This window comes from Ranitomeya variabilis, chromosome 2 (genome assembly GCF_051348905.1).
Source record: "Ranitomeya variabilis isolate aRanVar5 chromosome 2, aRanVar5.hap1, whole genome shotgun sequence".
NCBI lineage: Eukaryota > Metazoa > Chordata > Amphibia > Anura > Dendrobatidae > Ranitomeya > Ranitomeya variabilis.
Window position 1 is genome coordinate 837,105,510 of NC_135233.1, and position 144,179 is coordinate 837,249,688.

At 42.9% G+C, this 144,179-nt stretch overlaps 1 protein-coding gene across 2 annotated transcripts; it reads left to right on the plus strand.

Moving 5' to 3' along the window:
* The first annotated feature begins 15,308 nt into the window (after positions 1-15,308).
* Positions 15,309-68,630, plus strand: EPHB3 (EPH receptor B3). 2 transcript variants are annotated; one of them, XM_077290089.1, is made up of 16 exons: positions 15,309-15,731; positions 54,970-55,034; positions 55,231-55,903; positions 56,046-56,201; positions 57,191-57,520; positions 57,680-57,804; positions 57,889-58,051; positions 58,908-59,013; positions 59,554-59,609; positions 63,055-63,177; positions 63,365-63,612; positions 65,684-65,899; positions 66,059-66,208; positions 66,288-66,481; positions 66,638-66,793; positions 67,483-68,630. In XM_077290089.1, the coding sequence occupies exons 1-16, from the start codon at positions 15,671-15,673 to the stop codon at positions 67,589-67,591; spliced, it is 2,931 nt and encodes a 976-aa protein (XP_077146204.1). In that variant the 5' UTR covers positions 15,309-15,670; the 3' UTR covers positions 67,592-68,630. The 2 variants fall into 2 exon arrangements, with proteins under 2 accessions (XP_077146204.1, XP_077146205.1); XM_077290090.1 differs by having other exon boundaries at positions 15,538-15,731; positions 59,557-59,609.
* Positions 68,631-144,179: the final 75,549 nt, after the last annotated feature.

Genomic DNA, 144,179 nt, shown 5'->3' on the forward strand with positions numbered 1-144,179 from the left:
ACCAGCGATGGCACAGCGGGATCCAGATCGCTGCTGCATGTCAAACACAACGAGATCGCTATCCAGGACGCTGCAACGTCACGGATCGTTGTTGTTCTCGTTGTAAAGTTGTTTAGTGTGAAGGTACCTTAAGGAAAGTCATCAAAGCAGACACTGCTTGCATTTTTCCTGAAGAGTCTTCCGGTTTTAAACACTCAGCAGGTACGCCATTGTCTAAAGGTGCCTAGCACACATACCCTATAGGGCTTGTCAACATCAGGGCCATGACAAGATAACTTGGTGTCCTAGTCAAATGAAGCCAATAGTGCACACCCCTACCACCCCCACCATTATGAACCCTCAGGCCCCAATTAAAAGAATGGGTCAGAGACTGAGGTAAAAAGACCCATAACAAAACTCGTCTCCGCCTCCAATAGGTCAGGTAACAAGCTCTGATGACCACTTCTACTACAATTGTTACCTTTTTCTCCAAAGCATACCAGAAAAAGTAAAAAAGTGGTGTACTTTAACGGTGAGGCTCAATGGGGTCTATGTTTTCAAAGTTAGAATAATTGTTTGCAGACTATTTACACAATACCAGGGGAAAATAGGGATACTCATACCTAACGTCCTATATTTTATATGTCAGACACAAGGACAGTTATGAAAACTAATACAACTTAACTATAATTGGGGCCAATTGGTTTCAATTAAGGTGTCCAGAATTTGGCACATAACCTAATGGAAACTAAACAAACTGCATTATAGATAAAGTGATACATATGTTTGTTTTTACGTCCATCATACAATAAATACAGTTTGCAACATCACTGGTGGTAGTTCTGATTACATATTCCTGTAATGATGTTTGTTCTGGTAATGTATTCCTATACTGATGGTGGTTCTGGTAATGTATTCATACAGCTGATATGTGTTCTGGTGCTATATTCATGTACTACTTATGGTGGTGGTGATGTATTCTTGTAGTGATGATGGTCCTGATGCTATGTTCATCGCTAGAGCCATTAGTACATGAATATGAAAACAAAATCATCATCAGTTCATAAATAGAACATCAAAAAGAAAGAGATGTAGGGGCACCAATTATATAGCCTTGTTTAAGTGTCCATCTGTTCAGTTTTTTTCCTACCAAACCGTCAACCCGGATTGCTTCAGGGTGGTGCAATAGCAAATATATTTATTCAAGTGCTGACAAGTAAAAGGAAATGACAGCACTCAGCCGATCATTTAAAAGGTAGATTAATCCATTATTGTTTTTCTTCCATCATGGGCAGACATAAGGTGCAGTAGTGCAGGTGCAAGGATTTCTTAAGATGAAGACAACTGACATAACGGACATCGACCGATCATTTGCACTTCTAGAGGTCCATGCTCAGGATCGGGTGAGTGCTGTAATTTCCTTTTACTTGCAAGCAGTTATTTAAATAGAACACCCGAGCCATCAATAGTACATAAATACATGACCAGAACCATAATCAGTACAATACTGATTCACCAGAGCCTCAATTAGTACATGAATACATCATGGGAACCACTGTCAGTAAATAAATTCAGCAAAAAGGGCAGCAGTACTTACCTCCCTAAGTCTCAGAACTAATGTGGTGGCAACACAGGTGCAAAATACTGATGAGACATCCAGTCATAACCTACCAATTCTTGGAGAGAGTGATTGCTTAGTATTAAATTGCACAAAAGCTTTTAATTTTAGAGTTAGGACTCGCAAGTGTGAGGACTGTTGATGTGGGTTGCGAGCTTGCATATTTTGGCCAAAATATTGACCAATACCTCATATATTATGTATTTTTTGTGCTCAGCATTTTTCAGGGTGCAGCCAAGCCCAGCATTATTTGGCCTTGTAAACATTGGGGTCTGTTCTCATAAGGTGCACTTAAAGGGATCCTGTCACCCCCAAAATCGAAGGTGAGCTAAGCCCACTGGCATCAGGGGCTTATCTACAACATTCTGTAATGCTGTAGATAACCCCCGATGTATCCTGAAAGTTGAGAAAAGAGGTTAGATTATACTCACCTGGGCAGGCGGTTCGATCCAATGGGCGTGACGGTCCGGTCCGGGGCCTCCCATCTTCATAGGATGACGTCCTCTTCTTATCTTCACGCTGCGACTCTGATGCAGGCGTACTTTGTCTTCCTTGTTTAGGGCAAAGTACTGCAGTGCGCAGGCGCTGGGCCTCTCTGACCTTTCCCGGCACTTGCGCACTGCAGTACTTTGCTCTGCCCTCAACAGGACAGACACAGTACACCTGCGCAGGAGCCGCAGCGTGAATACAAGAAGAGGACGTCATCATAAGAAGATGGGAGGCCCCGGACCGGACCACAGCGGGAACGCCCCTGGGTGAGTATAATCTAACATCTTTTTCTCATCTTTCAGGATACATCTGGGGCTTATCTACAGCATTACAGAATGCTGTAGATAAGCCCCTGATGCCGGTGGGCTTAGCTCACCTTCGATTTTGGGGGTGACAGGTTAGGTTCCCTTTAACCCCTTTCTGTCATTAGACGTACTATTCCGTCCATGTGGGGTGGGCCCTACTTCCCAAGGACGGAATAGTACGTCATACGCGATCGGCCGCGCTCACGGGGGGAGCGCGGCCGATCGCGGCCGGGTGTCAGCTGACTATCGCAGCTGACATCCGGCACTATGTGCCAGGAGCGGTCACGGACCGCCCCCGGCACATTAACCCCCAGCACACCGCGATCAAACATGATCGCGGTGTGCCGGCGGTATAGGGAAGCATCGCGCAGGGAGGGGGCTCCCTGCGTGCTTCCCTGAGACCCCCGGAGCAACGCGATATGATCGCGTTGCTCCGAGGGTCTCCTACCTCCCTCCTCGCCGCAGGTCCCGGATCCAAGATGGCCGCGGCATCCGGGTCCTGCAGGGAGGGAGGTGGCTTACCGAGTGCCTGCTCAGAGCAGGCACTGGTAAGCCTGCACCTATGTAAGTGAGATCGGTGATCTGAGAGTGCTGTGCACACTATCAGATCATCAATCTGTAATGTCCCCCCCTGGGACAAAGTAAAAAAGTAAAAAAAAAACGTCCACATGTGTAAAAAAAAAATAAATAAAAAATTCCTAAATAAATAAATTAAAAAAAAAAATTATTCCCATAAATACATTTCTTTATCTAAATAAAAAAAAAATGAAACAATAAAAGTACACATATTTAGTATCACCATGTCCGTAACGACCCCACCTATAAAACTATATCACTAGTTAACCCCTTCAGTGAACACCGTAAAAAAAAAAAAAAAAACCGAGGCAAAAAACAACGCTTTATTCTCATACCGCCAAACAAAAAGTGGAATAACACGCGATCAAAAAGACGGATATAAATAACCATGGTACCGCTGAAAACGTCATCTTGTCCCGCAAAAAACAAGCCGCCATACACCATCATGAGCGAAAAAATAAAAAAGTTATAGTCCTCAGAATAAAGCGATGCCAAAATAATTATTTTTTCTATAAAATAGCTTTTATCGTATAAAAGCGCCAAAACAAAAAAAAATTATATAAATGAGATATCGCTGTAATCGTACTGACCCGAAGAATAAAACTGCTTTATCAATTTTACCAAACGCGGAATGGTATAAACGCCTCCCCCAAAAGAAATTCATGAATAGCTGGTTTTTGGTCATTCTGCCTCACAAAAATCGGAATAAAAAGCGATCAAAAAAATATCCCGTGCCCGAATATGTTACCAATAAAAACGTCAACTCGTCCCACAAAAAACAAGACCTCACATGACTCTGTGGTCTCAAATATGGAAAAATTATAGCTCTCAAAATGTGGTAACGCAAAAAATATTTTTTGCAATAAAAAGCATCTTTCAGTGTGTGACGGCTGCCAATCATACAAATCCGCTAAATAACCCGCTATAAAAGTAAATCAAACCCCCCTTCATCACCCGCTTAGTTAGGGAAAAATTAAAAAAATGTAAAAAATGTATTTATTTCCATTTTCCCAATAGGGTAAGGGCTAGGGTTAGGGTTAGGGCTAGAGTTGGGGCTAAAGTTAGGGTTAGGGTTTGGATTACATTTACGGTTGGGAATAGGGTTGGGATTAGGGTTAGGGGTGTGTCTGGGTTAGAGGTGTGGTTAGGGTTACCGTTGGGATTAGGGTTAGGGGTGTGTTTGGATTAGGGTTTCAGTTATAATTGGGGGGTTTCCACTGTTTAGGCAAATCAGGGGCTCTCCAAACGTGACATGGCGTCCGATTTCAATTCCAGCCAATTCTGCGTTGAAAAAGTAAAACAGTGCTTCTTCCCTTCCAAGCTCTCCCGTGCGCCCAAACAGGGGTTTACCCCAACATATGGGGTATCAGCGTACTCGGAACACATTGGAGAACAACTTTTGGGGTCCAATTTCTCCTGTTACCCTTGGGAAAATACAAAACTAGGGGCTAAAAAATAATTTTTGTGGAAAAAAAATTTTTTTTTATTTGCATGGATCTGCGTTATAAACTGTAGTGAAACACTTTGGGGTTCAAAGCTCTCACAACACATCTAGATGAGTTCCTTAGGGGTTCTACTTTCCAAAATGGTGTCACTTGTGGGGGGTTTCTACTGTTTAGGTACATTAGGGGCTCTGCAAACGCAATGTGACGCCTGCAGACCATTCCATCTAAGTCTGCATTCCAAATGGCGCTCCTTCCTTTCCGAGCCCTCCCATGCGCCCAAACGGTGGTTCCCCCCCACATATGGGGAATCAGCGTACTCAAGACAAATTGGACAACAACTTTTGGGGTCCAATTTCTCCTGTTACCATTGGGAAAATACAAAACTGGGGGCTAAAAAATTATTTTTTGGGGAAATTTTTTATTTTTTTTATCTTCACCGCTCCGCGTTATAAACTGTAGTGAAACACTTGGGGGTTCAAAGTTCTCACAACACAACTAGATAAGTTCCTTGGGGGGTCTAGTTTCCAATATTGGGTCACTTGTGGGGGGTTTATACTGTTTAGGTACATTAGGGGCTCTGCAAACGCAATGTGACGCCTGTAGACCAATCCATCTAAGTCTGCATTGCAAATGATGATCCTTCCCTTTTGAGCTCTGCCATGCGCTCAAACGGTGGTTCCCCCCCAGATATCAGGTATCAGCGTACTCAGGACAAATTGGACAACAATATATAGGGTCCAATTTCTCCTGTTACCCTTGGAAAAATACAAAACTGGGGGCTAAAAAATAATTTTTGTGGAAAAAAAATATTTTTTATTTGCACGGCTCTGCGTTATAAACTGTAGTGAAACACTTGGGGATTCAAAGCTCTCACAACACATCTAGATGAGTTCCTTAGGGGGTCTACTTTCCAAAATGGTGTCACTTGTGGGGGGGTTTTACTGTTTAGGTACATTAGGGGCTCTGCAAACGCAATGTGATGCCTGCAGACCATTCCATCTAAGTCTGCATTCCAAATGGCGCTCCATCCCTTCCGAGCCCTCCCATGTGCCCAAACGGTGGTTCCCCCCCACATATGGGGTATCAGCGTACTCAGGACAAATTGGACAACAACTATTGGGGTCCAATTTCTCCTGTTACCCTCGGGAAAATACAAAACTGGGGGCTAAAAAATAATTTTTGTGGGAAAAAAATGTTGTTTTATTTTTACGGCTCTGCATTATAAACTTCTGTGAAGCACTTGGTGGGTCAAAATGCTCACCACACATCTAGATAAGTTCCTTAGGGGGTCTACTTTCCAAAATGGTGTCACTTGTGGGGGGGCTTCAATGTTTAGGCACATCAGTGGCTCTCCAAACGCAACATGGCATCCCATCTCAATTCCTGTCAATTTTGCAGTGAAAAGTCAAACGGCGCTCCTTCCCTTCCGAGCTCTCCCATGCGCCCAAACAGTGGTTTACCCCCACATATGGGGTATCAGCGTACTCAGGACAAATTGTACAACAACTTTTGGGGTCCAAATTTCTTCTCTTACCCTTTAGAAAATAAAAAATTGGGGGCGAAAAGATCATTTTTGTGAAAAAATATGATTTTTTATTTTTACGGTTCTGCATTATAAACTTCTGTGAAGCACTTGGTGGGTCAAAGTGCTCACCACACATCTAGATAAGTTCCTTAGGGGGTCTACTTTCCAAAATGGTGTCACTTGTGGGGGGTTTCAATGTTTAGGCACATCAGTGGCTCTCCAAACGCAACATGGCGTTCCATCTCAATTCCTGTCAATTTTGCAGTGAAAAGTCAAACGGCGCTCCTTCCCTTCCGAGCTCTCCCATGCGCCCAAACAGTGGTTTACCCCCACATATGGGGTATCAGCGTACTCAGGACAAATTGTACAACAACTTTTGGGGTCCAATTTCTTCTCTTACCCTTGGGAAAATAAAAAATTGGGGGCGAAAAGATCATTTTTGTGAAAAAATATGATTTTTTTATTTTTACGGTTCTGCATTATAAACTTCTGTGAAGCACTTGGTGGGTCAAAGTGCTCACCACACATCTAGATAAGTTCCTTAGGGGGTCTACTTTCCAAAATGGTGTCACTTGTGGGGGGTTTCAATGTTTAGGCACATCAGTGGCTCTCCAAACGCAACATGGCGTCCCATCTCAATTCCTGTCAATTTTGCAGTGAAAAGTCAAACGGCGCTCCTTCGCTTCCGAGCTCTGTCATGCGCCCAAACAGTGGTTTACCCCTACATATGGAGTATCGGCGTACTCAGGACAAATTTTATAACATCTTTTGGGGTCCATTTTTTCCTGTTACCCTTGGTAAAATAAAACAAATTGGAGCTGAAGTAAATTTTGTGTGAAAAAAAGTTAAATGTTCATTTTTATTTAAACATTCCAAAAATTCCTGTGAAACACCTGAAGGGTTAATAAACTTTTTGAATGTGGTTTTGAGCACCTTGAGGGGTGTAGTTTTTAGAATGGTGTCACACTTGGGTATTTTCTATCATATAGACCCCTCAAAATGACTTCAAATGAGATGTGGTCCCTAAAAAAAAATGGTGTTGTAAAAATGAGAAATTGCTGGTCAACTTTTAACCCTTATAACTCCCTAACAAAAAAAAATTTTGGTTCCAAAATGGTGCTGATGTAAAGTAGACATGTGGGAAATGTTACTTATTAAGTATTTTGTGTGACATATCACTGTGATTTATTTGCATGAAAATTCAAATTTGGAAAATTGCGAAATTTTCAAAATTTTCGCCAAATTTCCATTTTTTTCACAAATAAACGCAGGTAATATCAAAGAAATTTTACCACTATCATGAAGTACAATATGTCACGAGAAAACAGTGTCAGAATCACCAGGATCCGTTGAAGCGTTCCAGAGTTATAACCTCATAAAGGGACAGTGGTCAGAATTGTAAAAATTGGCCCGGTCCATAACGTGCAAACCACCCTTGGGGGTGAAGGGGTTAAATAGTGCTGGGCGACTCGCCTAATCTAATAGTTTGGGCATCCATTCATGGAGGGAAAATTGGTAACAAAATTCTCATTGGGGTCTGTTACAAACCCCCAAATATAACAGAAATCATGGAAAGTCTACTTCTAAAGCAGATAGATGAAGCTGCAACCCATAATGAGGTCCTGGTTATGGGGGACTTTAACTACCCGGATATTAACTGGGAAACAGAAACCTGTGAAACCCATAAAGGCAACAGGTTTCTGCTAATAACCAAGAAAAATTATCTTTCACAATTGGTGCAGAATCCAACCAGAGGAGCAGCACTTTTAGACCTAATACTATCTAATAGACCTGACAGAATAACAAATCTGCAGGTGGTCGGGCATCTAGGAAATAGCGACCACAATATTGTACAGTTTCACCTGTCTTTCACTAGGGGGACTTGTCAGGGAGTCACAAAAACACTGAACTTTAGGAAGGCAAAGTTTGACCAGCTTAGAGATGCCCTTAATCTGGTTGACTGGGACAATATCCTCAGAAATAAGAATACAGATAATAAATGGAAAATGTTTAAGAACATCCTAAATAGGCACTGTAAGCGGTTTATACCTTGTGGGAATAAAAGGACTAGAAATAGGAAAAACCCAATGTGGCTAAACAAAGAAGTAAGACAGGCAATTAACAGTAAAAAGAAAGCATTTGCACTACTAAAGCAGGATGGCACCATTGAAGCTCTAAAAAACTATAGGGAGAAAAATACTTTATCTAAAAAATTAATTAAAGATGCCAAGAAGCAAACAGAGAAGCACATTGCTAAGGAGAGTAAAACTAATCCCAAACTGTTCTTCAACTATATCAATAGTAAAAGAATAAAAACTGAAAATGTAGGCCCCTTAAAAAATAGTGAGGAAAGAATGGTTGTAGATGACGAGGAAAAGGCTAACATATTAAACACCTTCTTCTCCACGGTATTCACGGTGGAAAATGAAATGCTAGGTGAAATCCCAAGAAACAATGAAAACCCTATATTAAGGGTCACCAATCTAACCCAAGAAGAGGTGCGAAACCGGCTAAATAAGATTAAAATAGATAAATCTCCGGGTCCAGATGGCATACACCCACGAGTACTAAGAGAACTAAGTAATGTAATAGATAAACCATTATTTCTTATTTTTAGGGACTCTATAGCGACGGGGTCTGTTCCGCAGGACTGGCGCATAGCAAATGTGGTGCCAATATTCAAAAAGGGCTCTAAAAGTGAACCTGGAAATTATAGGCCAGTAAGTCTAACCTCTACTGTTGGTAAAATATTTGAAGGGTTTCTGAAGGATGTTATTCTGGATTATCTCAATGAGAATAACTGTTTAACTCCATATCAGCATGGGTTTATGAGAAATCGCTCCTGTCAAACCAATCTAATCAGTTTTTATGAAGAGGTAAGCTATAGGCTAGACCACGGTGAGTCATTGGACGTGGTATATCTCGATTTTTCCAAAGCGTTTGATACCGTGCCGCACAAGAGGTTGGTACACAAAATGAGAATGCTTGGTCTGGGGGAAAATGTGTGTAAATGGGTTAGTAACTGGCTTAGTGATAGAAAGCAGAGGGTGGTTATAAATGGTATAGTCTCTAACTGGGTCGCTGTGACCAGTGGGGTACCGCAGGGGTCGGTATTGGGACCTGTTCTCTTCAACATATTTATTAATGATCTGGTAGAAGGTTTACACAGTAAAATATTGATATTTGCAGATGATACAAAACTATGTAAAGCAGTTAATACAAGAGAAGATAGTATTCTGCTACAGATGGATCTGGATAAGTTGGAAACTTGGGCTGAAAGGTGGCAGATGAGGTTTAACAATGATAAATGTAAGGTTATACACATGGGAAGAAGGAATCAATATCACCATTACACACTGAACGGGAAACCACTGGGTAAATCTGACATGGAGAAGGACTTGGGGATCCTAGTTAATGATAAACTTACCTGGAGCAGCCAGTGCCAGGCAGCAGCTGCCAAGGCAAACAGGATCATGGGGTGCATTAAAAGAGGTCTGGATACACATGATGAGAGCATTATACTGCCTCTGTACAAATCCCTAGTTAGACCGCACATGGAGTACTGTGTCCAGTTTTGGGCACCGGTGCTCAGGAAGGATATAATGGAACTAGAGAGAGTACAAAGGAGGGCAACAAAGTTAATAAAGGGGATGGGAGAACTACAATACCCAGATAGATTAGCGAAATTAGGATTATTTAGTCTAGAAAAAAGACGACTGAGGGGCGATCTAATAACCATGTATAAGTATATAAGGGGACAATACAAATATCTCGCTGAGGATCTGTTTATACCAAGGAAGGTGACGGGCACAAGGGGGCATTCTTTGCGTCTGGAGGAGAGAAGGTTTTTCCACCAACATAGAAGAGGATTCTTTACTGTTAGGGCAGTGAGAATCTGGAATTGCTTGCCTGAGGAGGTGGTGATGGCGAACTCAGTCGAGGGGTTCAAGAGAGGCCTGGATGTCTTCCTGGAGCAGAACAATATTGTATCATACAATTATTAGGTTCAGTAGAAGGATGTAGATCTGGGGATTTATTATGATGGAATATAGGAATATAGGCTGAACTGGATGGACAAATGTCTTTTTTCGGCCTTACTAACTATGTTACTATGTTACCCCCTCCATGAATTGGTAGGCTGTGAGTGGTTGTCTCATCAGTATTTTGCACCTGTGTTGCTGCCAACTTTGCTATTTGGGTTTTCTGATTCCTGATCGTGCATTAGTTCTGAGACCTGGGCAGGTAAATACTGCTCCCCTTTTTTGCTGTGTTAATTCTTGAATTTTTGGAGAATTTTTTATTCCTTGCTTTGTGGCTTTGATTTTAATTTGAGTAAATAAATGTACCAGTACCATCATCAATACATGTATATGTCACCAGAACCACCATTAGTGCATGGATACATCACCAAGCTTAGCACAGCAGTCAATTGTAATGGCAAGTCTGGCCCATATACATTTGTATCCCATTAACTGACACCTCCCAGTATGTTCTAAACAATAGTATGGAGATGCTGGGAGTTGTTGTTAAAAGTCTTCATCGCACTGAAAACCATACAGGAACCACAGTAATGATGAAACGTTGTCAGTATCAACAAATAAACATGTATATCCGAATACCTTATAGGTGACATCTCTGATTGAGTCTTTTCTTTCTTTTCATCTCCATCTTGTCCAGATGCCATGATGACTTTTTACATCCATAGCTCATGCTGCAGAAGATCGGAGAAGAGGGATGTCTGCAGAGATATCACTACACGGTGCTGTTAAAAATAAGAGTGGTATTAAAATGCCCTTTACAGAAAAAATATCTGTCCATATTATACCCTAAATAAGCCTCCTATGGTATTTGGCCTCCACATTGTCCGCCTTAATGATCAATATCAACCCCACTGTATGCCATCATCAGCTATAGCCACAACACCGTCAGTCATTAGAAACCCCTCTCAACTGTTTGTCCTTACACTCTCTATATCTCCACACTGTCCCCCCGCTATGCTAACCTCCCTCTATATGGCACCCCATTTCACGCTGCCACCTCTCCATAGCCTTTCTGTGCCCACTTTTCACACTATGCCCTCATACTGCCCACCATGTTGTCCTCTCCAAACTGTAACTCTATCCTAACACTGTCCCACTACATGGTATGATAGTCACCACAGATGCCCATACAGTATGATATCCACATCAGCCCACCAATATACACCATGATATCCACAGAACTCCCTCAATATACAGTAGGATGTCCACCACAGCCCCTATACAGTATGATCACCACAGCCCCTAATACAGAGTGATGCCTCTCTACATATCCTATAGAGTATGATGTTCCCACAGACCAGGTATAATGTCCCCAGAGCTCCCAGTTTAATGTCTCCCACAGTCTCCCATATAATATTAAATCCCTACTGTCATAATCCCACAGCTAGCTCCTCTTTTCATGGCCCTACAGCCAGCCCCACGTACATCCTCATAGCCAGCCACACATATATCCCCACTGCCAGCCCCACATATGTCCCCAAAGCCATCCCCACATATATCTCCACAGCCAGCCCCACATGTTCCCACAGCCAGCCTTACATACAGATGCTTCTCACAAAATTAGAATATCATCAAAAAGTTAATTTATTTCAGTTCTTCAATACAATAATTGAAACTCATACATTATATAGAGTCATTACAAACAGAGTGATATATTTCAAGTGTTTATTTCTGTTAATGTTGATGATTATGGCTTACAGCCAATGAAAACCCCAAAGTCATTATCTCAGTAAGTTAGAATAATTAAAAAAAACACCTGCAAAGGCGTCCTAAGCATTTAAAAAGGTCCCTTAGTCTGTTTATGTAGGTTGCACAATCATGGGGAAGACTGTTGACTTGACCGCTGTCCAGAAGACAGTCACTGACACACTCCACAAGGAAAGTAAATTTTGCATTTCATTTGGAAATCAAGGTCCCAGAGTCTGGAGGAAGACTGGAGAGGCACACAATCCTTGCTGCTTGTGGTCTAGTGTGAAGTTTCCACAATCAGTGATGGTTTGGGGAGCCATGTCATCTGCTGGTGTAGGTCCACTGTGTTTTATCAAGACCAAAGTCAGCGCAGCAGCCTACCAGGAAATTTTAGAGCACTTCATGCTTTCCTCTGCCGACAAGCTTTTTGGAGATGGAAATTTCATTCTCCAACAGGACTTGGCACCTGCCCACACTGCCAAAAGTACCAATACCTGGTTTACAAACAACAGTATCACTGTGCTTGATTGGCCAGCAAACTCGCCCCACCTTAACCCTATAGAGAATCTATGGGGTATCGTCAAGAGGAAGATCGAGAGTCACCAGACCCAACAATGCAGATGAGCTGAAGGCTGCTATCAAAGCAACCTGGGCTTCCATAACACCTCAGCAGTGCCACAGGCTCATCACCTCCATGCCACTCCACATTGATGCAGTAATTGATGTAAAAGGAGACCCGACCAAATATTGAGTGTATTAACGGAACATACATTTCAGTAGGCCAACATTTCAGATTTTAAAATCATTTTTCAAGCTGGTGTTATAAAGTATTCTAATTTACTGAGATAATGACTTTTGGGTTTTCATTGGCTGTAAGCCATAATCATCAACATTAACAGAAATAAACACTTGAAATAGATCACTCTGTTTGTAATGACTATATGTAATATACAAATTTCATTTTTTGTATTGAAGAACTGAAATAAATTAACTTTTTGATAATATTCTAATTCTGTGAGAAGCACCTGTATGTCCACACAGCCAGACCCATTTAGGACTCCACAGCCAGATCTACGTAGGTCCCCATAGCAAGCTCTATGTATTTCCCCACAGCCAGCCCCATGTAGGTTCCCACAGCCAGCTCCTTGTAGGTCCCTACAGACAGCTCCATGGAGGTCCCCACAGCCAGACCCAGAGAGGTCCCTAAGTCTCACAGATAGCCTCACATATTTCCTCACAGAAAGCCCCACATAGGTCCCCACAGCAAGCCCCACGTATATATCCCCACAGCAAGCCCCACATATTTCCCCACAGCCAGCCTCACGTAGGTCCCCACAGCTAGCCCCTTGTAGTTCCCTGACAGCCTCTTACTATGTTCCCCATTCATTGGCAAGCTAATAAGAAAAATAAAAAAAGCTTATACTTACCTAATCCAGGCTCCCATCCAGCACAGCCTCCATCTCCTCATCTGTCTCATGCAGCAGTGGACGCTGAACAGTGCGATGATGTCACTGCATTGCGCCGTCTCCTTAAGTGCGCAGGCTGGAAGTGACCTGTGGTCTGCTGCAGTTCCTGGGGGAACAGGGGACTGATCACAGCTCCTCTTGATAGTATGAGCATCTGACAGATGCAAATAAAATCGAGTGAAGGGGGAGCGACGCTGGAGCACTGGCAGAGGGGTGAGCGGTGTCAGTGACTGACACTGCTCCCTCGTGTGCCTGTGCCACGGTCTTCACTGTGCTGAATGCCTGTGGGTGGGGGAAGGTGCTGGGGGGGGGGGGGCGCAGGCATTCAGCAATGTCACTTTTTCCCCCACCAAAGTGCGTCCCTTTCGGGGAGGTAGCGCCCTAGACAGGTGCCTAACCTGCCTATCCCTCATCCTGGCACTAGGTAGCGGTCACAAGCTCTCAATGCAAGTCTATGGGACCCTTGTTCTAGATCTCATAGACTTACATTGAGTCGTGACTTCTAGCTCGCCCAGTAAACACTGGAGCGATCTAGTAGGTCACAACCAGCTGACAACAATTTGAGTGGCACCAATAACAGATGAAGAACGCATCTCGTAAGTATAAGACTAGGGCTAGTGACACCACTCCAGCGGTGAAAAAAAAAACCCCGCAGGCGTTTAAATATTACTGACAGGGGAGTCAAAATGTATCTCACTGTTGACCTGTAATGGAGACAAAGTGCACCCTGGTATCATAATTTACAAGCACCCTTTGCTATAGTTCTGGAAAAAAAATTAAGAAGACAATATGGTCTATAGATAATAAATGTAATGCATTGTGGCATTATTTCTATTTATCAAGCGCGATAATGTCCATGATTATTGCACCCCAATGACATTGCCCATCACCTAATCATCACAAAATGGATTTGGATTGAGAACTTCCTTTTTTGTCGCATATTATCGTCCAGTTTTATTCTATCCAACTGAAACCTCACTGAGGCGTCAGTTTTTCTTCTGTCCGTGTCTTTCACGGCTAGAACTCGCACCTATTATAGTCTATGGGGCTGTTCACACGTCCGTGTATTTTTGTGGACTGAGTGGTCTCCAATACTGCTCGGAATCATGGATCAATCCCGCCAATACAAGTGCACGGCTCTCGGATGCCAGCCATGTTCTTGGTGCGTCTCACTGACTGTTTCATAGTGGAGGCTGGCGAAACCTCTATCATTTTTGTTGTTGTTTTTTGCATCTGAGAAAAACTGGTGAAACTCCGACCAAACATTGATCAATATCAATCCTTTTTTTTGCGTATGAGAAAAATCACTGTTCCCTTAATGAGGCCTAAGTGTTGGCTGCCATTACTGTGCTGTAGCCTCCCCTCCAGGCTCGGACTGGCCCATGGGGTAACAGGGCAATCCCCAGGTGGGCCCCCAACCCCACTGTATGGGCAGTACTTGGCATAATGCACGAGGTACCGAAAAGAGCAGCATCTCATCATTCATTTACCAAATTGCCCAGTCTATTATTATATAGAGATACAGGGACATTTCGGAGCGAAGGTAATGTAATATTTGCATGCAGGTGAAAAGTGGGCCCCCCAAAGGCAATGGTACTGGTGGGCCCTTGGCACCCGTCCGTTACTTCTCAGCACCCATAGCTGCCATATGCTAGCAGCGTGTATACAGCACATGAAGATATATATATATTTGGATATGGCTGAGCATGTTTTTCTTCGCATTCGTGCAGTTTCTTTCTTTTCAGGAGTGTGACCAGCCCTAATGGTAAGACACTGGGATTACATCATGACACAAAGGGCTAAGGCTGGAGGCACAAGGAAGCCTGCTCCAGAGGTTGTGCCCGATGAGAGTGATGAGAGATCGCCTTTAATGACACCACACTTTTCATTATCCCTTTTCCCATTTCCTGCTCTCGTTCTTTATTTCTTCCATGAAATGACGCTCGTGGCCACAAGAGGTCGCTGCCTGCAATTGGTACTCTTCACTGATTGACATTCCCCAATATATTACTATGGCAACAGAAAGAACGACCAATAAAAATGAGGGGCGGGGAGTTAAAGCATCACACCCCGCCCAATTCAATTCATCTTTTTTACTAAAGCACGCCCACCGTGCGCGGTCCCCCACGTGTGCCGCGTGGAGCTGGGTGAAGCCTGCGCTGGTAGCAGACTAGCAATAGGAGGGGTGACTGCTGACAGGGCATGTGGGCGGAGCCAGCGCCGTGATTGACGCGCCCCCTCCCCCAGACTGAGCTGTGGCTGCAGTGCGGGATTCGCCAGTGTGAGGTCGGGAGTTACCCGAGTATACCCGCGGGGGGGCCCACGAGACTGTAAACACCCGCGGGGGGCCAGAGTGGCACGAGTGTACCCCAGGGAAGCGGCACTTTTCAGCGTACACCCGCGGAGAGGAGGAACAAAGAGATCCGCGTACACCCGCGGCCACCACCGGGCGGGGACTGAGGAGCTAGCTGCACACGCCTGGGTCTGCGCACCGGAGGAGAGCTGGGCTCGCGGTCCCCAGTGAGCGGGTCAGCAGACATGCCGCTGCTGCTGCTGTGCTCGGTGCTGCTGCTGGCGGCGGGCGTCACAGGACTGGAAGGTGAGATGCGGGATTATTGTGCGTGTCCGGGCTCCGCTACGTGCTCTGCCTCCCTAATGCGGGACAGTGGGCACAGTGGTCCTGGTACGTGGTGGCCCCTGACCGCGCCATCACCTGTGGCTGTGTGTGTGTACTACAGATCCCAGCGTGGCCAGGGATTCCTGCCGGGGATTTGGCTGCCACAGGTTGTCCCTGCCCAGCCTGCAGGTCTGAGGGATTCTGTGCTGAGTGATGGGGCGCAGCAGTCCAGAAGTTCCTCACCTCTCCTGATGTCCGCAGCTGTCTCCACATCTCCGAGGCCGAGCTCTCTTTGTTCATGTGGAACCAGATCTTTCTTCCATATGTGGAGACTTCCCAGATACCAGCCCTGGGCCAGCGCCTTGGCTGGAGGAGCCCAGCATGCTGTATACCTGCCAACTGGCCATATTGTCCGTCATGGGGTGGGCACATCCAAGGGATGGAGGACTTTGTTGGGTTCTGATCATCTGGTGGTCTCCTGGGGTATGCAGTGTTACCCATTAGGGTGGGCACATCCCAGGGGGATGGAGAACTTTGGGTTCTGATCATCTGGTGGTCTCCTGGGGTATGCAGTGTTATCCCATTAGGGTGGGCACATCCCAGGGGATGGAGAACTTTGTTGGGTTCTGATCATCTGGTGGTCTCCTGGGATTTCAATGTTATCCCATTAGGGTGGGCACATCCCAGGGGGATGGAGAACTTTGTTGGGTTCTGATCATCTGGTGGTCTCCTGGGATTTCAATGTTATCCCATTAGGGTGGGCACATCCCAGGGGGATGGAGAACTTTGTTGGGTTCTGATCATATCCTGGGATAGTGGTCTCCTGGGATTTCAGTGTTATCCCATTAGGGTGGGCACATCCCAGGGGATGGAGAACTTTGTTGGGTTCAGATCATCCGGTGGTCTCCTGGGGTATGCAGTGTTATCCCATTAGGGTGGGCACATCCCAGGGGATGGAGAACTTTGTTGGGTCAGATCATCCGGTGGTCTCCTGGGGTATTCAGTGTTACCTCATTAGGGTGGGCAGACCCCAGGGGATGGAGAACTTTGTTGGGTTCTGATCATCCAGTGGTCTCCTGGGGTATGCAGTGTTCTCTCATTAGGGTGGGCACATCCCCGGTATACTGCTTCTTCTCCTCCGGTTGGGGTCTCGCATGGCCTGGAAGGTGTTGAAGGCCTTCGACTGACATGATTGATCGGTGTTTTCCTTGAAGGCCTCCTCCGTTGCTGGTTAAAGTTTGATTTCTTCTGGCCATTCTGTCTTTTGTGTTGCCTTTTTGGCAGAAGCCTCTGGCTCTTCAATCTTTCTCGCCTTATCCTTTTGGATACGTGATAAGAACAGGGTGTGGTTGAAGTTAAGAAAACAGTTGTTGACCATTTCCACTTGAGACACCTAGGAGATGGACCTTGTGATACTAGACAATTGTCCATTTAGATGACTGATTTGTGTAAGTTGATTACTTTGGTTGTAAATGAGGGAATAATGGGGTGTCGTTTCCTCCTTATTAACTCTTTTGTATGGGTTACTGCACAATGGGACCCTTGTGTGTTCTGGATTAGGCTCTCATTCTTGCTGGTCTTTCTACTAATTAGTCTCCCACCGTCCCTGGGATTGGCGCACTCGTTTCCCCCAGGTGAAGAGCCCTGTCTTGTGACCTCACATTCCTGTCTTAGGCTGGTTAGGAGACGTTGTCCTGTCATTCTCGTCACTCCTTGTGAAGCCATGAATAGATGAGAAAATGCTCTGCCGGGACATGACAAAGCAAGTCAACGATGAAATGACGACTGCATGTTGGATTTCACTAAATAAACCTGCGCTGCATTGTACAAATATTGTCACGCTTTGATTGATGCCGGACTTATTTTTAGTTTTGTGGACTTTCAGGTTTATTCCCACATTCGCCACATCTGCTCTCACTGCCGTGTAACGTAAGGAACCCTCTGTATCCACAAGTCCTGTCCGTCCAAATATCCCAAAATGTATACCCTAATGTGCACTCGCATAAACCCTGGTGTCTGCATGTGCCACAGAGGAGGCAGTTATTGTTTTACCTGGTTTAGCAGGAACTGGTGGTGAATCCGGTCGGCCCACCAATATGGCCGCCGTGTTATGGCAACAGGTAGTGAACAATACAATTCATGAATGTTCTATAAATGCAGAAGTGAAAACAAAGGAAGAACAGATTCGTGTGTGTCCACATAATTTCAGGAATCCTCCCCGCGGTGTAACCGTGTAGATTAATCTTGTGTACCGCACCTTTGTCCGCTGCTGGCTCCATGTGACTAATCATTCACATGGATTTGTGATTGATACGGTTATTGGTCATTTTTTTTTTTTTTTTTTAGATTTTTTTTTTTTTTTTTAATGCAAGTGAAACGCGTTAATTTCACCTTTTTTAAAAAAAACAAACCAAACACCTCTTACAGCATCTCAAAATTTCAGCCGTTCTCAACCGTAACACGGGTGTCCCCTCTGGGTAAAGGGTACATAAAGGACAGATCATAACTATTTAATTATTACAGTCATTGTTTGTTTATTTATCTTCCATTCCATTGACTTAAAGCGCAGATGTATAGCAAACTTATCTACATTTATCTTAGACAGAAAAAAACACACAGTATTGGCATTGCTGACTTTCACACCAAAGACCCCAAAAGGCTGCGTTCTCCTTATGAGCTTTTGGTTAGTTTTTGATGTAGCAGAATTTCTGCACCTATTATTTAAATTAGGTGGCTTGTGTTTTTTCATTGCGTCTGTATGAGCTTCTTTAACATGTGGTTTTATCGCATTTTTGACGCTGCTGTTTTTTGTCTCTGGTTGGTGTGTCATGCTTTAAATAAAGCGGTTTTATTTTTGGTACTTCGTGTTTTTTTTTTTTTTTTTGCTATACTTGCGTGTAAATTACATGCATTTTTTTTGTTTCCCCTGTGGAAACACTAAACGCATGTGTTTTGTTTTTTTTTGTTTTTGCTGCGGATTTTTTGCATTTAATGTAAAGTCTATGGGGAAAATCCACACAGAAAACTCGACGTACCCGCAAGAGAAATTGACATGCTGTTGATTTGAAACCCGCACGGCAGGTCAGTTTACGAAAAAAAAAAAAGTAGCACAGTGGGCAAGAGATTTCCATAAATCACATCCACTTTGCTAGAACATCAAGATGCAAAAACGCGCCAAAAGCTGATTGTGGGAGGGAATGTAGCTGAAAGGATCCACAAGGTTTCTATCATGGTGGCCGTGAATACTTGGCTCATTTGTTCAACAGGTTTCCCAGAATCTGTGACTGGAGGCTTCAAAACAGATAAATGCCATTTTTCGGACCGTGTCTTCTGCTTTTGTCCAGCTACATGTAACATAAGTGTAAAGGCAGCTGTATGTAAGTGCATGTGTTATGGCCACAATTCACGGGCTCCACACGACTAGCGTCACCATAGCGTAGAAGTTTGGCACTTTGCTCTTGTTCTGGGTCTTGCATCTATAATGCAAACACTAAAAAGTGACCAAGTTACGGTTGTTTGAGGTCAGAAGTTCACTGCTGTACAATCCACACAAAAAAGCCTCCACACAAAATTATATGGATGCTCCATAGAAGTGTGAGGTGCCAGATGACACCATACAACTCTTTACGTTGGTGTGGAGCTGTAATGTGACCATGTCGATAAAAGATCATTAGCTGTTATGACAAGAAGTTGTAAGGGTATGTGCACGTAACGTTTCTGGTGGAAGCCCGCCTGAGAAAGTGTTTAATACAAAAATGCCAAAAAGAATGAACCTACACACAGTAATGTCAAAATGCCTAGTTGTGAATGTTACATCTTTTAAAACCTCCTTTAAACACTTCAGAAGTGACCGGTCCATTCTTCTGGTGGCTTCTGGTTGAAAGCCATCACTATGTTTTATATATGGAGTTGAAGAGAAATAAAAAATTGCAAGAGGCATGCTAGAAGATATTTAAGGAGACACTTGAGGGAACACATAGCCAGCGTTTTCCTACAGCTTTTTCCGCTTCAGAGACGATGACGATACGCTGGCTTCTAAAAGATGTCAGATGCACATACCCTTAGTGGCATCATAACAGGTTCCAAATTAGCATTTTTTTTTTATGGTGAACCATGGGTGAAACAAGAACCACTTGGTTAATCTCCATCAACGTGTTTCTGCCCTAAGCAAATTAGTAAGATGCCCAAAAAGTGGTGTACATGGCATGTGCCAAATACATTGTTTCTGACACTTTATTAACCCTCCCTTTTTCAATTTAAAATAAAAAAAATACACAAAAAGATGGATTGTGAAGTCCCTCCTTGTCTTCGTGTTGGCTTGGGCTAGGGCTGCACAGATTTTGCACTATGTCTTGTTGCCAATGTCCCACCGATAATCACCATTGGGGTACATTCACACAGCCATATTTCTGGTCGGAGCACTATCCATGAAAGACACTGACAGCACACGGACCAAAGTCATTGAGTTGGGCTGTTCAGATTGTTCCATATGGACTGAATATCCGTGTGAAAAAAATCGCAGACTACGCAGACTTCTCCCAAATTTCAGGCGAGATTCGCTGTTTTGTATGTGTGTGTGTGTGGTTATATGGATTTGGCCTTATTGATGTTGAATTTGCTTGTCCTGAAAAACTGTAAAATCCAAGTCTGTGATCATAATGCAATCTTGATTGCTGTCATGAATTACAATTTACCAGCGCAACATTGCTATCGGAATGTCAAGAAGCTAAAGTCGTAGTATAGTCCTAGGCTAACATGCACGGTATGGTGCCATAGGTTACATGCAACAATTCAATATATTTGTTGAAATTTTCATCATTCCACCAATGCCCGATGACAGGAAATGTCTAATGTCTAGCAAATTTCACCAAAATTGTCACCACTCTGAGAAATTTGTTGCAATGTTTGCTATTATGTGGAACCCTAATTTCTGACATCTCAACTGTTAGTGTTCACACTGATTTTCTTTCAGAGATTTAGAGAAGAAACTGACAGTCCAATCAAAACTAACGAACTAATGGATTTCAGAGAGTGTCTGATCAAAAAAAAGTCTGAAAAAAATCAGTGTATGAGTGTGAACATATCCTTAATGAAAATCCTTTTACTCACCTCTGATTATGCAGTTTCAGTTCGTGAAGAAGCCAAATGCCATTAGGATATGTTCAGAAAGGTTTGTCTGTCCTAAAACAGGTTTGTTTTTTTTGTTTGTTTTTTTTTTTTACTTATTGCATCTTTTTCACTCGATACATTACATTTTTCAGCATATTCCATGTGGAAATGTGGAATCCATCTAAAATAAGTAATATGCAATTTTAACATGTAACATACAGTAACTGGTGAAAAAGATGCAAAAAAGAAAAAGGAGAAAAAAACAAACAAACAAATCAACCTGTTGACATCTGCTTGAAAACCAATGAAAAAAAATGAATGCTTCAGAAATAATGTGGACAATATGTCTTTTTTTTTTTTTTTAAAGGCCATTTTCTGTATTTGGGGAGGTTTTTTTTTTTTTTACCTCCAGTATTTGTAAGCCAAAACCAGGTGTGGAACAATCAGAGGAAAAGTATAATAGAAGCATGTCACCACTTCTGCATTTATCACCCACTCCTGGTTTTGGCTTACAAATACTGAGGTAAAAAACTCACCAAATACTGAATATGTGAATGTGGCCATAGGCAGGTTGCCTCAGGCATTCACTTGAGAAAGCACTTAAAAATGGTGAAAAGAACCAAATACGTACTGCGTTGTCAAAGCGACTTGCTGTGCAATAAAGCGACCTGACCATTCTTCTGGCCGCTTTCTTATTTAAGACTCTCACCATTTCATATATACAGTTAAAAAAAAATAAAAAAAATCAGGAAAACCTGACTCTTTGAGACAGACCGCCAGCATTTTCCTGAAGCGTCTTTCTCTGGCAAAACTCAATGGGTACACTGGCATCTGTATAACTGTGTGCACCTACCCAGATAGAGGGAGTGTTTCCTGGAGTGGCTTCTGGTTAGAAACAAAACGTTTTTCAAACGCTTTATAAAAAAAAAACCTGTTCCATCTGAACATGGCCTTAAAGTGTTGTGTGAACCCAATATAAACCTGGCCTTGTATTGTAGAAATAAATTGACCCACAAGGGTGAGAAGTGATAATCTTGACAACTCAATGTGCCCACATCTTCTGGAAGTCTGTGCCCCCTGATCTAGATGAAGCTCGCCAGGATTTGTTATGTCTGCACTTCTGGGAAGGGTAGAGACACAGGTGGGTCGTAAGTTTTTACACCCCCCGATTCCTGTGTTCACATCTCCACGGACAGTTTATTATTATTAGTGAAGTGTGAGACTTTTGGTTCCTTCTCCCACAGATGGTGGGGATGCGGAGCGTCGCTCTTGTTGGGACGTTGCCTCATTCTGGTAATGTTTCTGCACTACATATGCCTTGGGATGTTTTCGCATTCCTGCGGTGTTGGTTTGCAGTTTCTGTTGGAGGAGGGTATAAGGGCTTTGCCCATTCTTTGATGATTGGGGAGATGCTGCGCTTTTTTCCCCTGTGTTTTATGTGAAGTATTTGGTCCTTTATTGCAATGTTCTCTGTTTAGCCGTTTTTAATAAAGTAATTCCATTGCTATGTACGTTCCTGAGGTTTTCGGGTTGTTTGATGTATGGGTATTGTTTTATTGCATGAGCTGACATACATATTCATGTATTCAGACCTCCTCGGCTTCTTGGCTTTTAACCATTTACGTACAGATTGTTTATTGGAAAACATGTTTGTGGCATTCTGCTATGTTCTCCTCATTATGTCTTGGTGTATCATAAAGGGTTTTTTATTCTCACTGATCCTAAGTGATCTCCTATCCATATCGCAGACATTATGAAAGATTCGGGCGCACTTCTGGTATTTATCATCTGACAAATATAGCCGATCAATCTTAGATAACATTTTGGAATCAGCTGGCCAGAAATGTGTGGTTATGCCTTTGACTTAAAAATGTGGATTCCTGATTTTTCCCCCCCCCCCCCCTCCCCGTGGATTTTTCACGAGTCTTCATTAACCCTTCCATTTCCTGTGTACACAGGATCAATGTCAATGATACCTCTTGAAATCAGAAACCCATTGTGCGTGTCTAGACTTACAGATGGTCCTGTGTGTTTGCTTTCGGGGCAGCTTGTACAGGCTGACTTTCCTATGTTTTTACTGCATGGGGACCATGAAGTTTTGTGTGCTGATCACACCCTCTGTCTCTCTTCTGGTTTGGGCAGTTTGAGGTTTACCTCATTGGAATTTGTGAATAATCTGTTTTCTCAAATATAGAGTTAAACCACTTTAGTTCTAGGAGGAATGCTGGGTCAAATAAGTGTTTTGTTTACTTACTGGTTTGTTTTTCCTGCTCTTTTTTTGCTTTTTTTATGTGACTTGTTTTTCCTTTAATGTGACATCATTATTCACCACTACTCTTCGAACTTAAGGTACCGTCACACTAAACGATATCGCTAGCGATCCGTGACGTTGCAGCGTCCTGGCTAGCGATATCGTTGTGTTTGACACGCAGCATTGATCAGGATCCCGCTGTGATGTCGCTGGTCGTTGATTAAAGTTCAGAACTTTATTTGGTCGTCAGATCGCCGTGTATCGTTCTGTTTGACAGCAAAAGCAACGATACCAGCGATGTTTTACAATGTTAACCAGGGTAAATATCAGGTTACTAAGTGCAGGGCCGCACTTAGTAACCCGATGTTTACCCTGGTTACAAGTGTAAAATGTAAAAAAACAAACAGTACATACTCACCCTCTGATGTCTGTCAAACGTCCCTCGCCGTCCGCTTCCTGCACTGACTGTGAGCTCCGGCCGGCCGCAAAGTGAAAGTACAGCACAGCGGTAGGGCCGGCGCTCAGTCAGTGCAGGAAGCGGACGGCGAGGGACGTGAAGGTGAGTATGTAGTGTTTGTTTTTTTACATTTTACACTGGTAACCAGGGTAAACATCGGGTTACTAAGCGTGGCCCTGCGCTTAGCAACCCAATGTTTACCCTGGTTACCTGGGGACCTCGGCATCGTTGGTCACTGGAGAGCTGTCTGTGTGACAGCTCTCCAGCGACCAAACAGCGACGCTGCAGTGATCGGCATCGTTGTCTGTATCGCTGCAGCGTCGCTTAGTGTGACGGTACCTTTAGTCATATGTATGTGCGTAAATGCGTAAATATATGTACACACAATGGTTCTGTGGTCCTGGGTTCCTTCAGCATTTGTTTTTACTTATCTTGCTATTTCCTTGAGCATTTGTATGGGGGGAGTGTAATTTACATATAAAATACTCCTACTCTGGGCCAGGTGTTACATGTTATCAATTAGAACTTGTGCCTTTATATTCACCACGTGGTTGCCCATTGTCTACAGGCTTTATCTCCCTAGCACTTCAGCTGAGCATGAGTGTATTTATTATAGGCTGTTTTTATTGTATCTGTCCAAATCGCTTTGTGCTTTTTAAAAAGGGAAAAAAAAACACGTTTGAAGTATAAGAGAACATGGCGTGTTAGGCCCCTTTCACACATCAGTTTTTTGCCGTCAGTCACAATCTGTTGGCTCGACGGAACCATCGCAGATTGTGAAAAACTGATGCGACGGATCCCTTTTTTGGACGGATCCGACTAGCGGATCTGGCTAATTGGATCGGAGCATGCTCAGTTAAAAAGAAAAACGGAATCCGTCGCCGGACTCAGTCATTTGACTGATCCAGTGTCATAGGCTTCCATTCTAGCAAACGACGGACGGCGACTGATAATATGTCTATGAAAGAAAAAAACGGATTCGGCGGCATCAGTCGCTGGATCCGTTTTTTTTTTTTTTTTTCAAAATTCGATGGTTGCGACTGGTGGCAAAAAACTGATGTGCGTAAGGGGCCTTAGACATATCTATAATATGATGTCTGAGTTGTGCAGGGCTACACTCTACACCGTGTTCTTTAGGCTACTTTCACACATCAACTCATAGAGTTGTATTAGTGCCGGATTGTGCCTGATGGCCAGATGTTTCATCCGTTTTTTGCCGGATCCGTTCAAATAGTCGTTTCCGGCAGACGGAGAAAACGTCCACTGCAACAGTTTTTTTTTTTGTCCGGCGGAAAAAAACGCACAGTGACGGAAACGGCCAAAAACAGATGAAACGGAGATGTGAAACAACAATCCGGTGTCAGGATCAGGTTTTCACAGCATTTTCCATGCTGGGGTCCGTTCTGGGGTCACTCTCGCGCTCGCGCTCTCTCACTCGCGCTCTCGCTCTCTTGCGCGCTCTCTCGTCTCCGGAACCAGGAAGTCCAAAAAAAAATAGATACGCATTAAAGAAGACCAGATCCGGCTAAAAAAACGAATCGGGCGCATCAGTTTTTCGCCAAAAAAAGTTGGATCCGTTTTTTAAAACTTTAGCCGGATTTAGCCTGACACAAAAAACCTGATGTGTGAAAGTAGCCTTAGGCTACTTTCACACTAGCGTTTTTTTGCATACGTCGCAATGCATCGTTTTGGTGAAATAACGCATCCTGCAATGTCGTCTGCAGGATGCGTTTTTTCCCCATAGACTAACATTAGCAACGCATTGACACACGTCGCAACCGTCGTGCGACGGTTGCGTCGTGTTGTGGTGGACCGCCGGCAGCAAAAAACTTTACATGTAACTTTTTTTGTGCTGACGGTCCGCCATTTCCGACCGCGCATGCGCGGCCGGAACTCCACCCCCACCTCCCCGCACCTCACAATGGGGCAGCAGATGCGTGGAAAAACAGCATCCGCTGCCCCCGTTGTGCGGCGCTTGCACAGTATGTGTCGGTACGTCGTACCGACGCTAGTGTGAAAGTAGCCTTAGAGAGATTTTATGAGTAAAAATTTGTACCATGCTCTGTTGCATGCAATATTATGGACGAAGTCTTTGCGAGAAACACAGCATATGGCATACACGGTGTGTCTTTGGGCTTTTGCTGTGTGCATGAGTCATAGTGAGATTGCTTTTTTATTATTATTTTTTTTTTATTCAATAGTTGTCTTGCATCATATCAGAGGCTGTCTTCATAAATAGAATGGGTGCGGAAAGTGTTAAGATCCCTTTAAATTTTTCACTCTTTGTTTCATTGCAGCCATCTGGTAAATTAAAAAAAAGTTCCTTTCTTTCTTATTAATGTACACTCTGCATCCCATCTTGACTGAAAAGAACTGAAATGTAGAAATTTTTGCAAATTTAATAAAAAAAGAAAAAAATTAATATCACATGGTTATACGTATTCAGACCCTTTGCTCAGACACTCATATTTAAGTCACATGCTGTCCATTTCCTTGTGATCCTCGTTGAGATGGTTCTACTCCTTCATTGGAGTCCAGCTGTGTTTAATTAAACTGATAGGTGGGTGCCTTTCCAAATCAAATCCTGTCTACATAAGGGTATGTGCACACGATGCGGTTTTAAAACGCTGCGGATCTGCAGCGTTTCCGCAGCTGCGGGTCAGCAGCAGTTTCCCATGAGTTTACATTACAATGTAAACCTATGGGAAACAAAAAACGCTGTGCACATGCTGCGGAAAAAAACACGCGGAAACGCAGCAGTTTACATTCCGCAGCATGTCCCTTCTTTCTGCGGATTCTGCAGTAGTTTTAACGCTGCTCCTATAGAAAACCGCAGTTGTAAAACCGTGGTAAATCCGCTATAAATCTGCAGCAAAAACGCAGCGTTTTTGCCCTGCAGATTTATTAAATCCGCTGCGGAAACATCCGCAGTGGACCATTATACGTGTGCACATAGCCTAAAGGCCCCGTCTCACACAGCGACGCTGCAGCGATACAGACAACGATGCTGATCGCTGCAGCGTCGCTGTGTGGTCGCTGTGTGGTCGCTGGGGAGCTGTCACACAGACAGCTCTCTCCAGCGACCAACGATCAGGAGAACGACTTCGGCATAGTTGAAACTGTCTTCAACGATGCCGAAGTCCCCCTGCAGCACCCGGGTAACCAGGGTAAACATCGGGTTACTAAGCGCAGGGCCGCGCTTAGTAACCCGATGTTTACCCTGGTTACCAGCGTAAATGTAAAAAAAAACAAACACTACATACTCACCATCTGTTGCCCGTCAGGTCCCTTGGCGTCTGCTTCCTGCTCTGACTGAGCCGCCGTACAGTGAGAGCTGAGAGCAGAGCGCAGCGGGGACGTCACTGCTGTGCTCTCACTTTACGGCGGCTCAGTCAGAGCAGGAAGCAGACGCCAAGGGACCTGACGGGCAACAGATGGTGAGTATGTAGTGTTTGTTTTTTTTTACATTTACGCTGGTAACCAGGGTAAACATCGGGTTACTAAGCGCGGCCCTGCGCTTAGTAACCCGATGTTTACCCTGGTTACCAGTGAAGACATGCTGGATCGGTGTCACACACACCGATTCAGCGATGTCAGCGGGACCTCAACGACCAAAAAAAGGTCCAGGCCATTCTGACACGACCAGCGATCTCGCAGCAGGGGCCTGATCGCTGGTACGTGTCACACATAGCGAGATCGCTACTGAGGTCGCTGTTGCGTCACAAAACTTGTGACTCAGCAGCGATCTCGCTAGCGATCTCGCTTAGTGAGACGGGGGCTTTAGATCTCACAGCTCACAGTGCATGTCAGGCCAAATGAGAATCATGAGGTCAAAGGAACTGGCCAAGCAACTCCGAGACAGAATTGTGGTAAGGCACAGATCTGACCAAGGTTATAACAGAATTTCTGCAGTACTCAAGGTTCCTAAGAGCACAGTGGCCTCCATAATCCGTGAATGGAAGAAGTTTGGGACCACCAGAAGTCTTCCTAGATCTGGCTGTCTAGCCAAACTGAGTAATCGTGGGAGAAGAACCTTGGTGAGAGAGGTAAAGAAGAACCCCAAGATCACTGTGGCTGAGCTCCAGAGATGCAGTAGGAAGATAGGAGAAAGTTCCACAAAGTCAACTATCACTGCAGCCCTCCACCAGTCGGGTGTTTATGGCAGAATGGCCCAACGGAAGCCTCTCCTCAGTGCAAGACATATGAAAGCCTGCATGGAGTTTGCTAAAAAACACATGAATGACTCCCAGACTATGAGAAATAAGATTCTCTGGTCTGATGAGACGAGGATAGACCTTTTGGTGATAATTCTAAGCGGTACCGTATTTTTCGGACTATAAGACGCACCCCAAATTTGGGGTGAAAATTGCAGAAAAAAAGATTTTTTTTATAAGATGGGGTCCGTCTTTTTGTCCGAATTTACAGTATCTTACCCGAGGGCTGGCGGTGGCAGAGCAGGGTCACAGGAGGCATGGTGTCGGCAGAGGTGCGGTGGGCGATATGGCGTGCAGCTGAGCAGGGTCCCTTCCTGTTTAGGTGGGCGACACCACGGCCTCGTGTTCATGGGGGGGTTGCAGCAGTGCTGTGGCGGCGGAAAAGGTGCAGGGATGATGAGGCGTGAGCAGGGTCCCTTCCAAAGGTGAGGTGATGCGCTTCCCGCATACCGCTCACTACGCCTCATCATCCCCGCACCTCTGCCGCCGCCACACCACTGCCGGTAAGCCTGCATCCCAACTATAAGACGCACCCCCCATTTCCCCCCCTTTTTTTGGGGGGAAAAAGTGCGTCTTGTAGTCCAAAAAATACGGTATATGTGGAGAAAACCAGGCACTGCTCATCACCTGCCCAATACAACCCCAACAGTGAAACGTGGTGGCAGCATCATGCTATGGGGGTGTTTTTCAGCTGCAGGGACAGGACGACTGGTTGCCATTGAAGGAAATAATAATGCGGCCAAGTACAGAGATATCCTGGATAAAAACCTCTTCCAGAGTGCTCTGGACCTCAGAGTTGGCCAAAGGTTCACCTTCCAACAAGACAATGACCCTAAGCACACAGCTAAAATAACAAAGGAGTGGCTTCAGAACAACTCTGTGACTATTCTTGACTGGTCCAGCCAGAGCCCTGACTTAAAGCCAATTGAGCATCTCGGGGGAGAACTGAAAATGCCTGTCCACCAAGGTTTACCATCCAACCTGATGGCACTGAAGAGGATCTGTGAGGAAGAATGGCAGAGGATCCCACAATCCAGGTTTAAAAAACTTGTGGCATCATTCCCAAGAAGACTCATGGCTGTACTAGCTCAAAAGGGTGCTTCTACTAATTACTGAGCACAGGGTCTGATTACTTATGACCATGTGATATTGTTTTTCTTTAATAAATTTGCAAAAATTACTACATTTCGGGTTTTTTCAGTCAAGATGGGGGTGCAGAGTGTACATTAATGAGAACAAAATGAACTTTTTTGAATTTACCAAATGGCTGCAATGAAACAAAGAGTGAAAAAATTTAAAGTGGTCTGAATACTTTCTGTACCCACAGTATTTCAGTTCTTTTAATACAAAAAGTGAAACTCATATTATATAGTCATTACAGAGTTATCTATTAAATGCATTTATTTCTGTTAAAAGGAACCTGTCACCCCCAAAATCGAAGGTGAGCTAAGCCCACCAGCATCAGGGGCTTATCTACAGCATTCTGTAGTGCTGTAGATAAGCCCCCGATGTATCCTGAAAGATGAGAAAAAGAGGTTATATTATACTCACCCAGGGGCGGTCCCGGTCCGGTTCTTGACCGATGGGCGTCGCGGTCCGGTCTGGGGACTCCCATCTTCTTACGGTGATATCCTCTTCTTGTATTCAAGCTCCGGCGCAGGCGTACTTCGTCTGCCCTGTTGAACACTGCAGTACTTTGCTCTGCCCTCAACAGGGCAGACAAAGTACGCCTGCGCAGGAGCTGCAGCGTGAATACAAGAAGAGGACGTCATCGTAAGAAGATGGGAGGCCCCAGACCGGACCGCGACGCCCATCGGACCAGAACCAGACCGGGACCGCCCCTGTGTGAGTATAATCTAACTTTTTTCTCGTCTTTCAGGATACATCGGGGGCTTATCTACAGCATTACAGAATGCTGTAGATAAGCCCCTGATGCTTGGGGGTGACAGGTTCCCTTTAATGTTGATGATTATGGCTTACAGCCAATGAAAACCCAAAAGTCATTATCTCAGTAAATTAGAATAATTAACAAAAACACCTGCAAAGGCTTCCTAAGCATTTAAAAAGGTCCCTTAGTCTTTTTCAGTAGGCTCCACAAGGAAAGTAAATTTTGCATTTCATTTGGATATCAAGGTCCCAGAGTCTGGAGGAAGAGTGGAGAGGCACACAATCCAAGCTGCTTGAGGTTTAGCGTGAAGTTTCCACAATCTTTGATGGTTTGGGGAGCCATGTCATCTACTGATGTAGGGCTACTGTGTTTTATCAAGACCAAAGTCAGCGCAACCATCTACTGTACTAGGAAATGTTAGGGAATGTGCACACGTTGCAAATTTTTCAGCGCGGACTCTGCAGAATCCACTGGTAAAACGCCCTGCGTTTTGCCTGCGGATTTTGTACAGATTTTTTGTGGATTTCATCTGCGTTTTACACCTGCGGACTCCTATTATGGAATAGGTGTAAAACGCTGCGGAATCCGCACAAAGACTTGACAAGGTGCGGAAAATAAACCGTAATGTTTTTGTGCTGAATTTTCCGCAGCATGTGCACTGCTGATTTTGTTTTCCATAGGTTTACTGTACAACGCATGGAAAACTGCTGCGAATCCGCAGCCAAATACGCAACGTGTGCACATACCCTTAGAGCACTTCATGCTTCTCTCTGCACAAGCTTTATTCGGACTCCCATGACAGCACCACGAGAGAGGGGATCCGCCCTTCAGGAACTGGAAACCTACAGATACAAAAGGGCGGCTCCTCTCTCCCGCATCGTTTGGTTTCCTGTTCTTGATGGGATAGGATCCTACAGATGAAGAGACCAGCGGTAGCAACAACTTGTATGGCCACATCCATGATGGTCTGGCGGGACCAATTAGAGTCCCACTAAAAGAAGGGGCTGCTAGAGATACAATTCTATGTGGCCTGTCAGTGATTCAGGAAGCTGCAGCTTTCCTATTGGATGCCTCAATTGACTGTTAGAATGGCGGCCAGAGAGCCAGCATGCGCTTCCCAGTCACTGGGGTTGCTGCGCAAGCGCGGTAAATCCAAGATGGCGGTGCCCACTGGACTAGGTCGTCGGACACTTGCACGTGTGCCTCAGGCCGGTCGGTGCACCTGTAGGGGCGGAGAGCCAAGCGGAGGAGGGCGAGGCTGATCTGCTGACCGGAGGACGGGATGTAAGCAGGCTCCAGGGAAGGACCCGAGCTTCTGGTCTCGTTTTCTGTGCACAATGGAGAGTGATAATTACTGCAGCCTCAGCTGCTGGAAGATGTGCGGAAGCGTAAGGAAAAAAGTGACAGACGGAGTGAACAGTCCAGTTGTAAGAGCTCCTCCAGACAAGGGTCAGGAGCATCGACTGTGAAACCCCCCTCATATTCCGGTATCTATTTGCTGCAGGCACTGGTAAGTGACCTACTTGAATGTTCACTCAGTAATGCGGTTCCCCCTTATATTTTTTATATAGGTGAAGTGCACGGGTAAAGCTAAACACAAGGAATGCGCCCTCTGTGGAGTCCCCTTACCAGATTCGTGCCCGAAAAAAATTATGTACCCCCTGTATCCAGCAGATGGTGAGGTCTCAGGAAGAGGAAGGGGTGGAGTGGCATTACGTCTAGATAGACTATCTTGCTTTTTCTATCCTCCCCCAGGGAGCAGAAGAGTCTCCTAATATTACTGCAAACCGCAGCTATCCATGCAGGAGATCATGTTAGTGGGCTGGAACAGAGGAAGCGAAGGTCTTTCCCTAAATGAAAAGATCCAGAGCAGCAGGACTTTCCAACGCGGCCCGCAGAGCCTTGTGGCTTAAATGCTGGCCGGGAGACATCCAAACAAGATCGAAGCTCTGTACTATCCTGTGCAAAGGGGAGTATCTATTTGATCAAACCCTGGATGAGTTGTTGGGTAAGGCAGGGGATGATAAGAAAAAGTTTCCAAATTTATCGTCTACGTCCTACCAACGTCCTTCCAATAGAAAGAGGTTTGGTCAGGGAAGAAGACTCACATCATCACCCGCTAAAGACCATTTCAGATGGGAAGATAAACGAAGGAGAGGTACGGGCTTCATGTTCAGTTGCTCTTCAAGAGAGCATAAGAAGCCCGACAAATCTTTTTTTCTTTTTATTTTTGACTAACAATTCCCGTGGGGGGAAGATTGTCGGCATTCCTTCCAGCATGGTTAGAGATCACAAATAGTGACTAGGTGCGGAACATAATAGCTAATGGACTCAAGCTTGAGTTCAGTTTTATTCCACGGAATAGCTTTAAATTAACTCCCTTGCTCTCTTCCCCTCTTGAACAGACGGCTTTGGAAACAGAGGTTTTGAATTTATGCCTTTTAAAGTGTTCTGGTAGAGGTTCCAGAATCTGAGAGTGGTAGAGGATTCTACTCTCCTCTGTTCCCCATTCAGAAACCAGATAGATCATTTAGAGCCATTATTAATCTTCGTTCCCTAAATGAGTTTCTAATCAATCAAACCTTTAGGATGGAATCAATCAGTTCATCAATAAAGATGTTTGAAAATTGTTTCATGGCGGTTATGGATTTGAGAGACGTGTACTATCAAGTACCTATCCACACAGATTTCCGGCAATTCCTGAGGGTGGCGGTGTCCATGAGGGGGGTAGTCCGCCATTTTCAGTTTACGGCGCTTCCCTTCGGTTTATCGGCTGCTCCTCGGGTATTCACGAAATTAGTTGCCGAAGTCATGGCTCATCTGCGGGAGTGGAATATTCTTATTGTCCCTTACTTAGATGATTTCCTGATAGTGGGTAATTCAGTAGATCATTGCCTGTCACAAATAGAAAAACTAGTGCCAGGCTAGAGCATTTAGGCTGGATAATAAATTATGAGAAATCCCGATTGCAGCCTTTAAAGGTCCAGAAATTTCTAAGCCTACTGTTAGATTCTGAAGCCCAACAATGTCGTCTACCGCCAGACAAGTTAAATGACCCTCAGGCAGGCCATGTCCCTATTAGGGTCCCTAACGTCATGTATCCCAGCCGTCAGGTGGGCTCATTTTCTCACTAGACCCCTACAGAAGGATGTCTTAGTTAATGATAGAGCCTTAGGGGGGTCCCTGCAGAGCCAAATATCATTGAGCCCGTTTACGATCACGTCTCTTAGGTGGTGGCTGGACAAGGACAACTTATCTTCAGGAGTTCCCTGGGTAACCCACATAACCCGTATAGTAACTAAGGATGCTAGCTCCTCGGGGTGGGGGGGCCCATATGGGTGACATCGTGGTCCAAGGACAATGGGACTCCCGGGTGGGATCCTCGTCCAACCAGAGGGAGTTTTTGGCAATAGAAATTATCAGTTAAAAAGCTCCTTGTATATCTACAGGGTCACCATGTCAAGATTCTTTCGGACAACCAAGTGGCGGTAGCCTATGTCAACCACCAAGGTGGAACACGTTCCGAAGCTCTGATGCAAGTAGCAGATCGCCTATTTCAAAGAGCCGAAAGACATTTTCAATCTTTGACAGCGCTTCATATCAGAGGAAAGGACAACATAAGAGCAGACTTTCTAAGCCGCAATACCCTAAGACAGGGAGAGTGGTCTTTGAACAGGGACATCTTCAACCAGATTGTCCGCAAATGGGGTCAACCGGAGGTAGACCTGTTTGCCAACAGAAGAAACAGAAAAGTAAGGAAATTCTGTTCTCTGAATCCCAGGGAGAATCCTCTGGTAGTGGATGCATTCCTAACAAAATGGGTCTTCTCCCTGGCCTACGCATTCCTGCCATTAGCCCTGTTACCTCAAGTGGTGAGAAAAATCAGGGAAGACCGGGCAAGGGTCATACTAATCACCCCATTTTGGCCCAGGAAGACCTGGTTCGTATGGCTCAGGACTATGTAGGTATGCGATCCTTGGGTACTTCCAGACCTTCCGGATCTGCTCTGCCAGGGGCCGATCAGCCATCCACAAGTAACGGGACTTCATTTAACGGCATGGAGTTTGAAAGGTCATTGTTGACAAATGGAGGCTTCTCCCCGAATTTAGTGGACACCCTTCTGAAGAGTAGAAAACAAATCATAGCAAAGATCTACATTAGAACCTGGAGGTGATTCCTAGCCTCTTCTGAGTTTAGTGTCGAAGACAGGGTACCAGTGTGACAGATCTTAGAATTTCTTCAAAAGGGTTTGAAATTGGGCCTTTCCACGAGTGTACTAAAAGTGCAGGTCCCTGCCCCAGGGGGCCTTATTTTCCTGTAATATTGCCAATATCTACTAAATTTCTAGATTTATTAAGGCCACTGGGAGAGCTAGACCCATACACAAGAATAGAAGCATGCCGTGGGATCTCAACCTAGTCCTTTCAGCTTTGACAGAGGCCCTGTTTCAACCCTGGAGTCAGCCTCGATTAAGACACTATCCCTTAAAACAGTATTCTTGATAGCAATAACATCTGCTCGTAGAGTAGGGAATATTCAGGCACTTTCCAGACTTCCCCCTTATACAGAGTTCTTGCAGGACAGGATAGTCCTAAGGCCAGACCCAGCTTACTTACCCAAAGTAGCATCCCACTTTCACAGGTCACAAGAGATAATCCTACCCTCTATTCTCCCTAACCCTTCTAACCCTAAAGAAGAGAAGCTTCATACGTTAGACATTAGAAGATGCATACTACAATATATCTTTGCTACTAATCCTTAGAAAAAGGGTAATGCATTATTTTTGTCCTTCCAAGGTTCTAGAAAAGGGCTTAGAGTATCAAAATGCACACTAGCCAAATTGATTAGGGAGGCTATCTCTCTAGCTTATACAACAGGTGGGGGTCTGGCTCCGCAGAATCTGAGGGCGCATTCCACGCGGACCATGGCATCGTCCTGGGCAGAAAGAACTGGAGTGTCAATCAACCAGATATGTAAGGAGACCACATGGTCATCTCCTTCCACCTTTATTAAACACTATCGGTTGGACTAAGGGAGCTCCTCAGATCTCACCTTCGGGTTAAGGGTACTGCAGGCTATAGTCCCTCCCTGAGGTAGCTTACATCTCTGTAATTCTCGTGGTGCTGTCATAGGAGTCCGAATAAAGCATTGTTACTTACCGGTAACAGCATTTTTCGGAGGCCCATGACAGCACCCTTAGTTCCCTCCCTTTCATGTGGCGGCTGCACTCCTTTTTATAAGGTTTCATGTGTGTTAATTAAATTACAGTTAAAACGATATATTTTGTATATATTGGTTATATATTTGTACCATTAACCGTGTTAGTCATCTCAAGCTCTGAAATACAACTGATGCGTGGGAGAGGTGCCTCCCTTTTATATCTGTAGGTTTCCTGTTCCTGAAGGGCGGATCCCCTCTCTCGTGGTGCTGTCATGGGCCTCCGTAAAATGCCGTTACCGGTAAGTAACTTAATGCTTTTTGGAGATGGAAATGTCATTCTCCAGCAGGACTTGGCACCTGTCCACACTGCCAAAAGTACCAGTACCTGGTTTACAAACAACAGTATCACTGTGCTTGATTGGCCAGCAAACTCGTCTGACCTTAACCCCTTTGTCAAGAGGAAGATGAGACACCAGATACAACAATGCAGATGAGCTGAATGCTGCTATCAAAGCAACCTGGGCTTCCATAACACCTCAGCAGTGCCACAGGCTGATCGCCTCCATGCCACACCGCATTGATGCAGTAATTGATGCAAAAGGAGCCCCGACCAAGTATTGAGTGCATTTACTGAATATACATTGTCAGTAGACAACATTTTGCATTTTACAATCATTTTTCAAGCTGGTATTATGAAGTATTCTAATTTATTAAGATAATGACTTTTGGGTTTTCATTGGCTGTAAGCCATAATCATCAACATTAGCAGAAATAAACACTTGAAATAGATCACTCTGTTTGTAATGATTCTATATAATATGAGTTTCACTTTTTGCATTGAAGAATTGAAATTACCGTAACTTTTTAATGATATTCTAATTTTGTGAGAAGCACATGTATCATAGGTACAAGGGTTAGCTGTGAAAGACATGGATAGCACTCGCATGGACAAAACTGACATGTGAGGGAGCACTTGATCGGATGAAAACCGAGACTTTTTTGTTTTTTATGTTCTGTTATTTGTTAAAGGGAACCTGTCCTTTAATTTTTAGCGACTAAATGGTCCCCAGAACAATGTGCATCACTAACATGTTGCTTTCAATCAAAACTGCGCTGTAATCCTTTCCAAATAGCACTTTGCATGGATATATAGTGCCTTCTCTTTCACTCAGAGGTGGTGCCTCATTTCTATCAGTCACGGGCTCGTTATATTGTCAACGGCCACACACTCTGATGATCATGGGTGCGACGACGTCATGGGAATCTGTTCGAAAATTCTCCACTTGCGCAGTGTCGAACGTGGTCACAGAGCCAGTGACTTGCGCCGGCACGTACGCACGCAGTCAATGAAGCTGGGTACGTAGACTGCCCTTCAATGCGCATGCGCGGGGAGGCGCTCATCAATGCGAGGGCATTCTAAGGGATACTATACTGGAGTATCTGAAGAGGAATAACCTTATGACCCAGTATCAGCACGGGTTTACTAGGGACCGTTCATGTCAGACTAATTTGATCAGCTTCTATGAAGAGGTAAGTTCCGGACTGGACCAAGGGAACCCAGTGGACGTAGTGTATATGGACTTTTCCAAAGCTTTTGATACGGTGCCACACAAAAGGTTGTTACATAAAATGAGAGTAATGGGGATAGGGGAAAATATGTGTAAGTGGGTTGAGAGCTGGCTCAGGGATAGGAAACAAAGGGTGGTTATTAATGGAGCACACTCGGACTGGGTTGCGGTTAGCAGTGGAGTACCACAGGGGTCAGTATTGGGCCCTCTTCTTTCTAACATATTTATTAATGACCTTGTAGGGGGCATTCAGAGTAGAATTTCAATATTTGCAGATGACACTAAACTCTGCAGGGTAATCAATACAGGGGAGGACAATTTTATATTACAGGATGATTTATGTAAACTAGAAGCTTGGGCTGATAAATGGCAAATGAGCTTTTACGGGGATAAATGTAAGGTCATGCACTTGGGTAGAAGTAATAAGATGTATAACTATGTGCTTAATTCTAAAACTCTGGGCAAAACCGTCAATGAAAAAGACCTGGGTATATGGGTGGATGACAAACTCATATTCAGTGGCCAGTGTCAGGCAGCTGCTACAAAGGCAAATAAAATAATGGGATGTATTAAAAGAGGCATAGATGCTCATGAGGAGAACATAATTTTACCTCTATACAAGTCACTAGTTCGACCACACTTAGAATACTGTGCACAGTTCTGGTCTCCGGTGTATAAGAAATACATAGCTGAACTGGAGCGGGTGCAGAGAAGAGCGACCAAGGTTATTAGAGGACTGGGGGGTCTGCAATACCAAGATAGGTTATTACTAGTGTTGAGCATTCCGATACTGCAAGTATCGGGTATCGGCCGATACTTGCTGTATCGGAATTCCGATACCGAGATCCGATATTTTTGTGATATCGGGTATCGGTATCGAAACAACATTAATGTAAAAATGTGTAAAAGAGAGAATTAAAATAAAAAATATTGCTATACTCACCTCTCCGACGCAGCCTGCACCTTACCGAGGGAAGCGGCAGCGTTCTTTGTTTAAAATTCGCGCTTTTCTTTCCTTTACGTGAGTCCCGGCTTGTGATTGGTTGCGTGCCGCCCATGTGACCGGGACGCAACCAATCACAGCAAGCCGTGACGTAATTTCAGGTCCTTCAGGATTTTAAAATTACGTTCCGGCGTTGTGATTGGTTGCGTCGCAGTCACATGGGCGACGCAACCAATCACAGCAAGCCGTGACGTAATTTCAGGTCCTTAAGGATTTTAAAATTACGTCCCGGCTTTGTGATTGGTTGCGTCGCAGTCACATGGGAGACGCAACCAATCACAAGCCGTGACGTCACGGGAGGCTGGACACGCGCGCATTTTAAAATGGGCGCGTGTCCAGCCTCCCGTGACGTCCCGGCTTGTGATTGGTTGCGCCGCGATCAACCAATCACAAGCCGGGAGGCTGGACACGCGCGCATTTTAAAATTTTAAAATGCGCGCGTGTCCAGCCTCCCGGCTTGTGATTGGTTGACCGCGGCGCAACCAATCACAAGCCGGGACGTCACGGGAGGCTGGACACGCGCCCATTTTAAAAAGCGCGCGTGTCCAGCCTCCCGTGACGTCACGGCTTGTGATTGGTCCGCGTCCCGGCAACATGGCCGCCATTAACCAATCACAGCAAGCCGTGACGTAATTTCGTCACGGCTTGCTGTGATTGGTCCGCGTCCCGGCAACATGGCCGCCCTGACCAATCACAAGCCGGGACTTCACATAACCAAGTAAAAGCGCGAATTTTAAACAAACAACGCTGCCGGTTCCCTCGCTGAGGTCCAGGCTGCGTCGGAGGGTGAGTATAGCGATATTTTTTATTTTAATTCTTTCTTTTACACATTTATATGGATCCCAGGGCCTGAAGGAGAGTTTCCTCTCCTTCAGACCCTGGGAACCATCAGGAATACCGTCCGATACTTGAGTCCCATTGACTTGCATTGGTATCGGGTATCGGATTGGATCCGATACTTTGCCGGTATCGGCCGATACTTTCCGATACCGATACTTTCAAGTATCGGACGGTATCGCTCAACACTAGTTATTACACTTGGGGCTATTTAGTTTGGAAAAACGAAGACTAAGGGGTGATCTTATTTTAATGTATAAATATATGAGGGGACAGTACAAAGACCTTTCTGATGATCTCTTTAATCATAGACCTGAGACAGGGACAAGGGGGCATCCTCTACGTCTGGAGGAAAGAAGGTTTAAGCATAGTAACAGACGCGGATTCTTTACTGTAAGAGCAGTGAGACTATGGAACTCTCTGCCGTATGATGTTGTAATGAGTGATTCAGTAATTAAATTTAAGAGGGGACTGGATACCTTTCTGGAAAAGTATAATGTTACAGGGTACATACACTAGATTCCTTGATAAGGCGTTGATCCAGGGAACTAGTCTGATTGCCGTATGTGGAGTCGGGAAGGAATTTTTTTCCCCATGGTGGAGTTACTCTTTGCCACATGGTTTTTTTTTGCCTTCCTCTGGATCAACATGTTAGGTTAGGCTATGGGTTGAACTAGATGGACTTACAGTCTTCCTTCAACCTTAATAACTATGTAACTATGTGCAGGAATTTAGAGTAGATTCCTGTGATGTCGGCGGACACCGGAACATAAATCGGAGTGCGTGGGCTTCGACAATATGAAAACACATGCATTTTTTTCCATAGAAAAGTCTGCTTTAGTTTAAAAAAAAAAACAAAAAAAAAACCGCACCTAGATGCGGACTTTTTTTTATATGGGGGTGGGGGGAATTTGAGCAACAGGAAAAACACGGTAGTATGAAAAAAAAACAACTACAAAATCTGTTCTTGTAGGGTGTTTTATAATAATTTCCAATTGACTTAGAGCTAGTATCTGACTACATCATTTTTGAAACAAAAAAGCAGAAAAAAACCCACACCTGAAAAAGCTGCTGCGTCTAGTATATGACATTTTTTGTTCACATGCCCTTCTGATAATGTTGTTTCAGTAAACCTGGCATACTAGTGACCTTCCAACCAGACCCATCTGCCATTGGCAGCATTTCTAGTGTGTAACTTGTCACCGTGGTATCATATTATCACGAGATGAGCGGACACAATGCTAACCCACAAGCGAACAATGCAAGTGACCAGTGTGCCGGATGATACAGTGAAAGGACTAAAAAGGCTTCTAGAATGGGATTAGAGAGCACGGACAATGCCAGGCAAAGCCTCTGCTTCTGACTAGTGACAAGTAAAAGGCTTCTCTGGCACATTTCTTGTATTGCGCACACTATGAAATCTGCTATACGTAGATCCATATGTACGTACGTCTTCCTTGTCTTTGGACGTGCTCCATGTAAACAAACAAGGGAGCGCCTGTAGTGTCTGGAGCATCGCATCGCTTTATGGAGTATATTGTGAAGTGTCAGCACTTAGTGTTCTCGCTGCTATAAACCTTATTTGTTATTCCCAGAGAGACCCTTTGGTATAAATATGATCGCCACTTTAATATGTCTGAATCGTTTCCTTTTGCTACTTCTCTATAATGCTTTTTAAATGGAGTGCTTTAAAAAATAAATAAAAATCAGAAACCTCCACACTGACACTTAAATATTTATGACAGTGGTGTATTAATTTTTTTTCATTCCCTACTAGTTGAGTGATCGTGCTTAAATATGTTATCTGAGCATGCTCGTGTGGTAACACTGTCTTCGGCGTACTCATGCAGCTGCAAGTGTTGTGGCTGTTAGACGCGGGGATTGCCTGTTTGTTATACAGCCGTAACACATGCGGGGATTGCCTGTTTATTATACAGCCGCGACACACGCGGAGATTGCCTGTCTGTTATACAACAGCAATACATGTGGGGATTGCCTGTTTGTTAGACAGCCGCGACACATGCCGGGATTGCCTGTTTGTTAGACAGCCGCAACACATGCGGGGATTGCCTGTTTGTTAGACAGCCGCGACACATGCGGGGATTGCCTGTTTGTTAGACAGCAACAGCACATGCGGGGATTGCCTGTTTGTTAGACAGCAGCAACACATGCGGGGATTGCCTGTTAGACAGCCGCGACACATGCGGGGATTGCCTGTTTGTTAGACAGCCACGACACATGCGGGGATTGCCTGTTTGTTAGACAGCAGCAACACATGCGGGGATTGCCTGTTAGACAGCCGCGACACATGCGGGGATTGCCTGTTTGTTAGACAGCCACGACACATGCCGGGATTGCCTGTTTGTTAGACAGCCGCAACACATGCGGGGATTGCCTGTTTGTTAGACAGCCGCGACACATGCGGGGATTGCCTGTTTGTTAGACAGCCACGACACATGCGGGGATTGCCTGTTTGTTAGACAGCAGCAACACATGCGGGGATTGCCTGTTAGACAGCCGCGACACATGCGGGGATTGCCTGTTTGTTAGACAGCCACGACACATGCCGGGATTGCCTGTTTGTTAGACAGCTGCAGCACATGCGGGGATTGCCTGTTTGTTAGACAGCAGCAACACACGCGGGGATTGCCTGTTTGTTAGACAGCAGCAACACATGCGGGGATTGCCTGTTTGTTAGACAGCAGCAACACATGCGGGGATTGCCTGTTAGACAGCAGCAACACATGCGGGGATTGCCTGTTAGACAGCCACGACACATGCCGGGATTGCCTGTTTGTTAGACAGCTGCAGCACATGCGGGGATTGCCTGTTTGTTAGACAGCAGCAACACACGCGGGGATTGCCTGTTTGTTAGACAGCAGCAACACATGCGGGGATTGCCTGTTTGTGAGACAGCCGCAACACACGCGGGGATTGCCTGTTTGTGAGACAGCCGCGACACACCCGGGGATTGCCTGTTTGTGAGACATGCAGCCCTGAGACTTGAACATATTTTTCGAGCACACTGAAGACACTCGTTTAGCATCCGAGCATGCTCAGATAACACCTTATCCCAGATCACTCGCTCATCACTAATGCCTACCCATTTCATACAGTCACATGAAGATGCCGTGCATATAGATGCAGTGACTTTTTTTTTTTTTCTTCAGTTTTGCCAGTCAAAGACTAGTAGATGACATCGATCTTCTGTCTGTCATTCTATGTCCTGGCCCTTTGCCCAGAATAATGTATCAACAATATGATACAACAAGTATCAAAGTTCGTCTTGGCACAATTCCCGGATAGTTACCATGGCAACTCCGCAGAGGATTTATAATGACCAATGTAATATAACTGCAAAAAATTTTGGGGGAAAAAATTGCTATGGGCTGAATACATGTGTAAAGTTGTACAGTTTAACTCTTTCCTGTCTGAAACATAAGACTAAACTAATACTGCTTGGAATCGCAAAGTGTTTTCATTCAATTGCTATTTTTTTTGGGGGGGGAGGAGGGGTGTTGGTGGAGGTGTAGATGTTAAGTTTTTTTTTTTTTTTCCAGTGATTAGTTAGTTGATTAAGACTTCAACTAGTGGCCATAGATTTGCTATTTTTTTACATCATAGTAAAAAAATCACTGAGACAATAAAAATGTGTTGGTCAAGGCCGAAACATTAATCTGTCCCCAAGTCTTAATATTAAATATCATTAGGCTTCACCCCCTGGAGCCATTTTAGCATGGCAAAGGGCAGCCAAAAAGTCATACATTTTCTAATCTAGGCCTGGAAAAGCTTGTACATGTGTGCTTACACCTCCCCCTCAACAGGGGCCCTTTTCTAAGCTGAGCTGTCCTGTAGGGAGGGGGGCGTCCCCTGGGACTGTCTGATGGAGGGGGTTGTGTTAGGATTAGCTTTCCCTGTTTTACACAGCAATCTGCACCAAATCCAGGCCTTTCTTTTTATTCTTTTTTTTTTTTTCTTCTTTTTAATGAGAAAAATGTGTCCGACTTGAAACGTTGCCAGGGTTAGAAATTACACTGAAACCTTATGTTGTAAAAAGAAATATTTCTCAGGTCATGGCGTTGTGCGTAAGTATGTATGTTGTATATAGCTCTATCTATATGGTGCCCACCATGTGGTTCATGTCTTCCAGATATCCATCAAGAAGGGTTTTTTTTTATTTTGTGGCATACCTGTATACCAGAATTACTGGGAATATGACAAGCGGTTCTGGAAAAGTAGGAGTCATTATTTCAAATTACTTTAAAGATTAGTAAGTAACCTCCGGATAATAGTAAAGGAGCCAGAAAAAGACCTTGGCTTTCAAAGAATACCATTTGAAGAGACTACTCCTTAGATTTTATTTTTTTATGAAGATTTTGTTTTACATGAGTCGATTTTTATTATGGTTTCTTGCTTAAATTCTTATTCCGCGTTCTTGAGGGGTTTTGAAGTTTGTAGATCATGTCTTTGTGACACCTGGTAAGACTTGCGAGCAACTTGGCTTGTGTCAAACTTGTAAAAGTTGGAAAGTATGTAAAATCATAGTTGACTAAACCCACCGGATAAACCTAGTAGCTAAAGAACTTGCGGGAGAACACAAATCTATCTCGGCATACACATCTAACGAGCGTAGAAAAACAGAACAGTCTTGTCACGCACCAAAGGCTTCGACAAACAGTCGAATAATACCGGATCTTGGCCACCACCTTGAAAATGTTGTTGGCACGCCCAGTTTGAAGCCTTCATAAGAGTGAAAGTGTGCATTGTGACAGCAGGGGCATAAAGGCAGAGGCGCACTTCCGTCCCTATTGTAAAATCTTAGTGCTATGGGGAGTGCATGGCCTTTCCGAACCCATCCAAGTCATAAATATCACTTCCCACCACAGTGTACCTAGGAAAACCTAGGTTTACTGCCTGGGAAAGAGTGAGGGAAGCTGTAGAGCTAGCAGCAAGATCTGCCACAATACCAGAAATAAGATATGAGAATGTTCTACGTTCCCCTTCCCCCCACCACCTCCTGTTCCCTACCAAACCCTTTGTAAATCCTCTCATTGTAGTTTGGCAACACATGTGTAATGTAATGCTAATAACGAATCCTTGTACAGAACTGTCCTAATACATTGGTGCTTTCCGGTCCTTGCCTAAAGAGACTAGTTGCGGCTCTCCCATGCTCCTGTGGCGCACAACTCTATTAGAAACGTTTAGATGTTGGGTTTCTGCTGTCTATCAGATTATTATGAGCTCAGTGTTACTATAGTACGTTCCTCCAGTTTTAATAATCTGGGTGTTGCCCTAATAACAGCTCACCCATATGAGAGTGGTTATCTACTGTAACGTGTTGATCATCACTTCTTTTGTTGGTGACCCCAATGTTACCGATGCGTTACAGATACAAAACGTTTCTACATGGAGTAGGGAATATAATATGAGATCCATGAGGGAAAGTATGGAACTGTATTGATGTGTAAATGGAGGAGACACTTATTCAAAGTGAAGGGGTAAGTTTCTAGCAGACGTGAGTAGTATGAATAATTCAGTATCGAGGTGGCTCGGTAACCTCCTACGTTCTGCTGTGCCTCCTCATCCAGGTGGAGCTGGAAATGTACCGACTGTTTTATGACCGACTTCACTGGTGTCACAGCAGGTTATTGAGAAGTCTACCTATCTATCATCTATCTGTCATATATCTATCTATAATCTATCTATCATCTATCCCCATGTTCTGATAATCTTTTATTGATACCAAGGATGTTAAGATTTTTAGCCTCCTCCTTTTGGTTCCTTTAGGGTTTATCTAGAAGAATGCTTATTGGCTCAGTTCCATGGATTGTGGTTTTAGGAGTATATCTAGAGGAGCACAGGAGCGTATGGATGAAAAAGTTGCCTTCAGCATGGTTACTTCCATGATTTGACTACCACTTTTCAGTTTGGCTAGGTTAAGATGATCGTCTTTTTGGTCCTTGTAAACTAATTGGTTTGTAAAGACAAGCATTTTCTACAAGCAATGAGACTTGATATGAAAAACCAAAAAGCAGATCTTGGGGTAATCTCTTCCATTTTGTAAATGGAACTCTGTGCTTAAATATAATGCATGCCATATTGACCCCAGCTGTATGGCATAGCAGTTACGGTAACAACTTCATTGCAAAGATTATAATTGGATACTGCATTAAATCTTTAGCCGATGTAAAAAAATACAAAAAATCAAGCAACCTTGTTATTCAGACATAAAAGAAGGGACATGTAATTCATTTCTCCAGATACAGGTTTGAACCCAGCAATTTAAAATAGGCTATGGTAGAATTGAAGGTTTTTGGTTTTTTTTCCTTTCTTCTTTTAGGGAGATCAGTAGAAATCTCTTTGATGAATCCAAAAATGTATACCGTTTTTTTTGTTTTTTTTTATTTACCTAGAGACTTTGTCCATGGCCAACTTACACCGTTGTCGTCTGCCTTAAACAACCCTAGCCATGTACTGTATGCCATAGAGCCTGCCTCAATTAGCGATGCTGAAAGTGAGATGAGGACTTTATCTATACTGGCGGTGGCAGCTGCTCTTTGGGAGGGGGGCAGGGGTCCTTGTAGTGTGATCCCATCCCTCACAATATGTCCATTGCTGGCAGATCTGTATGGGTTATCGGTGGAGAATGTTTACATCTAGGGCTACCTATGTTGGCCTTTCGTCAAACGTGTGGCTGATTGATTTTAAGTAACTGAATAGTGAAATCTACTTGTTTGGGTCCATCTGGGAAAAAATCTAAAAAAAAAAAAATTCTGAAAATATACCAATGTGCTAAACTTTTACTTTGTCCAAATTATTAAGTGATGAGAGCCTAAAAAAAAAAAAGGTTAAAGGGAATATCCTGGTCTTTAAAAAAAAAAAAAGTGCCTAAGCGCTAATGGGTATGTGGTTGCTAACGGGCAACTTACCTGCCTGGGGTACCCGGCTACTACTGGTTTCTCTTCCGGGTGACAGGGCGGGACTACTGGCGTCATGCTGCTTAATTGCGGGAGGCCGGCTGTCGATCAGCATGACACCAGTAGTCCCGTCTTTTCAACCGGAAAATAAACCACTGCTCTGTTGACTTGACGTGAGCAGAAGTCTGTGACGGCTCTATGCTTTGGAGAATGGTGCAGTAGGCAGGTAGGTAGCAATTACCTGCCTGTTAGTGCTTAAGCACATTTTATTTAATTTTTTTAAGTCCCTGCTATCCCCTTTAATTCTCCCTTTTTAATATTTCATCCGATACAGATAAGAGACACTGGTCATCCTTAGTCACGAAGTAGTCTTATAACTGTTGTGATAAATCGCCAAGTTTGTGCTAAGCAGAATTGGTCATTTTGGGAAGAATAATGGAAATTTTTCTTTTGCCAGGTTCCGTATGTCAGGGCTATAAAATAAACTGATGAAAATGCTACTGAAGAAAATACAAAATGGAGCAGTTTAATAGACAGATGCCCCATTTTTGCTGCCCACGTTTTTTTTCGCTGAGCTGCTATGTAAAGCATGCATTTCGGGCTGGCCTGTATTTTTGAAAGGGAGTGTAACTAGTCGGCCTTGACAATTAGCTTGATCCACTCTTGATCCTGCTAAAAAATTGTCAGCTTTCTTGACACACTAATGCACGAATGATCTGCTGGAAAAATCCTTGATCAATCAAATGTGCAGTTTACTGCTTACTTCACCAGCGAAGGATGCTAATGTTGTGCGCTGTTTTCTAGGTCCCTCCGCAGATAAATATACTGTCATTTGCATATGTTTATAGTGATAAATGTTCCAATTATATTTCAATACAAACAATTGGATTCTTGACAACCCTGCAATTTTCCGTATGTATGTATTACATACAGATGTCTGGCGCGACTGTTCCGCACAGCATGCAGTAAATTACTGGGAAGTCCATATTTCACGAAGCATCTAAAAGCCAAGGCTGAGAAAAAGGGTCTGTGACTTGCCAGCGTTCCTAGTAGAGAGGCAGGTAAATATTTTTAGATGCTGTGGCGATCCACTTACACCTCCAGGCCCTGCACTACAAACTCATCGGAAAGTGCTTGAAATTATCTCATTTGGCGTCTCCTGCCGTACTTAGGAGTCTCCATATTTTACAGCTGATGTCATGGCTGCCGGTGGGTAGGAGATACAGATGCATGCAATGAATGTCCATGTAAAGGCAATGCACTAAAGTGAGAACGAGCAAAAGTGATTCAGGCATTGCCAATAGGAAATGTTTCCGAATATACATCACATAGGAGAAAAAAATTAAATTAAATCGCCTATTTCCTGCAATTGCGCAATTTAACCAGAGTCTATGATTCGTAGATTGCACAGTATGTCTCATAGATGATGAGCCTGCGAGCAGGGGCCTCGCATCGTTTTGGAATCGGAGTTATTCTGTAATATCTTTGTACAAGTCCCCTATAAAAGACAAAGTGCTGCGGAATATGTTGGCGCTATAGAAATAAAAGTTAATGTTGTCGGCTATTTAGCAAAATTACTGGACATGATGACAATGTAAAAGCGTCATCAAGAGTTTTAGGGGTTGGTGTTTTTAGCAATGCAATGTACTGTGGATAAAAAGCGGTGACCTTCCAGAAGTCAAATTTACTCTCCTCGTTGAAAGTTTCCACCTAACGTAAGGATACGTGATGCCAAGAACATTGGGATGGGGCAGTGGCAGCACATGTACACCACTGCTGTCCGTAATGGGGCTGTTCCACGAACAACTGTGCTATGATTAAGAGCACTCTATATTCTCTGTTGCATGTGCTGGATTTTTTTTTCATATTTATCCTTGAAAATAAAGTTTATCTATATTCATGTGCTGGATTTCTCCTGTTTTTTTTGTTTTTTTTTTTTCATGGTCAACGAGGCCCCATCTTATCTGTGCACCTGTTTCCAAGATGAGCTGGCTATACACTTTTTTTTTTTTTTTTTTTTTCTTTTTTCCACGAACAAGGTACACGTTGATCAGTAGATCTTGGCATAAAAATAAGTTCCACAATTGGATGTGTAACTTATTTCTGTGAGGCAAATTATTTCTTTCTGTGAGGTAAAATATTGCCTGCCTGTGAAATGTTTTACCTCACAGAATTGGCTGCGGTCCCTTGTCGCTTGTTATCCTGTCTGTATACTTTTTTTTTTGTGTGTGTGTGTGTCCTCCCCTGCCCAGGAGATGTGGTATGATCAGACTATGGTCCTATACGGTCAGACACAGCCATTACACAGTACACAGCAGGGGCACATTTATAAGATTATCTCAGCACAGGAACATTATTTTTACACATCCAATTGTGGAACTTATTATTCCAAGATCTGTTAATTAAAATGTACTTCGTTCATGGGAAAACCCTTTTAATTCTCAATGGGACTGCCAGAGATGGCAGAGCGCTGTCCTCTATCCCATAGAGAACGAATGGAGCTGTTGGGCCTCCACTAATCTGCATGTTATCACCTCTCCTTTGGTTAGACAAAAACTTTAACTTTAATGATGGGTATTCCAATCTCCAAGATAGTATAGGTAGTATGTATAATATTAGCAAATGACCTCCAATTAGAAATGTAGTATAGTTTTTCTGATTCGCTATGAGCAAGCATTGCAGGACCTTAGGTATCCATGGTTACGTCAACTGATGAAGTAACAGTTCATTAGTTGCTAGTGGTCGTAACCATGGATACCTAAGGTCCTGCAATGCCTGCACATGTTGAAAGAGACATAGCGAATCTGAAAAATTGTACATTTCTAATTGGAAGATTTTGCTAATATTATTACAGCTACTTACATATTGGGATAAGATGTTGGAGATTGGAATACCCCTTTAACTCTTGCTGCAGACAAGTGTTGCCAACTAGCAGTACATTTATGGATAATGTTGGACTTTGGTGAGTACCTGTCATGTGTGTCATAGACATTAAGGGCACTAATCTATTCAAAAGCGATGCCCAGGTGCCCCGTGGTAACCTTATCTTCTGGTTTGCTTAATGGAATTTGCTAAAACATAACATGACTGTACGGTGCCAGTTTTCTCTTCCAACTTATATTGTGCAATACTTGTTTTTAGGGGGAAAAAATGGAAAATGAATGACAAAGGGCATCTGTGCCAATTGCTGTACTGTGATTATCAAATGTGCAAATATTATTTTTATGATAATTTCCCCTTTTAAAGTCGGTTTCCTTTATGGCTGGGGTTAAAGGTTAACTTTCCTTGCTTCATTTTCATAAACGAGTAAGTCGCCGGGGAGGAAAAGCAACTTTCCGTTTTCATCACACATCGGGGTTATTGGATGGGTCATTCTGCGTTTAATCAGGACTGGATGAATAACCCTTTCCATGATGGATATTTCAAGCCTTGTTTTAAAGACTGCTTTAGTTTTTGACGAGCCAAAGCTAATAGAAATGTTAATTAAAGTCAAGGGGCGCAATGTTCCTATCAGCTTCGTAGCAAAGTGACGGTGACATTGGAGCTGTGCAGACTTGGCAGCTGTCTAAACTTTCTCTGAGATGACTCTCTGGGGACTAAAATGGTGATATGACATAGCATTGATGTGCGGGTTTTGTGAGGAGGACACCATTATTGCTATCATTCGCGTGAGACTCTGTTCATCTGTGTTTGTTCGGTTCCATACAATTTTCAAGACCAATTAACATCTTATAGCAGATTCCATTGTTCTCAAAGAGATTGATATCCTCACTATTTAATGTGACAATTGATGTTCTTGTAACAAAGTTGCAGCAACATGTGAATTCGCTCCAATATCCACAACAAATTGATAATCTAAATATATACTTTTTCCTATTAGATGCAATCCTTTTTATAAATAATAATAATAATTTTATTATTACTCCTTTTTATATAGGAAGATTGTGCTATTTTGATTCTCTTTTTCTTTCCTTGTATTTTGTTGGATACATGTTGTAACTTTCTGTAACTGGAAGTAAAACTACATCTGTGCTGATTGGATCAAATTAGGGCTCCCCAGCAATTCTTTGGACACAGTTCATTATATGCAACATTACATCTGCATTTGTTCCGCTGACTTGTATATAAGGATCGGAAAATCGGCGCTCGGCAGCTGGTCTAATTTGTGGCACCCAGATGCTTTTATGTATTTTTTTTTTTTCCTTTTTAAGAACTGTAGAAATTATTTGCTTTTGCATAGAATTTCTTTTAGCTGTCCTGACGTAAACGTCTAGATGATAACCTGGGCTTATCTGCAAACTCTTCACATTGGAAAGCAAAGCTGTTCCTTTATGAAGTCTCTAAGGTTTTAGGCAGAATATTCGCATTGATGTCAGAGATGTACATAAACCTTTCTAGAACACAGTATATCTGTTTTTCAAGAACACATCCTGACTTGACCTGTAGAAAAAGTCAGAGCATTTTGACTTTCTGCCTTATTTTTTTTTCTTGCTGCTTAAAGGAGTTTCTAAAACTTGGCTAAGAACGGGGAATGTTATGAAATAACCATTACTTGCCTATGAGATCTCCTGCTATTGCAGTGATGAGGTCCCACCTATCATTCATATGACCACTGTTATTGATCGCTGGCCTCAGCATTGTGAACAAAAAGGGTCTTTAGTCGTGATGATGAGCGCACGTGCCCGGATGAGGTGTTATCTGAGCATGCTCAGGTGCTAACCGAGTGTCTACGGCGTGCTCGTATAATATGTTCAAGTCCTCATGGCTGCATGTCTCATAGCTGTTAGACAGCTGCAGCATATGCATGGATTGCCCATTTGTTAGGCAATCCAATCACTGCATGTGTTGCCGCTGTGTAACAGCCGCAAGACATGCAGCCGCGAGGACTCAAATATTTCCCGAGCACACCGAAGACACTCGTTGACCATGCTCTGATGATTATTATCCAAGCAAGTTCGCTCATCACTAGTCTCCACTGAAGTCAGGGATTGCCTGCAGTGGTCAAGTGAATAACGTATGGGACCAACAGATGGTCCTTGCTGGAGGGAAAGGGATTTTGGCGGTAAGTAATGGTTCCTTATATTTCCTTTTTGTTACATATCTAGGAATAGCCCTTTTACACCTATTTGTGTTACTTACTGGTTTTGTATTATCTTGTAAAATGGTGCATGATCTATTGTACTATGGATTTTCAGACAGATCTGCAGCAGATTTTGCTAAAGAGCGAGGTGATGGCTACTACAAAATCCAGTCCAAATCTCCATCAGAGTAAAGGTGTCCGGCAGCAGCTTATTTCTTTCTCCAGCATTCATATAGAAGGGGGCGAGCCGACGTGGTTGAGTGTTTCTGGAGAGATGGCTGTTGTCTCGACAAGCATTTGGCAGACAGCTGTCTTGTGTATGGCCGGCAGTTATGCGACCTGAAGTGTTGAGACATTCATGATTCAAGATGCCCAGTTTTTTGTGTATAGATATATTGTATAGACTCCTTTTTGTAGAACTATAGGGATTTGGCAATGGCTCATTGGGCAGTATGGAGAAGTGCTGCATCGTTCATAAGTAGCCCAATAGGGCACAAATATGGCACTGTTGTTTACAACCTTCATGGTCTGCAGCACCACAAAGTCTGCTTTTAGGTAACAGAAATGCTTACAGAAATGGAAACGATGCCAGAGCATTTGTTTTAACTTGAGTGTCGATTTCCCCTGATTACCATGCCTTTAAAATGCATGGAAACCAGCTGAAAACCACACAAGTGTAAATGAGCCATTAGTCCTGAGGTAGAAACGTGGCTCTTATGCAGCGTTTGTTACTGACTGATGCTGCCTTTACCGACCTCGTGTTACCAGACAACCTGACTATTACATTGGAGCGCCACAAACTTTAATTCCTCCTTACAAGATAACCCCAGCGTTCGCTGCTTCTCCCGGTTTCATTTCCGTTTCCTTTGTCTGAGCTGTAAGTGGTAGATGAGTATAATTCAGGGGTTAAGCACGCTGTTTTATTGCTCATCGCTTCTTCACTAGACCCGTAATTCCAGCGCTGGCACTTCATATTACAGGCATCTTTCCAGAGAAAATATTACGAAACTCCAAGATCCATACTGTCTATAAATATGGAGATGGGGTGACTGAACGTCTCGTTTGTGTATTTATTTTGTTCCGTTGTTGAAGCGATGTATTTATGTGCGAAATGTAGATAAATGTAATATAAAAGTTATTGTACAATAAATATACACTCATCGCACTGTCCCCTTTCCCAGCTATGAGTCACCCACATAAAGCCGCCATAATTTTCCCCGTCGCCTAGTGTAATTTTATAGGAATGGGTGGTTATAAACATAGAACCAGTCTGAAGACAGCTTTTCAATAACAGTTGGAGGGAAAAGTGGCGTAAAATATGCGTTTAATATTTGCCTCCTAATGTCAACATTGCAATGTCTTTAGGCCAGACCAACAGTGGGTGATGAAAATAACCTTTACCTCTGGTGTCCGGATCTTCCTATCGCTGTAGATGGAGGGGGGGGGGGGGGGGGCAGGATCTGGGCGTCTGTGCATGACACCAGGGCTGTGGAGTCAGTCGGAGTCAGAGGTTTGGCTTACCGATTCCACAGCCCTGCATGACCCACAGAGACCACTAATGTCAGTAGGCACTGTACAATATACTATAATTTCCCAATAATCCAGGAACCAGGGCACCTGCGTCCTCCTTTAGTAATGTTATTATGATTTTTCTTTTCTGAACTAATAAAGATACAAAAAGAGATTGTCTTGTTCCTTGATCCTCCCTGTGTTGCTGCAACCTTGTGGAGTGTTGCCCCAAGTGTGCACGGACAGAGTGGTGTGGCCAAGGGGGGACTCGTCTATTGCAAGTCTAATTTCCCAAGTGGTTCTGCTTGAGGGAAATTACACACTTGGCCTCTGATTCATCATTTACTTTTTTTTTTTTATATTTATTTATTTTTTGCCGGTTTGGTGCCAAATTCATCAAAATGGCGGTCAAGATTCAGGAATTTGCAGCAAAGTAAAAAATGAGGTTTCTTCCTAACGTGAAATTGCACAAAAATTTGATACACTCAAGGGGATAACTGTAGTTAGTCCCCTTAGTAGAGAGACTAAGGCTATGTTCACACGTTGCATTTTTGCTGCATTTTTTATGTAAATTTTAAGCTGCGTTTTACAGTACCAGCTTTTTTTCCTGATTGACTTGGAAAATTGCTGCGTTTTTGCAAACTGCAGCATGTCACTTTTATTGTATTTGCAGCGTTTGTTCACCCATAGAAAGCAATTGGTAAGTGCAAGAATGCTGGGTTTTTTTGTGCAAAAACCTAAGGAAATTTTCCGCAAATCTGGCTCTTTTTTGGGGCACTAAACTTTATCAACATGCATAAGACACAACAAAAATGCAGGAAAAAACGCAACGTGTGAACATAGCTTTAAAAATTGCACAACTAGAATCGTGAATTTGGTGCAAATAAAAAGAATTAAAAAAAAATAGTACAAAATACAAAACGAGATAAAAAGTAGTGGCAGAGGCAGTGATGAATTGGGGCCAGATTTCTGCCTTCTGACCCTCAGCATTCAGCTCGTCAATGATGGGGTCTTGCAATGGAAAGGACGGTATATATTGGATAACCATTTCTATAGATGTGACCGTACTTCAGTTAGCTTCAAAATAATTAACAATTATTGCTGCATGCAAAACAGATTTGCTTAGATTCTGCCATTTTCCCGTGACGACACATTGGCAACTAACTCTGCCTTGAAATAAAACTATTGGTATATTACCTCCAGCGCACTCGTAAGGCCACGTTCACACAACTGCATAAACAAAGTATGATTTTCATTCCAAAAACCCCCCCACAATTTTTCATCTTTGTTGCTATCAGTTTTACATATCACCAGGGCATAAAAGACCAAGAAACATTTGGTCAGAGCAGCCCAGTTGAATCACATAGGTCCCAGTGCTTTCTTTGTGAGGTCAGTTTTTTTACACTGATAACACTCTGACCACATATACCATCATGTGACTATAGCTTATAAAGTATTCTAGTTGTTGGCTTAGCATGTCACATATATGGGGCTCTGCTGGCCTAGCTGAACGGTATCCTGGTAAACGTATTCCATGTGGGATATCCTGTTGAACATGAGGATGGCTGATGGATGCCGCAGTATGGCATCTTTCACAGGCTTCCGTATAATGTATGTCAGGACCTATTCCTGTGATTTGATGTGAACCGGGTTTAAGACAGTAATTTGCAATCTAAAAACCCCTGTACAGTGGATCACCAGAGACGTTTCCCCTGATTATAGACATTTCCTGTCTGACTAAGCGAGTTCTACTTTGACATATGACATTGGGAAAAATGGAAGAAATCGCAGAGAGTGCAATTACATTTTAATTCTTGTATAGGGTAGACCATTAATTCAATAAGGTACAGCACTCAAGTTTCTGATGGGGGGAAAAAAGTGATTATTTTTTTTAGCCTACTTATTCATAATGCCGGAGTATGAACAAATGGTATAAATCACAATTCGGACTATACAGCAATTGATCCCTTTGTCAAGATTGTGTGCTTGACAAAAGGCTCTACGGCTCACTACCCATGTAGCCCAAATTGGAGCTATTTTATACTATTTGTGCACACCAACGCACTATGAATAAAGGAAAAATCACATTTAGCATGAGAAACTTTAATGCTGTCCATTATAGATAGCATGTGTCCATAAAATTATGGACGAGAAAAGGCCGTATAGGGACGCGCACCAAAGCATACCCGCTGATTTTGTGCTGTTGTCGTTGAACATACGTCTCCTGTATCAGCAATGTGACATTCAGAACCAGTGAAAAATGTTATGTTCCTGCATGTGCTATTTTGCCACAAGCACAATTAAATTTTTTTTCGTATGGATGAACTTCTGTAAAAATGACAGCCTAGTAATGGTATAATATATCCTTAACCTAAGGTATCATTTGTTTTCTTTTAGTACCCCCGATATTGATTCTTAAAGTGCACCTGACAGCTTATATGTGCTGTCCGATCCACGGGTAGCCTTTATCAGACACTGGCAGTATGATATCCTGTCTTGCTCAATTTGGTTTTCTTTTTTTGAAAACTGCAGTCATGCTGACCCTTTCCATCCCAGCATGCTGCCACCCATTAACTCTCACATGGTGTGTCCATTTCACCTGCTTGTAGTTGGCACATATTTATAAAGGTTGACCGCACTCCACAGTAGAAGCTGTGACAGAGGACGCGCTGGAAACGTGTTGCATTTTCACTTCAAGGATGTTTTTGTAAAAATTTATTTTTCAAATAAACGCATTGGTTTTACCTGGAGCTGGACCTTCCTCTTGGTTTCCGCCGGGTATATTTGACTCTGAAATGCTGCGTGTATAAGCAGAGACCTGTTACTCCAGGACAGTGGTTGAGGAGAAACCACAGGGAACCACTGGTCCGACTAGTCTCCATCTCGGCTCGGTTCCCGGCAGTTTTGAAAGTGTTTCATAGTCAGACATGCCTGGCTGAGATAGATCATACAGCCAGTGCTTTATACATGCTGCTTGTGGATCGTGCACCATGTATCAGATCTCCGGTTCACTTTAATATTCACTATGCTGTGTTGATCCAGTGACAACAGTAAAGCTCTAGGTTCATTGGCTCCAAGGCAAATTGTCCTGTCCTGCTCTTACCATGTCTACATATTGGATGCATGTAGCATTTTAGCAACATATGGTCTTTATTAATAAAAAATAAAATTATTATTATGAGAGATTGACTTCAGTTATATCATGAGATGTTCTTTTGTTTGTATAGAAACTCTCTTGGACACTCGATGGACTACATCGGAGCTAGCATGGGTTACATATCCTGAATCTGGAGTAAGTAACATCTTCCCTTTCCCCCCCCCCCCTCTTTACTAGATATTCTTTAAACCTCTTTTGTGTTTTTTTTTTTTTTTTTTTTCTTTTAACTTTTTAATTTCCTCTTGGTTTGTCCTAGTGAATATAAGGAGGAACTGTATAAAGATGACAAAGTATATACCATTTATTTAATTTTTCTTCTACTTTTTTGTAGTGGGAGGAAGTAAGTGGCTATGACGATGCATCAAATCCAATTCGGACTTATCAAGTATGTAATGTGCAGATGTTAAATCAAAATAACTGGCTACGGACACAGTTTATTCATCGACAGGATGTACAGCGTGTCTACGTTGAGCTGAAATTCACTGTGCGAGATTGTAACAGCCTGCCAAATATTCCAGGATCCTGCAAGGAGACTTTTAATCTATTTTATTACGAGTCTGACACCGACTCTGCCTCTGAGAATAGTCCCTTATGGATGGAAACTCCATACATTAAGGTGGACACCATTGCGCCTGATGAGAGCTTCTCGCGACGTGACTCTGGCCGTGTTAACACGAAAGTTCGGAGCTTTGGACCTCTTTCCCGTGCTGGTTTTTATTTGGCTTTTCAAGACTTGGGTGCCTGTGTTTCTTTAATTTCAGTGCGTGTATTCTTTAAGAAGTGTCCGCAAACCATAGCAGGATTTGCTACTTTTCCAGAGACTTTGACTGGTGCTGAAACCACCTCCTTGGTTATTGCCCCTGGTGCCTGTGTGCCCAACGCCTTGGAAGTGTCTGTCCCTCTCAAGCTTTATTGCAATGGAGATGGCGAGTGGATGGTACCGGTGGGGTCCTGTACATGTTCAGCAGGATATGAAGCGGCTGCAAAGGACACACAGTGCCTAGGTAATCTGAGCATGATTCTTTACCTCTTTCATGATACTTTCCCCTCCTTTGCAAAAATAATTTGAAAGGTATATAGAAAATGTATTTTATTGCTTCCCATAAGAATGTTTTCTAGTCTCTAACATCAAATTTTATTTACCAGCTTGCAACCGTGCTACATACAAGTCAAGGCAGGGAGAAGGGCCCTGCATTCCATGCCCTGCTAATAGCCGCGCCACTTCTGCTGCAGCCACCATATGTACCTGCCAGACGAGCTATTACAGAGCTGATGGTGAGAGTGCGGAAAAACCATGCACATGTAAGTGATGAAGAAATTGTTTGACATTAAAACTTTAACGTGGGTACTAGGTCTCTGGTAAGGTGTATGTTCTGATTGATGGAAAAATACTTGCATGGAACCCAACAGATCCCATTGTAAGTCATTGGCATCCGACAGGCTTCTGTGCTAAACCAAGGACACATCGCCGCTCTGGATAGAGCTTACATTGACAAAATCTCGGCCTTTTTTTTTTTTTTTTTTAATTATCTGCATCTTTCAATTTGATTAAATGAATCCTTGATCAAAAATGGCCTCATTTTAGCAGACGTTCAAGTTAGTCACACTGATTTATGGGCATGTTGCAAGAGATGTATGATCACGTCTTCTGTTTGCTATATCTGTCATACTATAAGTTACTGCCTTTAACTTGAACAATTACTAAAATCGAGGAACTTTTTTCCTGTTTGTGACTCTTTTTTGGGGGGGGGGGGGGGGTAGTGACCACATTTCATAATTGTTCTTTACTTTTGGCCATGCAGTAAACCACACCAAAAACTTCAATTTTACAGACTAATGTACAAACTTGCATAGAATGGATTTTCTAAAAGTATTGTTTAGTGGACTATGGATTTTTACTAAAATTGGTCATTTTACCCTTGTTAAAAAAAAAAAAAAAAAAAAAAAAAAAGCAATAACTGCGTTCTAAAACAAAAAAGCACCAAACTTTCACTTTACAACTATATGAGGAGATTCATAAATGTAAATTTTCAGAGGACTTTGGAAAAAGAAAAGCCCCCTATGTAGTGGTTAGGGGGGAATACTCCACTTTCTTACCAGTTTGGATAAAATTTCCCATCGTCTTTAGACTGATAAGTTCTTTTTTCCCCATCGATTGATCCATCTGAACAGTAGCATGCTGTCGATATAAAGGCAGAATGACTTCTTGTAGCTACAGAAGAGAATCCTAAATATCAGACGTGTATTGGGCTGGGTGCTCACCTGTGCTTTCTTCTTGTTCTTGCTTTCAGCTGTGCCTTCAGCACCACAACACGTGATTTCCAATGTCAATGAGACCTCTGTGGTGCTAGAGTGGGGAGAACCTGCCAATTTAGGAGGCCGGGAGGACACATCTTATAATGTGATCTGTAAAAAGTGCTCAGAACGCGTGTGCTCTCGTTGTGATGATAACGTTCAGTTTTGGCCCCGCCAACTTGGAGTTCTCAAGCGGCATGTCTCAGTCAGCCATCTTCAGGCTCACACGAAATACAGTTTTGAAATCCAGGCAGTTAATGGAGTGTCAAACAGGAACCCCCACCCACCAAATTATTATTCTGTGAATATAACAACCAACCAAGCTGGTAAGTGTGCGTTTGATGGATTGCAAGTGTTGTGAAGTGAAACAGAGAACACTTAATAAATAGCTGGGGGATTAGTACTGGTAATGAAATGATGGGGTGTGCACAAGGATGGGAAAAGGAAAGGGATTGAATAACTGAAGCTGTTCACTTTCCTTCCAGCCCCTTCAGCGGTCCCTATTGTACAATCACATGGCAGTGCTGCAAATTCTCTCATGTTGTCCTGGGCTCCCCCTGAGAGTCCCAACGGCATCATTTTGGATTATGAGATAAGATATTATGCGAAGGTGAGTATCCTGAACAGCTACAATATTTTTAGTTCTATTTCATCTATAAACTAGGGCCAACTCTTGCTTTTCTATTATCCCCAGAGTCACAGCGGTGCAGGAAACACCGTGACCAGTCAGCGCACAAGTGTGCATGTGGAGGGGCTGTTTCCAGACAGTATATATGTGGTACAAGTCCGTGCTCGCACAGTAGCTGGATATGGTGCATACAGTGATCCACGAGAGTTCCAGACAGTAGCTGAAGATGGTGCGTAAATCCTTATTCTTAAACCTTTCATTCTCTTAAGCACAAATGATTCATTCTTAACCCCATTAACAAATCTTCTTGAGCCACAGATTCACCCCCACACCTTGTCTTGCGTTATTTTCTTATGTCACACCGCTAACACTGTAAATTACAATTATATTCACGTTTTCCCTCTCTAACATCTACTATTACATTCTCACTTGTCAACATCTTCTCCATCTTGAAGTTTTAGATTCTAGCTGGCAGACTTGATGTTGACTATGCAGGTACGCCTGCAAAGTAATCCACCAGACGTAAATCACCGGGGGCATGTACATGTCAGCATGTTATGCTTATGGCAACATTTAGGCTGCTGCCAGTTGTAACAAGCCCAGGGAAAGTTAGTAGACAGGTTACTATGCAGGCTCCTTAGCATTGTGCCTATCAACAAGTGAGAAAAGTCAACTAAATAACACGTCTCCTGCATAGACTTTCTTTCTGGAAATGTATAGTCTTTTGATGTTTTTTTTCAACCATCTGGCCATTAACTTAATCTATCCATGTCAAGTCTAGTTGATTATAGCCAAGAACATTGACATGATTTTACACAGCAATCTGCCATGGTACAGATGAGATGTCTCTTGCCTCAGATTTGCTGCCCTTACTCATTCTCAACAAACAGATCCTCGCCTCCCTTCACCGATTCCCTAATCCTTTGCTATTACGTTACCCTTCCTTTTAATATTCTTCACTCTTGAGTTTTACCTTGGTCCACAGACTCTGCACTGTCCGTGTGATTCGTCACTTCCTTGATTTTCCTTTACCCACTGATCCCTCACTCCCCTCCTCCTTTTTTCCTTCCATGTTTCCCCCACAGGGGATCGGAGCAGTCTGCAGGAGCAGGTCCCGATGGTTGTTGGTTCTGTGACAGCTGGGCTCATTTTTATAATTGCAGTGGTCGTAATTGTAATAGTTTGTTTCAGGTGAGTTGTGTACTGGGGTAGAAATTTGGTGGGAGGTCTAACAAAATTTTTAATATAGTGTTTGAAGTTTTAGGCTGCATTTATATGTCAGATTTTCTTATGAATTCTGTCTGTTTCTCTCTTTCTTGGAGAGAACAGTTACCCATTATAATCCATAGGCATTTCCATTGCACCAGTGGTAAAAAAACAAAAACGACATAGTTAAGTTTGGTCCAATATGAAGACCAAACTTGCCAATTCTAATAAGAATCAATGTTCCTGTCAGTTGTATGGATTGGACCTTAAGTAAACTGAGCGTAATGGATTAAGTCTTGTTCACATGTTCATGTTTTTAGTCTGTATTCCTTTCATTCTTAAAGGGGTTGTCCACTTTCAGCAGAATGGAACCCAAACTTTGTAAGATATCTAAAAACAAGCACAGTAGATACCCACCCTTCTTTGATGAAATAGAGATGGAATTGCATGGATTACATATATGAGCATGTAAACAAGCTTTAGGGTAAATTAGCGGTAATAATTGTAACTTTTTTTTTTGTTTAGCAGAAAACAGAGGAATGATCCTGAATCTGAGTACACAGAGAAACTGCAGCAATATAGTAAGTATGGTTTAGAGTTGGCATGGATTACTGATGGTCTGCGATGGTTCCTCACTAATGATCTTCTGCTGTGAATCATGGCCATTCAATGTTAATTTTCTTAGTTTGGGTATCTCGTTGTTCAAGATGGATATTCTCTGGTGCCTTCTTCTTAACCTGTGATTTTATATAATCTCCCTCCTGTTTGTGCCATTTATGAGCCTCCGGATTCTCTGACTGGTTACAACATCTGATGACCTTTCTTTTGGTAGTTACAGCTGACTTGCTTGTTCTGGGTGGCTGCACATTATGCCTCTTCTCGCTGTGCATTGCTTAGCAATTTGTAATTAATGTCCTGTGGTGTTCAGCGCTAATTGGCAGTTGTTAACACTATTTCTTGTTAGCCGTATGTCTCCATGCTTGTTGAAAATTTGAATCTGTTCTTTTATTGGTGCGGATGGTAATTTTACCAATGTCACTGTATGAGTTTTTTCTTTGGATTGCTATAGTGCTTTCTATACAAATGTTCCTGCTTTAAATTGGCAAAAACCTGCATTTTATCACTGTTCTCTTTGTCCCTAGTGGATCTGATCTACTTACTGGCACCATTTTTGTGAAAACGGCTATTACAAGAAAATGTAAAACTTCCATTCTTTTACATGCACTAATGTAGGTGTTAGGGCAATAGTCAGATTTCCTAGTGTATGGACATATTATGTGCTTGACAGAAGTCCTGTTATTCTTTTGTAAAAGTGTCTCCCGTCATGTGGCCACCAACTGGATGCATACTTGTCAGTTTCATCTTGCCTAATGGCCACCATTTGCCATTTGTTGGGGTTGTGGCCTATGCCATTGTATTTACATTTGTCACTCAGCTGAGGACAATTTGTTATCGTCTGTCCACAATTTCTGTGATATTTAGAAGAGTTGTAATGTACTTAAGTAGACTTAAAGATTGATATACGATACATAAGTGGAAAATTAATCTGTGATGCATTGTAGCTTTTTATTGGGCTATTTGTGTTAAGGTTTGTGGTCCATTATATAGTGTTTACATCTTGTTTGTAGTAATAGCCCACCCCTCATTACAATAATTAGAAGTTGTGAATGGCTTCTAGCTCCCACAGTTGCTGAATTGGTAATTTGGTATTTCTTCTGTTCTATTGTCAGTACCTACCACTCCTCCCCTTGAATGGTTATATCCCTCCCTTCCCTCTAATTGTCTTATCTCTTGCTGAAAGTCTTTTTAGGGGTTGTAAATTTAGCTTTCTTCCCGCCTGTGTATATTTATGGGTTACCAGCCATGTTGCTTGTTTTTTGTATTCTTTTGCTCACCATGAAGCCCCAATTAACTCTATGCCTGCAACTTTATGGATACTGAATTTGACTTTTGTTGTACTTTCTACTTATGTAAAAGGGGTTTTACCCACGAACAAAGTTAAATTTAGTCAATACTTTAATCATTCCATCTTTGAATAATAATAACTTCCATAATTGGATGTGTTTATAGAAAAAAAAAAATGTTCCTGTGCTGATAATCTTCTAAATGTGCCCCTGCTGTGTACTGTGTAATGGCTGTGTCTCACTGTGCAGGAACATGGTCTGATCATACCACATCTCCTGGGCAAGGAGAAAGCAAAAGAGAATACAGACATTACAGCACGGGACACATTTATAAGATTCTCTCAGCACAGGAACATTTTGTTTTTTGTTTTTTACACATCCAGTTGTGGAAATTATTATTCCAACATCTATTAATTACAATGTACTTTGTGGGAAAACCCCTTTAGTTTAATAGGAATTATTAAATATCTATCTCTTTAGTGAGGATATTTGCTGTACCAATAATGTTGCATGATTGGTGCGAAATACAACCTGACACCATACTATGACTATGGCAAGTTAAATTCCCCAACCTGTGGTCTAAGCACTGTTTGTGAACTGTAAGTGACAGCAGTAGTCCACAAGATTGCATACAATCTAATGTATTCTATTACACTTCAGTAGTCCCAAGTCACTCCAGGGCTATACACAAAGGGCCTGATTCATCGAGGTGTTCTAGCCACAGTTCTGGCGTAAAACACGCTGAAATGTTGCAAAAATTTAGCAACTTTTTGGTGTGTTTTACACCAGTCCCGGCCAGCTTCACCAAACTTGACGGAACGTGGCAAAACCTTCCCCAAATTCATCAAAATTTATACCACCTCAGTAATGTAAATTTATGCCAGAAATGTTTTACAGTCCTTGACTAAAGTAACTTTTTTGGTGTAGGCGCCTAATCCTCTTAATGAATTAGGTGCATCTAAGGGTACCGTCTCACTATACGATTTACCAACGATCACGACCTGCGATACGACCTGGCCGTGATCGTTGGTAAGTCGTTGTGTGGTCGCTGGGGAGCTGTCACACAGACCGCTCTCCAGCGACCAACGATGCCGAGGTTCGCTGGTAACCAGGGTAAACATCGGTTTACTAAGCGCAGGGCCGCGCTTAGTAACCCGATGTTTACCGTGGTTACCAGCGTAAAAGTAAAAAAAAACAAACCGTACATACTCACCATCTGATGTCCGTCAGGTCCCTTGCCGTCCGCTTCCTGCTCTGACTGAGATCCGGCCGTACAGTGAGAGCAGAGTGCAGCGGCGACGTCACCGCTGTGATCTGCTCTCACTTTCCGGCCGACAGACAGTCAGAGCGGGAAGCAGACGGCAAGGGACCTGAAGGACATCAGATGGTGAGTATGTACGGTTTGTTTTTTTTTTACTTTTACGCTGGTAACCACGGTAAACATCAGGTTACTAAGCGCGGCCCTGCGCTTAGTAACCCGATGTTTACCCTGGTTACCAGCGAACGCATCGCTGGCTCGCTGTCACACACAACGATCCAGCGATGACAGCGGGAGATCCAGCGACGAAAGAAAGTTTCAAACGATCTGCTACGACGTACGATTCTCAGCAGGGTCCCTGATCGCTGCTGCGTGTCAGACACTGCGAGATCGTAACTATATCGCTAGAACGTCACGAATCGTACCGTCGTAGCGATGAAAATGCCACTGTGTGACGGTACCCTTACTCTAGCAATTCCATCTTTAAGACTGCATGGAGAATGCCAGTCTTAATGAATCAGGCTCATAGTCTCTTTATAGCCCTAAACTTAGTCCTTGTTTTTTAATGTAGAAGAAAACCATGTTAAACTTGTATGACATGCTTTTATTTTCCTCTTGGGCTGGCTCTTTATATCAGTTTATTGCATGGGTGTAGTCACACTATTGATTAACCTATTTCAGTATTATGCAACACACAGATTATAGTGTATACATATCTGGCTCATTGTTCATATCTTACACAATTTGTGTTTAGAATCACTCCATAGACTATCTTGAGTTTGTCTTTTTGTATGAGTGACTTTGTAGATGTGATTGCCAAACAGCTCGGTTGATGGAGGTACTTGATACTTCTTGTTCTCATAGTGGTTCCTGGGATGAAGCTTTATATTGATCCATTCACTTATGAGGATCCTAATGAAGCCGTTCGAGACTTTGCTAAAGAAATTGACATTTCGTGTGTGAAGATTGAAGAAGTGATCGGTGCAGGTTTGTCTCATAAACACATTCACTTTATCTGTTGCGTCAAATGCTTCTCACTTTTAACTCAATGAACTAATTGGGGATTTCGAAGTGTATAGGGCAGATATGAGGTTATCATGAATATATTAAGTGAAGTGTGATCTATACAGCAAAGAAAAGAATGGGCAGATTGATTTCTTGTCTTATGCGTTAGGTGAGTTTGGAGAGGTTTGCCGTGGAAGACTGAAACAAGCAGGGCGCAGAGAACAGCTGGTGGCAATCAAGACCCTAAAAGCAGGTTATACGGATCAACAAAGACGTGACTTTTTGGGTGAAGCAGGTATTATGGGACAGTTTGATCATCCAAATATCATACGTTTGGAAGGAGTTGTGACCAGAAGTCGGCCGGTGATGATTCTTACAGAGTTTATGGAGAATGGGGCACTTGATTCTTTCCTGAGGGTAAGTCTTGGTAATTCGTAAGGATCAGTTGTTTGCTAGTTAGACTTGGTGGTGCTCTCTAATACTTGGTTTCTTCCTGGTCAAAATTAGTTAGATTTTATAAATGTGAGAAAACCAGTAAGTTTTGTGTTTCATGTTCTGCGTTTGTCATAGCATGTCTGAATTCAATTCGGTAAACTTTGGGCAGGTCTTAATCTGCCCATTTAGTCTGTGAGTTCAGTGACATCGTCTGGAATCATTTAAGCAAACAATGATCTAACTTCCAGTCTGCTGCCTTAAACTCCAATCTGCCGTACATATTTCATTTGTTTTGTACGTTTGTTCTTAAAGTACAGGTAAACAAGGAAATATGTTAAGTAATAATCACACAGCATTAATGTCCCTACCACAGAAATGCCAACACCTACATAGTGAGGTTCAGTATCCAGTGAAGACATGTGTAAGCAAGTGCTTATTAGATGGTTGGCAGTATGGCCTCCTACTTTCATGTGCTCTTTTGATATGCTTTCATGTGTTCAGCAGGATATCTGTCCTGTCGGGTGAATTAAGAACATAAATGTGTATGCTCTGCAGGATACAATACAGTACATGCATAAAAAAATGCAAAGCCCAACATAACTCTAGGGGAACTTCTCATATATTATGTGCTGATTTCTACATAGTGCACTATTCACAAACAAGCTGGGAAATAACACTTCGATTTAGGAGACCACATAATCCCTAGATCTAAGCTCATAATTCCTCCAAACAATGAATAGTTACTCATCTATGCATCACACTTATTTGACTCTTGGATTGCATGTTATGCCTTCACTGTGCTCCATCTTTCATACACTTTGTATGTAGGTTTAAGCAAGGGGTGTCAATTTATGCTACTTCAATGGCACTTCATAACAGGATATAATTCAGAACCATTTGGAGTATAGTTACTCCAAAAACAAGAAGAGATCCATTATAATAAAATACAGGTAATTTATTTATTCCAGTAAAACTATTACAACAAGGAAAAAAAAGTGAAAAAGAGTGCCTCACAAGGAGAATACCATAAATTCCCAATAATGCATATAGGAGATGAGCTCCTAAGTAATAATATATGCAGAGGTGGTAATATGTATGGGCGGATAAATAAGGAGGCACTAAAATTGCACTGTATAATACCAAATGATTAAATAGCAGGAGGTACATAAAGTAATATCCCTGTATGACAATAGTTAGCAAATAATACTAGTTAGCAATTAACACTAGTCCAAGATGTCCTTGCCAAAGAGTATCCAGTACATGCAGGCGTATCACTGTAACTCAGTAGCCCATAGGCTATTATCCCGCTATGAGGAGAGATTACAAACTGAAGAACACGCAGCACATATAAACAAGTTCAAGTCATTACCTCATGCAGATAGAGATGGCGTCTCCCCACCCCGACGCGTGTTTTGCCGCTGGCTTTTTCCTGGAGGCTTTTTCACCTTTTTCTTGTTGTAATATGTTTTGAATTTGTATGTAGGTGTTTTTTTTTTTTTTTTTTATATAAAGGACACTTGCCTGTAAGAAATTACTGTTAAGGTGCCCATACAAATCATAGCTGTCGGCTGAACAATGCTTCAACTGATCATTCAGCCACCTTATATCCAATAGACTTCTCCCTTGATCATCAGTCAGTCGGCGCCCCTGTACACGATAGACCTTTGGCCGAACGTGTCTCTATCGGTGGGTTCGGCTGACATTAGTCTATTGTTTATGGTGTCCTTTAGTGCTAGAAACCTTTTCATTATCTTTATATGGATGTATCTTTACAATTGTTGTTAGAACTAAAAAATACAAGTTGCCGCTGCAGCTAGTAATTCCCATTTGAAGTCTTTGCCTTTATTCATGTACCTGAATGGTAACTATTGTTCTTCGAAAGAAAAAAATAATACTTCCTTTCATTCAAAACTTTATCTTTTGCTGATAAGTTTCTGAATAGTTCCATTTATGAACAGTATCTGTAGAGCATTTACTTATCTATTAGCCATATTTAATGTGTAGATATATATTGGGTGTGTTATTTAACTTTTTTTTTTATTATTCTCTTCAGATGAATGATGGACAGTTCACCGTAATTCAGCTAGTGGGAATACTACGTGGTATTGCGTCAGGCATGAAGTATTTATCGGAAATGAATTACGTTCATCGTGATCTTGCTGCTCGTAACATCTTGGTGAACAGCAATCTTGTCTGTAAGGTCTCTGACTTTGGTCTCTCAAGATTCCTGGAGAATAGCAGATCTGACCCAACTTATACCAGTTCTGTGGTAAGCGATTTCCAAAAATTACACCCTGCAGCACTCATGAAAGCCCTAGAATATCTGCTAGCTTTTGTACAGAACTTTACATACTGACAAGGTTCTCGTTTGTGGACATCAAAGTCAGTGATAATGGTCTAACTGGGTTTGTTTGGTTTATCTACTTAGGGAGGAAAAATACCTATTCGGTGGACTGCTCCAGAAGCAATCTCTTATCGAAAGTTCACATCTGCAAGTGATGTGTGGAGTTATGGCATTGTCATGTGGGAAGTCATGTCATATGGAGAGCGACCGTACTGGGACATGTCAAATCAAGATGTAAGTATAGTGGAGTATTAAGAAATATTGACGATTTGGATTTGTTGATGCATTAACAGGGATATTCCTGTTTTTGTAGGTAATAAATGCTGTTGAACAGGATTATCGTCTACCACCTCCAATGGATTGTCCATCTGCTCTACATCAACTCATGCTTGACTGCTGGCTCCGTGATCGTAATTTGAGGCCTAAATTTACACAGATAGTCAGTTCTTTGGACAAGTTAATACGCAATGCAGCCAGTCTGAAAGTAACCAGTCCTGCGCAAGCAAGGTAAATGTCCAACTGGTATGGATGGTGAAGCTGTGATATACAGTTCTGTGGTTTGGGTTATATCTCTTTGCATTTAAACTTTTTGACTCTGTCTTCTAGATTCTTCTTTATGGTTTTCTTTCATTTCTTATGCTTACATTCTTCTCTTTACAATAGTGTGTCCCAGCAGCTACTAGACCGTACAGTTCCAGATTATACAACATTTCCCACTGTGGGTGATTGGTTGGAGGCAATCAAGATGGGCCAGTATCAGGAGAACTTCATGAGTGCTGGATTCACCTCTTTCCATTTGGTGGCTCAGATGACAGCCGAGTAAGTAATTAAACTGGGATTATGGGGATGCTAGAAATAGTTATAGGCTGTCCAATTACAAGATATTAATGACCGATCCATGGGATAGATAATCAATATCAGCTTGGTGTGGTTCAGAACATAATACCCTTATCAATCGGCTTATATTTGCTCTTGTGGCCTCCAGATGTAAATACTTTGATAAGAGATACAAAGCGCAGCCCCATTCAATGTGTAGTGACCAATGCTGGGTACTCTTTAATGGAAGCTGTGTCACTGGCCACTCACATCCGACAGCTGATTGAGCCCAACACCAAACACCTCCATCAATGAATCTAATATTGATGACTAGGGTTGAGCGAAACGGGTCGTTCATTTTCATAAGTCGCCGACTTTTGGCAAAGTCGGCGTCTCATGAAACCCGATCCGATCCCAGTGTGGGTCGGCCACGTGGAACGCGAACTTGGTGCCAAAGTCGCGTTTCGAATGACGCCTTCCCCGCCATTTTTTTGAGCCAATTAATTGTGGGCAGCGTGATGACATAGGTTCCGGCTCCTGCGGCATCATAGTGCTATGTTATGTTTTCGGACGTAGTAATTTCGAGAGAGAGAGAGAGAGAGACTGACTTATAATGGGTTTTGGCTCAACAAATTAAATGGTTATTAATTTGTGAAATTCTCCTCCTAATTTTCCGAATTTTTGTTTTTCAGGGATTTGCTCCGTATCGGGGTGACATTAGCTGGTCATCAAAAGAAGCTTCTCAATAGTGTCCAAGACATGAGGCTGCAGATGAGCCAAACTCTTCCCGTCCAGGTGTGACATGAATACACTAAGACAAAGCTCTTCATATTGAAGAAATTATATGGACTTGATAGGGCTCTACGGAAGCTCAAGGGTGCACAAGAGAGATCATGGATAGTGGTGGGGTTTTGAGTGGAATCACAGTTCCTTTTGCACAAAAGAACTCTCGGCCCTCTTCTTACAGATAATTTACACTTCATTGTGATCTGCTGCTGTATGTCGGACAGATTGTGTTGTAGTTAATGCTTACAACATGAATACATTGGTGTGAGTGGTTCTGAATGTGAAGTGTGAATGAGAATAGGTGTAGTATGTGGTATATGTATGATTGTTAGCAGTCTAAAGGTAAGCAGAGGGTCATCTAAGAGTACAAGAAAGGCAATATATTTTAGTGTCTTCCACTTGCATCAAAACCCCTTGGACCATGATAAAGGTGCAGGGTTGCAGAGCTAGCTATTTGTTTTATTCTGTATGTATCTATGACAGATAATCCCCAAGTCTCCCACTCTTTAGTTTATGCCTGCATGAAGAAGTATACAGTGCTTGTGCACATCTACAGAAGTGAGGGTGTACGGAAAGGTTTGTGTGGGCTCCTGTTTTGATGGATAACTTGTCCAATCAGTTATTACTCTCTTGTTAATTACCTGATACACTCCCTGGTACCATTTTGTCTGGAAAGAAACGCCTGCCTATGCCTCGTATAGGAAGTAGTACCGTACAGCTCACTCACTTCTATTTTATGTCATGTTATCCTGCTTATTAACACACCCCTTCTTTCTCTGGCATTTCCCATTGCCTTCACAGCCCCATGCCTTCCCATAGCCCTCAGTTGTTCTTGTTATTTTTCAGCCACTGCTTACTGTTCTATATCCTCGGGAGTTTTTTTTTTTTTGGTTTCCACCCCTTCCTGCAACCATATTATGCTCTTTATTTTGTGAGTATACTCACATTTTCAATGATATGGGGATGTGTTCAGAATGGAAAATGTCATCATAACTACATTTTATAATTTTTTTTTTAAGAAACCTTTTTTCAATTAAATTATTTAAGAAAAATACATTGTGTGTTTCATTTCCACAAACTGTAAGAAATTCACTACATCAGTAGAAAACAAATTTCTTTGGTACTGTAAGTATTTGTCTTGTCAAGGGGTTTTCTATGGATAACTTGTCCTTGTCTATGTACAGTGGGGCAAAAAAGTATTTAGTCATTCAGCAATAGTGCAAGTTCCACCACTTAAAAAGATGAGAGGCGTCTGTAATTTACATCATAGGTAGACCTCAACTATGGGAGACAAACTGAGAAAAAAAAAATCCAGAAAATCACATTGTCTGTTTTTTTATCATTTTAATTGCATATTATGGTGGAAAATAAGTATTTGGTCAGAAACAAAATTTCATCTCAATACTTTGTAATATATCCTTTGTTGGCAATGACAGAGGTCAAACGTTTTCTGTAAGTCTTCACAAGGTTGCCACACACTGTTGTTGGTATGTTGGCCCATTCCTCCATGCAGATCTCCTCTAGAGCAGTGATGTTTTTGGCTTTTCGCTTGGCAACACGGACTTTCAACTCCCTCCAAAGGTTTTCTATAGGGTTGAGATCTGGAGACTGGCTAGGCCACTCTAGGACCTTGAAATGCTTCTTACGAAGCCACTCCTTCGTTGCCCTGGCGGTGTGCTTTGGATCATTGTCATGTTGAAAGACCCAGCCACGTTTCATCTTCAATGCCCTTGCTGATGGAAGGAGGTTTGCACTCAAAATCTCACGATACATGGCCCCATTCATTCTTTCATGTACCCGGATCAGTCGTCCTGGCCCCTTTGCAGAGAAACAGCCCCAAAGCATGATGTTTATCGGTCGTCCATGACAGCACTACGGAGAGAGGGGATCCGCCCTTCAGGAACAGGAAACCTACAGATACATAAGGGCGGCACCTCTCCCACGCATCAGTTGGTTTCCAGTTCCTGGAGGACAGGATTCCCTGCAGATATGACTTTGTTTCTCCTATCAATACCCAGGCCGGCTGTCCGACCCAGGTAGCGAGGGGGTCTCCTACCTCGGGCAGTGCGGGTCCCTGGAAGCGCCACGGTGGGTCCGGGTAGGGCTGCACGGATTTGCAGGTGGAGGAAAAGATTCTGGCCACACACCTGCACATGTTCCGGATTCGGGGGTGGGCTATATATAGCCGAGCATAGCGCTGCAGGGCTGCTTGTGAGCCCATCTGCAGCTATGGATGAGCCAGAAGCTGCCGTCGGTCTGCTGGAGCAGGAGCAGGACAGATCCTCAGAGAAGTCCCATGCGAACCCCCAGCCGAAAGCCCGCGGACGCAGTAACCAGCCCGGTCGCAGATATAAACAGAAGGATATGGACCGACCCCCCAGTAATCCGGTACCTACCGCTACTGCCTGGGTAAGAGATCTTCGTGAGTGTACCCTGATGGAGTCTTTTCCTATGTTTATTTCCGTAGGGGAAAAAAAGCGCTGGTAAAACAAAAAACAAGGAGTGCGCGCTATGCGCTTGCCCTTTGCCAGACGCCTACCCTAAGAGACTTTGTCAGTCGTGTGTACGGCAGACGGTAGGAAATAAATTGATGGGAACTCTGATAGCGGTAGCACCAGATAAATTACATAGCCTTTTTTCTCCGCTCCCATAGGTGGCGGAAGAATCTCCTGATTTCACATCAAACCTTAGGGAGATTATCAGGAAGGAGGTGAAAGATTCCCTGAAATCCCTGTCCCGGGAGCCTTCCAAAAGAAGAAGGGAACCTAGCGCCTCAGATTCGGATTTGTCCGCTGGCCCTAGTAGGGCGAATGAGTCAGATGCCTCTGTCTCCTCAGCGTCCTCTTCAAAAGAGGAGTCTAACCGGTTCTGTTTCCCATTGGACCAAATGGACAAACTAATTAAATCAGTTAGATCCACCATGGGGGTGGCTGATGAAAGGCCAGAACTCTCAGCACAGGACCTAATGTTTGGCGGTCTAGACCCTAAAAAACGTAGGTCTTTTCCGCTCAATGACAAGGTCCAGAACCTCATCAAAAGGGAATGGAAAAAAACAGAAGAAAGGCTCTTTTCCACCTGCCTTTAAGCGTAGATATCCCTTTGAGGACCCCATGGTGAACACATGGGATAAAGCGCCGAAATTGGACGCAGCGGTGTCTAAGGCGTCTAAAAAATCATCTATCCCCTTCGACGACATGGCTTCCCTAAAGGATCCTCTCGATAAGAAGGCTGATTCATTCCTTAAAGGGACATGGGAGATGTCGGCGGGTGCCCTGAGACCTGCTGTAGCCGCAACATGTGCAGCCAGATTGATGATGGTCTGGCTGGATCAGCTAGGGTCTAAGTTGGAAGGGGGTGTTTCCAGAGATTCTATGTTGAAATTCCTGCCAACTATTCAGAATGCCGCTGCCTTTCTCGCGGATGCATCTGCGGATTCGGCAAGAATGGCGGCTAGGGCGGCCGGACTATCAAACGCAGCACGCAGGGCCCTATGGCTGAAATGTTGGCCGGGTGACCTTCAATCCAGATCACGTCTGTGCTCTATCCCATGCGAAGGGGAATACCTGTTTGGTCCAGTCCTAGACGAACTGCTGGAGAAAGCTGGAGACGAGAAGAAGAAGTTTCCCAATCTACCAACTACCTCTTACAGGCGTCCCTTCGCAGGGAAGAGATTCTTTCGGAGGAGACCAGCCAAAGACCAGAGCAGATGGGATGAGAAAAAGAAGAAAGGTACTGGATTTATGTTTGGAGGTGGAGGACGTCGGGAGCCATCCCGTGAGGTCAAAAAACCACCCCAATGACTAGTCGCCCCGGTGGGAGGTAGACTATCTGCCTTCTACCCGGCTTGGTCCAAAATCTCCAGTAGTGATTGGATTTTGGGGTTAATAGCTACGGGTCTGCGGCTAGAGTTCTCTTCTATCCCTCAGAACTTCTTCAGAATTACCCCACTCAGGTCCTCTCCAGCAGAACAGGCGGCCCTGGAAGCAGAAGTTCACGACCTGCTCAATAAGAATGTCCTGTCAGAGGTTCCGGAAGGAGAACAGGGTAGAGGATTCTACTCTCCTCTATTCCTAATAAGTAAACCTGACGGCTCCTTCAGAACAATTATTAACCTTAGGGCTCTTAATAATTTCCTGACCGTTCAATCATTTAAGATGGAAACTATTAACACCGCAATAAAGCTGCTGTTTAAAAACTGCTTTATGGTAGTATTGGATTTGAAGGACGCCTATTACCATATCCCTATTTATGCAGGTCACCAACGATACCTGAGGGTGGCGGTAAGGTTGGATGGGGTAACCAGACACTTCCAGTATAGAGCCCTCCCCTTTGGTATATCGGTCGCCCCTCGAGTGTTTACCAAAGTTATGGCGGAAGTTATGGCACACCTGCATGAGTCCAACATTCTAATAATCCCCTACCTGGACGATCTCCTTATCGTAGGTAAAACGGCGGATCACTGTCTAGAACAGTTACATAAAGTGATGTCTGCTCTGGAGCATCTGGGGTGGATGCTAAATGTTAAAAAATCACGCTTACAGCCCATGACGGTGCAGCGATTTTTAGGCCTGACCCTGGATTCCCAGGTTCAGGAATGCCGTTTGCCTCAAGAGAAAATTGATCGCTTGCACCTTCAGGTGCTGAGTGCCTCTAAAAACCCCACCATGTCCCTTAGAAGAGCCATGTCTCTGTTGGGCTCTCTCTCGTCCTGTATTCCAGCGGTCCGATGGGCCCAGTATCATACGAGGATACTTCAGGGCGAGGTGCTGTTACAACAAAAAAGGTTGGGGGGATGTCTGGAGAGCCTGATGACCCTATCCCAAGACGCTATTATGTCCCTCGGATGGTGGCTAGACCAAGAGAACCTGTCCACAGGGGTCCCCTGGGAATATAATGTAACTCGTATAGTCACCTCGGACGCTAGCCCTTCTGGGTGGGGGGCTCACATGGGGGATACGTTGGTCCAGGAGCTTTGGGATCGGGATCAGATAGAAATGTCTTCCAACCTAAAGGAGTTAACGGCTGTGGAACAGGAGAAGCTGAGACGCCGGAGGACAGACACCGGAATGTAAGTATGTACTATTTGTTTTTTTTACGTTTACGCTGGTAACCACGGTAAACATCGGGTTACTAAGCGCGGCCCTGCGCTTAGTAACCCGATGTTTACCCTGGTTACAAGCGAACGCATCGCTGGATCGCTGTCACACACAACGATCCAGCGATGTCAGCGGGTGATCAAGCGACGAAAGAAAGTTCCAAACGATCTGCTACGACGTACGATTCTCAGCAGGATCCCTGATCGCTGCTGCGTGTCAGACACTGCGATATCGTAACGATATCGCTAGAACATCACGAATCGTACCGTCGTAGCGATGAAAATGGTACTGTGTGACGGTACCCTAAAGCTGATTTAGATGGACGGCTGAGCTCTGCTGTATAACATCATCCATTGTGCTTAAGCATGTCTTTTGTGAGCTTAAAAGTATATGATGAGCAGGCATTCCCCTCTCTGTGCTGTGCGGTCTATAGGAGAAATCACTGCGGCTCATCTGCTCCCACCAGCAAACAGTTAGACTACAAATTACAGATAGACCATGCCGAGGGTAAAACTGGTGAGAATGCAGACTATAAGTCACTTAATGGCAAAAAATTATTATTCTTCATGTATACGCTGGAAAATTTATTCTGAAAGCACGGTTACCTCCATTTTGTTATTTTTAACCCACTTTAAAGGGGTATTCTCAAGTTTGGAAGTTATATTCTATCCTATAATGACTGTGAGAGATGGTCAGGCGCTGTTTTTCGGCACTTCCATTAGAATGGATGGAGCGGCAGCGCTCATGAGCAACCACTGCTCCATTAGAGCCCCTGTACTTAGGATCCGTTGGAGTGCCTTCATTCAAACCCACAGCGGTTGAGAACCTATCTCCGAAACTTGAGAATAACCCTTTAATATTCGCTTAGTTCCTACACATTTAGGCTACAATTTCTTTTAAACCATTTTGTCTGTCTCTAAGAAGAGAAGATAAAAGGTAAGGAAGAAAAGCACATGAAGAGAGAATGAGCGCAGGATAGCTGCAGTGCCGATACGATCCAATAAACACTGTGTTACTCTGGATATACACAGTTTACCTCCAGCCTATATTACTGAGAGACACTTCCACTAGAGAAAAATCTGAAACTTTGATAAAGCTGCAAACTGCAAATCATGGGGTCTGAATACGAATGAAGGAATGATGACTGCAGACTTAAAATTAGGGCTATTTTAATTTTATTCTATGATCCATAACTTTGAACTCTATTTCTTCTAAACGTGGCTTACACATTTGATAAAAGTACAGTGCTGTGCAAATTAATTGGGACAAAGCAAAAAAAATTAAATGTTATAATTAGTTACATACTAATTCTGAAAATTACCTTTTTCCACTGGCTAGTTGACCAAGATGTATTTATTATATATTAAAACGGGTTTGAATCAGACTGGTAACCAACTTACGATTTTACTTTAAATAAAAAAAAAAAAAAGATGCTTTGTCCCAATTAATTTGCACAGCACTGTAGGTAGATCTGGTACATGGTCATTCTAGAGGGCAGCCGTGCACATTTTAGTCGATGGTGCCAAATTGTTCATTAGTATAAATATAGTGTCGTTGGTCAAATTATTGTAGATGAATTTCAAAGAATGGAAACACTGGAGCACCAAGGTAAAGCTGTTCTACAGTAGAAATAATGGAGATGGAGATGAAGATGTAGTTGCAAAAAATGACACAATGGCAATATATGTGGAACTTGACTCAATCAGTATCAATAACCTGGGTGAAGGTGGCAAACCGTTTCTGCGCTGAGCGAACTTTATTACACCCACAGCTTATCTGATTACTTGGAAAGAGCGACATCACTGAAAAACTTCATGACTAATATTCTTAAGACGACTATTCCAAGTAAATTTGATAGGCTGTGTTGTCATGAATATTGGATTTGCTTAGAAAATGTCTCCCTTCATAGTGTCCGAGACAGGTGCTTTGTAACGTAGACACATTCTCTGCTATCGCTTTCTGCTTATAACTAGAAGCCTTCAGCAGCTCTGACAGATTTCACTGCTCACTGTGTGAGGTCAGAAAAGGTTGCGTTTAATGCATACAGTACATTCACTCATTTCTGGATGAAATTCAATGAACAAGACAAGTGGATTCTGGATTTTGCTCACTGGAAACATGCATCCTTTATAAAAAAAAAAATAAATAAAATAAAATGAGAAAATGCTGTTCTATTCAATTATTCTTGTCAAGAGAAGGTTTGAAACTTGCATGGTTGACATGTTAGTCTAAAAAAAGGTGAATGTTTCTTGGTTCTGCAGCCAAAAAGGTAAAGCAGTCTGGTGACTGTAAAGGACTAAAGCTGGGAGACTGGCCAAAATACTATGATGTTAAATGGAGTTTAGGCAAGTGGGACGATAAACAGAATGGTAGGGTCTGCACAAGATCTATGAAAAATATAGACGGTATGCAGCCGCTCCCTACTCTGCCCTAAACGTAGTTCACTTTGATTTATTATCTAAGTAAAATTACTTTTACGTAGAAAAATTAATGTGCACTGTTGAAACTGCATTGCCTTGAATTACTAATGGCTGTGCATATTTTGGACGTATACATGTCTGGTATCACAGTTCACCTCTGCAAAAGTGAATATCTGAGCTGCAATACCTTGTATAATCTGTTGACAGGTGTGACACTGTTGTTGAGGGAAAGCAGCCATGTATTTCTAATCCCATGCAACCCCTTATTTATTCATTAAATTAATAAGTGTCCTTCATTTGTAGCTTTCTTTATTTTTTTTCCTTCACTACGCCATAGAAATAATTTTAGCTTTACAAAGAGGCTCATTGGAGTGTGTACGCGTTTTGGTTCCAGTGTTCCTGTCTTACTGAGAGTCCTTTGTTGACTGGGACACATGGTTTACCAAGGTTGTGGGGAAGTGACACTGGGATTTAGTAGAGACACCCTAATCAGTGTCCTGGTGTTATTTTCTTTTCCTATCTTTTCATTCTTTTTAAACTGTAGTCACATGGAATCACTGAGCCAAATCCTCTTTCTGAAGTATCTCTTGATTCATGTCCTTTGATAGATTTCCCCAAGAAAGCTGTTGGGACAGATTCAATATTGTGGCTGAAAAATAGTCTGCTTGACTTCAGCCCTGCAGGACACCTGTGTTGCCCCTTTATTTGGGACATTCATAATGCTCTGTGATGTAGAACATTCTTTTTTAATTTATTGCCATGGTGTTATATAAAATTGCATCTTCAGCAATCAGTCTTCACAGATAATGTGTTTTCATTAGTTTATCTAGTTCCCTGTCTGCCGTTAAGACCTCATCAATTTTACATTTGTGAGACTGTAGAACTGTTGGTCTTGGCACCATTACATTTTGACAATATTCAGTTTGCTTCATTAAGATCATGTTGTCTTTGTATGTAACATCTTCTTTCATATACTATACCCAAAGATATTTTTATATTTCTGATTAGATGTTAAGACTCACACAGATGTCCGTAAAAGTGGTCCGAGCATTCAGTCTGCTGGTCTCCCAACCTGGGCTTGACAGCCTCATAGGCATGAATGAGGCTCTTGGGTATGGTTGGGAGACCCGTGGACACTCAATGCTGGACCGAGTTTCACGGACTTTAGAAGGGAGTAATCCACTTGGAGACTTTTGTTGTTAACATGAAAAACGACTAAAAAGAGCAGTACAGTTCTAGAGAACTCAGTAAGAAAATTCACATGGCCGTATTTTTTCCTACATATTATGGAGCAGGTCCTGGCCTGAACACTGGTCTCATTATAGCTGATGTTATTTCAGGGACAGGAATTGTGGCAGTTTTGTGGTTATGGAAAATATGGTTTTATGAAGGCCAATGTGATATATCTCCACACTCCCTTCAAAATCTGGTCACCCACAGAGACAACAGATGATATTTTGACTGCCAGATTACAAAGATTTAGGTAATCATTTTGAAGACCCTCTCTATGCTCTTTTCAGTAGGCATTGCTCTGATTGTATTGGTTACTCACGTGATATCGGGAAAGATAATACTTCAAAACAACCCTCATGCCCAATATTGAAGCTAGGGTCAGGTGCAGCAAGGTTGAAAATAGCCAGAATTACAACCTTTTGACTAGTACGTAGGTCAATTAAGGAGTTGTGTCTCATTAGATTTCTTCTAATTGGTATTTGTATGAGTATAACCTCAAAAATTGGGATCTGTAAAAAAAAAAGTGTTTAGGAGACTGTGAACATGCAATTTTTTCTAAAACTATGGTCTGTGTTAATATTCTTAATGGAATAAAAGCCCTGAATGGGTAAATACAGTGTGCTGATATTCAGCTGGTTATGTGAATTCTAAATGTTTTTGGCCACTGTTGACACTGCATTATGCACAAATATGCCATATATTTTCAGTTAATATGCACACTGCGCTTATTGTCAGGATGACACATTTTACTCATTATGTAGGCAAGCAGGAATACCAAAGTGTTACTGCTTCATGTATTTGCACAAATATTGCAGATTGTTTGCTTGTATTTTCTGGCTGCATTGTAAGTGTAAAGACGGTATACCGTCGGCTGCTGCTCTGTATCTCCTGACATCCTTTGTGCCACCTTTTTTCGGCATTGGGTCGCTCCCCACACATTTCTATGTGGAACAAATACTGTTTCTGTGTTTTTTGTGTTTTTTTCAGGTTTTTTTTCTATCCGCAGACAAAATAAGAGAATTCAAATTCCACACTCCTAATTATCTATTCATTAGATGAAAAAGATGGAATCCACTGAAAAGAGTGACCCGAATTGTGTCATTCTCCACCTGGCACTGCTGAACTTGTGATTGTATTGTAGAAGCTAATTTCCAGCTGAGCCTTCAACTTTCTATTCCGTATTTGTGAAAGTACACAAAAGGGAGTGAGGGGACAAATATGAACAACCTCTTTACCAATATAACAACATTTCTTTGCTATTAATGTTGAACACTCAACTTGTGCTCCTGTAGCTACATGGTTAGGCAGCATTCAATTAAAAAAAAATAGGTACCCTATGTTATTAGCAAATACTAATATAGCTGTTGAGAAACTGAGCAGCGAGTATCCTTTAGAAATAAAATTGCAAAATTTTTGTTTTTTATTGGATATGATTTTTTTTTTTTTTTTACCAAATTCTGTGAGCAATTGTCTTTCAGGATTGTTCAGCTGTTGGCTTGATTGAATTTCAACTCTTCAGTGGGCCACATAGCCCAGTCTCAAAGGTGACAAAATGTAAGTTTCTAACAATATGTTTAGCCAAGAAGTGGTGCCTATAGCTATAAGAGTGTTTTTATAATTTGGAGTTAAGGCACGTGACACAAAGAAATGGGAAATGTCCAAGGGGTGAAGGGTGGCTCTGGCAGTCTGGGCCACAGCGAAGCAACGCCAAGGAATGGGGAGGGTCAGCGACTCCTTTAATCCAAAATTAATAGAAACAGTCCTTCAACAGTAATTTCAAGGGTTAAGCACCACCGTTTTATAGGTGCAAATGGGAAAAAATGGTATAGCTCCGTAAGACAAGCTGTTGCATAATATGTGTTTCCAGGGCTGTAGAAATCTACACCTCGTTAGCACATATATTTACAATTAGGTTCAGAAATATTTGGACTCTGACACAAGTTTTGGCACTCAGGCTGATTCCCAAAACTTATTGAAGATAGTTATATATGGTAATCAATATGGGCTTAGGGAGCAGACTCTCACATTTAATTTTCAGGATACGCACACCGTAATTGGAGTAAGGGTTTAAAAATTACTTTTTTTTTTTTCTTTTAAAAAAAACTTATTTATAGAGAAAACAATAACCGAACCAGAATATAGAGGAATCAACATAATCTCTTATCCCAAAGTGAAACCGTGCTTTATAGATGTCACATAACAGACAATACATAAAAGAAATATAGGTCCTCAGAGATAACAGGCAATCACATTGTGTTTTCTTTCTCTAGTAATCCCCCACCACAGTACAACGGAGGATGTTGCCCCTTTCCTAATAGGGAAAGGCAATATCAAAGAGGTTAAATAACCCCTCCCACATCCTCCCCCTCAGTGTTCTCTCCTGTCCCTACTAGGGATGAAGAGGTCTTCCACGGTGTTCTGTGCCGGCAAGTCATCGGGGGAAATTGATTCAGTCTGGGGAGCAGACTGACCTCTCCTCCCCGAGCACTGCTCACGTCCATGTTCGGGACTCGGGGGGGTACGCACCTTTGGGTAAGCCCTGTGGGGGATTCTTCAGTTGGAGGACTCTGAGCTCTCCAGCATCCTCTCTGGGGTTGCGGAGCCAGGCAGTGTGACGCGCTGGGCACGCACGTACGAGGACTTCCAGGTCTGAAGTCGGCAGCAGGAGGTGATGGCACACGCCGGCCTGCTTCAGCATACAAAGGCAGGATTCTTGCGTTCCGCGCTGGAACGCATATGCATTACAGCGCAGATGGTGTCGGCGTGCCCTTCCCCACCACACCTGGACATCGGAGGGAGGAGGTCCTCTAATCAGAGGACAGGTGCTGGATATCCGGTCGTCCATATAAGACGCCCTGGGCAAGGAAGACATCTAAGGTAGGACCACTGTGTGGTAGACAGCATGGAGATATCAGGTTCCTCTCACTCTGCGTTTGCAGACCCCATCACCCTCCCGATCCAAGTGAGTACACTGACACGGGGTGTCCATTCCCTGTGTGCAGATTTAGAGCCTTATCGTTCCTTCTCCCTTTTCTTGGGGGACAAGGAACCTGCACCAGGAAGCAAGTCTAAGACTTCACGGAGATGTGTAGTCTGTACAAAAAAGCTGGCCTCTTCGCATAAGAAGACATGCAAGGAGTGCATTGAAAAGGTCATCAGCGAAGAGCAACCTTCCTTGATGGAAGAAATTAAGGGCCTAATCCAACAGGAGATAAAAACCTCCCTGGCTGCTTTTTCCCAGTCCGCTCCCTCTCCCAGTGTCCCTCCAGAAGCTAAGAGGAGGAAGCTTAATTTAGAGGAGGAAAGGAATGATTACACTCATGATTAAACGCCGATCCCAGATGATCCTCTGGAAGAAGGTGAATTATTCCTGGACCCAGAGGTCTCCCAACAGGAGAGATATTATTTCTCATCGGGTGATATAGAGAAACTCCTCACGGCAGTAAAGAGGACCATGGAGATTGAGAAGACTGCCCAGACGCTACAGGAAAAGATGTTCGGGGGTCTCCGTTCTAGGAAGCAGCAGGTATTCCCCATTCATAAAAACATCCGGGACCTGGTGCTAGAGGAATGGGAATCCCCAGAAAAGAGGCTAACCATTCCAGCGGTGCTGAAGGACATGTTTCTTATGGACGACGAAACGGCATCATGCTGGTCAGCGATTCCAAAGGTCAACGTCCAGATTGCGTGGGTAGCTAAAAATATCGCACTACCATTTGAGGATGCCTCACAGTTGAAGGACCCTCTGGGAAGCAAGATGGATATGGGCTACTGAGGAAATCATGAGAAACCTCGGCATCTTTATTGAATACAACGCCGTATCTACCTGTGTGGCCCAATCGATGTACCTTTGGCTGGGGCAGCTGGAGGAACACCTGTTCACAGGTACTCCCATAGAGGACATCCTAGCTTCCAGAAGGCAACAGGGTTCATAGCAGATGCCTCTGCAGAATCCGTAACAGTGGCGGAAGATCGTCAGGATTATCAAACTCCGTGAGATGAGCACTCTGGCTAAGATCCTTGAGCGGGGACATGACTTAAAAAATGAAGTTGTGTTCTATCCCCTTGAAAGGGAAATACATGTTTGGTCGTGCCCTCGACGAACTGTTAGAGAAGGGTTCAGATAAGACCTTACCTGAACCTAGGAATACTAGGAAGAGGCCCCTTCGCCCCCAGCAAGAACATACACCTCAGTACAAGGGGAAGGGCAAGTCAGGTCACTGGAGCTACCCGAAAGGGGGAAAACGCAGAAATCTTTTTTTTTCTTCCCCACTCCGAGACAAAATAAGCCATGACGCCAACACAGTAGGAAGTCGCATCTCAAACTTCCTTCCACATTGGCACAAGATCTGTTCAGACCAAAGGACTCTAACATCAGTCAGGGAAGGAATAAAGATAGAATTTGCCTCATATCCTCCAAAAACAATAAAGACAATGTAACTCTCCTCTCCAGAGCTACAATCCACCTTGATAGCGGGAGTAAAAGACCTATTATCTACAAAGGTAGTCTCCATAGTCCTGGAAAGGAAAAGAAACGGGACATAATTCAAGCCTGTTCCTCAAAAAAAATTGGTCCCATCGGGTTATAATCAATCTAAAACTCCTGAATCGTTACATAACACACAGAAGATTCAAGTTGGAATCTGTCAAGTCAACAGTACCTTTGATTGGGAAGGATTTCGTCATTGTGACTATAGACCCACAGGATGTATATTACCACATCACAATCCATCCAACTTTTTGGAAATTCTTAAGATTTGCAATTGCCCAGGGAGAGCACACAGTCCATTATCAGTTCAATGTCCTCCCATTCAGTCTATTCTTGGCCTCACGGATCTTCACAAAGATCATGTTAGAGGTCATGGCATACATCAGGGGTCAGCACATATGCATAGTTCCATTTCTCGACTATCTCTTGCTGGTGGCTCTGTCAGTACCCATGCTACAAGAACATCTACAGATAATGACCCAGATCTTATCATCTCTATGCTGGATAGAGAACCTAAAAAATCTTGAGTCCTTCTAGACTCACACAGCCAAACATCTTTCTTGCCCAAGCAAAAACAGACCTTGTTAAAAATCAATGATAAGGATACTACAGAGCAAAAAAGTGGTGTCATTAAGAGGGGCCATGTCAGTTCTTGGATCCATGACATCCTGCATCCAGATGCTACCATGAGCATGAGCACAAACACACACCAGAATGCTTCAGATGCACAAACTGGGACGGATCCCCAGAATCCTTGGACAAGATCTGGCTGCCGCCTTGTATAAAGGTCTCATTGGCATGGTGGCTAAAAACAAAGAAATTGAGCAGAGGGGTCCCCTGGACGCAAGACCCAGCGATCACTATAAATGTGGATGCCAGTGGGAAAGGAAGGGGAGTCATAGAATCCCAACACGTATTCCAGGGATGCTGGTCAGATTAGATAAGCCAGTGATCCTGAAACTTCAGGGTACTGAAGGCGGTAGAGGTACTCAAAACTGCAGTAGCCATAGTCCAGGATACCATGTCAAAATATACTCAGACAACATGACAACAGTTGCCCACCTTCATCATCAAGGACGTACAAGGCATGAGGACCTGAAGGCAATATCAGCCAGAATATTCTCGTGGTCCAAAGAACACCTCTCCCTGTCTGCCCTGCACATAAAGGGTGCGGCAAACAAACAGGATGATTTTCTGAGCAGAATAGAAATTTATCCAGGGGACTGGAGTCTAGACCCCAAGGTCTTTCAGATATTGACTAGAAGGTGGGGCCATCAAGATGTAGGTCTCTGCAAGTGGGCAGAACGCAAAAGTGGATCAATATTATTCACTAAATCTAGCCGATCCCTGCTTAGGTGTAGATGCGAAGATAAGATTGGAAAAGGTCAAGGTAATCTTGATAGCACCATTCTGGCCCAAAAGTAGCTGGTTCGGTACCCTTTCCAACTTCAGAATAGAAGGACCAGTAGAGCTATCTCCAGTCAGAAGCCTCCTCCACCAGGGTCCAATCTTCTGGATCCCGAGAAGTTGCATCTGAATGTCTGGTTTCTGAGTTCTCAATCCTGAAGACCAGAGGAAGAGGATTATCAGAAATGGTCATTAGGACACTACAGAAAAGCCAAAAGGCGTAAAAAACTCTATGTATCAGAGGATATGGAAGACGCTTATCTCATGGAGTGCACCCAAACAACCTAACCGCACCAGCCGAACTTAGCATGGATCCTGGATTTTCTGCAAGAAGGGCTAGAGAAGGGTCTCAGACCTAGTTCCCTCAAAGTCCAGGTGGCGGACCTATGCTCATATTTTGACCAGACGTTAGCCAACCACTGGTGGATTAGAAGGTTTATGACAACAGCATCTCGCCTACGTCCAAGCGCTACGAATTTAGTACCATCCTGGGAGCTCAATGTTGTCTTGAAGGGGCTCACACTACCACCTTTCGAGTCCTTGTCATAGATAAACATAGGCACACTCTCCTGGAAAGCAGCCTTTCTGGTAACAATAACTACAGCCAGGAGAGTGGGTGAATTACAAGCTCTCTCGATCAACAAACCCTACATGAAGATCTTACAGGACCGACTTATTCTATGACTGGATCCATCATTTTTTCCCAAAGTGGTCTCAGGAGATAATTCTTCCCTCCTATCAAGTGCCATGAAATAAGGAAGTAGAACAGTTCCACACTTTGGACGTTTGGAAAACAGTACTCCATTATCTTCAAGTGACAAAAAAAATAGGACCAAAACCTGTTTGTTCAACTTCGAGGAAAGAATAAGGGGAAGAAGACTTCCAAATCCACAATCGCCAACTGGATCAAGAAAGCAAGCTCGGAGGCATATCATGTCCAAGGCCTTCCATTTTTCCTAGGTGACCATTCATGTGAGACTCAAGGGGCCATCAAATAAGAGTCAGAGAGCAAAAGGCTTCTGTATTCGATAGAGCGCTGTAACACCATCCAATAGTACCAAGTTTTGTAAAAGGTCTCATCTGCTGTACAGAGAAGCAGTTAAGTCCTCCATATACATTAAATCATTGACCTTAGAAATACAGAGGGACAAGCAAGGTGTCTTCCAAAGCAGAGGGATACAAGCACTTGCAGTCATCACCAAAAATCTTAGGAGTGAACGTTTATTATTATTATTATTATTATTTATTGTGTTAGCGCCATTTATTCCATGGCGCTTTACATGGGAGGAGGGGTATACATAATAAAAACAAGTACAATAATCTTAAACAATACAAGTCATAACTGGTACAGGAGGAGAGAGGACCCTGCCCGCGAAGGCTCACAATCTACAAGGGGTAAGAAAAAACATGTCTCATAGAGCTGTAGGAGAAACAGTTCAGGAATAAATTCAGATGAAATGCTTGTAACTGACTTGATAATACTCTTCCCTTTGGTCTAGAATGGATGTAATAAAGGACAGGACCAAAAAATGTTAAGGTAATCACTCTCAAGTGATCCACGTTTCCAACACTTAGCGTCAATGGAGGGAAACATTTTGTTTAACAGGAACTCTATACCATCTTGACAAGAGTTTCTAGTTTGATTCCTGCTGGCACAAACTTATAGAGGATTTATGCATGAGGGACAACACCCTATCCCTCTGCTCCATGGACAGGGTGATGCCCAAGTCTTCCATTATGTTAAAAATCTAGGGGTAGGCTGATCTGATGAGGTGACTAGCAAAGCGTGTATGGATAAAAGTGTATGACGAATCACACCAATGGTCAAATTTTCAAATGTAGATAGGCTACGTGTGTAAAGGGAGTAATTTGGGCGGGAACAAAGAAAATGGCAGAGTCGGCGCAAACTCCAATTACCCAGTGGCAAGGGCTCTACAACATCTTGTATGGCTTCTAATGAAGGCAATGTAATAATAGAACAACACGGCACTCGTAGTAGTGTAGGTGCTCAAGTAGGGTATCCAGCCCAACAAATCCAAATCCAAAAAAACTTGGCACTCTAGATGAATAATTATCATATGCAAAAGGTTTATTGATGTGCATCCATAAAGGCAAGTCGAACGTTTTCAGTCCACATCCGGACCTTAATCAGAACAAATATACTGGATGCAGCAAGAAGTCCTGTCCACGTAGCCGCACGTGTGGCGCCATTTACCCAGCGACTCCGGCCGCACATCAAAAAACCTTTTGCATATAATTATTCATCTAGAGTGCCAATTTTTTTTGGATTTGGACTCTAATGAAGGCAAGTTAGTGCCTGTGCCAATTTGATTTGCCCTGATTTTGCCCTAAGAGATCCAAAGCTGAAAAACTGGATCTGATAAACCTGGAGGAAAGTCTGGATAACCAATAATGGGGGATAGTGGAAATAGAATGGGAAGGAGAAGTTTGCGTATCTCTGATCTGGAGCATCAAGAGAGCATAATGCTAATTGTAGGAGTTTTCAAAGAGGGATAAAGAATATTGGGTAGAGGAGGAAGAGCAGATAATTAAAGCTCCAAAAAGCTTTTTCTATTTGTACCCATGGTTCCACTTGGGCGTCTCTGCTCCAATATAAAACTCTACAAATATGAGCAGATGATAGTAAGTCTTTAAATCTGGAAGGTTCAAGCCACCCCTACTTTTTCGTCTTCACATGAAGGACCGTGGAAGTCTAGCGGGATTGTTTGCCCATAGAAAACTTATGTTATAAGGAGATCATAGATGTGAAAAAAAGAATAGGGAATTTTAAAGGGCAGAGTTTGAAGAAGATATAAAATTCGAACATTTATTTTAAGAATTTCTCATCTACAGTACAAGACCAAGTAAAATAACGTTTGGACCATTTTGTGCAGTCATCTTTAATACCCTGGAGTAAAGGCAGGAAGTTGAGTTTGAAGATGGATTTTATATCAGCTGAAAGGAGGATGCCCAAATATTTCAGGGATTGTGATGACCAGCGAATTTTAAACGAATATTGTAGAGACAATCTTTCTTGAGAGATTAATATTCAAAGCCTCAGATTTAGATAAGATAGTTTTAAAGTTAGATAAGGATGCATAGCTTTTAAATTCCAACATTAAACTGGGGAGTGAGATAACTGGATTAGTGATGAAAAATAGGAGGCCATCCACATAGGCTGCAATCTAATAACAAATGTTATAAATCTTTGGGCCCAGAATATCTGGATTGGATCTGATACAACTAAGCAAGGGTTCAAGAAATAATAAAGATTAAAAAAGAGAGAGGGCAGCCCTGGCAAGTGCCATCTGCAATAGGAAATCTCTCGGATAGTACACCCATTTACTCGAAAACAGGTGGAAGGAGAGCTGTGGAGAGAGCCAATCCACTTTAACATTGAGCTCTGCAACCTAATTGATTTCAACACCTTCTCCATGAACAACTAGTTGACACTGTCAAAGCCCATTTCAGTGTCTGTGGATAGGAGCATCAAAGGAGTGTCAATCACTTTGGCTCTATGGATAAGATTCAAGGCCTTATTGGTGTTTTCTCTCACCTCTGCCAGACATAAAACCTGATCAGGGTGAATGATGTCTCCAAGTGCAGATGCTAACCTAGTTGCAAGAATCTTAATTAACAGTTTCAAATCTACATTAAGTAAAGAAATTGGGCTGTAACTATGCACAGGTCAGGATCTTTGTCTTCTTTTGGTATAACCTTAATGTTAGCGGCTATCATTAAGGAGCAGGGAGAAAATAAATGGGAACATATTTTTTTTTTGTAGTAGATCAGGGGGAGGCCATGAGTACCGGATGCTTTACCTGTAGAATTCTTGACTGTTATTTTAAGCTTCAACTCAGAGATAGGACTCACGAGAACAGTGATATCCTCCCTCTTCAAGGTGGCAAGACCAGAGTTTCTAATGTATTCTTGGATACAGTTCTGGAAATCCACCGTAGTACAGCCAGAGTTAGATATTTCAATAGAGTATAGGTAAGAATGAAAATCATTTCAGTAGGAAGCAATGTCCCCTGATAAAATAACTATTGCACCCAAAGGGGACTGGATCGATGGGATGTAGCCCCTCGACAACTGGGCTCTTGATGCTCTGGCAAGTGTTCTACTTTTGTTCCCAAATTCTTAAAAATGGCTTCTGCTTTTGGCCAGGGAACTCTTAGGCTAGGTTCACATTGCGTTAGGGCAATCCGTTTAGCGCATACGCTAGCGGATTGCGCTAACGCAATGTCCCAAAAGGGATCGCGTTTGGTGATCCCTCTAGCGCAGATGCCCGATCTGCGCTAGCGAGGAACGGACCTCGGACGCTGCAAGCAGCGAAAATAACGGGACATCGCTAGCGCATGCAAAAATGGCATGCGTCAGCGATGCGTTAGCGACCCGTTAGCACATTGCGGTCAATGGGTGCGCTAACGGAACCGTTACATAGCGTTAATTGCGACAATTGCGCCATGTAACGGAGTCCGCTAGCGGACACCCATTAACGCAATGTGAACCTAGCCTTAGCTTTATGAGATAAAAGAATTCTCAGCTCATCTCTTTTTTGGATGAGGGAGGATTTTGCAATGTGATTAGGAAGGCCCTTAAGACGAGTTTCGAGTGTATGGAAGTGAGCCAAATATTACTGATTTCAGAGGTCCACTTCCGTTTATTGCGAAAAACATGTTTCATAAAGATCTGCCTCATCACACGCTTATGGGTTTCCCAGGTTATGTTCAGGGACATACCTCAGTAGAGTTAGTAGCAAAATAATCGGTTAAAGTGTTTTGAATTTCATGGGCATCATTGTGCTCGAGATGCTCGTTACCCAAAAACTATTTTTTTTGTAATGCTTGAGCTGAAACTCGAGAACCCATACCGCATGTTTGGCACTTTTTAGACAGCCTATAAACATGTGGCGATTGCCTGCCAGTCACTGTCATGCCGTAGCCATCTTGGTTGTGGCAGTACTGTGATTGGCTGGCTGCATATCATCATCAGGTATATATAAGACCCGTGACGCTATGCTCGTCACACTGTACCCCGAAAACAGGCAGAGGTACTGCTGAAAGAGGGAAAGAATTGTAGCTGCAAATTAGCCAGGGATTCAACCACATTTACATTAAAACCCTTCTTAGGGCTAATAATAATTAATAGCAATACTGCTGTTAGCAGCACTTAAGGAGAGATTGTGCTGAAGGCAGGGCCGGACTGGGACTAAAATTCAGCCCTGGCATTTGAAGTTACACAGGCCTACTTGTCGCCTGGTGACTGTATAATATCTTTGTACACTTGTAGGTTACAAGAAGCGAGGGGAGTGTAACACGACTATATAACATATAATCACAGCTGTATCCAGCATTATAGCACAGCCCCCATAGAATGTAATACAGCACAGCCCCCATAGAATGTAATTCAGCACAGCCCCCATAGAATGTAATACAGCACAGCCCCCATACAATGTAATACAGCCAGCCCCCCTACAATGTAATACAGCCAGCCCCCATAGAATGAAATGCAGCACAGCCCCCATAGAATGTAATGCAGCACAGCCCCATAGAATGTAATGCAGCACTGCCCCATAGAATGTAATACAGCACAGCCCCCATAGAACGCAATACAGCACAGCCCCCATAGAATGTAATACAGCACAGCCCCCATAGAATGTAACGCAGCACAGCCCCCATAGAATGTAATGCAGCACAGCCCCATAGAATGTAATACAGCACTGCCCCCCATAGAATGTAATACAGCCAGCCCCCATAGAATGTAATACAGCACAGCCCCATAGAATGTAATGCAGCCAGCCCCCATAGAATGTAATGCAGCCAGCCCCCATAGAATGTAATGCAGCACAGCCCCATAGAATGTAATGCAGCACAGCCCCCATAGAATGTAATGCAGCATAGCCCCCATAGAATGTAATGCAGCACAGCCCCCATAGAATGTAATGCAGCACAGCCCCCATAGAATGTAATGCAGCACAGCCCCCATAGAATGTAATGCAGCACAGCCCCCATAGAAAGTAATGCAGCACAGCCCCCATAGAATGTAATGCAGCACAGCCCCCATAGAATGTAATGTAGCACAGCCCCATAGAATGTAATGCAGCCCCCCCCCAAAGCCCCACAATCCAGTTATCACTCATTGATATATATATATATATATAATTAAAAAAATACACTCTACTCACCTCTCCTCTTGCCCCGCGCTGCTCCTGGCTCCGGTCTCAGCAGCTGCAGTCTGCCCGCCCGACACACAGCAGGTGCGCGATGTTATGACGTCATTGCGCACACGCAGTGTCAGCGCCAGGCAGAGCGGGGAATGATGGGAGAGGGAGCGTCAGCAGACGCTCTCTCCTCCATCATTTCATTGAACTGTACCGGCGTCTATGACGTCGGTATAGTTGAATGCGAGGCGGGGACTGTGCCGACAGCGGGGGGAGTGTGCCGACAGCGGCACACTCGAGCGGCCCACTACTGCCACCGGCCCTTCTGGCATTTGCCAGAACTGCCCGATGGCCAGTCCGGCCCTGGCTGAAGGGATTGTGTAGGACAGGATAGCGTAAATTGCATGTCCTTTATGCTGCAGCCTGCAACTCATACCAAAACCCCTTCTCAGTGCTAATATTCTTTTTGTTCTTAATTCTGCAAATTGTTCTGAGCAGGGAAATACACTGCTCAAAAAAATAAAAATAAAGGGAGCACTTAAACAACACAATATAACTCCAAGGAAATCAAACTTCTGTGAAATCAAATTGTCCACTTAGGAAGCAACACTGTTTGACAATCAATTTCACATGCTGTTGTGCAAATGGAATAGACAACAGATGGAAATTATCAAGACACACCCAATAATGGAGTGGTTCTGCAGGTGGGGACCAAAGACCACATCTCAGTTCTTTGCTTTCTGGCTTATGTTTTGGTCACTTTTGAACATTTGTTGTGCTTTCACACGTGGTAAAATGAGACGGACTCTACAATCCTCACAAGTGGCCCAGGTAGTGCAGCTCATCCAGGATGGCACATCAATGTGAGCTGTGGCAAGGTTTGCTGTGTCTGTCAGCGTAGTGTCCAAAGGCTGGAGGCGCTACCAGGACACAGGCCAGTACACCAGGAGATATGAAGGGGCCATTGGAGGGCAACAACCCAGCAGCAGGACCACTACCTCAGCCTTTGTGCAAGGAGGAACAGGAGGAGCACTGCCAGAGCCCTGCAAAATGACCTCCAGCAGGCCACAAATGTGCATGTATCTGCACAAATGATTAGAAACTGACTCCATGAGGATGGTCTGAGTGCCCAACCTCCACAGATGGGGGTTGTGCTCACAGCCCAACACCGTGCAGGATGCTTGGCATTTGCCACAGAACACCAGGATTGGCAAATTCGCCACTGGCACCCTGTGCTCTTCACAGATGAAAGCAGGTTCACACTGAGCACGTGACAGACGTGACAGAGTCGAGACACTGTGGAGAGGATCTGCTGCCTGCAACATCCTTCAGCACGACTGATTTGGCAGTGGGTCAGTAATGGTGTGGAGTGGCATTTCTTTGGAGGGCCGCACAGCCCTCCATGTGCTCGCCAGAGGTAGCCTGACTGCCATTAGGTACCGAGATGAGATCCTCAGACCCCTTGTGAGACCATATGCCGGTGCGGTTGGAAAGGGTTCCTCCTAATGCAGGACAATGCCAGACCTCATGTGGCTGGAGTGTGTCAGCAGTTCCTGCAAGATGAAGGCATTGAAGCTATGGACTGGCCCACCCGTTCCCCAGACCTGAATCCGATTGAACAAATCTGGGACATCATGTCTCGCACCATCCACCATCACATTGCACCACAGACTGTCCAGGAGTTGGCGGATGCTTTAGTCCAGGTCTGGGAGATCCCTCAGGAGACAATCCGCTGCCTCATCAGGAGCATGCCCAGGCATTGTAGGGAGGTCATACAGGCCCATGGAGGCAACACACACACAACTGAACATCATTTCCTTGTCTTGAGGCATAGATCAGCCTGTAATTTGTTTTTCCACTTTTATTTTGAGTATCATTCCAAATCCAGACCTCCATGGGATATTCATTTTGGTTTACATTGATCACTTTTATGTTTTATTGTTCTCAACACATTCCAATATGTAATGAATAAAGATTTGCAACTGAAATATTTCATTCAGTGATATATAGGATGTGGCATTTTAGAGTTCCCTTTATTTTTTTGAGCAGTGTATTATACACCATTGTTACTGCGGTGTATAGGAGTCCATCTAAGGTGGGCCAAGTTTCCTGCAATAGTAATACTGCAATTTTTTTGAGCAGTGAAATTTTATATTGCATTTATCGTGCTCCAGTTGTGCCTCAAAACAAAAATAAAACTTGGTTGGTTATAAATAGCATCACTGTATTGATACTGCAGTGTAAGACATCCATCTGAAGTGTACAAATTTTGCTGCCATTGTAATACTGCAATATTTTCTCAGGGATATATCATACCTTGCCTTGTTAGCGCAGTAGGTAGCGTGACATACCTCATCTCATAATCTGAAGGTCCTGAGTTCAATCCTCACATGGGGCAGCGTTCTCCCCTTAGAGTATGTGCACACGATGTGGATCCGCAGTGGATTTTACTGCGCAGAAACGCTGCAGATCCGCACTGTGATGTACAGTACAATGTTAGCTAATGGGAAAAAAAAAGATGTGCAGACGGTGCGGAAAAATCAGTGCGGAATTGCTGCGGATTTCAAAGAAGTGCATGTCACTTCTTTTGTGCGGATCTGCAGCATTTCCGCACCCCTCCATGTTAAAAATCCGCAGTGGCAAAATCCACACAAAATCCGCAGCAATTTGCTTGAGAAAGGTCCACATCCTAGACTGAAACGTCGCACATGGGCCAATAAACCACTTTCATTTTTTCTATTGGAGTGCTGCCTTCATTTTTCTGGATAATAGCATGAGGTTTGGTATATACCTGGAAGGATTTTTTGCACCCTTTGTTTTCTTTTGGTGCTGCTTTTTTGTTTTCTTTTTCTAGCTATGTTACTATACGTAATTTAGAATGACTCTTATCGAAATTAACAGGGGCTGGATTGGGCCAGACTTCTCTACACCAGCGGATGACCGCAGCGGAATATAAACTCAAATCCAGTGTTTTTTATTTCTGGTTTATCGCCATGCACCCCTGCTAGCCTAAACATGGGTATACTCTTCAGGATTTTGTCTTTTTTGTGTCGTCCTCCTCCTCCACCACCATGTCAGCAGGGTGATCATGCTAATCTCGCTATTAATTATTTAAGGGTGTTTATGATTCCCTCATTAACAATTTTTGGAGGCCTACCTTGAATATTCTTTGATATACATGTATATACCCCAGGGGTAAATGTTTTTCAGCCCATGCGCATTACTAGTCCAGGATACCCACTTCTTAATAGAGGGAAATAATGTTTTCTGAGGCCCTCCACTACATCTGTTCTAAGGGGTATTGGAGTACCTCCTTTTAATTTTTGGCATCCCTTGCATGTAGTGCATACGATTTAGCAGTGTAGGAAATGTACTCCTTCGTGATATGAAAAAATGCTTTTCTGAGGCTCCACCTTCTAATTGAGGGAATATTTTTGGAAACCAAAAGAGCCGGTGGGTTCTATTAGTATATGATGCGGTGCCTTGTTGTGGGCTGTCAGGTGGTCATTGCATGGAGTTCTCACAATGCATACAATGCATACAGGATTTCACAGCTGGTACAGGACACTTTGTACAGTAAGTACAGAAGTTCTTGGTCTCCTCCATATCAGGCTGAGTAGATGCGTAACGCTCCACTATATTCCCTAGCAGGGTTTATGAAATAAAAGTCTTTGATGCTGCTACATTAAACTAATCGCTTTTTCAGGACTAATTCAAATAGATTCTATTCTGTTATAATAATACTGCTCTTCTCAGCATTTTGTCTATGGTGAGGCGTGGCCGTAGGCATAGCGTATTACATCCATCTAGTCGGGGATTATTGCCTTATAAATTCTAAGCCTTGCTGCTGCTTTTGTCAATGAACTCATTGGCTGATTCATGTTTTTTACGGTGATCTGTACTCAGAAATTTATCAAAGCTGCCAGTGTTACTTGCGCTCCTCCAGAGTTTGTTGCAGTCAGGTACAGTGAAAAATCTTTTCAGGGCCGATTCAAATCTCGTCAAAATTCTACAATAATACCTCTCTTATCTGCAATTCATCTATGGTGAGGTGTTGCAGTAGGTATAGCATGCGACAGGCATCTAGTCTGGGATTATTGCCTTATAAATTCGAAACCTTGCTGTTGCTTTTTTTGATTGACTCATTGACCGATTCATGTTTTTTATGGTAATCTGTATTCTGAAATTCATCCAAGCTGCCAGTGTTACTTGTGTTCGTAAAGAGTTGCAGCCACATACAACAAAAAATTTTTTTTGTGATGCACGCAGTGTGCAGGACTGCTGTCTTGGGTAAAACCACTCTTAAGGTCGAGTTCAAGCGTGTTTCAATACTCGAGCATGCAAGCATCAATTTCCAGGAAGGGGGAAGTATCTGGCAAAATGTACTCTTGTACCATGGATCTCTCAGAGTAGCAATCCAATAGTCAGCACTATTTCTAATCCTAACAATCCGGGCATCATGTTGCATATAGTGCAACAAGAAGTCCTTCATATGTCGAGCGCTTCCATGATGAAGTCCATGGTGTGTTGGTGGCTGGGTAACATGCAAGCCTGCTTCCTACATCACCTCCCACCAACCATAGAGAGGGAATCATTGTCTTCTTCATTTCCTGACTGTGGGTGCCTATCACTTCTTCCACCTCTCCTGCACTTTACCAACAGTTTGTCTGCCTCGATCGCTGTAATCCACCCTCCCCTAGCACCCGCTTGTGCGACCACAGTCCAGAACTTAGATATTATTATCCCTTTTGAAACCTCTTCTGCTTCCACATCTTCCTCTGGGACCACCACCTCCTCCCACAGACTATTTAAAGTCTGCTCCTGCATGTAGGTGACCGGAATAGTGATGTTGATGATGGCATCGTCAGCTCTAACCATCTTAGTAGCCATTTCAAAACTGTGCAGAAGGATGCAGAGGTCCTTCATCTGTGCACACTCTGCAAGCGTGATTTGACCAACGTCTGTACTATGTTGGCCCAGGCTATGCAAAATGACATACTGAACCATGACTTGTCGCTGCTGCCACAGTGGCTGCAACATGTGCAGAGTGGAATTCCACCGTGTCGGCACATTGCATATTAACCAGTTAACCGGTAGCCTGAAAGACCTCTGTAGCGATGCAAGTCGATGACCTGAGGGTTGTAAAGGAGGAAGTGAGCACACAGTGACTGTGCTTTCTGCAGCAACGAATCCAGGCCGGGATAGTGGAAGAGAAATTGCTGTAGCACCAGGTTGAGGACGTGAGCTTTGCAAGGCACATGTGTGAGGTTACCCTGGCATATGGCCACCACTAGGTGTGCACCGTTAATGCACATGGCCTTCCCTGCCAACCGGTTCAGTTGAGACAGCCATTGCTCAAACTTGGCCTGGATAGCTGTGCACAACTCAGCTGTGTGATTGCAATCTCTCCAAGACATATTAATTTACACACTACCTGATTGTGGTGAGCCCTGGCTGTGAAGTACGGAGGTGGGGGGATTCTCTCTACACTGTTGGAATGTGTGTCTCATTAAGGGAGATGTTGAGGGTGCAGGTGGAGGAGGCAAAAGCAGTGGCCGAAGTGTTAGATACAGAGGTTTGTCCCGCAGGCCTTGAGGATTCCAATACTTGATATCTAGTGACACCTTGGTGTCTAGTGGTTTAGTTCACCATCCCTTGATGTGTAGTGGTTTAGTTCTCCATCGCCTGATGTGTGGTTGTTCAGTTCTCCAGCCCTAGGTCTTGAGTAGTTTAGTTCTTCAACCCCTGTTGTCTATTATTTTAGTTGTCTATCTTCTGGTGTGCAGTGCTTTAGTTTTCCAACCCTAGGTGTTTACTAGTAAAGTTCTCAGACCCCTGTTGTCTATTAGTTTAGTTCTCCATCTTCTGGTGTGTAGTGGTTTAGTTATCCAACCCTAGGTGTTTAGTTATCTAACCCCTGTTGTCTAGTAGATTATTTCTCCATCCTCTGGTCTGTAGTAGTTTAGTTCTCCATCCCCAAGTGCCATGCAAGCCTTGGGGATTCCAAGACTTGTGGAGCAGCCCCTTCCCCGCCTGCCCCCACAGCCACCATTCACCCAGTGCCTAGTCACCGAGATGTAAGGCCCCTGGCTTACTCAAGAGTCAGTGGTGAAATGCACCCTGGCAGACATAGATTTTTTTCAAGGAACGGGTGATATTGTCTGCAACCTGCTGGTGTAGCGCAGGCACAGCTTTCTTAAATAAGTAATGGCAACTGGGACTGGGGGACTGCGATGGGCGTCAGCTTTCGGAAAGCATCTGTATACGCCAGGAGGAAGAGCATAATTTCCGTGGCCAACAGATTGGAGATGGTGAAGTTCAAGCTCTTAGCTTTGCCATGTGTAGGAGGGAACAATCTTTTAAGTTACCAGAGCTGAAGGACCGATGGCTTGCTGCTGTGCTGAGAGAGGGTGGAGTAGGATGAACACTACAAACTGCTGGACTGTAAATGAGGTGCAGGCAGAGATATTATGGTGGATTGAGAGAGATATGATGTGCTTGGTGTCTGAGATCTGTCAAAAACAGCAGGCATGTCCACTTTCGTAACAGCTGACAGACTCTCGCTCACCTCGACTGTAGCTGGTAAACAAGTTGAGGTTCTGTTGCCGGAGACCTTTGTGAGAGCACTTGCCATGGTGACAGAGGAGGAAGAAGCAGCAGATGCAGTTGATGGTGTGGCCGGTGGCGTTACATCTCGGTGACTAGATCTGATATGATCTATAATATCTGAGGAGAAAGAAATGGGGTCCCCCAAAACTCCCAGTACCTCTGCCATCCCTGGATCCTCTTCCTCCGTCCCCCGGCCTTCCACATCATCTTCCTGGAAGAAAATGGCGGGCACATGCACAGTGCCCCCACCGAGATGTGCAGGCTGAATCACAGTTATCAAAATAAAAAAGATAGTAAATCAAACCCCCCTTTGTCACCCCCTTAGTTAGATAAAAATAATAAAATAATAAAAAAAAAATGTTCCATCCTTTGCAGTTAGGATTAGGGTTGTTAGTTAGAGATAGGCTTAGGGTTAGGTTTAGGGCTGTGGTTAGGGTTGTGTTAGGATTGGGGTTAGGGTTGTGTTGGGGTTAGGGTTTTGTTAGGGTTGTGTTGAGGTTGTGTTAGAGTTAGGGTTATGTTGGTGTTAAGGTTGTGTTAGGGTTGGGGGTTAGGGTTCTCTTGGGGTTAGAATTGTGGATAGGGATTAGGGGTGTGTTAGGGTTGCAGTTAAAATTGGGGGTTTTCAAAAGTAAAAATAAAAAATGATGACGATAAGACGGCTAGTGTTGAGCGCAAGTGCTCACTACTCGAGTTTGCTCGGATATACACTGAGTATCGCAGATCCCCACATGTTTTTTGGTGGGTGTATAACAGCCACGAAATAAGCGGGGCAGGTACTCAAGCATGTCACTCGACCACCCACGATATTCGCTGCATACACGAGCACCCGATGCAAACTAGAGTAGCGAGCACTTGCGCTCAACACTAATGAAGACATATTCAATATGACGACCTAATGTTATCAAATTCTGTGATGTACCTGTGGGATCAAAATGCTCACTATACCACTGAATAAAATCCTTGAGGGGTGATGTTTCCAAAATGGGGTCACTTGGGGGGTTTCCACTGTTTAGTCACAGCAGGGGGTCTCCAAACGCGAAATGGTGCCCACTATCGACTCCAGCCAATTTTGCGTTCAAAAAGTCAAACAGTTCTCCCTCCCTTCTGAGCCCTGCCATGTACTCAAACAGTGCATTTCCCCCACATATGGGGTATCGGTGTACCCAGGAGAAATTGCACAACAAATTTTGTGGTCAATTTTCTCCTGAAACCCTTGTGAAAATGAAAAAGTTTGATTCTGAAGTAATTTTTTTTCCTTCCATATTGCTTTAGTTCTCGTGAAGCACCGGAAGGGTTAATACATTTCTTGAATGTGGTTTTGAGCACCTTGAGGGATGCAGTTTTTAGAATGGTGTAACTTTTGGTGTACTTTCTGTCATATTGACAAAGTGACTTCAAACGTGATGTGGTCGCTAAAAAAAATAGTTTTGTAAATTTTGTTGGAAAAATGAAAAATCGCTGGTCAACTTTTAACCCTTATAACGTCCTAACAAAAAAAAAATATATTTCCAAAATTGTGCTGATGTAAAGTTCATATGTGGGAAATTTTATTTATGAACTGTTTTGTGTGACATAACGCTCTAATTTTAGGGCACAAAAAGTAAAATTTTGAAAAATGTTAAATTTTCAAAATTTTGGCCGAATTTCCTTTTTTTCATAAATAAGCAAGTCATATCAAAAAAATGTTACCACTAACATGAAGTACAATATGTCATTAAAAAACATTCTCAGAATCAGTGGGATCCGTTGAAGCGTTCCAGAGCTATAACCTAATAAAGTGACAGTGGTCAGAATTGTAAAAATTGGCTTGGTCATTAAGGTCAAAATTGTCTCGGTCACTAAGGGGTTAAGATTTTTGCTGCTGTGCCATTATAAAATTTCTACTGTAAGTGATGACACTTTTCCTTGGTCTGCCCCTAATTTTTGGAAATGTTTAAACTCCAAGTTGGGCTTCCTTCATGTGTGTTGCCTGAATTTGGCAGGCCTCTCGGAGCACCAGGCCTACACCTGTCACTTATCCACCTGTTACTCATCATTGTTTAAGCTAGAAATGCTGATCCAAGCCCTGTCCCATGCATCCATTCTCCACAATACTATTTGTACTCTGGGTCACTTTTCCTGGTGTCTGCCCCTAATTTGAACGGTTTGGAAACCTTTCTGCCCCCCTCTTAAGGTGTTGTCTATGCATTTGGTTTTGCCTCCCATTGAATTCAATGGGGTCCAGGTATGTTCGACGAGCATGTTTGCCAGCATTCGGATATACCTTTCAGTATCACAATATTATGCCTGCCTCCATTTTCCTGATCATCCAAAAGCATTGCAAAGTCCTTTCTGTAACGGGCTGGGTGGTGGTACCAGAGTGCCAAAGCCCAAGGAACACCTGGAAGGACGTGACTAGGAGTCTCACCCAATCTGACCACGGACATGCAGCAGCTAATGACTTCGAGGTCCGGGGAGAGATAAGGGAGGTGATCCAGGTGCTACTCCAGGACTGACCTTGGGTAGATGGCAGCTGACCCCTATGGACAGGCAGCTGGGGTGGCCCGAGGGAATGTCCACCAGATGCAGGCAGAGAAGATGACAGGAACCGCAGATGCAGACAGGGCAGTCTGACGGAGAGATGAGGACTACAAATAGCAAGTAGCTGACAGCACAACAGACATGTAGATGCAAGTCCTAATTCCACTGGACCACATGGAAAATGTACATACCAAAACAGCAATGAAGGACAGCATCCAATCCAGGTGAAATATACAAAACGATTCCTTTATTTGCCAAAATGCAACGTTTCAACCACAAGGGTCTTTTTCAAGCATAAAATACATTGGTAATGGTGGACTTATATAGGAAGTCGATTACCATCCATCAATCCCCATACAGTAACCACCCATATAACATACACAATTTAAAACAATACATAAATACATACAAAAAAACTCCATATTATGCATATATCAAATATCGAAGTAAAGTCAGAAAATTCTTTATAAATACATAATTTATATAGTTCCTGCTTGGAGGAACAACTTGTAAACATATCCAGGTGTCAATAGCGACAATGCACCAATCACAGTATATAACACATTCAGCATGATACTTCATAGCTAATCCAATGTATCCTTCCTTACTCCTACCTCATGTGTGTATATTTCCACCAATGTGCGTCTCTTGTAAGTCCACCAATCAGCCTCTACAACCACAATGCCTTATACCAATCGCTAAAGATAACCCATGCTATGTTTACAAAACAAAAGCGCACAGCCAATAGATGGGCCGCTTCCCCTTGGCGCTCAAAAGGAGCACATGTATCCACACCAATGAACAGGGTCGTCATATTCACCTACTTTTCAGGGCTCAGTGTCCAATGTTCTACTCTCGTGTGTCGGTGTACGGGCGTCCACGGCTTCACCCACCACGGCGTCATCATCACATGACGCAGCTCAGTGAGGGAAGTAATGAACGCTCATTGCCGCAACACTGCGCATGCGCAAAAGGCTCGCAGTCACACATCAATCATGTGACGCCACTCAGCTACACCTCATCCACGGGGTGGGACAGGGCGATACTTTCTGCTGAGGCTTCTTTCACACTTCCGTCTTCCAAATCTGCACAGGATCCGTCAAGACGTTGAAATGACGGAACCTGTGCAGATTGTGGAAAACGTGTGCACTGGGCCCGTCTTTCTGACGGACCCGTCGAGGCTATGTGCACCTGTTGTGTATGCATCTTCACAGCGGTTTTCCGCTGCGAAAATGCATACACAACACAAACCAGGTTAAAAAAAATAAAAAATCGCAGTATTCTCACCTACCGACGTCCCGCGCAGTGGTGCTCCCGGCAGCTAGCGTTCCTAGTAATACTGTACATTGCGAAATCTCGAGAGAAGTCGCAGTCTCGCGAGACCGTGACTTCTCTTGAGATTTCGCAATGTATTACTAGGAACGCTAGCTGCCGGGAGCATCGGTGACGCTGCGCGGGACGCCGGTAGGGGAGAATATTGCAATTTTTTTTATTATTATTTTTAATATTATATCTTGTTACTATTGATGCTGCATAGGCAGCATCAATAGTAAAAAGAGAAAGAGAGCGAGCGAGAGAGAATTTCCCTGATGGGAAATTCTTCCACACATGCTCAGTTTAAAAAGTCGGGACCATCGCTGGATTCCTGCTTTTCATAGTCAGCAATGCATCCTGCGCCCATAGGCTTCCATTGTAGCCACTGATGGGCAGCACAGGATGCGTCGCTGACCGATTTTCCGACGTGCAGAAAAAACGTTCCTCAGAACGTTTTCTCTGCCCGATGGACCTTTTTTTTATGCAGGATCCAGTGCACGACGGATGAAATGGATGGCCACCCGTCACAGTCCTTTGCTAATACAAGTCTATGAGAAAATGCAGGATCCTCCAAATTTTTTTGCAGGATCCCGCATTCTCAAAAATCGACGGATTGTGAGGGGAGCTGAAAGATGGAAGTGTGAAAGAGGCCTTAGAGTCAACGAAATGCAGCAAGGTTGATTGAACGGCGCTTCACAGTACAGATGGACAATGACATAAAACTTACTGTGAAAGCAACCCAGGAGTTTTTTAAGGCAACGAAGTGGAATATTCTGTCAATCTCCAGATCTCAATCTCATCGAGTATGCATTTCACATGCTTAAGACAACACTTAAGGGCTCATACTCACTTGCGTGAAATACGGCCGAGTCTCGCATGTTAAAACCCGGCTCTGCACTCCAGAGCGGAGTGTGCACGCTCCGCTCCCAAGTGCCGGCGGCAGAGCCAGGTTTTAACCTGCGAGACTAGCCGTATTTCACGCAAGTGAGTATGAGCCCTAAGGCAGAAAGACAAGCAACAACTGAAATTAGCTGCAGTAAAGACCCGGCAAAGCATCGATGACTGGTCACATTCATGACTTCCAGACTTTAAGCAGTCCTTGCCTGGAAAAGATTCTCTCCAAAGTATTAAAAATGGACATTTTATTTATGATAAAGTTAATTTGACCAATTACTTCTGAGCCCCTGAAATGAGGACACTTTGTAGAAAAATGGTTGCAATTCTTAAATGTTTCACAGGACATTTTTGTTCAACCCCTTTAATCAACCCCTTCCCGACCTGTGACACAGCGTATGCGTCATGAAAGTCGGTGCCAATCCGACCTGTGACGCATATGCTGTGTCACAGAATGATCGCGTCCCTGCAGATCGGGTGAAAGGGTTAACTCCTATTTCACCTGATCTGCAGGGAGAGGGGGAGTTGTACTTCAGCCCAGGGGGGGTGGTTTTGCCCCCACGTGGCTACGATCGCTCTGATTGGCTGTTGAAAGTGCAACAGCCAATCAGAGCAATTTGCAATATTTCACCTATGAAAATGGTGAAATATTGCAATCCAGCCATGGCCGATGCTGCAATAGCATCTGCCATGGCTGGAAATCATGTTCTGCCCCCCCCCCACCGCCCCCGATCTCCTCCCCCGATCTCCTCCCCAGTCCTCCGTTCTGTCCGGTACCCCCCTCCGTCCCCCTGTCCGCTCCCCCGTGCTCCTGTCCGCTCCCCCCGTCCTCCGATCCCCCCCCTGTGCTCCGATCCACCCCCCCACCACCCCCTCATACTTACCGAGCCTCCCGAAGTCGGTCCGTCTTCTCCCTGGGCGCCGCCATCTTCCAAAATGGCGGGCGCATGCTCAGTGCGCCCGCCGAATCTGCCGGCCGGCAGATGCGTTCCATGTACATTTTGATCACTGTGGTAAACTTATCACAGTGATCAAAATAAAAAAATAGTAAATGACCCCCCCCTTTATCACCCCCATAGGTAGGGACAATAATAAAATAAAGAAAATATTTTTTTTTTCCACTAGGGCTAGAACTAGGGTTAGAGTTAGAACTAGGGTTAGGGTTAGGGTTAGGAGTAGGGTTAGAACTAGGGTTAGCGTTAGAATTAGGCTATGTGCACACTGTGCGGATTTGGCTGCGGATCCGCAGAGGATTGGCCGCTGCGGATTCATAGCAGTGTTCCATCAGGTTTACAGTACCATGTAAACCTATGGAAAACCAAATCCATAGGTAGGGACAATAATAAAATAAAGAAAATATTTTTTTTTTCCACTAGGGCTAGAACTAGGGTTAGAGTTAGAACTAGGGTTAGGGTTAGGGTTAGGAGTAGGGTTAGAACTAGGGTTAGCGTTAGAATTAGGCTATGTGCACACTGTGCGGATTTGGCTGCGGATCCGCAGAGGATTGGCCGCTGCGGATTCATAGCAGTGTTCCATCAGGTTTACAGTACCATGTAAACCTATGGAAAACCAAATCCGCTGTGCCCATTACCGCGCGGAAATGCTGTGCTGTATTTTCCGCAGTATGTCAATTCTTTGTGCGGATTTCGCAGCGTTTTACAGCTGTTCCTCAATAGGAATCCGCAGGTGAAATCCGCATAAAAAACACTGGAAATCTGCGGTAAATCCACAGGTAAAATGCAGTGCCTTTTACCTGCGGATTTTTCAAAAATGGTGCGGAAAAATCTCACACGAATCCGCAACGTGGGCACATAGCCTTAGGGTTAGGGTTGGAATTAGAGTTAGGGTTGGAATTAGGGCTAGGGTTGGAAATAGGATTAAGAATAGGCTTGTGGTTAGGGTTATGGTTAGGGGTGTGTTGGGGTTAAAGTTGTGGTTGGGGTTGGGATTAGGGTTAGGGTTGGGATTAGGGTTAGGGTTGTGGTTAGGGGTGTGTTGGGGTTGGGTTGTGATTAGGGTTATGGCTAGAGTTGGGATTAGGGTTAGGGGTGTGTTGGGGTTAGGGTTGGGATTAGGGTTAGAGGTGTGTTGGGGTTAGTGTTGGAGTTAGAATTGAGGGGTTTCCACTGTTAAGGCACATCAGGGGTCTCCAAACGCAACGTGGCGCCACCATTGATTCCAGCCAATCTTGCGTTCAAAAAGTCAAATGGTGCTCCCTCCCTTCCGAGCCCCGACGTGTGCCCAAACAGTGGTTTACCCCCACATATGGGGTACCAGCATACTCAGGACAATCTGGGCAACAATTATCGGGGTCCAATTTCTCCTGTTACCCTTGCAAAAATAAAACATTGCTTGCTAAAACATAATTTTAGAGGAATGAAAAATGATTTTTTATTTTCACGGCTCTGCGTTATAAACTTCTGTGAAGCACTTGGGGGTTCAAAGTGCTCACTATACATCTAGATAAGTTCCTTGGGGGGTCTAGTTTCCAAAATGGGGTCACTTGTGGGGGTTTCTACTGTTTAGGCACATCAGGGGCTCTGGAAATGGAATGTGACGCACGCAGACCACTCCAACAAAGCCTGCATTTCAAAACGTCACTACCTCCCTTCCGAGCCCCGACTTGTGCCCAAACAGTGGTTTACCCCCACATATGGGGTATCAGTGTACTCAGGAGAAACTGGACAACAACTTTTGGGGTCCAATTTCTCCTGCTACCCTTGGGAAAATAAAAAATTGTGGGCTAAATATCATTTTTGAGAAAAGAAAAATTATTTTTTATTTTCATGGCTCTGCGTTATAAACTTCTGTGAAGCACTTGGGGGTTCAAAGTGCTCACCACATATCTAGATAAGTTTCTTGGGGGGTCTAGTTTCCAAAATGGGGTCATATGTGGGGGGTTTCTACTGTTTAGGCACATCAGGGGCTCTGGAAATGGAATGTGACGCACGCAGACCACTCCATCAGAGCCTGCATTTCAAAACGTCACTACCTCCCTTCCGAGCCCCGACTTGTGCCCAAACAGTGGTTTACCCCCACATATGGGGTATCAGCGTACTCAGGAGAAACTGGACAACAACTTTTGGGGTCCAATTTCTCCTGCTACCCTTGGGAAAATAAAAAATTGTGGGCTAAAAAAACATTTTTGAGAAAAGAAAAATTATTTTTTATTTTCATGGCTCTGCGTTATAAACTTCTGTGAAGCACTTGGGGGTTCAAAGTGCTCACCACACATCTAGATTAGTTCCTTGGGAGGTCTAGTTTCCAAAATGGGGTCACTTGTGGGGGAGCTCCAATGTTTAGGCACACAGGGGCTCTCCAAACGCGACATGGTGTGCGCTAATGATTGGAGCTAATCTTCCATTCAAAAAGCCAAATGGCGTGCCCTCACTTCCGAGCCCTGCCGTGCGCCCAAACAGTGGTTTACCCCCACATATGCGGTATCATCGTACTCAGGACAAACTGGACAACAACATTTGGGGTCCAATTTCTCCTGTTACCCTTGGGAAAATAAAAAATTCTGGGCTAAAAATCATTTTTGAGGAAAGAAAAATTATTTTTTATTTTCACGGCTCTGCGGTATAAACTTCTGTGAAGCACTTGGGGGTTCAAAGTGCTCACCACACATCTAGATTAGTTCCTTGGGAGGTCTAGTTTCCAAAATGGGGTCATTTGTGGGGGAGCTCCAATGTTTAGGCACACAGGGGCTCTCCAAACATGGTGTCCGCTAACGATTGGAGCTAATTTTCCATTCAAAAAGTCAAATGGCGCTCCTTCCCTTCTGAGCCTTGCCGTGCACCCAAACAGTGGTTTACCCCCACATATGAGGTATCGGCGTACTCAGGAGAAATTGCCCAACAAATTTTAGGATCCATTTTTATCCTGTTGCCCATGTGAAAATGAAAAAATTGAGGCTAAAAGAAATTTTGTGTGAAAAAAAAGTACTTTTTCATTTTTGCGGATCAATTTGTGAAGCACCTGAGGGTTTAAAGTGCTCACTATGCCTCTAGATAAGTTCCTTGGGGGGTCTAGTTTCCAAAATGGGGTCACTTGTGGAGGAGCTCCAATGTTTAGGCACACAGGGGCTTTCCAAACGCGACATGGTGTCCGCTAACAATGGAGATAATTTTTCATTCAAAAAGTCAAATGGCGCTCCTTCCCTTCCGAGCCCTGCCGTGCACCCAAACAGTGGTTTACCCCCACATATGAGGTATCAGCGTACTCAGGACAAATTGGACAACAACGTCCGTGGTCCAGTTTCTCCTTTTACCCTTGGGAAAATAAAAAAATTGTTGCTAAAAGATCATTTTTGTGACTAAAAAGTTAAATGTTCATTTTTTCCTTCCATGTTGCTTCTGCTGCTGTGAAACACCTGAAGGGTTAATAAACTTCTTGAATGTGGTTTTGAGCACCTTGAGGGGTGCTGTTTTTAGAATGGTGTCACTTTTGGGTATTTTCAGCCATATAGAACCCTCAAAATGACTTCAAATGTGAGGTGGTCCCTAAAAAAAATGGTTTTGTAAATTTTGTTGTACAAATGAGAATTCACTGGTCAAATTTTAACCCTTATAACTTCCTAGCAAAAAAAAAATTTGTTTCCAAAATTGTGCTGATGTAAAGTAGACATGTGGGAAACGTTATTTATTAACTATTTTGTGTCACATAACTCTCTGGTTTAACAAAATAAAAATGTGAAAATTACGAAATTTTCAAAATTTTCGCCAAATTTCCATTTTTTTCACAAATAAACGCAGAAATTATAGACCTAAATTTACCACTAACATGAAGCCCAGTATGTCACGAAAAAACAATCTCAGAATCGCTAGGATCCGTTGAAGCGTTCCTGAGTTATTACCTCATAAATGGACACTGGTCAGAATTGCAAAAAACGGCAAGGTCATTAAGGCCAAAATAGGCTGGGTCATGAAGGGGTTAAACCTAAAAGTCTACATGTAAATTGTATCTCTGTGGTTTCATTTTAAATAAAAATAGAGGCATGCAGAGCCCAAATCATGAATATGCGGTCATTGTGGACCTAACTGCATATGAACACTAGGAAAGTGGAACTATGAAAAAGATTGCCATAATAAAGGTGGCCATACCCAGGGGCGGGCTGGGCCAGGTGGCAGGGAGGCAAAAGCCCCCTGGGCTGCTACCCGAGCAGCTGTGTAGGGTCGGCCGCCTATGTCACTGTATCCGTGAGCACATTGCACCGATACAGTTACATTCTGTGGCAGAGCAGGGAGAATTGATCTCCCTGCTCTGCCGCCGGCCGCTATGGGGCCCCTGGAGGAGGCGGTGGGGGGCCCTGTGCCAGAAGTGGCCCCCCGCCTGTCATCGCAGGGTCAGCTGTATTGGCTGGATGCCGATACAGCTGACCGCATTGATGTGAGAGGGAGCGTTATGCTCCTTCTCCCATCATCCCCCTGTCAGCGTCTGACATCACCGATGCCGACACTGACAGGGGGTCGCGATGACGTCAGTACTCGGCGCCAGCGGTCCGGAGACATGCAGGCACTCAGAGCACCGCGGGAACAAGGAGGAAGAGAGGTGAGTATTGGATTTATTTTTTTTATCGGGGTGCATTATACTATACAGACTGCCTAATGTGGGTGCATTATACTATACACACTGCCTAATGAGGGTGCATTATACTATACAGACTGCCTAATGGGGCTGCATAATACTATACAGACTGCCTAATGGGGTGCATTATACTATAGACTGCCTAATGGGGGTCCATTATACTATACAGGCTGCCTAATGGGGGTGCATTATACTATACAGGCTGCCTAATGGGGGTGCATAATACTATACAAACTGCCTAATGGGGGTGCATTATACTATACAGACTGCCTAATGGGGGTGCATTATACTATAAAGGCTGCCTAATGGGGGTGCATAATACTATACAGACTGCCTAATGGGGGTGCGTTATACTATAAAGGCTGCCTAATGGGGGTGCATAATACTATACAGACTGCCTAATGGGGGTGCAATATACTATACAGACTGCCTAATGGGGGTGCATTATACTGTGCTGGCTGCCTATGGGGGTGCATTATACTATACTGGCTGCCAATGGGGGTGCATTATACTGCACTGGCTGCCTAATGGGGGTGCATTATACTGTACTGGCTGCCTAATGGGGGTGCATTATACTGTACTGGCTGCCTATGGGGGGTGCATTATACTATACTGGTTGCCTATGTGGATGCATTATACTGTACTGGCTGCCTAATGGGGGTGCATTATACTGTACTAGCTGCCTATGGGGGTGCATTACACTGTACTGGCGGCCTAATGGGGTTGCATTATACTGTACAGACTGCCTAATGGGGGTGCATTATACTATAAAGGCTGCCTAATGGGGGGTGCATAATACTATACAGACTGCCTAATGGGGGTGCATTATACTGCACTGGCTGCCTAATGGGGGTGCATTATACTGTGCTGGCTGCCTATGGGGGTGCATTATACTGTACTGGCTGCCAAATGGGGGTGCATTATACTGTACTGGCTGCCAAATGGGGGTGCATTATACTGTACTGGCAGCCTATGGGGGTGCATTATACTATACAGGCTGCCTATGGGGGTGCATTATACTGTACTGGCTGCCTATGGGGGTGCATTATACTATACTGGCTGCCTAATGGGGGTGCATTATACTATAAAGGCCTATGGGGAGTGCATTATACTGTACTGGCTGCCTTATGGGGGTGCATTATACTGTACTGCCTACCTATGGTGGTGCATCATACTGCACTGGCTGCCTAATAGGGGTGCATTATACTATACAGGCTACCTACTGTCTGTGAGTGCATTATACTGTACTGGCTGCCTATGGGGCCATCATACTATATATGGGGGAACTGAGGCCATTATAATATATATGGGAGAACTAAGGCCATCATACTATATATGTGGTGAAAACTGGGGCCAAATATAGGGGCAGTGGGGACAATTATACTATATATAGGGGGCAGTGGGGCCCATCATACTCTATATACGGGGCAGTGGGGACATCACATTGTATATAGGAGCCATGTAGCCTTTTTACCATAAGGGGAGCTATGAGGTCCTCAATCTATATATATAATTGTCTAAGGGTTTTTCTGTCTGTCTGTCTGTCTGTCCTGGAAATCCCGCGTCTCTGATTGGTCGAGGCCGCCAGGCCTCGACCAATCAGCGACGGGCACAGCATTGCGACGATGATGTCATAAAGGTTGCCTCGACCAATCAGCGACGGGCACAGTCTGCCGCGAATTCGCCTCGACCAATCAGCGACGGGCACAGTATCGACGTAGATGTCATAATGGTTGCCATGGCGACGATGATGTCATAAAGGTTGCCTCGACCAATCAGCGACGGGCACAGTCTGCCGCGAATTCTGGAATCATCATTGTCCATATACTACGGGGACATGCATATTCTAGAATACCCGATGCGTTAGAATCAGGCCACAATCTAGTTTGTTATAAATGGGGACATTAATAGTTTTGATAGGGGCACTCAGGTTTCAGTAATTTTTTTTGGGTGGGGACATTGTTAACTTGAAATGGACACTCAAGGGTATTTGTTTCTGGAAGGGGGCAAATGGAATATTATATCCTTCAAAGGAACATACAGGCCTTTGCACAGTGGGGGTATTAATACTTTCTATGGGACACTTTAAAGGGAATCTGTCACCCCAAAATTCGTCTATAAGCTAAGGCCACCGGCATCAGGGACTTATCTACAGCATTTTGTAATGCTGTAAATAAGCCCCCGATGTAACCTGCAAGATAAGAAAAACAGATTATATTATACTAATCTATAATTATATTATATACAGGGGCGGTCCCGGTTTGGTCCCGTCCGATGGGTGTTGTGGTCCGGGTCCAGCGCCTCCCATCCTCATACGATGACGTCCTCTTCTTTTTTTCCTGCCGCGGCTCCTGCGCAGGCGTACTTTGTCTGCCCTGTTGAGGGCAGAGCAAAGTACTGCACTGCGCAGGCGCCGGGCCTCTCTGACCTTTCCCGGTGCCTGCGCACTGCAGTACTTTGCTCTGCCCTCAACAGGACAAAGTACACCTGCGCAGAAGGAAGAGGACGTCATCGTATGAAGATGGGAGGTCCTGGACCGCGACACCCATCGGACCCGAACCGAACTGGAACCGCCCCTGGGTGAGTATAATATAACCTGTTTTTCTTATCTTGCAATTTACATCGGGGGCTTATCTACAACATTACAGAATGCTGTAGATAAGCCCCAGATGGCAGTGGCCTTAGCTTAGGGTACCGTCACACATTGAAATTTCCATCGCTACGACGTTACGATTCGTGACGTTCTAGCGATATCGTTACGATATCGCTGTGTCTGACACGCTACTGCGATCAGACACCCTGCTGAGAATCGTACGTCGTAGCAGATCGTTTGGAACTTTCTTTCGTCGCTTGATCACCCGCTGACATCGCTGGATCGTTGTGTGTGACAGCGATCCAGCGATGTCTTCGCTTGTAACCAGGGTAAACATCGGGTAACTAAGCGCAGGGCCGCGCTTAGTAACCCGATGTTTACCCTGGTTACCCGGGGACTTCGGCATCGCTCCAGCGCCGTGATTGCAACGTGTGACCGCAGTCTACGACGCTGGAGCGATGATTCTACGACGCTGCGACGTCACGAATCGTGCCGTCGCAGCGATGAAAATTTCAATGTGTGACGGTACCCTTAGGCGAATTTTGGGGTGACAGATTCCCTTTAATTTTTGGGGGAGGGATTAATCATAGTAATGCCACAGTTTTTTAAATATTGGGGTCAGTAGTCTATGCTGCATGCAGAGTGGGGAGTTTTTGTAGGTTGGGAATAGATGGAAAAATCACTAGAAATGTGAGAAGTCAAATGTGTTTTTCTTGTAATCTGTGCAGACGAGTTGTGGCTGGAGAAGTGGTAATGGAGGTATGGGCGAGATGGAAAAAACGGGAAAAGTGAGCGACCCAAATCAGAAAGATCATCATCTGTAAGTTACTATATATAACTGTACTGTACTCACGTGTATGTTCGGCGGGACTGGTATGTACCAATATATGGTTACAGTAAGGTGGTAATATTACTTTTTTAGTAGTCTTTTTTTTCTTTTTTTATTTAGTAACAGCTAAATTTGTTTCAGTCATTATGTAGTAGAAGGGGTATGGTGGTGTCATTGGTCTCTGGTCATATTATATTATGTATTCGCTGTGTAGCAGTAATGGTAGTAGACACTGAGTAGCTTTATTGTTTTGGTCTTTTATAGTAGTAGTTTTGATAATATTGGTCTTTGCATTGTATGTTTTTGGTTAACAACAGTGGTATACTGTAATTATATATGTAAAGATACTCTTTTAAATGGTTATAGGGGGGTTAGATGGGAAGAACCCTAGCAATGTCCCTGCCGTACTGTGTTTACTTGTCAGTGTTTCTAGAGATATACTGTATGTACAGTACAGACCAAAAGTTTGGACACACCTTCTCATTTAAAGATTTTTCTGTATTTTCATGACTATGAAAATTGTACATTCACACTGAAGGCATCAAAACTATGAATTAGCACATGTGGAATTATATACTTAACAAAAAAGTGTGAAACAACTGAAATTATGTCTTATATTCTAGGTTCTTCAAAGTAGCCACCTTTTGCTTTGATGACTGCTTTACACACTCTTGGCATTCTATTGATGAGCTTCAAGAGGAAGTCACCGGGAATGGTCTTCCAACAATCTTGAAGGAGTTCCCAGAGATACTTAGCACTATTAATGTCCCCTGGTTAAATAGCCCTTACACAGCCTGGAGGTGTATTTGGGGTCATTGTCCTGTTGAAAAATAAATGATGGTCCAACTAAACGCAAACCGGATGGAATAGCATGCTGCTGTACGATGCTGTGGTAGCCATGCTGGTTCAGTATGCCTTCAATTTAGAATAAATCCCCAACAGTGTTACCAGCTAAGCACCCCCACACCATCACACCTCCTTCTCCATGCTTCATGGTGGGAACCAGGCATGTAGAGTCCATCCATTCACCTTTTCTGCATCGCACAAAGACACGGTGGTTGGAACCAAAGATCTCAAATTTGGACTCATCAGACCAAAGCACAGATTTCCACTGGTCTAATGTCCATTCCTTGTGTTCTTTAGCCCAAACAAGTCTCTTCTGCTTGTTGCCTGTCCTTAGCAGTGGTTTCCTAGCAGCTATTTTACCATGAAGGCCTGCTGCACAAAGTCTCCTCTTAACAGTTGTTGTATAGATGTGTCTGAAGCTAGAACTCTGTTTGGCATTGACCTGGTCTCTAATCTGAGCTGCTGTTAACCTGCGATTTTTGAGGCTGGTGACTCGGATAAACTTATCCTCAGAAGCAGAGGTGACTCTTGGTCTTCATTTCCTGGGGCGGTCCTCATGTGAGCCAGTTTCTTTGTAGCGCTTGATGGTTTTTGCCACTGCACTTGGGGACACTTTCAAAGTTTTCCCAATTTTTCGGACTGACTGACCTTCATTTAGTAATGATGACCACTCGTTTTTCTTTACTTAGCTGCTTTTTACTTGCCATAATACAAATTCTAACAGTCTATTCAGTAGGACTATCAGCTGTGTATCCACCAGACTGCTGCACAACACAACTGATGGTTCCAACCCCATTTATAAGGCAAGAAATCCCACTTATTAAACCTGACAGGGCACACCTGTGAAGTGAAAACCATTCCCGGTGACTACCTTTTAAAGGTCATCAAGAGAATGCCAAGAGTGTGCAAAGCAGCCATCAAAGCAAAAGGCGGCTACGTTGAAGAACCTAGAATATAAGACATAATTTCAGTTGTTTCACACTTTTTTGTTAAGTATATAATTCCATATGTGTTAATTCATAGTTTTGATGCCTTCAGTGTGAATGTACAGTTTTCACAGTCATGAAAATACAGAAAAAGCTTTAAATGAGAAGGTGTGTCCAAACGTTTGGTCTGTACTGTATGTTTGTAAGTAAGCTCAGTTATGGTATCATATCTAAGCAGTAAGCTTGGTTCTGGTACTGTATCGATGTAGTAATCTAGATTCTGGTACCATACGCATGCCATTAGCTTGGTTCTGTTCCCGTATATATATATGTAGTAGACTTAGTAAACTTAGTTCTGCTCCCTTATCTCTGCAGTAAGCTTGGTTCTGCTCCCATATCTCTGTAGTAAGCTCCATTCTGCTCCCATATCTCTGTAGTAAGCTCGGTTCTGCTCCCATATCTCAGTAGTAAGCTCAGTTCTGCTCCCATATTGCTCCCTTATCTCTGTAGTAAGCTCAGTTCTGCTCCCATATCTGTGGAGTAAGCTCAGTTCTTCTCCCACAGCTCTGTAGTAAGCTCAGTTCTGCTCCCATATCTCTGTAGTAAGCTTGGTTCTTCTCCCACAGCTCTGTAGTAAGCTCTGTTCTGCTCCCTTATCTCTGTAGTAAGCTTGGTTCTTCTCCCATCTCTGTAGTAAGCTCTGTTCTGCTCCCTTACATCTATAGTAAGCTCTGTTCTGCTCCCTTATCTCTGTAGTAAACTCGGTTCTGTTCCATTATCTCTGTAGTAAGCTTGGTTCTGCTCCCTTATCTCTGTAGTAAGCTCTGTTCTGCTCCCATGTCTCTCTAGTAAGCTTGGTTCTGCTCCCATATCTCTGTAGTAACTGCCGGGTAAGTGCCTCCACTTCCGCACTGAGGAGGTCCGGATCCATGGTCGGTGGCTGGGAAGGATGATCCGAGGGTCATTGGGGAGTCCTCCTGCTCCACCCCACGCTCCGGTATCTGTCCTCCGCTTTCTGCCATTTTGCATTCCGGCACTTCCTCGTCGGTCTCGTTTCCCGCGGTTTTACAGTACCACGCCTGTCTTCATGGGCGGTTCCTCTTCTTCCCGCCATCCCAGACCAGGAGGCGGACTTCTCTAGTTGATGGACATACTTCTCTCACATAGTAGTATTGGTGAGGGGCGGCCATAGTATTCGCACCGTTCCTCCACGCTCCACCCACGACAACACGCCCTTCTCCTCCTGCACGCCACATGCTGCGGTAATGGTGGCAATTTAACAGTTAAATGATTTCTCAATTAAGCACAGTCTCTTAGGGACACAAGACCCAGTTTGCTGGGTTGGTCCATCCTGTTCGTAATGCCAAGTTGGAGCGCCCGCTAGGCCCTTGGGGTACTCGGGCTGGGTCTGGTGGTCATTAAAGGGGTGGTCACGGTAGCAGGGACCCGATCCATGGCCCTGGGTGTCCAAGTTAAAGGGGATTACTTGCAATGGAAATAAAGTCTTATGTAATAGTGTTCGTGACGCAACCTGTGGTACTCGGCCAGGGATGGCCGATGCTGCTTAAAGGGGTCCACTGGAGATGATGGTATTGCAGCTTAGATAGTACAGCTCCCCACAGCTAGAGCTTAGTCCCTAGGGCTTCCGGTGTATTTAGAAAGTATGATAGATGGTGAAGTGCAAGAAAGAATTGGAGGACACAAGGTTGCAGTCTCTTTACCTTTTACTGGTAGTATGCAGCCACAGTCCAGGGTAACAGGTGATGGTGAGGTCTGGCCTGCCTGGAAGCGATTTGGAATTCCCCTAGCCAGGTGGGGTTGGAAGCCTTCCTTACTGCACTGTAGTTGAAGTCTCTTGCTGCCTAAGACTTCACACAAGGTCCTCTCTTTCTCTGTCCTTTTAGTTGTACCCTCCAATGTTTGACAGCCCATGCACGGTGAAATGTCACCGTACACCGAGAGTACTCCGGCCTCAAGTCCCGCTGCAACCCCTGCACCAGACGACACCCTGGTGGAACCCTTATCGACCCTGCCGACTCCAAGGCCTGGAGGACTCATCCATCAACTTCACTGGGATCAGGGGGACGGCAGCCTTGACCAGATGACGGCCATGCTAGTTCTGACCAGTGGACCCTGGGTTAACTACATTGAACCCGTGGTATTTGAAGGAGAACCCACGGGGGCAGACATGATAGAGCTCCAAGGGGAAATCCCCATTATGACCTGGCGGGAGCACTGCAGACGGCAGGAGGAGCAGGAGAGGCAGCAATCCCTGGTCGGCAGGCAGCATATGAGGAGAGAAATCTAGAAGCAAGGGTCCGAACCTGTAAAATCCCTCGGGCAGACAGAGGACCCCTACGGCAAGGAAAAGTGGTTGTCTTCAATCAAAAGATAAGCTGGGGCTTCATTAAAGAAACGGGGATGATAAATGAGATCTTTGCCAACCAGAGAGATATAGAGTCCCACCTAATGGAAGGTCACCCTGATCGCGACCTTTACCCCGGTGATAAGGTCACTTACACCTGCCACATTGGCGACAAAGGCTGATACGCTCTTGATTGCACAAAGCGTGTTCCAGTGCAAAAGCGGGAAAAGTATACAGACCAGGCTGCAGCATCAGTTCCTGCAGGTGCTGCAGGAGGCCCGGCCAGGCCAGTTGCAAAGTATCACAAGTCCACCCAGACACCAGTGGTGGAACCAACCAATCTGGCTTGGTATAACGTACCCATTGAAAGGTTCTATCCTGAATTTTCCCAACCAGGTAGTAGCAGCCACCAGGAGCTGCCCTGGAAGAGGAAGTAGAGTGTTAACCAACTGTTGCTGAGTTTAAAATGACTGCTAAAGTTTAAAAGTTTGAAAGTTGACAGAACTGCAGAATCACGAACTAGGCATGATCAAAACTGTTGTGTAAATAGATAGCACTTCTTAAGGTGCTTCCTACTGGTTTTACATGTATCCAATGAAGACACTGTTATTGTTGCAGTAAAAGTTATTTGCCTTAAGGATGACCTAGAACAAAAACCCGTTTGGTGTAGCTGAAGAAGTGGTCCAGAGAGGAGACCAGTTATGCCTTGCAAAACGCTCAAGGCCTACGTTGGGGGTTTGGAACAGGTCCCCCATGCTGCTGCTGTTGGTGAGAGGGACCTCACAATTTGCTGAATAAAAAAAATGTTGTTAATATGATGTTGAAATACTTGAATGCTGTTTGCACCTTTAAATGTTGCACTACGTCAGTTCTAGGAAATGTTGACTGTGTAGTATTAGTATTTCATGTTGCTAGAGAAAGTTTATCCATAAAAAGAACTGTTTTATATTTCTATTTTTGGTAAAGCTGTTCTCTACCTTGTATCATAGTTATGTAACATTAAAGCAAAGTAACCTCCCATAAAGGGAAGAAAAGTTATTTTACCTGTTGTAATGCATTTTAAAATGGTTGCATATCTTAACTGATTTTATTGTTTGTGTTTTTCCCAGTCTGGGAGTATTGGACTAAATGGGGGGGTGAATGTAACACCCCAGGAAGCCGGTCGTCACAGTGGTATTGCCTTCCCCACGGGGAGAGTCTGTCAGAGGGAGAGACAGTGTCTGAGAGAGGAGTGAAGTAAGAGAGTCAAGGGGAGAGCTGGAGCCATGCAGGCACGAGGTTCTGCAGCTTCTGGCAAGAGGGACAAAGTAGTCTGTAGGAGACTGTGAGGGGAGAAGGAGCAAAGAAGAAAAGAGAGAAACTGGAGTGGAGCTGCAAGTGGGCTCCCTCCAGGATCAAGCGCAGAAACCGGAGGCCGGAATTCGGAGGTTGTGGGGGTAACTGTATGCCACACAGCAGAAACCAGAATGTAGGAGATTTCATGTCGCCTGTGCACCACTACACCTGAAGGCACAACAGCATATAGAGCCCGCAGTCACCACTAGAAGGGATACCTGTAAAAAGGCTCGAATTGCCTGCCATGCGGGTAATGTCCAACTAAAAGGACAGAGAGAGAAAGAGGGGACCTTGTGTGACTTGGCCGAGTACCACAGGTGGCATCACAAACACTACAACATAAGACTTTATTCCCATTGCAAGTAATCCCTTTTAACTTGGACGCCCAGGGCCACGGACTGGGTCCCTGCCACAGTGACCACCCCTTTAATGACCACCAGACCCGGCCCTAGTATCCCAAGATCCTAGCGGGCACTCCATATATGTAGTCAGCTTGCTTCTGTTACAGTATCTATGTAGGCAGTAAGCTTGGTTCTGCTCCCATATATATGCAGCAAGCTCCGTTCTTTTTATATTTCTATGTACAAGCCTGTTTTTAAAGCCAGTTATCTCTGTTGCTTTAATGCAGCAGCCAGAGATAAGTAGGGCAAAGGTGGGGGACTGCAACTCGAGTGCCACTGCATTGTGATCGCCCCCCCCCAGGCTGAAAAGTGCAAGCCAGCCTTTGGCCATACCAATAAGCTAGCTGATGGAGAATGCTCATTCACTCTTTCTCTGAATACCACATACAGATAAACGCTCAGCATGGTCGAGTTTTGATGTGTTTTCAATGTGTAGAGGGGAAAAAGCTGATACAAGACATGTCTAACAGTGGCCTATATACCCTGTAAACATTATGATCTGATGCTTGTATTTCAACCATCAGACCCTAAAGTTAGGAGACCTTCATGTACTGTACATCATATTATCGGCTGATATTTATGGAGGCATTACAATAAACCATTTTCTCTTGCATCTATAAAAGGGGCAGTGAGTGACTTTTGGAAATACTGAGGAGTCGGACCTATAAGCCCAGTGTTTAGCTGTAGGTCTATGTTTTTATTGATGGCATATGCATATTGGTTTTCTAATGATTTACTACTTTGCCCTTAAAAAATACATTACAATTATTACCAATATCTGTAGTGTCAGTTTAGTGCTCATTGTTCTCACTGACAGTTATCTTATCTTGTGTTTTTATCCAGTGGAAATTATTTTACTTTACGGTTCTTTTCTCACAAGAGGATTGGGGTGTGGATATCCTGTTATGTGCATGCTTGGGGGTACCTCTACGCACTCGTGTGGAATGTCTCACAGGACGGCTTGGCTCCTGTCATAATAATCCTGTAGATCATGTGATACTCCTAAACTAACTAGGATTAGATAAGAAGAAAAGCAACAAAAGCTGGATTTGTGGGGTTAATCTGTCACTAATTCACTGCTTCAATTAGCAGTTTTAGCAAATGTGGTGGCTGCAGAGGACAATTCCCCTCTCTGTTTGCCTTTTTTTCTTTTTGAATTAAAACAGTTGATGGCTTACAGCACAGATTCGGAGACAGCTGCTGTATCAGCTGTGTAAGAGCAGAGATGCAGAGGAGCATGGTAAAGAAGTTATGGATCATCGATGCATAATTTAATATGAGGAAATCCAGGTCACATCTAATCTGAAAACCTGCCCTGTCATCTTTAAAAATGTCACACTTGCGCTAACTAGGGAGTGCCACATATATTTCAATGTCTGCTTACAATGAAAAGTAGACACATGGGATACATTCTTCCAATAGAAAGTTTCCAGCGATTCTACAATCGCATTGCATTCTCACTAATTATTGACAAAAAAGTAAGAAGCCTAATTAGACTGCAAGTTTTCTTATAAGGACCCTCACTAGGTCCAGCGATGACATTTGGCCACTGCTCTGGTCTCTTTCGACAGTAAATAGCAGTGACATCACGTCTCTGGACTACTGAAGCCACTCACTGAACCCTGTGGTTCTGTCGATGTACAACACGTCACAAGTCAATATCTTTTTAGATCCAACTTCAGTCGAAGCTCAGTTTTTCTGATTACCGGTGAAACCCATCCTAGCCATATACTTAAACTGTAAACGTCTTGTTGCCCGCAGCCACCCCTGGACAAAGCTTATTAAATCTTGTTTTATAATGGGGATCAATGCAGAAACAGTAGGAAGTGTGTTCCCAAGCTTCTTCTACAGCAAACAAGTGATAATTTATCTGTATGGTGGTATTTCTAAAACCTCTTGCTATATTGGGAGATTGTGCATCTTGTTGCCTAGCACAATATTTTGGCTCACGCATTTGGGCAGCCATAAATCTGATTGCTATCTCTACTGTAAAAGTGACGAGTCTTGCTGCTGTATCCAGTTGGATGAAAGGTGGGCTGCGCTGCCGCAGTAAATCGAATCTTCAACAATGATGATGATGAAACTTTTTTTATTCACGCAGTACTGGTGAATACAGGGTAGTCAGTGTGGGAAAGGGAGCACAGCAAAGATGACAGTGCCTTAAGATGAGAGCTGCAAGAGGTGTTTATAATGACACGGCTCTGCTGTATTCCTCTCTCCCCCCACACTGACTGCTGTAAGATGAAGGCTGCTAGCAGTGTCTGTAATGACGCACAGCTCTGCTCTTCTCTACACGGTAAGTGCAGAGATCACAGATGAGAGCACAGCTGTGTGTCATTACATGTCTCACACAGAAAAGCTGGCTCTAAGCTTTCTTTTCTGTCTCCCCCCGGCCTCCAATGATTGACACCTCCTGTTTATAATTTGTTATCATCGTTCTGCTTAGCATAAATTAGAACCTAAATTTTACAAGCTAATACCTCTGCAACAGAGATGAGAAATAAAGAAAAAAAAGGTTTTATCCAGCCCTGCAGCCTTCATTCCTTGATGTGGCCGGTTTAATATGCTAATACAGCTGAAAGGTCCTTATTGCAGTCCACAAGTCTTTACAGCTTTGATAAAAGTCTTTGCATATTTTTATATTTCTAGGAAATCTTTTCCTTATATATTTTCCCTGTAAGACTCAAATAGTGTTTTTATACATTAAATTGCACTTTGTGAACACAACCTTATGCTGCAGATGAGATATATCCTCACTGTCAATAACAGCTGGTTGTGTGTCACGTGCAATTATTGCCAGGGAACGTGCAAGATAAGGGTTGGCCAAATGGTTGAAAGTGGTAGCATAATATCCTGTATTGGTTCTGGATAAATTTTACCCAGGGAAGCACTGATTCAGAGTCTGCAAATCCTACTGTTGTCTCATTTTATTAAAGTTTAACTTTTTCACACTAATGGGAATAATTACCTAGCTTCTTGCGTAGCTCTTCTAGTTAGTATTAAGCTGGCAATGCTGTGTATACCGAAGGGAAGTGTGCAGATGCCGCAGCCAGCTAATGCAAACACATACGTTTACCTAGTTAATCAGAATAAGACATATTTATCAGTAGTTTCCCACATGATTGCTGCTCACTGGACTACTTAGAACAAACCTCTATTCACACCTAAATGCTCTTTAGGGAGGGAATTGGCATTTGCAGCCATTTCTACTCTACAATAATTAACTGAGATGTTATTTTAACTTTTCATTCTCTGTGAAGCAAAGTGCTGAACTTGTGCTCTCTGCCCCCGTCTGATGGCATGATCCTGAATACAGTATAACAAGTGTCTGCATAAATGGCGTCTGAGGACGCACAGGCAGTTACTGAGCCAGCAGAAGCCTGCTGCTGGGGCCCACTGAGCGGAGGAGAGGGGGCCCGATGCGGGCCCCTTCTGCTCATCAGGCCCCATATGCCAGTAAGGGTAGTAATGCCCTGATGGCGGCCCTGACTTAATGTCTTATATATTTTTAGATTTGATTTGTTCATCTACTCTTTTATCCTATTCAGGGCCGGTTTTAGACAAAGTGGGGCCGGGGGCAAAAATTTCAAGTGGGGCCCCAAATACTCACATATGCCACATCACACAAACATTTTGGTTGTATTTACCGTACATGCGCTGAGTTCAGGCCATTAAACGAGCGTGATCGACAATATTGAAGGTCTTCGAAGCTTGTTTCCCGGCCTCTTTAGGCTAAGTTCATACTATGCGTTTTTTTCCGCAGTTTTTTTATGCTAATTTTCAGCTGCTTTTTACAGTACCAGCAAAGCCTATGAGATTTCAGAAACTTCATGCACACTGATTGTTTTTTTTGTCATCAGTATTGTGTGCTTTGAATTTTTTTTTGGATGAAGAGCATGTCACTTCTTTCAGCTTTTTTTCAGCATTTTTCACTCATTGACATGAATGGGTGGTGAAAAAATGCACCAAAAACACAGGTATCATGTTTTGCAGCGTTTTTTGTGCCAAAACTTAATTCTATGGAATAAGGGTACATGTCCACGTTCAGGATGGCCGGCGGTATCGTCGGAGCGGCAAACCCGCTCGGTGCTAAGCCCCGCCCACTTCTGGGACACGATGATGCCCGATGTGTTCATTGTAGACATCCGGCATCATCGCACCCCACACATAGGGCCCTGTGTTATTGCTTGCGGCGGCGCAGCGTCGCCGCAAGGAACACGGACATGCTGCGATCTTAAAAGACGCGCAGCATGTCCGGAGTCGCAGGGCCGACGGATGCGTGTTTCCACGCATAGTGGACAAAAAATTTCAAAAAATCCCCTCCACTATGCTGGAACATCTGGACGCTGTGGCCCCACGCAGTGTCAAACACGCAGCGTTTCCTGAACGTGGACACGTACCCTAAGACTTTTTTTTTCAACACTAAACTTTATCAGCATGCACAAGAAACAAATGTAGCATGCCAAAATCGCCGTAAAAAAAAAAACCACAAGAAAAAACAAGCATTTTTTTCTGCAGCTTCTTTCCTGCCAAGAGATCAGGTTTTGCCGCAGAAATAAAAGCTAAAAAAAGGCCTAGTGTGAACTTACCCTTACACAGGATGACAAAGAATGATGGGAACAGAACAATCACTAGTATATCAATCTTTCCCCATGCAGTATCATGTTATCAGCAGAACATCTGCAGTTTTCACCGGGCGACGTGCTGCTGAGAACAACGATTTCTGTTCCGGCATAAGTAATCCAATCACTCGATGAATAGGCAGCATTTTGCATGTTTAGTACAATGTGCCCCATAATCCTCCATACAGTATAATACACACTCCATAGTCCTTCATACAGTATAATACACACTCCACAGTCCTCCATATAGTATAATACACACCCCATAGTGCTCCATACAGTATAATACACACTCCATAGTCCTCCACATACAATGTGTAAAGGAAGTATTTAGACCCCTTTACATTTTTCACTCTTTTTGTTTCATTGCAGCCATTTGGTAAATTCAAAAAAGTTCATTTTTTCACATTAATGTACACTCTGCACCCCATCTTGACTGAAACAAAAACAGAAATGTAGTCATTTTTGCAAATTTATTAGAAAGGAAAAACTGAAATATCACATGGTTTGGCTGGACGGCCAGGTCTATGAAGACTTCTGGTGGTCCCAAACTTCTCCAATTTAAGGAGGCCACTGTGCTCTTAGGAACCTTGAGTACTGCAGAAAATCTGTTGAAACCTTGGCCAGATCTGTGCCTTGCCACAATTCTGTCTCTGAGCTCCTTGGCCTGTTCCTTTGACCTCATGATTCTCATTTGGTCTGACATGAACTGTGAGCTGTGAGGTCTTATATAGACAGGTGTGTGCCTTTCCAAATCAAGTCCTATCAGTTTAACTAAACACAGCTGGACTCCATTGAAGGAGTAGAAACATCTCAAGGAGGATCACAAGGAAATGGACAGCATGTGACTTAAATATGAGTGTCTGAGCAAAGGGTCTGAATACTTATGACCATGTGATATTTCAGTTTTTATTTTTTATTAAATTTGCAAAAATTTCTACATTTGTTTTTTTCAGTCAAGATGGGGTGCATAGTGAACATTAACCCCTTTCTGACCTCGGACGGGATAGTACGTCCGAGGTCAGATCTCCTGCTTTGATGTGGGCTCCGGCGGTCCTCCATGCAGTATAATACACACCTCATAGTTCTCTAGACCATATAATACAGACCCCATAGTGCTCCATACAGTATAATACATATTCCATAGTGCTCCATACAGTATAATACACACCCCATAGTCTTCCATACAGTATAACACACACCATTGTCCTCTACATAGTACAATGCAGCCGTAAACAGGAGTATAATGCAGTCCCTTTAAAATGTAATGCAGCCCCCATACAATGCAATGCAGCCACCCTATACAATGTAATGCAGACCTGTTATAATGTAATGCAGCCAGCCATCATAAAATGTAATGCAGCCTCGATAGAATATAATGCAGCCAGCTCCCATACAATGTAATGCAGCCCCCTTAAATAAATACAATACTCACCTCTCCTCGTTCCCAGCTGAAGCATGTCTCCTCACCTCAGCAGCTCCACTGCCAGGCACAGCATAGTGCACAATGATGTCATCGCTCCCACTGCGTCAAGAAGCAGAGGGGGATGATGGGAGAGGGAGTGTCATGCAACGCTCTCACCTCCATCATTGCTTTCAACTGTATCGGCATCTATGATGAATACATGACGCGGGGGTGCTGTCGACTGACCCCACTTGACGCAAGGGCTGCCGCTATTAGCAGCACGCCCCCTGGAGTAGTAGGTGCCCTATTCAGCTGCCTAGTGTGGCTGGCCCTAACGCTGGCCCAGATCCTTTTAGATGTTCAGTTTTGGATTTTAATTTCTTTAGACTGATAAATGCCATATCAATGTAACATTTATTAAATGGTGTGGGAAAGATATATATCTTGGTACTGTATTTGCCAGTGGATAGAAAAATATTTAGAATTGAGATTCCTCAGTGATTGATAACTTTTTCAGTTAGCCATTAAAAAAAATCTTTTCAGTTAGCCATTAAAAGGTATCAACCACTGAGTACTCTCAATTTTAAATGGTGTGGAAATTCTAGAAAATGTTCTTGACTTCTTGCCTTTTTTTGTGTATTCAACAGCATTACTGCTCTGAGCAAGAGCAGTGTATGTCAATCAAAGGACTGGGTTGAATCCTATCCTGCCTCAAGGGCTTTCCTGATTTTGATCAAGCTCTTCTTTGAGGGATTAATAAGGCCATGCTATATGCTAGAACATTCATATTTGTAAGCATAGACCCAAGGTGAGTTATTCTTTCCCTCTTATTGTGTCTGTGAAGACGTTAAAGGAAATCTGTCACCAGGTTTTCACCATATAAAGTACGGCCACCATCTTTAAGCCCTATTTTACAGCATACTGGTATGCTATCCTTAAGTCCCCATTCCACTCTGTAAAGCACAAAAAAGACCTTTTGTTATACACACAGACTGCATGGCCTGGTCTTATGGGTGTTTCTGGTCTTGATCCAGCGTCTTCTCTCTTCTTACGATCGTCGTCTCATTCCCTGCTTTATGCGGATGATGCATCCTATGTCATCCACAGTGTCCCCCATCACACCCTTGTGTAGGCGTGCATTGCTCTGTCGTGCGCCAAGGTCAGAGCAAAGCACTGTAGTACGCATGTACCAGCTTTACCTATGGGTTATTGGTGCTCTTTTGCCTTACCCCCGTATGCGCACTACAGCACTGTGCTCCTTCCTTGGCAAGTCAGAGAGAAGAGCAACTGCGCAAGAGCGCAATGGTTTTGCCACAGCTACGACATTGTTGGATGCAAGAGGACCATATTGCCAGTCTCGCAAAGAAGTCAGCGTAGGGCAGGGTTCCAGTTAGCTATACATCGCAAATTCAGAGCCCCTTTTCAGTACCAGTGTAGAGGGTGGCTGTAACACCTTTCTGACGTACACCATACCAGTTTGTTCTATATTGGTTGCCAGTAAATGGATCGGGCTCAGCAGCACTATATTTGACAGCACATGACATCTGTTTCTAACAGCAATAAGCTAAGCTGGATTGCTGCATGGTCCAGACACACCGCTGTGTGCACCCATTGCCCTTTGAGTTGCAACTGCAGATGCAGATTTATTGCCGTGCCTGCGTAGAGCCTGCTGAAGGCCACGTTGTGTTACCATGTTCATATTCCTGTGAAGTACTGCTAGGTCGATAGAAAAAACAATGATGACTTTTTGAAGAGGGGAAGGAAAATGGAAACCAGTCATTAAGAGGTTAAACATGTTTTAAGAAATTCCAGTAAAATTTCTATGGAATAATATAATTAAGCAGGTGAGGAAGGAAGCTTATTACTCAAATTCCTCTTCAGGCAAAGAAAAACCTCCCCATATAATAGCAGCACTAAGTCTCCTATGGGATCAGCTTTTAATTTGACCATGTGATTAATTTATTTTTTGGGGTATTCTATAAAAGAAAAAGCTCTGTATAGCAGATATAGGAAATTGTATGAGTTATGCATTTTGCCATGGCTCCTCTGTATTAAGGCTCGCTCACACTAGCGTATCAATTGGATGAGTGCACTGCGAGAAAAAAAGGGATTGCAATCAGACCAATGTTATTCAATGAGGCAGTGCAGATCTGTGTATTTTTTCTCAGCTGTATTCATTGTATGCATGCTGCAATTTGACTCCAAAATCTGATAGGTGTGAGAAAAAAAATCACATGCCATACGGACCATTAGAATATCATCCAATTTTTACGGATACATTATAATCCTGTAGCATAGGGAACTGTAAATGGTTCTGTAAATGATGACACGGTATAAAAAGGGAGTCACATCCCCCTGGAGTTAGATGATCATGTTGGGTAATGAATCACAGGTCTTCTTTAGAGATGGTGTGATTTATGTCCCAAATGAATTAAGTTTCCTCTGGAGCTGAAGAGGTTAAAGACCCTTTCTCTGCTGGTCAGAAACATGCAGCTCAATTTCAGCTGCTTCAGATCTTGTCATTATCTCTTTCAATATAAGCTGGTCAGAAATTCTTGTCCATGCTGGTGAAATATTTGTCTTCCTGTGCTGTGGGCTAAAGCTAAGTGTTTGGAGTAGAGTTGTAGAATTGTTCTGTAATTTGTTGTAATATGCGTGTTTATCTCCTAGTCCCTGTTCCCATTTAGTTTATTCCTCCCTGTCCCTATCATCCTACCTATTGTTGGTACTTTTGTATGATATAGGTTTTCTGCTATACCTGTTTTGTCTTTTCTGTTTTGTTTACATTCCATTTCTGTTCCATGCCTCATGGGTTGTGGGCGGGGACAAATCAGGATTTAACAGGAACATAATAAGGTCAGATACTTGGGCCTATCTACCTTCAAGAGTACCCCCGGGACAGGCATAGTTAGGGTCCCAGTTCCAGGGACAGTGTGAGTTTCCCCTTCATTAACGAAGACTGTCACAGCGTGACACACAGATGACAAGTGAGAAAAAAATCGTTCCACTTTTCTGGATGAGAATGGGACTAATTTTTTTATACACTAGTGTGAGCAAACCCTCAACCTGATACAGGAAACAATAAAATGGTACAGGATCATTTCAAATACAAACTAAGGACTCATGCATACATTTTTTGTATATGGAGCTACAGTTAGGTCCATATATATTTGGACAGAGACAACCTTTTTCTCATTTTGGTTATAGACATTACCACAATTTAATTTTAAACAAAACAATTCAGATGCAGTTGAAGTTCAGACTTTTAGCTTTCATTTGAGGGTATCCATATTAAAATTGGATGAAGAGTTTAGGAGTTTCAGCTCCTTAACCTGTGCCACCCTGTTTTTTAAAGGGACCAAAAGTAATTGGACAATTGACTCCAAGGCTATTTCATGGACAGGTGTGGGCAATCCCTTCATTATGTCATTCTCAACTAAGCAGATAAAAGGCCTGGAGTTGATTTGAGGTGTGGTGCTTGCATTTGGAAGGTTTTCCTATGAAGTAAACATGCGGTCAAAAGTGCTCTCCATGAAGGTGAAACAAGCCATTCTTAAGCTGTGAAAACAGAAAAAACCCATCCGAGAAATTGCTACAATATTAGGAGTGGCAAAATGTACAGTTTGGTACATCCTGAGAAGGAAAGAAAGCACTGGTGATCTCATCAATTCAAAAAGACCTGGGTGCCCACGGAAGACAACAGTGGTGGGTGATCGCAGAATAATCTCCATGGTGAAGAGAAATCCATTCACAACAGCCAACCAAGTGACCAACACTCTCCCGGAGGTCGGCGTATCAATATCCAAATCTATCATAAAGAGAAGACTGCATGAAAGTAAATACAGAGGGTTCACTGCACGGTGCAAGCCACTCATAAGTGTCAAGAATAAAAAGGCTAGACTGGACTTTGCTAAAAAACATCTAAAAAAGCCAGCACAGTTCAGGAAGAACATTCTTTGGACAGATGAAACCAAGATCAACCTCTATCAGAATGATGGAAAGAGAAAAGTATGGCGAAGGCATGGTACAGCTCATGATCCAAAGCATACCACATCATCTGTAAAACACGGCGGAGGCAGTGTGATGGCTTGGGCATGCATGGCTGCCAGTGGCACTGGGTCACTAGTGTTTATTGATGATGTGACACAGGACAGAAGCAGCCGAATGAATTCTGAGGTATTCTGAGCCATACTGTGTGCTCAGATCCAGCCAAATGCTGCAAAACTGATTGGTCGTCGTTTCATACTACAGATGGACAATGACCCAAAACATGAAGCCAAAGCAACCCAGGAGTCTATTAAAGCAAAGAAGTGGAATATTCTTGAATGGCCAAGTCAGTCACCTGATCTCAACCCAATTGAGCATGCATTTCACTTGTTAAAGACTAAACTTCAGACAGAAAGGCCCACAAACAAACAGCAACTGAAAACCACCGCAGTGAAGGCCTGGCAGAGCATCAAAAAGGAGGAAACACAGCGTCTGGTGATGTCCATGAGTTCAAGACTTCAGGCAGTCATTGCCAACAAAGGGTTTTCAACCAAGTACTAGAAATGAACATTTTATTTAAAATTATTGAATCTGTCCAATTACTTTTGGTCCCTTTAAAAACAGGGTGGCACATGTTAAGGAGCTGAAACTCCTAAACCCTTCATCCAATTTTAATGTGGATACCCTCAAATGAAAGCTGAAAGTCTGAACTTCAACTGCATCTGAATTGTTTTGTTTAAAATTCATTGTGGTAATGTCTATAACCAAAATGAGAAAAATGTTGTCTCTGTCCAAATATATATGGACCTAACTGTAGAATAGGCTTTCCATAAAGGTGCTCTCTTGTACTGGACTGACTTCTCGTGAGCAGGTAGACTTGTACAATTAGATTGTGAATTCAATGGATTGACATGAGCTAAAAAATGCCTTTTCAGTGTTAACATTGATCTGTCCATGAGGGCTACCTTGTGAGTACAATTTCCATTGTAAAAGTTTTTTTTCTTTTTACAAATGTCCTTTAGATCTTTTTTAAACATTGTCAGCTACTCTTCACCTCCTTCAATCTCATGTTACCTGTTATTTCTGTTGCTACCACTATATAACCTGTTTGCCTTCTATACATGATTGGTGGATATCAGTCATTCCTCCCCTGGAATGTTATGCCTCTTGTTCATTTGCTACAACACATTGCTTCCTTTCCAGATCACTTGTCACTAATTAAGATATTTAATGGCTCCAGTCTTTGTAAATGTCCCAGAGCTACTGGTAACCTGTCATTTCATGAATGTACACAATACAGTAGCCAGTGTCAATCTTATCTGCTGCCTAGTGCTACTTCACAATCATTACACTAGGCAATTGGAAGCGTATTTGGCTGTGGTGGCAAAAACAACCTGCCCAGTTAAAAGCCACTTGTATACTGCTACTGGCTCCACAATATGGATTTTCTGTGGTTCAACTAAACCAAATTTAGATCAGAATGCAATTTAAGTCACTTGAACTGCAGTGAGTCTGGATATTTATATGGAATATTTAGCTTTTTTTTAACGATCAATACTGACTTAATACAGACTTAGCGATTGACCATTGTGGCTCCTTCATGTATTAAAATGATTGTTAAAATATAAATAAATGTAGCATTTTTAATGCTGTTCTTTATTTTGTAAGTTGATTTATTTAAGTGTTTTGGAGCAGCCTATGGTTAAAATACCAGAAAAAAACTAAACAAATGGAGAATGATGTATATAAAAATGCCACTGAAACCAGAAGTACAGCAAAATTGGCAAGAATAAAAACAGAGTATACAGTGTCTTAAAAAAGTATTCAGACCCTGTGAACTTTTCCACATTCATGTTACTCCCACAAACTTAAATCTAAATCTGTAAATTGTAATGTGTGTTTGCATTCAGCTCACCTGAGTCAATATTTTGTAGGACTACCTTTCACTGCAATTATTGCTGCAAGTCTTTTGGAATAAGTCTCTATCAGCTTTGCACATCTAGAGACTGATTTTTTTGCCCATTCTTCTTTGCAAACTAGCTCTAGCTCAGTGAAAATGGATGGAGAGCGTCTGTAAACATCAGTTTTCATGTTTTGCCATAGATTCTCAATCGGATTTAGGTCTGGACTTTGATTGAGTAATTCAAACATATGAATATCCTTTCATCTAAACCAGTTCTACTTTGGTCTCATATAGCCAGAGCACCTTTTTCCAAATGCTAGCTGTGTCCCCTTCATGTCTATTTTCTAACTGCACTTTTTATGGCTTGCTTTCAAAAATGGCTTTCTTCTTGTCATCACTCTTCCATAGAGACCAGATTTCTGGAGTACGTGACTAATAGTTGTCCTGTGGACAGATTATCCCACCTGAGCTGTGGATCTCTGCAGCAGTGTGTGCAGTTTGAAGTTGTGCAATACTCCTTTCATTTTTGGATGATAGATTGAACAGTGCTCCGTGAGATGTTTGGAGCTTGGGCTATTTCTTTTTATTACCTAACCTTGTTTGCTCTTCTCTACAACTTTATCCTGACCTGTCTGGTGTGTTCCTGGTTTTCATGAAGTTGTTTGATCCCTAATGTTCTCAAACAAAACTCTGAGGCCTTCACAGAACAGCTGTAATTATACTGGGAATAAATTACACACAGATGCACTCAATTTACTAATTATGTGACTTCCAGAGACAATTGGTCACTGAGGATTTTTTTAGAAGTGTAAGACTGCAGGGGGCTGAATACAAATGCACATCACAATTGTCACATTAATATTTTGTAAATAATTGCAAAACCTTGTATCATTTCCTTTAGGATGCTTTCACACTGTGCTTTGTCCCACGTTCCTTGGTCCTGTCAGGGCTTACATCTGAACCCGCCGCAAAACGGAATTGGGGCGTATGCGAAGACAGGGCCATTTGCTATAATGTTGGCTGCATGTTGTACAGAGAGATCCAGCTTCAGCACATAAAATAAAAAATCTTTATTAGGTCCATTAAAACAGGTATTTTTCTGTAGCAGCAAAATGGTAATAGCCAGTATGGCAAAAGGAAGGGTACCAGAAGAATGAGGAACTGAACGCGTTTTGAACACTGCGTGTATTTTAGGCCATGTTCACACTTTGCGGGTTTTACCGCGGATCCGCAGCGTTTCTGCAGCTGCGGGTCCGCAGCAGTTTCCATTTACATGTAAACCCTATGGAAACCGCAATCCGCTGAGCACATGCTGCAGGAAAAACCGCTCAGAAACGCAGCGGTTTACATTCCGCAGCATGTCACTTCTTTGTGCAGAATCGCTGCGATTCTGCACACATAGGAATGCATTGATCCGCTAACTTCCCGCATGGGGCTGTGCCCACGATGCGGGAAGTAAGCGGATCATGTGCAGATGGTACCCGGGGTGGAGGAGAGGAGACTCTCCTCCAGGCCCTGGGAACCATATTTGTGTAAAAAAAAAGAAATAAAATAAAAAATAATGATATACTCACCTCTCAGCGCTGCACGCGGCCGTCCGATCGCAGGGTTGCTGTGCGAGCAGGACCTGCGGTGACGTCGCGGTCACATGACCGTGATGTCGCGGTCACATGACCGTGATGTCACGAAGGTCCTTCTCGCACAGCATCTTTGGAACCAGACCGCCGCGTGCAGCGCCGAGGAGATCGGGACGTCAGAGGGTGAGTATATAACCATTTTTTATTATTTTTAACATTACTATTGATGCTGCATATTGCTGCATATGCAGCATCAATAGTATAGGAGTAAACCCGCAGCGGAAACCGCAAAACAAACCGCGATAAATCTGCAGGGATAATCGCAGCAGTTTTACCCTGCACATTTATCAAATCTGCTGCGGGAGAACCCGCAGAGGACCCCGCAAAGTGTGCACATAGCCAAAGACTCAGTTTTGTAATTATAATAACTACAGAGTCAACATGTGCTCTGTCATGTATCATTTTTAGGCTTACTGAAGTCGTACACTCAGACATAGTCTACTACATCTGAGCTTCAGCCTCCAGTAGGCTTATAGGCCATAAAATGATGCACGAGAGAGCACACGTTGAATCTTTCCCACCATTATAGTCAATGGCCCCATCAGTGCATATGTCCAAATCACATTTTGCTTGGGGTTTCGGATATTAGCCCTGAAGAGACCAATGAACGTGGGACAAAGCACCATTACACTTCACAAATATTTGCTACTTTGTGTTTATATATCACGTAAAATTCCAATAAAATACATTTATATTTGTGAAAGTAACGTCAAAAAATGTGGAAAAGTTCATTCCACTGTATGACTGTAGTTGCAAAAACAACGTGTCTGGTCAAAAAGCTGCTTTTATACTGCTATATTGGCCGCATCATCTGGATTTTCTATGGCTTACCTAAACCAAATTTAGGTCATAATGCTAATCTAAGTCACTTGTATTACAGTGAGTCTGGATATTTACCATATATGGAACATTTAGCTTTTTTTAACGATCAACACAGACTTGACGATCAACCATTGTGGTGCCATTATACACACCTTTTTGTTTTAAAATGATCATTAATACATAAATAAATGTATGCATTTTAATATTGTTCTTTATTTTGAACATGGATTTTAAGAGCTTTGGAGAAGCCTGTCGTTAAAATACCAGAAAAAAAGCAAAACTGAGCATGATGTACATTAAAAAAAATACCAAAAGTACAGCAAAATTCCAGTAATAAAAACACAATATATGTAGTGTAAGCTAACATTTGGCTGCAACATTTTTGAATGCTATAAAAAAAAACAAAAAAACGCGCAAACATGTTGGCTAAAAATCCAGAATTAATGGGCATTTTAACCTAATAAAAAAAATTGTATCAGCCTATTACCATTGCTGAAGTGACATTATTCAACACTGGTAAGTCATTGTCGTAATGGAAAACAAAAGGAATTATATTTTACTGAGGGAAGAAACTCATATTTCTGTTAACATTTTGACCATTTTAGAAGATCTGTGTTGCATTTGAGAATTTTACACAAATGTCCCGATGATGAACTTCCTAGATGTTTGAATCTTTATGTATAAACCCAGCTTAAACACACAAGGAGGATTTCTTTCAAGTTAAGTCTTCCAAATGACTGTTGTATCAGTATGCAGTTTTAAGATCTGGGAAGTCCGTGGGAATTTTATCTGACCTACACAGACTAGCTCATTTTCTGTGGCCAATATCTTTTTGATAAATTGTGCTACTTAGGATATAGACTCTTTTTTAAATATATTTCTCTGGTTTATATTTTATCTTTTTCTGTGTAATAATCTCCTCCGAAAAATCCTAATACAAATTGGACCACATTTATTTACTTGATGTAAATAATAAAAAAAAATTATATATATATATATATATATATATATATATATATATATATATATAATCAGCTCACCAGTGCCCAAAATCGGAGAGGGCGACTACTTCATCTGCAGAAAAAAAAACCAGAGGATGGTGAGAATAATTGTGTTTTTTAATGTGTTGGAGAACAGGATCTTATAACAGGAACAGGCACATTAACAACTGAAGGGGACCAGGATGAGGCTTATTAGCCCAGGAAGGGAGATAAAGTCTATGATGGAAAACATTATTAGTGGAAGGGGCCCAGGATGGAAAACATTATACCAAGAAGGGGGGGACCATTATTATATAGGGGACGAACACACGTCTTTAAAAAAAAACTAGAATGCTACAAGGGAACATACATCTGACAAACATGTAGGTGGGAGCTCAGGTCCAAATTTTGGAGAATGCATGTAGAAAAGCCACGGAGACACCATCACATGTTTCTCAACGCAAGCAATGAATAGCCAGGTCTTTCACCGGGAAGGAACAACCACGGGAAGGGCAGCATCCAATAAAGGAAAACCACCTATGCTAAAACATGGTATCCATCCACAGACAGCTGTTTCGGGGTATTTGCCCCTCATCAGTGTGGAGTAGCAAACTGGCTATTAGGAGCAGTGCCTGGTGAAAAGACTATAAACATAAGGGTGAATGACCTCGGGGAGATCAAAACATCCAACACCGCGGAGACACCATCACGTGTTTCTCAACGCAGTGATCCAGAACACTGCCCCATCCCTAAAGGGAAATATGCAAATGCATGTAGAAAAGCCGCAGAGACACCATCATGTGTTTCTCAACGCAAGCAATGAATAGCCAGGTCTTTCACCGGGAAGGAACAACCACGGGAAGGGCAGCATCCAATAAAGGAAAACCACCTATGCCAAAACATGGTATCCATCCACAGACAGCTGTTTCGGGGTATTTGCTGTTTTCCTTTATTGGATGCTGCCGGTGTATAACAAGACATGTAATTGCAATAATTTTGTGGGAGAAATACTTTTCAAGAACAATTTCAAGGGTGCAAACACTTTTGGCCATGATTGTAGATATGACCTGAGCTACTGCTCCTCACAATGTCTGAATACTAGAGAAAAAATATTAGTACTGATACAGATATTTGCCCAGGTACCATCAAATCATAATTTTTATTTGGGGGAAACATAGTATGTAAAACAATGTTGTAGCACCTTTTAAATAGCCTTAAAAAATTCCATTATTACAATCATCAATTGCAGTCTAGAAAAATGAAAAAGCTATAGTGTAGTAGCTTTTATCACACCCCTTTCACTTTAGTTGACACACTCTTGGTCTTTGAATTGTACATTTGGGGGTAGTCAATGCCCCCAACTCCTCTCATCTTCCCAAGGCTGTTTTCAGTTTCAAATTCTTGAAAGATAACCTTTGGCACTCAAATATAATGCTTCATCGCAAGTTGAATAAAGTGCAAAAATTCTTTTCATTCAAAGCAGACACATGGAAAAACAGACATATATAACTCCAACGTTTATGCAAGACTTTTTCAAGGAAAACTGCATATACAGAACATCATAAAGTAAGAACCAATGTATACATGGAACACCATATAGTGGCAAAAACAATACAAAAAAATAATAAAGAATTACATAATTCAATAGAAGAGACCAATGACATAATTAACATAGACATACAATTTGTCAAGTATCACATCATCTTATTCTGGCTTTGTTACAAACACATTTAAATTAAAGAAGGAAAAATGAAAAAGAAAAAAACAGTAAAAAAATGTAATATGTCATGATAATGTCATGCTAATTGAGTAGATTGTAAGAAAGGTCACGGATACATATAGAAGTGACATAAAGAAATGATATATAGATATTGATGTAGCAAAGTAACAGGTAATTGATCGATATTTTGGTTCTCCTCTCATTATGGTTGTTTCTACTTCCTTATATTGGAGCCTGAAAAATATGGATTTGGATTTTGCTACATCAATATCTATACATCATTTCACTGTGTCACTTCTATATGTATCCCTGACCTTTCTCCGCTGTTGAGGGACATGTGTGATCTCCTATATCCAGACAAGAGGAACATAATTATATTGAATCTTGATTAATCATGCCTGAAAGCCTGCCTCTTGGTCTTACAATCTACTCAATAAGCATGACATTATCATGACATATCATTACATACCTTTTTAACTGGCTGTTTTCTTTTCTTTTTATTCATTTTTCCTTCTTTGATGTAAATGAGGAAAGCCTGAACTAGATGATGTGATACTTGACAAATTGTATGTCTATGTTAATTATGTCATTGGTCTATTCTATTAAATGATGTAATTCTTTATTATTTTTTCACATTTGTATTGCCTCTATGTGGTGTCCCATGTATACATTGGTTCTTACTTTATTTTGTTCTGCATATGCAGATTTCCTTGAAAAAGGCTTACATGCCGAAGCACTTGAGTTATATGTCTTTTTTTTCCATATGTCGGCTTTGAATTAAAATAATTTTTGCACTTTATTCAACTTGAAGCATTATATTTGAGTGCCAAAGGTTAGCTTTCAAGAATCTGATGTTAATATTTCCTTCAGCACACCCACATCTATAAAAAGGAGTGATTAAACCCTCTAACCATTTGTATTGTTTGTAATTTCAGCTGGATCATACCTGTAAAGTTGAGGACATTGGCTCAGTCGTTGGCAGATGGGCACAAAGAATTTGATCAGAATTTGCGCTATGTCAGATTTATAGTCCAAGTAGCAGTAATACAATTCAAAATTCATATATTTAACTTTTGCATATACTTTAGCCCCATCAGAGATTGGTATTTGAATGTGTTTGTATATATACTGTATATGTATGTATATATGTATGTAATATAATATACAACTGCTGGATCTGAAGTGACTAGGGATGAGATACAATACCAGTCACAATGTTACATATGGAAATAAAAGAGCCTTTGAGAAGCTTGCCAATATGAACAAAGTCTTAAGATGTTGCTTCTATTAGTTGTATTCTAAATACGTACTTTTTCTACCATATTCTGTGAGAACACTTCAACAAAAGCAAATCTAAAGAGCTGTTATTACAGGTAATGGAAATGCAAAATATTTCACTTTCCAAGTGTTTTCATTTTTTCATATGCAAATGTGTAAGTCATTTTTATCTATTTTCCCGTGGGTTATTTGATAGGAAAATGACTTCACAGAATAGTAAAAGGTTACATCTTAATGTTCTGTATCCCACCATCTAAATATATGAATGACCACAGAAGAGCAATCTAGTGTCATCTTTTCTTCTGAGGCTAATTGCTCTCTCAGTAGTTAGGAAACCAGCAGTTGCTTAGAAGCCAATTTTCTACAATAGGTCTGAACGTTCTTTAGTGCTTGTCTTATATAATAATTAGCTAAAGACCAGTTTATAAGCATGTGCTTAGAAAGATGCATATTTGGAGCCATTTATATTATCCTATATTATGCCTCAAAAAATAAGATAATCCTAAAATAGCCAATGTCTGCTGACAAGAAATCAACCAAAAATAACCTCTACTTTATTCATAACTCATATCGCTGCCTTCTGCCGTTTCCAGAACTGCTCCAGTCCTTTATGTAAGTTTCCTTACTAAGCTCCAAAGTTAAACCAAAAAGATGTATCTGATGTTTGAGAGTCCCATAAAGCCTGTGCAGGTACATCCACGTAAAGGGAATCTACCAGCAGGTTTTTGTCACCTAATCTGAACAGCATGCTATAGGGGCAGAAACACTGGCTCCAGTCCTCCATATTCATGAGCTTTGTATAACTTCACCCCTACCACTGATTGGCAGCTTTCTGCCCATGTACAATGTACACAGAAAGCTGCTAACCAGTAGTGTTAGCTGGGTTATACAGAGCTTAGCAATCAGAGAACTGGCAGATCTGAAGAAGGGATTTTATCAACATGACACAAAGAAACTCAGTAACGGACACATGAAGGGAATTATTATTATTATTTATTTATATAGCACCATTAATTCCATGGTGCTGTACATGAGAAAGGGGTTGCATACAGGGTTATAAATATCGTTTACAAGTTTACAGTGATAGACTGGTACAGAGGGGAGAGGACCCTGTCCTTGCGGACTTACATTCTATGGAATTAGGGTCTCTGTCCTTACATTAGTTTTCTCTCAAGTGGGGTAATAAAAACCTGGTGACAGATTCCTTTTAAGATGACCTAACAATGGAGCGACTGTCTGACAAACCCCTTTAAAAAAAAAAAAAAAAAAAAAGTCTTCATATATTGAATGTATAAAGATAACAAGACATACAATTATAAATCACTAACTGTACCGCGATAAATACAGAGTTAGGCTGCAGTCACACTAGCAGTATTTGGTCAGTATTTTACATCAGTATTTGTAAGCCAAAACCAGGAGTGGGTGATAAATACAGAAGTGGTGCATATGTTTCTATTATACTTTTCCTCTAATTGTTCCACTCCTGGTTTTGGCTTACAAATACTGATGTAAAACACTGACCAAATACTGATAGTGTGACCGTAGCCTTAGTCACTGAGGGAGGGAAATCACAACCAAAAAAGTTAATTTATTACTGAAATCCTGAGAACTGTACAGAATAAAAACATAATTTAAGCATTAAAGAGCATGATATGAAAATACAGAACCATAGTTGTTTAAGCTAATAATAGCAAACCAGACAAAAAATATTTAATGAAATTACAGAGAAGGAAAAAGAATAAAGAAAAAAGCAGAAAGGAGGACAGCACAAGAAGAAACATGAAAGGAAGACAGGTGGATAAGGGGCGGAGAGAGGGAAGGCAATATGAAAGGTGTCCCCAGATAGGACCCAAAGATTGCAGGTCAGTTCTCCAACAAGCACCTTTTTAAAGGTACGGCTATGGCATGATGACACATGAACTACAGTAATATTGCAGCATCACCAAATGTCATCTATAATTACAAAGTTTCACAATGGGGAAAACAAAATGGTAAGGAACCTTTCAATCACCGCAAAAATCTATCACGCCTCTATATACAGCTCTGGCAAAAATTAAGAGATCACTGCAAAATGTTCAGTTTGTCTGATTTTTCTCTTTATAGGTATATTTTTGAGTAAAACGTAAATTGTTCTTTTATTCTATAAACTTCTGACAACATGTCTCCGAATTTCCAAGCAATACATTTTGCATTTTTTTCTGACAAAGAAAAATGGTCAAAATAAAACAAACAAACAAACAAACAAACAGTGCTTTCAGACCTCAAATAATACAAAGAAAACAAGTTTATGCTCATTTAGAAACAGCAATACTAATGTTTTAACTCAGGAAGAGTTCAGAAATCAATATTTTGTGGAATAACCATGATTTTTAATCACAGCTTTCATGCTTCTTGGCATGCTTTCCACCAGTCTTTCACACTGCGTGTGGTGCAAAAATGTAAGCAGTTCTTCTTTGTTTGATGGCTTGTGACTATCCATCATCCTCTTGATTACATTCCAGAGGTTTTCAATGGGGTTCAGGTCTGGAGATTGGGCTGCCCATGACAGGATTTTTATGTGGTGGTCTCTTAATTTTTGCCAGAGCTGTATGTATTGTGTCATTTTTTTCCCCAAAAGGAAAGGTAATAACTGGACAACTGTCAACTATAAACTGTCTGTTTCCCCATGATCATGTTTCAGCATTTACCCCTACATCCTTGATTGCCAGAGCTAAAGAGAATGGGCACATTTAGAATTCATTCAGAAGAACAATTGAACGTGCCAGTGCTGTCCTTATACAAAATGGGTGACGTGGTCAGCACAAGGAGCAATGCAAAGCAATGTGATAGTTCGTAAAAATGTTTTCGCACACGGACTGATGGTCTACTTGAAAAAAAAAAAATTGCAGCACTACTTTTGTTGTATTCCGGATCAGACTTGCCTATTTTACATAGTTACATAGTTACATAGTTATTAAGGTTGAAGGAAGACTGTAAGTCCATCTAGTTCAACCCATAGCCTAACCTAACATGCCCTAACATGTTGATCCAGAGGAAGGCAAAAAAAACCCATGTGGCAAAGAGTAACTCCACCATGGGGAAAAAAATTCCTTCCCGACTCCACATACGGCAATCAGAATAGTTCCCTGGATCAATGCCTTATCAAGGAATCTAGTGTATATACCCTGTAACATTATACTTTTCCAGAAAGGTATCCAGTCCCCTCTTAAATTTAATTAATGAATCACTCATTACAACATCATACGGCAGAGAGTTCCATAGTCTCACTGCTCTTACAGTAAAGAATCCGCGTCTGTTATTATGCTTAAACCTTCTTTCCTCCAGACGTAGAGGATGCCCCCTTGTCCCTGTCTCAGGTCTATGATTAAAAAGATCATCAGAAAGGTCTTTGTACTGTCCCCTCATATATTTATACATTAAAATAAGATCACCCCTTAGTCTTCGTTTTTCCAAACTAAATAGCCCCAAGTGTAATAACCTATCTTGGTATTGCAGACCCCCCAGTCCTCTAATAACCTTGGTCGCTCTTCTCTGCACCCGCTCCAGTTCAGCTATGTCTTTCTTATACACCTGAGACCAGAACTGTGCACAGTATTCTAAGTGTGGTCTAACTAGTGACTTGTATAGAGGTAAAATTATGTTCTCCTCATGAGCATCTATGCCTCTTTTAATACATCCCATTATTTTATTTGCCTTTGTAGCAGCTGCCTGACACTGGCCACTGAATATGAGTTTGTCATCCACCCATACACCCAGGTCTTTTTCATTGACGGTTTTGCCCAGAGTTTTAGAATTAAGCATATAGTTATACATCTTATTTGATATGACCCCAGTGGACAGGGTCTCAGAGGAACGTGTAAGTCTGCGAGATTCAAAAATCCAGCTCATAGGGCTGTGGTAACTGGGTTGACCAAATAGCTACTCCTAACGCCAACACTAGAAGTAGCCGGGGATCATGCCTACGGTGATCGCTAGATGACTCGCGCCAGCCGGAGAATCTAACTACCCCTAGGAGAAGAAAACAAAGACCTCTCTTGCCTCCAGAGAAAGGGACCCCAAAGCAAGATACAAGCCCCCCACAAATAATAACGGTGAGGTAAGAGGAAATGACAAACACAGAAATGAACCAGGTTCAGCAAAGAGAGGCCAGCTTACTAATAGCAGAATATAGCAAGATAACTTATCTGGTCAACAAAAACCCTATAAAAATCCACGCTGGAGATTCAAGAACCCCCGAACCGTCTAACGGTCCGGGGGGAGAACACCAGCCCCCTAGAGCTTCCAGCAAAGGTCAGGATACAAATTGGAACAAGCTGGACAAAAATACCAAACAAAACAAAAGCAAAAAGCAAGGAAGTAGACTTAGCTTGAAATACAGGAACCAGGATCATAGGACAAGAGCACAACAGATTAGCTCTGATTTCAACGATGCCAGGCATTGAACTGAAGGTCCAGGGAGCTTATATAGCAACGCCCCTGAACTAACGGCCCAGGTGAGGATATAGGAAAAGACAGAAGCTCCAGAGTCAAATCACTAATGACCACTAGAGGGAGCAAAAAGCAAAATCACAACATTATTACTTCTACCCAAGTGCATGACCTTACATTTATCCCCATTAAAGCTCATTTGCCATTTATCAGCCCAAGCTTCTAGTTTACATAAATCATCCTGTAATATAAAATTGCCCTCCCCTGTATTGATTACCCTGCAGAGTTTAGTGTCATCTGCAAATATTGAAATTCTACTCTGAATGCCCCCTACAAGGTCATTAATAAATATTTTAAGTCAATGGATGTGTAAAAAACAGATCGAATGGGGGTTTTCATTTGTTTGCATTACGTTTTTTCATGGATCCATTTCAATGAAGATAGGAAACTGTATTTTTCCTTTATTAAATCATTCTTGTAAAAAACATATACCATACTCATGTACAAAATGGAAGTAAATGGAAATGCAAATGGAAGTAAAAACAGACATACAGATGCAATATGGATATGAAAAATGAACATACAGAACACAATCGGGATGTAAAAATGCCAGGCTATTTTTCCAGGTGAAAAATGGACAATTTTATATGCATTCTTACATACCCAGCCTTTTAGAAAACCTGAAAATGTTTATAGTAGAATGTAAGTGAACAGATGGCAGAGATCAGTATGTAAAGCCTTTTTTATGTCACGACACAATGCACAGAGCAAGCAACCATTGGAATTTTCAGTATGCAAAACAGACAATGTGGAATTGTACGTGATATAAAAAGCAGAAGACAATGGAGCGGGCTTGCTGGTCCTGCCTCATACTAAACTGCTGTGCTCAGGAATGCTGCACAATTCTGCATTCTGTCTACATGAAGCTGAACGGTTCGTCACTGCTGAGGGATTTGTGTCTGGGTGGAGAACCCACAGCACAATGATCGTTACGTCCCTACAACCAGCTTTTCTGCTTTTTTATTCTCGGGTTCCTCCTCCCTTTTTATCTCTCTACTTAATGCTTTTAAAGAAAGTTCCAGAACTTGGTCTTTGTTGTAGCAGATGAGCTGAGTTGCGCATTAGTCATCCTCTGTCTGCCTGTAATAACTAGTCAATTACAACCAAAAGTATCTATGTATTTACTTAAACCAGCCAGTATTCGTCAGCAAAGCAAGGTCAGCTTACAGTCAATTACCTCAAGACCATAATAATATTAAACAGATTACAATACTCAAATATTACATAGTGTGTTTATGTATGAAGTTGCCAAAAATGGCAGTAACACTTTGGCAGGGTAAAGCAACAGCTAAGCACCCCAGTCAATCCAAATATTAAAGGGAACCTGTCACCCCCAAAATCGCTGGTGAGGTAAGCTCACCGGCATCAGGGGCTTATCTACAGCATTCTGTAATGCTGTAGATAAGCCGCCGATGTTACCTGAAAGAGGAGAAAAAGACGTTAGATTATACTCACCCAGGGGCGGTCCCGCTGCGGTCTGGTCGGATGGGTGTCTTCGGTCCGCTCCGGCGCCTCCCATCTTCGTTCCATGACGTCCTCTTCGGGTATTTACGCCGCGGCTCTGGCCCAAGCGTACTTTGTCTGCCCTGTTGAGGGCAGAGCAAAGTACTGCAGTACGCGGGCGCCGGGCCTCTCTGACCTTTCCGGCGCCTGCGCACTGCAGTACTTTGCTCTGCTCTCAACAGGGCAGACAAAGTACGCCTGCGCCGGAGCCGCAGCGTAAATACCCGAAGAGGACGTCATGGAACGAAGATGGGAGGCACCGGAGCGGACCGGAGACACCCATTTGACCAGACCGCAGCGGGACCGCCCCTGGGTGAGTATAATCTAACCTCTTTTTCTCCTCTTTCAGGTAACATCGGCGGCTTATCTACAGCATTACAGAATGCTGTAGATAAGCCCCTGATGCCGGTGAGCTTACCTCACCAGCGAAAAGGGTTGTGTTCGAACCTGAAACACAGGTTAATAAAAGTTACTTGAACCTGCTCCAGAGTGTGGATCTACACTTCATATACAGCAGCTCAGTCAGTATCCAACATCTACCCTCCACCATCTAATAATTGGAATGCAGATCTTCTACCTGCTAACATGACTGCAGCTGCTGATTTTTATTACAGGCATTCATTGGGATTGTGACAATCACATCTCCATCAGGTGAGCATTTCCTCACCCCTCACTCCTACTGTACTAAACTGGGTTACCCTATGTGTGCTTGTCTGTTTTCCCTTTTAATCTGAATCATTTAACATAATAAGTGATGAATGAGGGTACTGCTGCACACATCTGGTGGAAAACCACTCCAACATGTGAATTGTACCGCAAATTAGCTTTTAGATCAATTTTTAGTGGCTACGTGGTTTTGCAGGGAATCAGCAGTTTTACCAGCAAAAACTGCTGTAAAACCACATATCTGCGCAGTTTTAAACTATACCCTAAAACTGTGAAAACCTGCCTCATCAGCTTATGACTTATTACTGACATTTTAGCCACACTCTTCTATGGGATCTATACTATTGTGTAATGAAGTTTTAAACCAAAAACTAAGGAGAAAATTAGTACCCAAGTAAATATATGTAACAAAATTCAAGTAGACACCACAACACTGTTTTAGGAAAAAGCTACTTGAGAAAATAATCACCAAAAAATCATTCAATGTAACAAATTTTCATTATATTAAGTAAAGAGACAAATAAGGACAAAGGTATATTAAAATATTTGACAAGACATAATAAAAAGAAAAGAACAACTAAAAAACAAAGGGAGCAGGTCAGCACATACAGCATGTCACGATATGGTATGAAATATCATATAAGTTTAGTTCTCTTGCTAGCATGCTGTGGGCTAAGCCCCCCTTCTTGGAGTGTCTCTGCAACAGCTTGTAGCTGCAAATTCCTGACTTTCAGCTCACAAGCTTTCATCCCCCTCACCATGGTATTTACGACCGGCATTTCCTGCCGTGTAAGCTCTTGTCCAGCTATAACTGGATGAGAAACTTCCAGAATCATGAAAGTCTTTTGTTCTGTTTTTGTAAGATATTAGGCCAACCGTGGGAGATAGGACCTCAAAAATATATCGTCATAATCACACTCGGAGGATCTACCCATCCCTCGAAACACGGGCTTCTAACTCCATCTAATAAAGAAGTAGGGATTTCTCTGCAAATATGTATCCCAGATAGGACATATTTGATATCATTAGAATGCTCACGTTAATCCGAGATGAATGCTGGATTTGATATGACTATGACATGCTCTGGAGCGAAGTTACGGGCATCAGATATATTTAATGCACAGTGAGTAACACTGACGAGGTAGGGGGGGTTGGAAAAGCCAGCCCTTTCTGTGAGGTCACAGACTGTAGGTTTTAAGTTGCTGGCAGACTTTCAGGAGATTGAGATTTGAGTCCTCTCCTGGAGAGCCCTGAGCACGTCCAATGAGCTGGGACGTATGGTTGCCTGCAATGCAATGAACTGAGAATATGTGAGTGTTATCTTTTCTTCTTTTAATCCCTTTATGTTATAATTACCTTGTACATATTTGCAATTGTCTCATTTGTAACATCTTTGTAAAATATTTTGATAAAGCACTGCCTACATTTTGTGGGGTATATTATTTCATGCCAGTTCTTTCTCCATGCTCTAAAAACGTACCCTGTGTCTTGAAGGGAAATTACGCTACTGTTTTGGGTTAGCTTCGGACCCGTTTAATCGAAGCTGGTGGCAGTGATACCGTACTGTGCAGGCCTTTGGGTGTCACTGTAGCGACTGCGGCTTGATAATTATTGTTCCTGCCTGAGCGGGAGTAGTTTATCGCATCGCTGCAGCGTGCCCAATAGCCAGTACCCAGCAGGCAGCCTTTCTGGCGACTAATTACCCTAGGTGCAGTACCTAATCTGACCTGACGGTAAGGGGGGCGCCAGAGAGCTGCAAGTGTTAAGTGGAACTGTAAGCGGGATATACACAAATCCCTGCAGTTCATGGTGTATTGAAGAGCAGTGGGATAACCAGAATAAGCCCCTGCCGTAAACTAAGAGGTCAATAGCCTTGTGTGTGTTTTTTTTTTCTCACATTGTGGCAGTGGAGCGATAACTAAGATAAGCCCCCCTGCACATGTGATAGCCGTCTGTTGGTCTAAAGTCACCCCAATCCGTGACATATTGGTGACAGTGGTCAGGAATCCCTGTGGATTTTGTGACAAACTGCTGGCCGTGGCTAAGGGATCTTGACAGTCACGGCGTGAATCGTGACACAGCACAATTGGTAATCACCATACATAAACACCAAAGATTGGAAACTGTGGCACGAACACCCAAGAAAGAGGATAAAAAAAATATAATTCCAAAATAATATAAAGTACAGTGCAACGTAATATATATGTATATTTTATCTAATACTAGTCATTTAAATAGTATTTATTAATTTTATTAATTATGTAAAGAAATTCATATCACAGGTCCAATCAACAGTAGTCATGATCCTTTATATGTACCATTATCGGTAGAAAAAGTGCACAGTGCGATATAACATGAAGATTAGTGATGAGCGAATATACTCGTTACTCGAGATTTCCCGAGCACGCTCGGGTGTCCTCTGAGTATTTTTTAGTGCTCGGAGTTTTAGTTTTCCTCACCTCAGCTGAATGATTTACAGCTATTAGCCAGCATAAGTACATGCGGGGGTTGCCTGGTTGCTAGGGAACCCCCACATGTACATGGCTAACAGACGTAAATCATTCAGCTGCGACGCTGAAAACTAAATCTCCGAGTACTTACAAATACTCGGAGGACACCCGAGCGTGCTAGGGAAATCTCGAGTAACGAGTATATTCGCTCATCACTAATGAAGATATACTGTATTTTCCATAGGTATAAATGAAGGAAAGGATACAAAGGCTACGGTCACACTATCAGTATTTGGTCAGTATTTTACATCAGTATTTGTAAGCCAAAATCAGGAGTGGAACAATCAGAGGAAAAGTATAATAGAAACACGTCACCACTTCTGTATTTATCACCCACTCCTGGTTTTGGCTTACAAATACTGATGTGGGATACTGACCAAATACTGGTAGTGTGACCGTAGCCTAACTGGAATTCAAGCTGCATGTACTGGCACCACCACCCCACACTTCAACGAGCGTTTCACATGTTTCTTCGCCAGGCAGTGAAGACCTGGAAATTCATGACTTGATTAGACAAATGTTCAAAGGTCTTTTAAATTTAAGCAAACCAGCAGAGTTTTTTTAAGTGGAACCCGCTTCAAGAAGGATGCTAGGAGTCTTCTGTTTGACTCTTATTGGGCTACCTACAGACTTCTTTATTTAGTGTGCGGCATCTTTCCAGTGGAAGACAAATTGGTCACTTTTTGTGCTGTGTATCTTTTAAAGACTGAAGCGGTTCAAAGGCAATCAAAAGACTGGACATGTGAACAAATCGTCATCAATTAGAACTGCATATGTTCATTCTTCTGTGGGTTTTTATTTTTAGGGCATTTGGACCCAGGTGAAAAAGACATCATATGCAAATTCTGGTAATGATCCACTCCTGGTTTTATCTAAAAACTGCATTGAAAAGGGCATGTGTGAATCCAGCGCAGAAGTCACACAGGTATTGATACTTTTGGTGAAGTTTTAGTTGCGAATTATGTAAATGAAAGTAACAAATCCTGAAAACACTAACAGCCAAACAAATTCCCCACAATGTAATGTGCATTGACAACTTTGCCACTACTAAGCAGTTGGCACCAGTAGAAAAACACTGTGTAAACTCAGTCTTATTCAGTAGTTATGTGTTTTTCCATGTTTTTCATGAATGGACACAAACCCATCATACACCATGCAATTTTTCACGTGGGTTGTTTTGTTGGGTATTTTTTGTGCAGGACCATTGGTTCACAAATAAAAGAGGACACATCCAGTTTTTTTCTAAATTATCAATACAGTATAAATCAATGGGTCTGTTAAAATGTCAAATAGCACATGCTTGTATACAAAAAAATCTGAAGGTTTCACGGATAACACTTGTATTGTGATAGTGTATGTAGCCATTCACATGTCAGATTTTGTTCTCCTTGGAACAAGTGATCAGTGGAAAATATCGGAGACATGTCAGATTTTGATCCGAGTGTTGGATCAAAATTGGCAATGCAAGTCAATGGATCAGAGAAAAAAAATTGGACTGCATTATGACGTCATGAGTGCGATCTGATTTTCACAGACTCTCACAATGGAAAAGGTGAAGAATTTTTATTCTTCATTTCTCCAGGTATGAAAAAAAAAATTAGATGACATTTGGACCACACTCTGATCAAACTCTGGTTAAAATAATTGACCTGTTTTTCTTATATGTGAAAACAATGATGTCTGAATGAACCCTTATAAGTAGAAGAAACGTTTTGTTTTTGTGCAGACGATAAAAATAGATGACACACAAATGGCACAAATTCACACACAAACCTAAAATGGGTAGAAGTCATGTCAACACACTGATGAAAGGGCCATTTTTTTTCTTGCAAGCAAAAAAAATAAAAATAACAATATCATAAAAAATGTTTTACACCATGAGTCACGAGAAAAGAAATGGCCCCTTAAACTGCATTTATGTTTCTGTGGTAGCTAGCAACTGAGCCAAATTCACAGACATTAAGCTGCTGACAGTATCACTCTTCACTTACCCTTATAATCAAAGAAATATACATTCCTTTTTATTACAGCTACGGTCAAAGGAGTAAAGTGA

Coding starts and splice junctions, on each gene's coding strand:
- EPHB3 (XM_077290089.1), top strand. CDS start 15,671: ATGCCGCTGCTGCTGCTGTGCTCGGTGCTGCTGCTGGCGGCGGGCGTC. Junction 59,610..63,054: donor AGAGAAACTGCAGCAATATA/GTAAGTATGGTT, acceptor TTGTTCTCATAG/TGGTTCCTGGGATGAAGCTT. Junction 66,794..67,482: donor GTGGCTCAGATGACAGCCGA/GTAAGTAATTAA, acceptor TTTGTTTTTCAG/GGATTTGCTCCGTATCGGGG.